Source organism: Taudactylus pleione, unplaced genomic scaffold, assembly GCF_031769625.1.
Source record: "Taudactylus pleione unplaced genomic scaffold, aTauple2 ptg000172l, whole genome shotgun sequence".
Taxonomy (NCBI): Eukaryota; Metazoa; Chordata; class Amphibia; order Anura; family Myobatrachidae; genus Taudactylus; species Taudactylus pleione.
This window is the reverse complement of record NW_028284574.1, coordinates 8,576,786-8,720,964: the sequence shown is the minus strand read 5'-3', so window position 1 is coordinate 8,720,964 and position 144,179 is coordinate 8,576,786. Positions and strand designations below refer to the sequence as shown.

At 43.6% G+C, this 144,179-nt stretch overlaps 1 protein-coding gene and 1 pseudogene across 2 annotated transcripts; both read left to right on the top strand.

Moving 5' to 3' along the window:
- Positions 1 to 22,926: 22,926 nt before the first annotated feature.
- LOC148521239 (5S ribosomal RNA) lies at positions 22,927 to 23,045 on the top strand (annotated as a pseudogene).
- A 45,611-nt stretch (positions 23,046 to 68,656) lies between these two features.
- On the top strand, positions 68,657 to 140,974 carry RAP1A (RAP1A, member of RAS oncogene family). Of its 2 annotated transcripts, none has more exons than XM_088475427.1 (9): positions 68,657 to 68,881; positions 99,011 to 99,077; positions 107,055 to 107,140; positions 115,266 to 115,334; positions 115,501 to 115,557; positions 118,286 to 118,426; positions 122,095 to 122,238; positions 129,652 to 129,770; positions 140,234 to 140,974. In XM_088475427.1, the coding sequence occupies exons 3-8, from the start codon at positions 107,084 to 107,086 to the stop codon at positions 129,739 to 129,741; spliced, it is 558 nt and encodes a 185-aa protein (XP_088331553.1). In that variant the 5' UTR covers positions 68,657 to 68,881; positions 99,011 to 99,077; positions 107,055 to 107,083; the 3' UTR covers positions 129,742 to 129,770; positions 140,234 to 140,974. The 2 variants fall into 2 exon arrangements, with proteins under 2 accessions (XP_088331553.1, XP_088331555.1); XM_088475429.1 differs by lacking the exon at positions 68,657 to 68,881 and adding an exon at positions 69,278 to 69,297.
- Positions 140,975 to 144,179: the final 3,205 nt, after the last annotated feature.

Genomic DNA, 144,179 nt, shown 5'->3' with positions numbered 1-144,179 from the left:
TGTATATTGGGCACTACTGGAGGCACTGCATAAGGGGTATTACTGGAGCACTGTATAAGGGGCACTATTGGGGGCACTATATATTGGGCACTACTGGGGGCACTATATATTGGGCACTACTGAGGGCACTGCATAAGGAGCACTACTGGGGGCACTGTATAAGGGGCACTATTTAAGGGGCATTAGTGGGGGCACTGCATAATGTGCACTACAACATGGGGCATTGCATAAGGGGCACTACTACTGGGGGGCACTGCGTAATGTGCACTACAACAGGGGGCATTGCATAAGGTAAACTACTGCAGGGGACATTGCATAAGGGGCACTACTACTGGGGGCATTAAGGTGCATATGGAATGGAAAGGAATGTTCCCAGAGTGACGAGAAAAGGTGGTGTGTCATGTTGAAATGACCCCATGTTTCAGCAGCCACGCCCCTTGTGGCATGTGACCACAGCCAGTTTTTTGACACGCGCATATAGGTGGGGGGGGCTCAATTTTTCATCTTGCCCTGGGCTCCAAATACCCTTGTTACTCCAGTGCCGGCTAGACTGCTCATGGTAAGGCGACATGAATTATCGGAGTTCGAAAGGGGCATGATGATGCGTGCCAGATGGATGGGACATTCCAATTCAGAAGTTGTGCAGATATTCAATGTTTCTTAATCTATGGTGTCACGTGTGTACCGGGAATACCTAATGGAAAGCATTACCAACCACCGTGGACAGCGCATTGGCCAACCACGGGTGCTTAATGATCGTGACCGATTGAATGTCTGGCCAAAATTGTCCATGGTATCAAACAAGTGATACTTACTCCAATCACATCCACTTTCAATGCAGGAGGTACCAGACACATATCCAGCCGGTCAGTGCTGCCCCTGTTAACACTACAACACTGGACACAGCGTCTCACCTGGGTTTATGACATCACTAATTAGACCCTGGAAGACTGGAAACATGTGACGTGGTCTGATGAGTCATGCTTCCAGTTTTTTTCAGGTTGATGGTAGGGTTTGGATGTGGCATAGTCCCCATGTGGCATGGGTTGAGTCTGCTGGTCCACCTAAACACGTCATTGACCAGTAACCGCTATGTTGCAGTGCTTGATGACCATTTGCAGCCCTTCAAGGAATTCATGTATCTCCATAACAATGGAATATTCCAGCAGGATAATGCACTGTGTCATTGACCCCAAGTTGTGCAGAATTGGTTTGAGGAGCATTCTGGAAAGCTCCGATGAATAGTGAGGCCACCACATTTGCCCAACGTGAACCCAATCAACCATTTTTGAGATGTGGTGAATAAGTTCATTCACACCCATGATCGTGCACCTACAAATATGAGGGAGCTGTGAGAAGCTATTCAGATGGCATGGGTCAACATCTCTCCAGAGGTTTTCTGTCCACTTGTGGAATTGATGCCATGTCAAGTTGCTGCACTTCGCCAGGCTAGAGGGAGTCCTACATGATAGCAGGCACCTATCCCATGACTTTAAGCACATCAGTGTAGTATTCATTAGCGCACTCATGGGTAATTTAAAAAACAGTACTAATCGCAAAAAAAACAAACATTACAAATATCTGACTCATCTACCTAAGGACTTGCCTATGGCAAAAATAATAAAAAATTCTACCACATTACATTACACATAACATAGTGTAATGGAGGAAGCACTGCGCATAACAATGAGTATCTGTGCTATAAGAAAATGGGTTTTGCTCTCCACCTCTGATAGCTACATGAGTGACTGTGTGTCAGTGGTTATGTGATAAATTACAGGTATTTTGTGCCCAAGAAAGTGTTCTGATTTACTGGAGATGTGACTTCATTACAGGGCGTGTGAAATGCATAACATCGGATCAGTGTCCAGGAATGTGTGTTACATTACAGTGTATGTCTAATGAATTGCAGAATTCTGGTGGAAGGAAGAGAGATAAAGGTATCTCATTTACGATGCTGAAAAAAAATAGTAGTGCAGCATATTTTTAATGCACAGTCATAACTATAGCAAAACTTCTCATATTAATGGATATCTCTATCTCTGTGACTTGGATTACCACCTTTTGATTCTCAGGTTCCTGGACAGGAGGTGTGACCAAAACCACTATAATGTTACAACCATTTTATTGGCGACATCAGATGTTGCCCCCGCTCTGGCCCAATATATTATTGTCATGCTGTGGGTTGGGGGAACTGTGGGAGAGATCGCAGGACCCGTTCTGCACATGCACAGAACAGGCCCTATGCACAGACCTTAAAATATCGTAGATGTATGCAAACCATAGAGTTTGCGTACATCTCTGAAACAGGCCGTCTATTCCCAAATCTGAATCAGACCAATATGAAATGTCCATCCACTTATCGCATATGTACGTTGATATGTGTGAACGGAATGTGGTCAATTGACCGATGACCAGGATGCCGACTGCCGGAATCCCGATCAGGTTAGAAGACCGGCAACGAAATTCCAACATGGCTGGAGATGCTGACACCGGAATCCTGACAGTCGGCATCCCAATCGTAGTACAGTGGGGCCGGTTAGCTGTTAGCCATGGGGGGGGTTAGGTTTAGGCACCCCGGGGGGACTTAGGCTTAGGCTGTGGGAGTACGGAAGTTAGGGTAAGGCTCCAGACAGGGGGAGGGGGGGTTAGGGTTAGGCACCACCAAAGGGAGGGTTAGGCACTAAGGGGGGAGAGTTAGGGTTAGGCACTGAGGGGGGAGGGTTAGGTTTGGGCACTTACCGAGAGGGTTAGGGTGCGGGGTAGGGAGGGTTAGTGTTAGGGTGCAGGAAAGGAGGCTTAGGGGGTAAATAGGACAGGGAAACATTACTTACCGTTCCCCTGTCAGGATTGCAGCCATCGGGATGCCGCTGTCAGAGTTTTCACAGCCGGCATTCTGCACGCCGGTATATCATACCCAACCTGTATAAACTTTTATAAAGAGATTGAAAAACAACATTTTCCATAACAACAATACACTCTCTCAAAAAGTGAAATGGAAATGCAAATTGAGCTTGGGGGTCATAGAAATATTACAATCACAGTCACATAAAATTAAAAATAAACCCTAAGAATAGCAATATCTTAACAATAGAGCATAACCTTAGATGTAATCTCTCTTTACTTAATACTAGTAAAAGTGTATACTCTACAGTACTCAACTTCCCTTAACTTTATGCTTACAACACACCCATTTAGTTGGTCAGCAATTACGACTGATTGCTTAATTCTGAGGCAATTTGTTGCAATAATTTATTCTCATGTCACGGCACTCAAAGTTTGATTATCTGGACACTTTTAAAAATAAAGAATTATTTTCTGCAAATGAGTAAAGCATATGTCATCGATTCTGTAAAAGTACAGTAATTGAGCTGCTGTATTACCAAATAAAGAAAACAGATTCTGCTTATTAAAGCAACACTAACCCTATTTTGTTAAGATTTTTCTGCAATTTACATAATGTTCTATACTTTTATAATGTATACTAATACGATTTTCATTAAAACTGCATAATTTTATAGTGGAAACTCCTAGAAATAACCTGCACTTTGTTTTATCTCGATCTATCAAATTAAAGCTGAGCAATAACAAAAACAAAATGTATTCAGATCAATGCAAGAGATAGGTGTGGCACCATGAGTGTGGCCTGTAATGGGTGGGGGGAGCGGTGCTATGAGTCCGCTTTCACTTGAATATGATAGGTTACATACAAGTCTGTGCACAGGGCACACAGTGACATTGGCGTGAGTGGTGGGAGAAGGCAATGCTGCCACCAGTCTGTAGAGCGCTGCTGGTCACGTGAGCCACTCCCACAACAGGGCCCCTATGCAAAGCAATACAACTAGAACACCTCAAATAAAAAATGTTGGCAGAACGATTTCATTGTGGGCAAAGCCACGGGCAAAAGCTAGTAGTGTATTTAGAAAGAATGTCTGTACATTTTGTTACAGTGACGGACTGGGACATGAAGGCCCACCAGGTGATTGCAATGTTAGGTGCCCACACATTTTATTGTGTGTCTATATATATATATATATATATATATATACATATATTCCACGTTATGCCGGCACTCACTAATAATGTATAATCGACTCCGGTGCTCGTCCTATACATATCATCAATATCCACCAAAAAAATGGACGGCACACAGATTTGCAAAAAGTATAAAGCTGTTTTCCATAAAGGCCAACGGGCCCGTTGGCCTTTATGGAATACAGCTTTATACTTTTTGCAAATCTCTGAGTGCCGTCCATTTTTTTGGTGAATATATATATATATATATATATATATATATATATATATATATGGAATCAGTACGATTTACCGCTGGCCACAGCCCGGGCAGGGGTGAAAATCCAGATCATCAAAAGGTAAGTAATAACTAACCTAATTCTACCCCCTAACCCTCCCATTAGTGGTGCCTAACCCCCCCAAGTGCCTAACCCTAATCCACCCCTGGGGGTGCCTAAACCTAAGCCTACCCCTCCCCTTCCCCTAGCCTAAACCTAACCTCCCAGGGGGCTGCCTAACCCTAAATCCCCCCTGGGAGCCCATAACCTAACCTTCCCCCCCTGTCACTGTCCGCGCCCGGCTTACCTTCGATCGGTAAACCGGGTGTCGGGCTCCCGGCGTAGGTCTAATGACAGGCGTCAGGATTTCAACGCCTGTCATTAGTGCCTTGTCGGGATTAGACAGTCGGGAAGCCGGCGGTCGGGATTACGTCCGTTGGCTTCCCAACTGCTCCCCATATATATATAGAACAGGCTTAATCCACGGTACTCAACCATCTGGGGTGCCCTTGGTATGTGACCACACCATCTACATAAAAAATATCATGCAAACTCGGCACTGACTTACTTTTCAAACTGTGGGCCTGATTCAGCATGGATCGCTATGCTGCTAATACGCATGCACCGCAGTTGCTCATATAAGCGGTGAAATGCAAATGTTTGGAATTGCATCGATCACAGCCTAACATAAGAACGCCCACTTCCCCTCACTCACATCCGTATACTAGGGCAACATAGCAAAACAATCGGTAACATCGAGTAAGATTGGACCCATACGCATAGTTAAGGCAGGTCATGCCTCACTCAGGAATTGCTAACTTCAGCGCACGCTACGAAACCTCAGGAGGAGTCTGGTATCACAGTGGCTAATTTATGCACGCCCATGCAATGCCATTGAAACACACTGGCACGACTGCGTTCGCCCCTGACCACCCCCACATCACTAGCAGAGCCGGCCCTAGGCATAGGCATAATAAGCAAATGCCTAGGGGCGACTGGAATTCCTAGGGGCATTCCAGGGCTCTGCCGCGGTTGCCCACCCCACCGGCGCTGCATGCCCCTCCCCCCTACCCTGCTGCTGCCACGATCGGAGCTCAGCTCCGATCAGGCAGCACAGTGGCCAGTTGAGCCGCCCAGGTCAGAATGAGCTTCTGTCCAGAAGCTCATTCTGGCTACAGGAGGGGACAAGATGGCCAAGGGAGGGCATGCTGCGCATGCCCAGCCACGTCCACTCCTCCCATGGGCCTTGCCGTGACTGACACGGCTCCGCCTCCATTTTAGCCACCCAGCTGCTACCATCGGACCAGTCGCATGGCGGTAGTGTGGACCGAACATAAGTACAGTCCGCACTACACTGCCAGGAACAAAAACACAGCCGCCGGCTCTCATCGGCTGCTGCGCCCACTGCTGGAGCCAGGCAGAAGCTCACTCATGAGCTCCATATTCCGGCTCCTGCAGTGAGTGATGGGAGAGACGTCATGACGTCTCTCCCATCATGCAGAGCGGGCCAGCGCGGGAGGATGCTGGACGGAGGAGCGGACAGCAGAGCGGGGAATAAGGTAAGTGGAATTTTTTTTTTCCGTGTGTGTGTATCTGTCGGGCACTGCTGGAAGGGGGGACGACTACTACTAGGGGCACTGCTGGAGGGAGGGGACTACTAGGGGCACTGCTGGAGGGGGGACGACTACTACTAGGGGCACTGCTGGAGGGGGGGACTACTAGGGGCACTGCTGAGGGGAACTACTACTAGGGGCACTGCTGGAGGGGACTACTACTAGGGGCACTGCTGGAGGGGGGACTACTAGGGGCACTGCTGAGGGGGACTACTACTAGGGGCACTGCTGTGGGGACTACTACTAGGGGCACTGCTGGGGGGGACTACTACTAGGGCACTGCTGGGGGGACTACTATTAGGGGCACTGCTTACTGGGGGACTACTACTAGGGGCACTGCTTACTGGGGGACTACTACTAGAGGCACTGTTGGGGGCAGGGCCGGATTAACAATGGGGCGGGTGGAGCTTCAGCTCCAGGCCCTCCATATAAAATAGGCCCACAGCACAATGCAGGACATACAGTATGTCCTGCATTGTGCTGTGGGCCTAGTATGGTGGTACGGGCTAGCGGCCGTACCATCTTTCTTACTACCCACTTAGGTGACTGCCATCCCACAGTACGAGTCACTGCCTGTCAGTGACAGTAATCTGAGCCACATCATCTAGCACTAGGTAGTGGGCCTTGTAGGACACACTGATCCCATCCTTCTCCCACAGTGCAGTGCGTGCCCCAGCTAGGGGTTCGCCCCGGATCCTGACAGTCTCCCCTCTCGCCTGTCAAAATCTCCCATCTGTAGAGCCCCGGTGCAGACGGCAGGCGATGACCTCATGAAGCCCCTGTCTGTGATTCTGCAAAGACGGACCCTGGAGGAGCGGCAGTGCAGAGGACGGAGTAGAAGGGCTAAAGATAAATGAAGGCTAATGCTGTGTTACTTGATAAGAAAAAACTGCTGCTTACTTCCAAATGGAAAGAATCACCCACCCCTTCAATATTGTTTTTTTTCTGCTTTATACTGGGGAGCGCAAGAGGACAAGAGAAGACAGAGATAGGAGACAAGGCAAGACATAGAGGACATGGGGAGGAACAAGGACAATAAAAGAAATACTCTCCTAAATAAAAGACATGGGTTGAAGACAATAGAAGACAAAGGGGGGAACAACACAAGACAAAGGGGTGAGAGAACAATACAAAACATAAGGGTGGGGAGCACAATATAGAATACATTGAAAATTGGGAGTACACACTTCAGGACATAGCCTACAGATTGAAGGGGGGATGTAGTGCATAATACTGATTATACAGATGGGTTGGACAGCACAATGTATAACATAAAGATATGGGCAGCACAATGCAGGACATACAGATGGGGAGGGGGCACACAGCACAATGCAGGACATACAGATGGGGAGGGGGCACACAGCACAATGCAGGACATACAGATGGGGAGGGGGCACACAGCACAATGCAGGACATACAGATGGGGAGGGGGCACACAGCACAATGCAGGACATACAGATGGGGAGGGGGCACACAGCACAATGCAGGACATACAGATGGGGAGGGGGCACACAGCACAATGCAGGACATACAGATGGGGAGGGATGGAGAGCGCAATGCAGGACATACAGATGGGGAGGGGGCACACAGCACAATGCAGGACATACAGATGGGGAGGGGGCACACAGCACAATGCAGGACATACAGATGGGGAGGGGGCACACAGCACAATGCAGGACATAAAGATGGGGAGGGATGGAGAGAGCAATGCAGGACATACAGATGGGGAGGGGGCACACAGCACAATGCAGGACATACAGATGGGGAGGGGGCGGAAAGCGCAATGCAGGACATATAGATAAGGACAGATAGCATAACACAGGACATACAGATGTGGGGACAGCATTATGCAGGATATACACATGGGGAGGGGGAGGTCAGCACAAAGTAGGACATATGTATATGAGGATGGATAAACAGCACAATGCAGGACATACACATTGGGAGAGGGCAGGCCACACAGATGGTGGGATAGTACAATGCAGGACATACTCCTAGGGGCGGACAACACAATGCAATGTATACAGATGGGGAGGGGCAGACAGCACAATGCAAGACATACACATTGCGGAGACAGACAGCACAATGCTGGACATGCGGATGAAGAGGGGGTGGACAGTACAGGATATACATATGGGAAGAGGGACAGACAGCACAATTATGGACATATACTGTAGGTGAAAGGAGACAAAAGGCAAAGTACAGAATATACATACAGATGATAGGGTAGCGCAATACAAAACATATAAGGCAGGCTTAGTACAACAAATGCAGATATAATGGTCATGCTGACAGATAAAGGGACACATACAGACATATAGAAGGATTTAAGTCAAAACAAAAAAAAAGGAAAATGGAAAAAATAATCTAAACACAATATATATTATGATTGTAAAATTAATATTGGCATAAATATATATATACTGTATATAATATTTTAAGGATTATAAACTATAGATATATTTAGGCAATAGTCTTTATACTAACATTTCTCTTCCAAATATTAATATATATAGTATTTACCTTTAAGTAAATATTTTTATATTTGCGTTATTTTCTGTTTTTGTTTTTTTTCTTTCTTAAACCCACCTTAGCCCCCCAATGATGAATTATAGCAGCTTTAGTTTGAGAAGAAGCTTGTGAGTAATACAGCTATTGGAAAGAGGAATGAATGTTGACGAGTGCCTATGAGAGGTAGGACAAATGCTATGCAATTTTGTTTTGTGGTTTTCCTTAATTGACCAATTTTGGAAAGGATATTTACTGTCTGTGGGTAAGGAGTGATGGTGGATGAGAGGTAATTCAGTAGGTCAGTTATGAGGTTATGTTCTGTGAGGGGTACAGTGTCCTTTTTTATATACTATATATACATATATATATATTATATATATATATGAAATCTTTTTATAGTTATCAATAATGTTGAGTCTGGAGATTTCATATTTACAACATCACTAAGTGACTCTTATGGTCATTAATAGAAGGGATTCACATTTACGTCATTACTTCACTAAGTGCACTTATTATTTAGTTATACGCAATTTGCACAACTGGTTAGTAAAGACTGACATGAGTCAAATTGATAGGGCACAATCTCAATGTTTTCTGCTCCCTAAGTTGGGCTGTTTCAAGTGTTTAAATTGTTTGACCTGCCGTTCACTGTTAGTGGGGAAGACTTTTAGTCACCCCTATAGTGGACGTAAATTCACCATCTGTCATCGAGTAACGTGCACCACTAATTATATTATTTATATGATCATTTGTCCTTGCTCTCTCATCTATGTAGGTAAGACGGATAGAACCCTCAGAGAGAGGATGGCAGTACACAGGTCTGCCATTAGATCTGCTTTAGCTTCAGGTAACAGCGACCAACCAGTGGCTCGCCATTTTGTTAAATACGGTCATAATCTGGCTATGCTATGTTACATGATCATTGATCATATTCCGACACCTCCCAGAGGGGGTGATCGATCTCGACTATTACTACAATGTGAGGCACGCTGGAATTTCCGTTTGGATGCCTTGGCCCCTCGAGGGCTTAATGAGCACCTGGGTCTTCATTGTTTTCTATGATTAAAATATTATTACCCATATTTTATGATTGATAATATTTAATTTATATTGTATGACATTAATGTATGTGTTAGTTATCCAACTTCTTATTCATTTGCTATAATTGTGTATACGTCTCTTTATCCTTTTTAGAAGGTTATTGTGTAAAATATATTCAGGAACATGTTTTTTGCACTTTTGTATCTATATAACTTTTTTGATGTATTGTTGCCATCTTGTTTTTATCAGACTCACTGCGGCCTGGTTACCTGGGTAACGGGGATGCAAAACATGGGGGTGTGTCCACCGGTCTGATGTGGACGCGGTTGTTACCTGCGCCCACGTGGTGCCCGACGGATTGACGTCATCATGTGGCGACCCGGAACCAGACGCCGTGGACGCACGAGCAACACGCGGTGTATTGTGAGTATAAATGTATGTTTGTCTTGTATAACCTTGAGAATGGGGTATTAAAAGGTCCCGAAACGTCGGTGGTGATTTGGTTCACGTTCCTGTGTTGATTTCTTTACTGGGAGTGCTACCTGCCTGCTATATTGACGATTTCAGTTTATTCTGATATCATTGGAGGGCACCCATCGTCTTATCTCAGTTATTGGGAGTGCCACCCTAGGACTGCTTATGTGGTATTTAGCAGTGGACAGGTACTGCTGATACTGGGTTTGGCACCCAGCACTTGCGTCTTTTACATTTATACTGTACAAACATTTCTAGTGGGTATTTTCCCATTTGAGTTATTTCAGGATGGCTGAAGGCATTGATGATGGAGGAGACGGACCATATGCTGGGTCAAAAGGGCACAATCTCAATGTTTTCTGCGCCCTAAGTTGGGCTGTTTCAAGTGTTTAAATTGTTTGACCTGCCGTTCACTGATAGTGGGGAAGACTTTTAGTCACCCCTATAGTGGACGTAAATTCACCATCTGTCATCGAGTAATGTGCACCACTAATTATATTATTTATATGATCATTTGTCCTTGCTCTCTCATCTATGTAGGTAAGACGGATAGAACCCTCAGAGAGAGGATGGCAGTACACAGGTCTGCCATTAGATCTGCTTTAGCTTCAGGTAACAGCGACCAACCAGTGGCTCGCCATTTTGTTAAATACGGTCATAATCTGGCTATGCTATGTTACATGAGGGCACCCATCGTCTTATCTCAGTTATTGGGAGTGCCACCCTAGGACTGTTTATATATATATATATATATATATATATATATAATGTGTGTGTGTATATATACATATATATGTGTGTGTGAGTGTGTGTATATATATATATATATATATATATATATATATTTTATTTTATTTTTTTAAAAAGGGAATTGACAATCAGGGGACTAGTTTGCTATATGTGTTAAACCACAACAGTGAAAGATACAATACAACACAAATGAGTTATTAATTTCAAGTGCAATTAAGTTTGCTTATAACTCAGAACATATAGGAAAATGTATTCCACGCTAAATAATAAATAAATATATCAAGTCAATAGGTAACAAAGTGCTAGTGCAAAGTATGATAAGTCTGGTTATAATTCAGATCATATGGGAAAATGTATTCCACGCTAAATAATAAATAAATATATCAAGTCAATAGGTAACAAAGTGCTAGTGCAAAGTATGATAAAAATTATGACAATTTATTAGTAAACAGCACACATAAAAAAATAAATGAATGTGACCATATAAAAATAACTGGCAGTAAAAAATAAATAAATAAAAACAAAGTAGAGGTAAGTTGATGTTTTAAGCAGCTTATCTGGTTAGAAGAGAGAGGTAGTTCTCCACAGTGCATGAGGCAGCCAACAGTCCCAACGCGTTTCGTCTCTATGACTTCATCAAGGGGATATTGTCTTAGTGTGGTGATCCTGTATTTATACCACACTGAGTTCAAATGGGGGTCAGGTGTTCACCTTACTTCCTGTATCCTAGAGAGACCTCAAAACCATGTGATTTTATAATTGAGCAAATCATCGTCAAAAATAGTTTATGTTATAAAGTTTCCCATAAAGAAATTCTTTTTGTAAGTAGTCAAACGGCGATCTTATAAGGTCCACTTCCGCCCTTTGTAACCTGGCTTCCGCCCTTACTTGTAGCGCGTCACATCCGTTCCCGGCAGCTGTATTAATCCAAAGCGCGCGCTCAGTCACTTCCGCATTGTCCCTCGTGTTTAGAGCTGAACACATCACTTCCGCCCACCGTGTGTTCACGTGTTCGGAGCTAGGCCGCGTCACTTCCGCCAACCCTTCTATTATTCTGCTCCAGAGCGCGATGTGTCACTTCCGCCCTCACTTAGTAGATGCGTTAGGCTCTTCTGCCCCATTGTTTTCTTAGGACTTAGTATTTCCTCCCTTCTTTTCTATATAATTAAGATGATTTCCGCCCAGGTGTGGATAATAAATAGTAATATCTTCAATATTATCTGAAACTAAAATAATAAAGGATAAATATTCCATTTGAGGAGGATAATCTATTCCGATGTTCGATATATAAGTTAAATCACTAAATGATTAGTCGAGGTATAACATTCTCTCTGGACATATATATATATTGGAATAGCCATTACATAGTGAATATAATATTTTAATCTAAAATATCTATTTATGTATATGTACAAAAATGTGGTAGTTTATATAAGAAATTGTAATAGATGTCATTATATATTTGTTTCAACTTGGGTTTTCTCTACAAGTTCAACCAAGAGGAGCAGGAATTCAGGGGTATAATAAATGATTGAGTGTTCCTAAAATATGGAAATCCTTCTTCAAATCTTTCTTTTCTTGAAAAGAAGTTCCAAAGAATCTTAAGGTTCCTTGAATTTTCAAATTAATCAGACTCAGAACCCACTTCTTTTCATCCAGTTGGGTAGGTGTAGTTGTAAAGTTCTGGTACCATTATTCACTCCTAAGCCTTATGGCTTTCAATTGTGAATATGCTGATTCCATTTTTAGGCATTATCATTCTCTAGCCTGGTTATATTTCAAACTGCTGGCTAAATTTGCAGCACCAGGTATTCTCAAGGAGTTACCTTCCTTAATACTAGCCTAGCCCAATCATGCTTTGCTTCCAAGATTGGACGAGATTGGGCTCACACATGATGGTATGGCAGATAATAAATATTTTTTCGATGGTCCATAATGCCAAATATTCTACCAAACCTGGACTTCCCTCAGAAGATAAACCTTCAGGGTACTATTCAGGCCCATCCATGACCTGGTGGTATATTAGTAGATAGGAATGGAACATATCACAAGAAAGGAGCAATTTCATAGTATTCATTGAAGCCTTTAGGTGCCAATGTGTCCAGTTCAAACAGCCAGAAAATTTCTCTTCTCGATAACAGATTACCCAAATCTCCATCTCTTTCTCCCAGGGTAACGTGTTCTATTGCCTTGAAGGTGATATCTTCGGGATCCGAGTTATGTTTTATCGAAAAATGCTTGGAGACTGCATGTCCTTCCACTCTATTTCTAATGTTCCTAATGTGCTCCTGAATTCTAATTTTGAGTGGTCTCTTAGTTTTTCCTATATATTTAAGTCCATACGTACATTCCAACAGATAGATCACTGATGTAGAGTTGCAATTCATAAAGTTCTTTATAGTATATTCCTTAGATCCGTCCGAGTTCGTAAATGTTTTTCTCTTGGGGTGAAGAAATTTACAAATATTGCAATGTCCGCATTTATAGCTTCCATTACACTTCAAAGTATTCATAGTTGATCTTACATTTCCTTTATCCCTTAGCATACTTGGTGCTAGTAAGTCTTTTAAATTCCTTGATTTTCTATATATGATCTGTGGTTTTGTCGGTAAAATCTTTTAAAGTAACGGGTCCATCAGAAGGATATTCCAGTTTTTGTTGAGAGATTTTTTTATTCGATTCTCGTGTCCATTATATGTGTTAATGAATGGTATCATCTCTTCCTTTTGAGGTTTTTCAGTCTTATATTGTAGTAGATTCTTCCTTTGTAAGTTTTTCGTTTTCTGCATAGCTGTCTTGATAATCACTTCCGGATACTCCTTTTCTCTAAACCTGGTAGCATAAATATCCAGTTGTTCATTAGAGACATTAACATTGCTGCAATTATGTTTTATTCTGTAGAACTGGGAATATGGGATATTGTTCTTCCATTTGTCCAGGTGACAGCTTTTATAATGCAGGTAACTGTTTGCATCTACTCCTTTTATAAAATTTTCTGCACAAATTTGTCCACCTTCTGATGTTAGAATTAAATCTAAATAATCAATACTCAGATATTTAAAATTTGACATAAAATTAAGATTCATATTTTTATTTGAAATAAAAATTAAAAAGTCATTAAAAGTTTCTTCTGATCCTTCCCAAATAATTAAAATATCATCAATATATCTCTTATAAAAAATTATATTATCTTTAAAAGGGTTATTGCTATATACTGTTGATATTAAAATTGAACCTCTATATACCCCTGCCTGTACCTTCTAAAATCCTACCTATAAACCTCTAAGGATGACGCTTAATTTGTGTATGCAGTCATACAGTAAATAGAGACTCCAGACTTAGAACATGTGGTTCCAAAGCACAAAGTATTATTCAAGTAAAAAGTACAGTCAGTTACACGCTATTGATCCAGACACAATTAGATGCAAAGGAATTATACAGACCCCCAAGTACAGTATACATACGCCGCGCTTCTGGACCCGGTGATAGGCATCAGCAAGAGACCCCGTCATCATTCAGCATTCAGCAAGAAGACTGATTACCAGCGTTCATGCACGCATATTTATACCCCCCCAGAATAAACAGGACAATAGGGAAGTTAGTTGCTGATGTCATTGGTTCCCAGGGGAGAAGCATCTGTTACAGCACATTTAACAGGCTGGTTCAAATAGACTCTCCCTGCCTCTAACAGCTGGGGATCTTCCTCTTCACGTCCCCTGCAACATTCTAACAGTTGTTCATGAAATATACATTTTGTTGCTTGTAGGCTCTGCGATGCATAACTTGAGTTTGCATGATGCAACCTCCCCACCGATAACACCAGAATACTGTAAAAAGAGTATGCATCAGTACGAACCCAAACACTGCTGTCTTAACATGTATAGAACCTTAGTTATCAAATATCTTTATTTCACAGCATTTAAACTAACTGAACCAACTTAAATCATATACTTTAAAGCTTATTAAACCTTATGTGTGAATATGTAGTGTGTGAGTATTCGGGGTTTGGTATAAAGACGTATTAATGTGTGTATGAGGAAGGGGTGCAGTTAACTCTCACTGAGTGAACATTTTAGCAGTGTGACATGCTGAGCCAGATAGTTCCACATGCCCACTCTGTGAGCAGTCCCCCCCACCTGTCCCAGACTTCAAAAGAAAAACTCTTTTAATCTTCCAGTCTCTTGTGTGAATTGCAAATAACCCAGCTACAAGAGACAGACATAAGATGACACTCTAGTCTTTGAAATCATGTAATTGCAGGAAGCTTGCTAATGTAGGTGTGTATTCGAGCCAGACCACCTGTTGTGAGGGCAAACACTGTCCAGGAAGCTTATCTACACAAGCTAGTTGTCACGTAGTCATTTGCTTTATTCAGCTAATGCAATCAATTTTGGCATACTATAAAGTCATTTCTGAAATATATCCTTTATAATACGTAAAGTCATGAAATAAGCTTCTGGTGAATCGCCGTAACTTGCAAATAGTATTATCGCCACATGTACTAAAGTGTGAGTTTATCTAAAATGGCGCTTAGGTGGCCATCTCGCAAAATGGCATCTTGCGGCCAGTCGCAAGATGGTGTCGCTGCGATTCAATTTTAAACTGATCTTGTCTCAGCCAATAATCTAGTTTCGACAGTCCACCCTTTGATAGTGAACAATATGCTATCACAATCTGCTATTAGAATTTAATTTAGGCTTACATTTACATATTATTTAGTGTTATTATGGGATGGCACAAGGTGGTTCTTAATCCATCAATAATGTGTCTCTGAGTGGGGACATGAAACTACTATTATACGCACACCGTGGATCTTGGAAGATCATGTGAAAGGTGTGGGGATGCACCAATCTTATAAAAGCAGTCTTGAAGGAGAATTTAGACTTTACATTATCTGAGGTGTTTTAAAAATAACATTTCAATAATACATTCTATGCATGTCTAAATATAATACATTAAATGATGGTATTTCCTAGCTCAGGGTTGTAATGCAGTTCTGTTTTTACCTCGGTATTCATACTGGCCACTATCATAATTTCATTCTTTCATTTTACTCTACTTTTACATTTTCCACACTTCAACACAATAGGAACACACCGGACGCATCATATTTCTTTTGCCTCTGTGTTCATATTGTGTTTGAAGATAGGGTGACGGTGTGTTTTTATGTATACCCAGCATTTCAAAATGTGTGAGGGTCATAACTTCTGGAAGTATTTTTCCCAAATAACATAACAATTACAATACTAAAATTGGTCAGACACTCCCCTGATTGGGATTGCACTCCTCCTGACTCCACTCCATCAGCACTGCCATCAGCTCACATTTCCTCAATCAGTCCTCCATCACAGACACTGAGTATCCCCAAACAGATCATCACGACAAAACTCTGGAAAGAAAAAGAACTAGGATGATCACAGCAGAGCACTCCATTGCTGGAAGCACTGATCTACACATTTCTTTAGCTCAGATATCTCACTGTCACCTTTTTAATCCTTCCAGCACAAGCTCGCAATCGACAGGTCCACGTTATCGGCCTTGTCTCTGCCTTGTATCTCCACCGGTTGGTTAACCTCCCTATAGTGAGTGGAATGGACCCACGTATCTTCCCCGGCCACCCTTTGAGGATGTTGTATCGTCAGATACGGACCATTCCACCGATCAGTCAAACAACCTGAGCTAAAAAAAAATTTGGATCATAACAAATTCTTCCAGATTTGACATCATGACAGGTTGCATTAGACATGTTAGTTAATAACACTTTCAATTTCTGTTATTCTCATTCATCTTCGTGAGACCCTGCACAGTAACCTCATTATCATATTTTCACATGAGGCTGCCTGTTTGAACAGTATCTCAAATAAAGGAAAAGACAGTCTGGGGTAATCTTAGTGTTGTTACCCATCATCTTACACATGTTCTTGGAAACATCACCTGTAAAATAAGTCCCCCTATCATTTTTAATAATTCTAGGGATATAGTATCTGCATACAGGTTCCTGAAATTAAATCTTGTTATTAATCGCTACTGCTCTAAATAATGTCTGTGCCACTGGGTAGGATAGTATTCCGAGTAGTCGACCTCAGCCTGGCAAGGCTGCATTTTATCCTTAGCAACCTTGAGTCCTATGAGTGAGAGATAAAGCACAACAGTTTAATATCATTTAAACATGATCTAAAATACAACAATAAATCATCCACATTTTACATTAGAACAGATACATTGGCAGGTTGAAAAGATTGTAAACAGTCATATAAGGCCTGGGAGAAGATACTGGGGTTACCTATGAACCCATGGGAAACTCGTGTTCCTGTGTGGTGTTCTTCACTTTGCAGTACTTACTTATGTGTCCCACTTGGTGACATTTAAAACATATTTTTGAACGGGGTGGATGAAAAGATTGTTGTGGGATTTGAGCAAGAGGGAAAGGTGGTGGGTATGGGTAAGGATAGGGAGGGTAAGGATATTGTGGGGGATATGAGTATGGGACCTGTGGTTGTGTATGATATGTGGGGTAAGGATGTGTTTGCTGTGGTGTGGGATTAGTGAGGACGTGTAATTGTTCAGGTGCAGGTGTGTGTGTGGGTGCAGATTTGTCGGTTGGCTGTGATGTTATTGTCATTCCTTCCAGAGCTTGGATACTGACAGCCATTAGTTTTTCACCCTGGGTCTCTCTCTTCTTTGTGATATTTTTATCATGTTCTATGGCAGACTCTATGAGGTTATCTATTGTTAGTCCCCTCCAGCCAGGCTGTGAGGTCTGAGCCCGAGTCTTTAAGTCGTCTCTCAGACCGTCCATGAGTACCGTGACTATCATTCCCCTGTGGTGAGTGCTATCTTTAATATCTTCTATCCCAGTGTACTGGGTGATAGCCTGCAGAGCCTGATCGCAATAATCCTCTGCAGATTCACTCTCCTTTTGCTTAATTGTGAAAATTTTGTTCCAGTTAACTACTACTGGAAAATATATACCCAATTGAGTTACAATGCGGGAAATGTTACTTTGGTTTACTTGGTCTGTTAAGGGAACGTCACCATCCAATACACAATCCGTGATAAATTTTGTCACGTCGGTATTGCGTGGCAGACAGGCCCTTAACACCACACGCCAATCTTTATTAGTGGGCTCATGTGAACTACCCAAATTTCTCAAAAATCTTTGACATTTGGCTAGTTCCTTTTTGGGATCGGGGAAATCATTTATGATGGAATTTAGTTCTGCTCTTGTCCATGGACAATGCATTACTACTTCCTTCGTGGGCACTACACCGTTCGCATCTGCATTTCCATTCGGAACAGTTATCATCCGAATAGGATGCAGACCGGCAGCGTTGCTACCTCTGACCTGGTTACCTGGCTGGGGGTTTAATCTGCTGCTGCTACGTATGGTATTAACAACTTCCTCTACTGGTGCAGAGTGTGTTAACACTTCCCTTGCTGTTACCGATGGAGATGGCGGCACCACCCGTGATTGTGGTGATGCAGCATCTGTCATTTGCACAGCATGGGAAATGGCAGACATTACAATAGGCTCATCATCCATATCATGAACATGTTCTTTGTAGTTGCTTTAGAGAGGGTACAAGTTGCTTGTTACATTTTTATGGGTATTTTTGGTAACTGTACTTGCACCTCCATCCGCATAAGGTGGGGGAGGTGAGCGTGAACTGCTGGCAATACTCTCCATGACGCTACCTTGCCGCACATGGATGCCATTTAGCGGCTCGCCCGTATTGTAATTTAGCGTCGCGGATGTATTTTCTGGCAATGTGCTCCCGACGCTAGTTTGCGTCGCTTGCACATTTTTAAGCCACGCATCCCCTTCATGCTGCCACAGTTTTAAAAATTCTAAATATTTAACCTTTTTCTCTCGGGAGCGCATCAAACTGATGTGATCCCGGACATTGTCTAACACATTTTTATCAAAACTACCAATTCTTGGAAACGGTCTAACACTCTTCCTCGTCATATTAAACCATAAATCACAATACCTTATTGCATAAGTACCTTACTTAGTATGCATAATATAACGGGCCGATCCGATCGGAACCTCCATTAGCAGCACATCATTGTCTAACATCTCTACTGTTTGCATGGCTCCCATTCTGGGACAAAATCCTACGCTTTTCAATAAAGATTTAGACTGGTGAAAGACAATCAAGATACTCTCACTTACCTATGGAAGAAATTTCTAGATGCCCCCGGTCACCTACGGAAGAAATTCTAGATGCCCCCGCTCACCTACGGAAGAAATTCTAGATGCCCCCGCTCACCTTTTATCTCTCAGCTCACAATCACACCTAGTGTGGCTCAACTAAAATGCTCAAATATTATTGAACACTGCAGTCACACTGAGAGACGGTCCCTAACAAAAATAACAAACCATACACCTGCTCTGTGTACTGAACGGTAAGCTGCTGACCGAGTGGCTAGCACTTAGCCCTTAAAGGTCATACGGCACCTTTAACTGTAGGGAACAAATTACCCCTACCAACAATACACTCACTGTTACACACTTTTTCCTGCGCAGAAAAATAAATGTTAACCCAGATATTGGTAATAATTGAAAAAGGTAAACGGCTTTGTTAAAACATGTGGCAGCGGAACCGGAAGTGCATATACGCTTTTGTGCGACCAGCTGCATACACAATAATGCAACTACCGCACAACCGTATAATGACTTTTTTAACTGCGTACGCAAAAATGCATCTCAGCCACGTACTCAATACTGCGGCACCCCTCTAAGCGTTAGGTTCTATCAACAAAGGAAAACAAACTTTTTCCTTTCTTGTCCCTAGATTCTAGTCAGCTTCCTTGGCTCACACGAAAATGGATAGCGATCTTTCAGCACAAAGCGGTTACAGGAAAACCCTGTATGTGGCCACTCCACTCTTTGCTGAGATATCGCTAGACATATGTGCCGTGTGAGTAGGTAAGTGACTTCACTCGACGAGCCCCCATCTGTTGATATTAAAATTGAACCTCTATATACCCCTGCCTGTACCTTCTAAAATCCTACCTATAAACCTCTAAGAATGATGCTTAATTTGCGTACGCAGTCATACAGTAAATAGAGACTCCAGACTTAGAACATGTGGTTCCAAAGCACAAAGTATTATTCAAGCAAAAAGTACAGTCAGTTACACGCTATTGATCCAGACACAATTAGATGCAAAGGAATTATACAGACCCCAAGTACAGTATACATACGCCGTGCATCCCGGACCTGGTGATAGGCATCAGCAAGAGACCCCATCATCATTCAGCATTCAGCAAGAAGACTGAGAACCAGCGTTCGTGCATGCATATTTATACCCCCCAGAATAAACAGCACAATAGGGAAGTTAGTTGCTGATGTCATTGGTTCCCAGGGGATCTCCATGGTATATTTTCGATTTGCTGTAATACACTCGTAGTATCCTTTAGGTAAGATTCAAGTTTGATAACATATTTTTGTAGAAAGATATCAACATATTTGGAGAGATTAGATGTAAGGGAGTCAATACCTGCTATTATGGGTCTCCCTGGAGGTTCCGTAAGTGACTTATGTATTTTTGGTAAAAAGTTTAAAATCGGGGTTGTGGGGTTTGATTTCATTAAAAATTGTAATTCCTCTTTAGTTAAAATATTCCTTTGTAAACCAAAGAGTAAAATGGTTCTAAGTTCTTCTGTGTATTCTTCAACAGGATCTTTGATCAATTTTTCATAAGAATTTTGATCATCAAGTAATCTATATGCTTCTTTGAGGTAGTAAGCATGATCCATGATAACCAAACCCCCCCTTTATCAGCTGGTTTTAGAACTATCTCACAGTTTTCTTTTAAGATTTTTAGTGCCTCCTGTTCTATATTACTTAGATTTTGTTTTTTTATAGGTGCATAATTCGTCTCATTACTACATTACTTTACCATTTCATAGAAAACGTTTATGTGAGTCCCTTTTGATTCCAGTGGGTAATATGTCAATTTACCTCTAAGACCGGATTTTGAATTCGGGGCAATGTAGTTCTTTAGAGGTGCTGATTCTTTTCTCAAAAAGTGTCGTTTGAGTGTGAGATTTCTCACAAATTTATTTAAATCAATAAAAGTATCGAATTTGTTCATGCTTCTTGTCGGGGCAAAATTCAGTCCTTTGCTTAATAACGTTATTTCAGATTTAGTGAATGTATGCTGGGATAAATTAAATATGCCTTTGGATTTCGGATCTATTAAAAGTTCCTCCTTTTTAGGGTTCTTCCTCCTAACGCCCCATTTTCCTCTTCTTCTCTGTACCTTCTCTTTATGGGGGAGGCTGCTTTGGTGGTTTCTCTGAACAATATTTTTGTTGCTTGTGTGGTCTTGTGCTGGTGATAAAAAAAAGCTCATTATCACTGTTTGAATCCAGATGTTGTAATGCGGAAAATCTTTTTTTAGGTTTAAGCCCTGTAGGGCCAATATATGTAGGGGGGTCTCTATTTCTTCTGTAGTTGAATTTTCTAGTGGGTGCTACTTTCCAGCTCGGTCCTTCTCCAGGTTCATATCTGGTGTTAGCTCTTTCTTATTTCTGGAATCTCGTCCAAATTTTTACTTTATTCAATTCGTAGTCCTTCTTGTCTCTAATGAACTTCTTTTCTTTGCTCTTCATGACTGATTCTTCTACTCTCTCCACCTTTCTAAGTAATACTTTTTCATTTTCTTTATATTCCTCTTTCTCTTTGTGTTCTTCCATCTGGGGTTCCATTTTAGTAATTTCCTTCTCTAAATTTGAGAGTACTGCCTTTTTTTCCTCAATTATTAGTTTTATAAGCTCTAATGGGCATTTGTGTAAGATGTCATCCCATTTTTTTAAAAAGTCTGAGTTATCAAGTCCAAAAGTGGGATTCTTAATAAGTCTTAAACCTCTTGGGATTCTGTTAACGGATATGTAGTGTTCGAGTCCCCTAATGTCCCACCATGCCTTTACTTCTTTCGTCAGCATTTTTTCCATTTCCCAGAACATATTATCAATGTTCTCTGTGGGGACATTTTCACATATGGGGTATTTTCATTGAACACTCTCTGGCAGAGGTCACTCCTTTTATTCACACGATCTCTATTTCTAAACATACTGAACAAGTATAGGCAGCTGTTCTCCCAATAAACACTACAAAAGAGGTACCAAGAAATAGATGGGTACAGCACCACTACCTGTGTAACTTACTGAGTGAACCAAATGAAGTGTATAGTGTATAGCAACTGGGCCTATTAGTGTTCCGGCATCAGCTCTGAGTCAATAATGTAATGCCACTGTGGGTATTATTGAAAACAGTGAAAAAAAGGGAACTGACAATCAGGCGACTAGTTTGCTATATGTGTGAAAGATACAATACAACACAAATGAGTTATTAATTTCAAGTGCAATTAAGTCTGGTTATAACTCAGAACATATAGGAAAATGTATTCCATGCTAAATAATAAATAAATATATCAAGTCAATAGGTAACAAAGTGCTAGTGCAAAGTATGATAAGTCTGGTTATAACTCAGAATATATGGGAAAATGTATTCCACGCTAAATAATAAATATATCAAGTCAATAGGTAACAAAGTGCTAGTGCAAAGTATAATAAAAATGATGACAATGTATTAGTAAACAGCACACATAAAAAATAAATGAATGTGACCATATAAAAATAATAACTGGCAGTAAAAAATAAATAAATAAAAACAAAGTAGAGGTAAGTTGATGTTTTAAGCAGCTTATCTGTTTAGAAGATAGAGGTAATTCTCCACAGTGCATGAGGCAGCCAACAGACCCAACGCGTTTCGTCTCTATGACTTCATCAAGGGGATATTGTCTTAGTGTGGTGATCCTGTATTTATACCACACTGAGTTCAAATGGGGGTCAGGTGTTCACCTTACTTCCTATATCCTAGGGAGACCTCAAAACCATGTGATCCAAGCATTTTTCGATAAAACATAACTCGGATCCCGAAGATATCACCTTCAAGGCAATAGAACACGCTACCCTGGGAGAAAGAGGTGGAGATTTGGGTAATCTGTTATCGAGAAGAGAACTGTTCTGGCTGTTTGAACTGGACACATTGGCACCTAAAGGCTTCAATGAATACTATGAAATTGCTCCTTTCTTGTGATATGTTACATTCCTATCTACTAATATACCACCAGGTCATGGATGGGCCTGAATAGTACCCTGAAGGTTTATCTTCTGAGGGAAGTCCAGGTTTGGTAGAATATTTGGCATTATGGACCATCGAAAAAATATTTATTTGCTGCCATACCATCATGTGTGAGCCCAATCTCGTCCGATCTTGGAAGCAAAGCATGATTGGGCCAGGCTAGTATTAAGAAAGGTAACCCCTTGAGAATACCTGGTGCTGCAAATTTAGCCGGCAGTTTGAAATATAACCAGGCTAGAGAATGATAATGCCTAAAAAGGGAATCATAGCATATTCACAATTGAAAGCCATAAGGCTTAGGAGTGAATAATGGTACCACAACTTTACAACTACACCTACCCAACTGGATGAAAAGAAGTGGGTTCTGAGTCTGATTAATATGAAAATTCAAGGAACCTTAAGATTCTTTGGAACTTCTTTTCAAGAAAAGAAAGATTTGAAGTAGGATTTCCATATTTTAAGAACACTCATTCATTTATTATACCCCTGAATTCCTGCTCCTCTTGGTTGAACTTGTAGAGAAAACCCAAGTTGAAACAAATATATAATGACATCTATTACAATTTCTTATATAAACTACCACATTTTTGTACATATACATAAATAGATATTTTAGATTAAAATATTATATTCACTATGTAATGGCTATTCCAATATATATATATGTCCAGAGAGAATGTTATACCTCGACTAATCATTTAGTGATTTAACTTATATATCGAACATCGGAATAGATTATCCTCCTCAAATGTAATATTTATCCTTTATTATTTTAGTTTCAGATAATATTGAAGATATTACCTATTTATTATCCACACCTGGGCGGAAATCATCTTAATTATATAGAAAAGAAGGGAGGAAATACTAAGTCCTAGGAAAACAATGGGGCAGAAGAGCCTAACGCATCTACTAAGTGACGGCGGAAGTGACACATCGCGCTCTGGAGCAGAATGATAGAAGGGTTGGCAGAAGTGACGTGGCCTAGCTCCGAACACGTGAACGCGGTGGGCAGAAGTGATGTGTTCAGCTCTAAACACGAGGGACAATGCGGAAGTGACTGACCGCGCGCTTTGGATTAATACAGCTGCCGAGAACGGATGTGACGCGCTACAAGTAAGGGCGGAAGCCAGGTTACAAAGGGCGGAAGTGGACCTTATAAGATCGCCGTTTGACTACTTACAAAAAGAATTTCTTTATGGGAAACTTTATAACATAAACTATTTTTGACGATGATTTGCTGAATTATAAAATCACATGGTTTTGAGGTCTCCCTAGGATACAGGAAGTAAGGTGAACACCTGACCCCCATTTGAACTCAGTGTGGTATAAATACAGGATCACCACACTAAGACAATATCCCCTTGATGAAGTCATAGAGACGAAACGCGTTGAGACTGTTGGCTGCCTCATGCACTGTGGAGAACTACCTCTCTCTTCTAACCAGATAAGCTGCTTAAAACATCAACTTACCTCTACTTTGTTTTTATTTATTTATTTTTTACTGCCAGTTATTATTTTTATATGGTCACATTCATTTATTTTTTATGTGTGCTGTTTACTAATAAATTGTCATAATTTTTATCATACTTTGCACTAGCACTTTGTTACCTATTGACTTGATATATTTATTTATTATTTAGCGTGGAATACATTTTCCTATATGTTCTGAGTTATAACCAGACTTAATTGCACTTGAAATTAATAACTCATTTGTGTTGTATTGTATCTTTCACTGTTGTGGTTTAACACATATAGCAAACTAGTCGCCTGATTGTCAATTCCCTTTTTTTCACTGTTTTCAATAATACCCACAGTGGTATTGCATTATTGACTCAGAGCTGATGCCGGAACACTAATAGGCCCAGTTGCTATACACTATACACTATACACTTCATTTGGTTCACTCAGTAAGTTACACAGGTAGTGGCGCTGTACCCATCTATTTCTTGATATATATATATATATATATATATATAAATATATATTAGGGATAAGCGGGTTCGGATTTCTGAAATCCGTGCCCCCCCGATCCGAGCCAGGAACCGAGTCCAGCTCGGGTTTTCCCGCCTGACTCGGAACTGAAATCGAGGTAAAACGTCATTATCCTGCCTGATCTCGCAGGTTTTGGATTCTATAAAAGGTCCCCGCGTCGGTGCCATTTCTCACTCCGGCTGTGGACAGTGAAGAGGGAGGATGGGAGCTAGGGCTGGCTGGGCTGTGTTGTGCTGCTGTTGTCCATAGTCGTTATATCCACTCAGTCCATAGGGGCTGACTGGCCTTGTTGTGCTGCTGTTGTCCATAGGGGCTGGCTGGGCTGTGTTGTGCTGCTGTCATAGGGGCTGGCTGGGCTGTGTTGTACAGTCAGTTGTCCATAGGGGCTGCGGGCCTGATTAAGACCCGCTCGCAAGCGCATTGCGCTCGCAAGTGGGTCGATGGTGGCCCAGTGCGCACGCGTGAGCCCCGGAGTGAGCGCAAAAGTGCTCGCTCCGGGACTCACTACAAAAGGAGCGGCTGTCGATGCTGATCGACAGCTCACCCCATTTTGTAGGCATGGCGGGGGGGGGTGGGCTTCACAAATGGAGGCGTTCCCATGCGAACGCCTGCCGTTTGTGGGCGGCCTCACTGACATCACTAGTGATGTCAGTGAGAGAGCTTCCAGCTCTATATGAGCCAGAAGCTCTCTGGGGCTTGCGGCCATGAGACCCTACCACAAGGGTCTCGTCGCAAGCCTGATTGTCGCGATGGTCTTGACCATCGCGACCATATCATGGCTGCTCGCTATAGCTTTGGGCGGTAACCCACAGCTATGTGAGCGGCCAAGAGGCCGCAACTAAATAAACCTGCACCCGCCCGGATTCAGAGTGTTGTTTAGGGGGTGATTTGTCCATCAGGGGTGCTCCCCCAAAGTGCACTCCAAAAAAAAATGTTAAATTTTTTTTTTTGTGTTTGTGAATTATATGCGCAGTATCCACATGTGCATCAACAAAGTAGCACCAAGCATGCGCCTGTGTCATAAATCAAGGGCCGGCTGGCTTGTCCATTAAAGGGGGGCTGTAACCCCCAAAGTGCACTCCAAACAAATAAAAAAATAATTTTTTCTGTGTTTGTGAATTGTGTGTGCTGTAGCCGCACGTGCATCAACAATGTAGTGCCAAGCGTGCGCCTGTGTCATAAGTAAAGGGCCGGCTGGCTTGACCGTTAAAGGGTGCTGTAAACCCCAAAGTGCATTTCAAACAAAATAAAAAATTATTTTCTGTGTTTGTGAATTGTGTGCACTGTGGCTTCACGTCCATCAACAAAGGAGCAGCGCCAAGCATGCGCCTGTGTCATAAATAAAGGGCCGGCTGGCTTGACCGTTAAAGGGTGCTGTAACCCCCAAAGTGCACTCCAAAAATTTTTTTTAATTCTTCTTTTCTGTGTTTGTGTGCGCCTTAGCCGCACGTATATATAAAAGGAGGACCAAACTTTGTCCCCTAAAAATAAAATAGGGAAAGATCAAGAACCACTCCCTCCTAGTGCTGAAGCTGCTGCCACTAGTCATGACATAGACGATAAAATGCCATCAACGTCGTCTGCCAAGGTCGATGCCCAATGTCATAGTAGAGGACATATAAAATCCCAAATGACAAAGTTCAGGAAAATTACCTTAAAAAAATGTTTAAATCATCTGAGGAGAAATGTAAACTTGCCAATATGCCATTTATGACACGGAGTGGCAAGAAACGGCTAAGGTCTTTCCCTATTTCAGATTCACATGATGATGGAATCCCTCCTCCCGCTACAAAAATCAAATGATTTAAGCTGGCAAAAACATAGCGAAGAACTGTGCGTTCTAAGAAGATATCACAAATCCCCAAGGAGAGTCCAAGTGTGGTGGCGGTTTAGATGCCTGACCTTTTCTGCACTGGAAGGGAAGAGGTGGCTCTTTCCACCATTTCCACGCCCTCTGAAAGTGCTGAAAGGAGCACCCACAGTCCAGTTGCTGATATGCAAATTGAAGATGTCACTGTTGAAGTACAACAGGATGAGGATACTGGTGTAGCTGGCACTGAGGAGGAAGTTGGCGAGGAGGATTCTGATGGTGATGTGGTTTGTTTAAATCAGGCTCCAGGGGAGACAGTTGTTGTCCGTGGGATGAAAAAGCCAATCACGGTCATGCCTGGGCAGAAGACCAAACATTCCACCTCTTTGGTCTGGCAATATTTCTATCTAAATCCGGACAACAACTGTCTTGCCATATGTACCATATGTAAAGGTGAAATACTGTAAGTAGGGATAGGGACGTTAACCACCTAGGAACATTCACCCTTATACGTCACCTGCAGCACATTCATAAAACGTTACTGTCAAGTTCAGAAACTTTGGCTAAGACTGTAAGCAGTCCAGGCACACCTAAATCCCTTTGTCCTGTTGTATCCAAGCGCCTGCCAACCACACCGTCAACTCCCTCCTCGTCAATTTCCTCCTTAGTCAGGATCGGAAGTAGTCCTGCAGGCCATGTCACTGGCATGACTGTCTCTCCTATCCGGGATTCCTCCGGAGGATCCTGCATTGCTACACCTACTTCTGCCGCTGCTGCTGTTGCTGCTGGGAGTCGTTCATCATCCCAGAGAGGAAGTAGGAACACCACTACTTTTACTAAACAATTGACCCTCCAACAGTCCTTAGCGAGGAGGATGAAGTATCACAGCAGTCATCCTGAAGCAAAACGCATAACTGAGGCCTTGACTGCTATGTTGGTGTTAGACATGCATCCAGTATCCACCATTAGTGCAGTGGGATTTAGACAATTGATGGATGTAGTGTGTCCCCGGTTCCAAATCCCATCTAGATTCCACTTCACTAGGCAGGCAATACCGACACTGTACAGAAACATCAGAAAAGTGTCCTCAGTGTCCTGAAAACTGCAGTTGTACCCAATGTCCACTTACCACGGACATGTGGACAAGTGGAAGAGGGCAGACTAAGAACTATATGACTGTGACAGCCCACTGGGTAGATGTATCACCTTACGCAGCAACAACAGCAGCGTCACCAGTAGCAGCAGCTCAGAAACACCTGCTCATTCCAAGGCAGGCTACGCTGTGTATCACCGGTTTCAGTAAGAGGCACACTGCCGACAACCTCTTAGAGAAACTGAGGGAAATCATTGCCCAGTGGCTTACCCCACTTAGACTCTCCTGGGGATTTGTGATATCTGACAACACCACAAATATTGTGCGGGCATTACATCTGGGAAAATTCCAGCACATCCCATGTTTTGCTCACACAATAAATTTGGTGGTGTCGAATTTTCTGAAAAGCGACAGGGGCGTGCAGGAGACACTTTGGGTGGCCCAAAAAATTTCTGCCCACTTTCGCCATTCAGCGACTGTGTGCCGAAGACTGGAGCGCCAGCAAACACTCTTGAACCTGCCCAGCCATCACCTGAAGCAAGAGGTTGTGACGCGGTGGAACTCAACCCTCTATATGCTTCAGAGGATGGAGGAGCAGCAAAAGGCCATTCAAGACTATACATCGACCTATGACATGGCGCAGTGGAGAATGATTTCCATGTTGTGCAAGGTTCTCCAGCTCTTCAAACTTGCTACACGTGAAGTCAGTTCAGACACTGCAAAGCTTGAGTCAGGTCATTCCCCTCATCAGGCTTTTGCAGAAGCAGCTGGAGAAAGTGAAGGAGGAGCTAAGACGGAGCGATTCCGCTCGGCATGTGGGACTTGTGGATGAAGCCGTCATTCGCTTTGCCAGGATTCCAGGGTGGTTTTGTAGTAGGTCTGCGCTTCAAAAGGTCTATAGTGGTCTCTTGCTGCTAAAGTGTACGAGGTACCCCAACCTCGTGATAACGATACTTAGCTACAGGAAGTTACTTCAGCTCTTAGAGATCAAATGACTAGAAATTAAATATACATGTGTATTAATAATATAGTAAATTGTATGTCAAGCTCAGTGTCAGAATGTTAGAAGCATTATATATAAGTCCCAGGGTAAACCACCTGCTTGCACTGTAGGATGGGCATTCTTAACGTAAATATATCAATATGACTTGCTTAACCTGGTTGCAAAAACTTTTGGCAGTGCGTTCTTGCAAATAGCACATTACAGTAGTCTAATATTGATGAAGTTGTTAATGATGCAATAAGTCCAAAGTTGAACAATCTTAAGCCCTCTTTGCTGGTGTGTTGATGATTTCACAGTTCCTCTCCACCCGATCTCTGTCGTCTGCCTGCTGGTCCACCAGGTACCTTGCTCCACAGGGTGAGTGGTGTGCCGGTGAGAGGATGTGGAAGGAGATCCAACTAATATACCAGCATAACCATCTGAATTAGGGCTAAAATTGCGGGTTTTTATTCCTGTTCACTAACGCAGTGATACAGGTGTATATGGATGACAAGACTGGGAATAGGAGTGACGATACATACAAGGGAACAAAGATAAACAACTAATAATGGTATGTCCAAATAAGTCAAATAAATGCTCCAACGCGTTTCATCTCTTGTAGAGACTTTTTCAAGGGTAGGTGGGGCAGTGGGCTTAAAGTTCATCTTATGTACCTTACCGGTGCTTCCATAGTTTGTTCCCAAGCCTAGTGTTGGATGGGAGCCTGCATCAGACATCGGATGTGCGGTGTCTGATGCCGCGCTGATTCTGCCGCTAGAGTCTGTGTAGTTTTCCTGTTGATCTGCATAGATGCGCATGCTCCGCGGGCTTCACGGGGACATATCTTATAATGTGAGTGTATTGGTCTTTCCCCAGGCTTGCGCTTTATCCAAATAGCGTTTTCCAATGGCTTGTGATGAAAATTGTCTCCACATTGGGGGTGGCCATTTTGTATGTGACTTTATCAGTAATAAAACTTCTGGTTTTTTAATGCATGAGACTGTGTGTTTGTGTCAATGTCAAATAGAATCATCAATGCTATACTAGATGTTAACTCCTTATGCAGTAACCCAATGGATTGTTGTTACTATTGTTACTTATATATTTATATATTTATACCAGCGCTTGTTCGAATAATGTGCTGGATTAGTGTGATTGTATACAAAGAGATTTTCTTATTTTTTTTTATATTTTCGTATTTTTTAATATTTTTTAAAGGGTCATATTATTTAAGGGGTAAATTGACTTAACTTATATGACATGTTACAAATACTTAATCTCTCTCATAAAGGTATGCTGCTATTCATGTCCCTGCATATTGGGAATTGTATGTGGTATTGTTGTTCTCCTGGTCAGTATTTTGGATTTCTCAGTATAGTTATTAATCCACTCACATCAATACGATGGAATTGTACATGACACAACCCTCTAAAATACGAGAGCAAAGTATTTTGAGGTCAATAGGTATCCTTTGAACTCATTCTGTTATTGCAGATAATTGCTTATGGATCTATATTCAGTCCCTCTGGTTGAAGGGTCTTCATTTCAAAAATCCAGCAGCTCTCTACTCGATCAATTCTAGTCAAATGGTCCCCACCTCTCCAATTGAACTGGACCTTCTCTATTCCAGTGTACCTAAGTCTTACCGGATTGCTGTCATGGACCATTCTAAAATGGTCCGAAACACTGTGCCCCACAAATCCTTTTTTAATATTGGATATATGTTCACTGATCCTAATTTTCAGGTGGCGGGTGGTTCTCCCAATGTATTGGAGTTGACACGGGCACGTTAACATATATATCACGTTACTAGTGTCACAGGTGATGAACTCCTTGATCCTATATTTCTTATTGGTTCTGACTGATGTTATTTCTGTAGTTGGAGTACTGCTTCTATAATTTAATTGTTTGAAGGCCCGGCACCTGCCACAATGATAAAAGCCTGCATTGACTTTCTGGCCATCCAGATTTGTTGTGCAGAGTGGATTTTGTTTGGTTTAATGTGATTGATCACTAATTTCCTACCTAAATCTGGTGCCTTACGGAAGACTATATCTGGTTGGATGGGTAGTAGGGAATGTAATTTGTCATCCATATGAAGTAATGACCAATGTTTTTTGAGGATCTTCTTCACTTTATATGCTGCCCCTGAATAGTTTGTTATAAAGTAGATCTTATTATTCGTCTCTTGTGTTCTTTTATCCTTATACTCTAAAAGTGGCATTCTGGAATTCATAAGTGATTTATTAAAAGCCTCCTCAACCTGATCCATATCATAGTGTTTTTCTCTGAATTGTTCCTTGACATTATTGCCTTGTGTTATATAATCTTCGATGTTGGAACAATTCCTCCTAACTCGAGTAAACTGGCTCATGGGAATGCCGTTAATCCAACAGGGGTGATGGTTGCTCTCAGCCCTGATGTAACTATTAACATCAACCTGTTTATTGTACGTTCTTGTCTGTATCCTGTTGTTCTGGACAAACATGTCCAGGTCCAGGAATTGTACTTGTTCCCGACTGTACTGTGTGGCGAACACAAGGTTTCAGTCATTCTTACTATTCTGTGTTATGAAAGCATCCAGTGATGTTTTACTGCCTTGTCAAACAAAAAGGACATCGTCTATGTACCTCCGCCAGAGAACCAAGTTTGACTCAAGCTCGCTGGAGGACCAGATGTTATTGTCTTCCCAATGACTCATAAAGAGATTCGTGTAACTTGGGGCGAACTTGGTTCCCATGCTGTTCCACACCGCTGCAGGTAGAATTCATCCTCGAACCACATATAATTGTGGGTTAGGATGAACTCTATACCCCGCAGGATGAATGTAATTTGCTTTGGATCTAATTCTCCATCTTGTTCCAGGAAATATCTGGTACTTTCTAACCCCTGGGTGTGGTTAATAACAGTATATAGTGACGTGACATCACTTGTTGCCAACCAACAATGCTCATCCCACTCCATATCCTGTACAATGTTAAGTACCTGTGTGGTATCTCTCAAATAAGATCTTTGCTTCTTCACATAATTTTGTAAAAACTGATCTATATATTGGGATAAAGGGGCAGTCAGGGAATTTATCCCCAATGTGATTGGCCTTCCTGGTGGGTTGGCTGGATCTTAATGCAATTTTGGCAGGTAATAAAATACCGGGATCACCGGGTGAGGGGTGTTTAAAAACTCGAATTCTGAATTCTTGTTTGTTTAGAATACCTGTCATTAAGCCATCTTTAATTAATATCATTCATTCTTTCTGATATTGTTGTGTGGGGTCCCTTTTTAGTTTAGTGTAGGTGTTGGTATCCCCTAGAATCCTTTTTGCCTCCTTGAGGTAATTCTCTTTTTTGAGTAATACAATCCCTCCCCCCTTGTAGGCTGGTTTGATGACTAAATCTGTGTCATTCTTAAGTTCTTGTAATGCTCTCACCTCTGTTTTAGTTAACTTGGGTGTGGAACGTCTGCTTGTTATATTCATCTCATCAATGTCTTTCATGACCGCTTTCTCAAATGTATCTGCATAGTGACCTTTGAGGTGGCTGGGATTAAATGTCGACTGGGGTTTTAAACTTGTGTGTTTGTATCTGTCATTATTAGGATTCTGCATTGGACAAACCTGTTTGTCAAGGAAATACTTGTTAAGGTTCAGTTTCCTTGTAAAATTCCTAATATCCATATATATGGAGAATTTATCAAGTTTGTTGTCTGGAGCGAATTTCTAACCTTTGTTTAGTACCGATATTTGGGGTTGGGTTAATGTTTTGTTACTTAGATTGAAAATTCCTATTGGGTGTTCGATATCTGTAATGGCTCTGGATCTTTTTTGTTTATTTTGGACTCCCCTACAGCCTCTTCTACCGTGTTTAATTTCCTTTTGTGGGATATCAAGATTCGGTTCCTTAATTGTGGTATCTGAGTGCCCAAATCTAAAAAATTGTCCCCCCATTTTTTTGCAGATGAGAGGTCCTCTTGTACAGCACTTATCAATAATTCAGACGTGTTTATGCTTGGTGGCTGGGATAAGATGTTTCCCCCTAAAGAAATATCATTGGGGGCTAATGAATCCCTCCAACCTTTTTTTAAATGACTGTCTAGCAGTATTAGTGTAATGATCTATTTCTGGACTTAACTCATTTATCGAGTGAATGGAGAATTCCAGGGTGGTCAATCTGTTGAAATCAGACCATTACATTTTGGCCACCGTGCTCGATCCTAGGTTTAAAGCCTATGTGGTGTCTCTCTTTTCGGCCGACACAAGTCTGCAGAGGTGCAAAGACCTGCTGGTAAAAACACTGTCAGCTGAAGCAGAACATGATACGTTAACAGCTCTTTCTTCATTTTCTCCCGCAACTGGGGCTGCCAGGAAACAACTTAGGTATCCTAAGCAACCTGCTGGCAGTGATGCAGGGCAGGCAGGACCAAGTTTGGACATCTGGTCCGGACTGAAGGACCTGGCAACAATTTCTGACATGTCTACTGTCACTGCATATGATACTGTCACCATTGACAAAATGGTGGAGGATTACATCGGTGACAGCAGCCAAGTAGGCATGTCAGACAGTCCGTACCTGTACTGGCAGGAAAAAGAGGCAATTTGGAGGCCCCTGTACAAACTGGCTCTATTTTACCTGAGTTGCCCCCCTAAAGTGTGTACTCCGAAAAAGTGTTTAGTGCAGCAGGGAACCTTGTCAGCGAAAGGCGTAGGAGGTTGCTTTCACAAAATGTGGAGAAGATGATGTTCATCAAAATGAATTATCAACTCTTCCAGGGAGACCAGCCTCCAGGACGTACAGAGGGACCTGTGGTGGTGGATTCCAGCGGGGACTAATTAATACTCTGTGAGGATGTACACAACACTGAAGAGGGTGAGGAATCGGTGGATGAGGAGGATGAGGATGACATCTTGCCTCCGTAGAGCCAGTTTGTGCAGGGACAAATCAATTGCCAGTTGTTTTGTGGGGGCCCAAATTAACCAATCATTTCAGCCACAGTCATGTGGCAGACCCTGGCGCTGAAATGATTGGTTTGTTAAAGTGTGCATGTCCTGTTTAATCAACATAAGGGTGTGTGGGAGGGCCGAAGGACAATTTAAATTTGCACCTCTTTTTTTTCTTTTCATTATGTACTGTTTGGGGCCTAGTTTTTCAAACTGCCATCCTGTCTGCCACTGCAGTGTCACTCCTAGATGGGACACGTGTTTGTGCCACCCACTCGTGTCGCTTAGCATAGTCATCCAGCTACCTCGGTGCAACCTTTTGGACATAAAAACACTATTGTGAGGTGTGAGGTGTTCAGAATAGACTGGAAATTAGTGGAAATTAAGGTTATTGAGATTAATAATAGCATAGGAGCAGAAAAACCCACAAATTCTGTGATTTTAGCTGTTTTTATGCTTTTTTAAAAAAAAATACAGATCCAAAACACAAAACCCAGAACCCAAAACACGGAAGGGTGGTTTTGGCAAAACCAATCCAGATCCAAAACACGAAGAAAGATCCAGATCCAAAACCAAAACACGAAAAGTGGCCGGTGCACACCCCTAATATATATATATATGTATATATTGTGACGTTCAGTCGGGTTAGGGGTCCCTCTCCTGGGGTAGATGGACTCCTTCCTTACACACACAGCAGCCGGGAAACAGCACACCAGTCTGGAGTACAAGCTGGTCGGCGCCAGTCTTTATTGCACAATATCCGAAATTACATAAAGAAAACATAAACATAAATCCTAGCCCTGTCTGGGCTCTAATTTTACAAGTGATTTCCCTCACTACAAGAACCTGGCAGGGCCTATTACCCTCACCAGCAACAAAAACACAGCACAGTCCTCACTGCTAGGTTTCCAAGTGTCTCTGAGCAAACTCCCTGCCTGCTCTCCCAGGTGAGACACTCAGCCCCAAACAAACCAAGCATTTCTTGGCCACTCTCAGCTGGAAGCCCTAATGAGCCTGTTACCAGGCTGAAAGGCCCAAAACCTGGAGTGGCCGTGGGTGGAGCCTCTCCTCACACCCACACCCCCAGGTCCAAACCCGGATTTTCAAAAAGCCGAAACTCAAGCTTGCTTCACTGCAAACTTTCTCCTGGGGGTTTTAAAACACATAGGTCAGAAACCTAGGGCAAACATATCTATCACTGACCACTTTACCAGTGATCCTACCACAATGTATATACATACATTCAGCCCGGCACTCTGCATACATTTACTGGTAATCTCGAGGGTGCCCTCCTAGCATAATAAACAAATTCCTATACCGAGCTGAACAGCCCCTCAGGAAAAAAACAGGCGGCACTGCTCAGTAGTTGTAACAAAGTGATTTTGTCACAAATCACATAGGTTCTGTTGATGTTTCAAGACCCATTGGTCTTTTCATCAGGACATGTCTTGATGAAAAGACAGAGGCACCAGTCAAAATTTTGTCTAGGGCACCAAATGGGCTAGGGCCGGCTCTGGTCACCACCCACAAACGGCGCTTCCTGTCAATCACTCTGCTCTGGGTCTGCGTAGCCTCTGCAAATGCAGTTCCCATCGCAATTGCTAGTTCGTGCACGTGCACTGCGATGCTTGCGCAATTCAAATTAATCAACTGATTGCTTGCGTATTAGCAACTGTGTCCCTTGCTGAATCAGGCCCTGTAATTCCTTTGAATACAGGGAATGTTAGTTCCAAAATATGGCAATCATTTCTCAAGCTAAATAACATTCAGGGAACTTACATTCCCTGTATTCAAAGGAATTACAGTTTGAAAAGTAAGTGAGTGCCGAGTTTGTTTGATATTTTTTAGGTAGATGGTGTGGTCACATACCAAGGGCACTCCAGATGGTTGAGTGCCGTGGATGAAGCCTGCTGTTTATTTAAATTGAGTGGTCACGCTTGCTAGGGCACCTGCTTTTCAAATGTAAGACAAACTTTGTCACTGACCAGCCACAAACACTGTAGCTCTCCTGAGAGTTTTTCTGACCACCCCGTTACCACTCCTAAATGCTAACAGCCTGTCACTCACTTTGCGAATGGATCCTCTGTGCATCTGTAATCGCAATATGATCCCTGCGGCTTATACGCATGCACAATGGCAAAATATCGCTTGATCTGTGTAAAAATCACTATTGCATCCATATCTGAATCAGCAGCGTCACCAGTAGAAGCAGCTCAGAAACACCTGCTCGTTCCAAGGCAGGCTACGCTGTGTATCACCGGTTTCAGTAAGAGGCACACTGCCGACAACCTCTTATTGAAACTGAGGGAAATCATTGCCCAGTGGCTTACCCCACTTAGACTCTCCTGGGGATTTGTGATATCTGACAACATTACAAATATTGTGCGGGCATTACATCTGGGAAAATTCCAGCACATCCCATGTTTTGCTCACACAATAAATTTGGTGGTGTCGAATTTTCTGAAAAGCGACAGGGGCGTGCAGGAGACACTTTGGGTGGCCCAAAAAATTTCTGTCCACTTTCGCCATTCAGCGACTGCGTGCCGAAGACTGGAGCGCCAGCAAACACTCTTGAACCTGCCCAGCCATCACCTGAAGCAAGAGGTTGTGACGCGGTGGAACTCAACCCTCTATATGCTTCAGAGGATGGAGGAGCAGCCAAAGGCCATTCAAGACTATACATCGACCTATGACATGGCGCAGTGGAGAATGATTTCCATGTTGTGCAAGGTTCTCCATCTCTTCAAACTTGCTACACGTGAAGTCAGTTCAGACACTGCAAAGCTTGAGTCAGGTCATTCCCCTCATCAGGCTTTTGCAGAAGCAGCTGGAGAAAGTGAAGGAGGAGCTAAGACGGAGCGATTCCGCTCGGCATGTGGGACTTGTGGATGAAGCCGTCATTCGCTTTGCCTGGATTCCAGGGTGGTTTTGTAGTAGGTCTGCGCTTCAAAAGGTCTATAGTGATCTCTTGCTGCTAAAGTGTACGAGGTACCCCAACCTCGTGATAACGATACTTAGCTACCGGAAGTTACTTCAGCGCTTAGAGATCAAATGACTAGAAATTAAATATACATGTGTATTAATAATATAGTAAATTGTATGTCAAGCTCAGTGTCAGAATGTTAGAAGCATTATATATAAGTCCCAGGGTAAACCACCTGCTTGCACTGTAGGATGGGCATTCTTAACGTAAATATATCAATATGACTTGGTTAACCTGGTTGCAAAAACTTTTGCCAGTGCGTTCTTGCAAATAGCACAGTACAGTAGTCTAATATTGATGAAGTTATTAATGATGCAATAAGTCCAAAGCTGAACCATCTTAAGCCCTCTTTGCTGGTGTGTTGATGATTTCACAGTTCCTCTCCACCCGATCTCTGTCGTCTGCCTGCTGGTCCACCAGGTACCTTGCTCCACAGGGTGAGTGGTGTGCCGGTGAGAGGATGTGGAAGGAGATCCAACTAATATACCAGCATAACCATCTGAATTAGGGCTAAAATTGCGGGTTTTTATTCCTGTTCACTAACGCAGTGATACAGGTGTATATGGATGACAAGACTGGGAATAGGAGTGACGATACATACAAGGGAACAAAGATAAACAACTAATAATGGTATGTCCAAATAAGTCAAATAAATGCTCCAACGCGTTTCATCTCTTGTAGAGACTTTTTCAAGGGTAGGTGGGGCAGTGGGCTTAAAGTTCGTCTTATGTACCTTACCGGTGCTTCCATAGTTTGTTCCCAAGCCTAGTGTTGGATGGGAGCCTGCATCAGACATCGGATGTGCGGTGTCTGATGCCGCGCCGATTCTGCCGCTAGAGTCTGTGTAGTTTTCCTGTTGATCTGCATAGATGCGCATGCTCCGCGGGCTTCACGGGGACATATCTTATAATGTGAGTGTATTGGTCTTTCCCCAGGCTTGCGCTTTATCCAAATAGCGTTTTCCAATGGCTTGTGATGAAAATTGTCTCCACATTGGGGGTGGCCATTTTGTATGTGACTTTATCAGTAATAAAACTTCAGGTTTTTTAATGCATGAGACTGTGTGTTTGTGTCAATGTCAAATAGAATCATCAATGCTATACTAGATGTTAACTCCTTATGCAGTAACCCAATGGACTGTTGTTACTATTGTTACTTATATATTTATATATTTATACCAGCGCTTGTTCGAATAATGTGCTGGATTAGTGTGATTGTATACACAGAGATTTTCTTATTTTTTTTTATATTTTCGTATTTTTTAATATTTTTTAAAGGGTCATATTATTTAAGGGGTAAATTGACTTAACTTATATGACATGTTACAAATACTTAATCTCTCTCATAAAGGTATGCTGCTATTCATGTCCCTGCATATTGGGTATTGTACGTGGTATTGTTGTTCTCCTGATCAGTATTTTGGATTTCTCAGTATAGTTATTAATCCACTCACATCAATACGATGGAATTGTACATGACACAACCCTCTTAAGTACGAGAGCAAAGTATTTTGAGGTCAATAGGTATCCTTTGAACTCATTCTGTTATTGCAGATAATTGCTTATGGATCTATATTCAGTCCCTCTGGTTGAAGGGTCTTCATTTCAAAAATCCAGCGGCTCTCTACTCGATCAATTCTAGTCAAACGGTCCCCACCTCTCCAATTGAACTGGACCTTCTCTATTCCAGTGTACCTAAGTACATGGACCATTCTAAAATGGTCCGAAACACTGTGCCCCACAAATCCTTTTTTAATTTTGGATATATGTTCACTGATCCTAATTTTCAGGTGGCGGGTGGTTCTCCCAATGTATTGGAGTTGACACGGGCACGTTAACATATATATCACGTTACTAGTGTCACAGGTGATGAACTCCTTGATCCTATATTTCTTATTGGTTCTGACTGATGTTATTTCTGTAGTTGGAGTATTGCTTCTATAATGTAATTGTTTGAAGGCCCGGCACCTGCCACAATGATAAAAGCCTGCATTTACTTTCTGGCCATCCAGAGTTTGTTGTGCAGAGTGGATTTTGTTTGGTTTAATGTGATTGATCACTAATTTCCTACCTAAATCTGGTGCCTTACGGAAGACTATATCTGGTTGGATGGGTAATAGGGAATGTAATTTGTCATCCATATGAAGTAATGACCAATGTTTTTTGAGGATCTTCTTCACTTTATATGCTGCCCCTGAATAGTTTGTTATAAAGTAGATCTTATTATTCGTCTCTTGTGTTCTTTTATTCTTATACTCTAAAAGTGGCATTCTGGGATTCATAAGTGATTTATTAAAAGTCTCCTCAACCTGATCCATATCATAGTGTTTTTCTCTGAATTGTTCCTTGACATTATTGCCTTGTGTTATATAATCTTCGATGTTGGAACAATTCCTCCTAACTCGAGTAAACTGGCTCATGGGAATGCCGTTAATCCAACAGGGGTGATGGTTGCTCTCAGCCCTGATGTAGCTATTAACATCAACCTGTTTATTGTACGTTCTTGTCTGTATCCTGTTGTTCTGGACAAATATGTCCAGGTCCAGGAATTGTACTTGTTCCTGACTGTACTGTGTGGCGAACACAAGGTTTCAGTCATTCTTACTATTCTGTGTTATGAAAGCATCCAGTGATGTTTTACTGCCTTGTCAAACAAAAAGGACATCGTCTATATACCTCCGCCAGAGAACCAAGTTTGACTCAAGCTCGCTGGAGGACCAGATGTTATTGTCTTCCCAATGACTCATAAAGAGATTCGTGTAACTTGGGGCGAACTTGGTTCCCATGCTGTTCCACACCGCTGCAGGTAGAATTCATCCTCGAACCACATATAATTGTGGGTTAGGATGAACTCTATACCCTGCTTTGGATCTAATTCTCCATCTTGTTCCAGGAAATATCTGGTACTTTCTAACCCCTGGGTGTGGTTAATAACAGTATATAGTGACGTGACGTCACTTGTTGCCAACCAACAATGCTCATCCCACTCCATATCCTGTACAATGTTAAGTACCTGTGTGGTATCTCTCAAATAAGATCTTTGTCTCTTCACATAATTTTGTAAAAACTGATCTATATATTGGGATAAAGGGGCAGTCAGGGAATTTATCCCCGATGTGATTGGCCTTCCTGGTGGGTTGGCTGGATCTTAATGCAATTTTGGCAGGTAATAAAATACCGGGATCACCGGGTGAGGGGTGTTTAAAAACTCGAATTCTTGTTTGTTTAGAATACCTGTCATTAAGCCATCTTTAATTAATATCATTCATTCTTTCTGATATTGTTGTGTGGGGTCCCTTTTTAGTTTAGTGTAGGTGTTGGTATCCCCTAGAATCCTTTTTGCCTCCTTGAGGTAATCCTCTTTTTTGAGTAATACAATCCCTCCCCCCTTGTAGGCTGGTTTGATGACTAAATCTGTGTCATTCTTAAGTTCTTGTAATGCTCTCACCTCTGTTTTAGTTAACTTGGGTGTGGAACGTCTGCTTGTTATATTCATCTCATCAATGTCTTTCATGACCGCTTTCTCAAATGTATCTGCATAGTGACCTTTGAGGTGGCTGGGATTAAATGTCGACTGGGGTTTTAAACTTGTGTGTTTGTATCTGTCATTATTAGGATTCTGCATTGGACAAACCTGTTTGTCAAGGAAATACTTGTTAAGGTTCAGTTTCCTTGTAAAATTCCTAATATCCATATATATGGAGAATTTATCAAGTTTGTTGTCTGGAGCGAATTTCAAACCTTTGTTTAGTACCGATATTTGGGGTTGGGTTAATGTTTTGTTACTTAGATTGAAAATTCCTATTGGGTGTTCGATATCTGTAATGGCTCTGGATCTTTTTTGTTTTTTTTGGACTCCCCTACAGCCTCTTCTACCGTGTTTAATTTCCTTTTGTGGGATATCAAGATTCGGATCCTTAATTGTGGTATCTGAGTGCCCAAATCTAAAAAATTGTCCCCCCATTTTTTTGCAGATGAGAGGTCCTCTTGTACAGCACTTATCAATAATTCAGACGTGTTTATGCTTGGTGGCTGGGATAAGATGTTTCCCCCTAAAGAAATATCATTGGGGGCTAATGAATCCCTCCAACCTTTTTTTAAATGACTGTCTAGCAGTATTAGTGTAATGATCTATCTGGACTTAACTCATTTATCGAGTGAATGGAGAATTCCAGGGTGGTCAATCTGTTGAAATCAGACCATTACATTTTGGCCACCGTGCTCGATCCTAGGTTTAAAGCCTATGTGGTGTCTCTCTTTTCGGCCGACACAAGTCTGCAGAGGTGCAAAGACCTGCTGGTGAAAACACTGTCAGCTGAAGCAGAACGTGACACGTCAACAGCTCTTTCTTCATTTTCTCCCGCAACTGGGGCTGCCAGGAAACAACTTAGGTATCCTAAGCAACCTGTTAGCAGTGATGCAGGGCAGGCAGGACCAAGTTTGGACATCTGGTCACTGCATATGATACTGTCACCATTGACAAAATGGTGGAGGATTACATCGGTGACAGCATCCAAGTAGGCATGTCAGACAGTCCGTACCTGTACTGGCAGGAAAAAGAGGCAATTTGGAGGCCCCTGTACAAACTGGCTCTATTTTACCTGAGTTGCCCCCCTAAAGTGTGTACTCCGAAAAAGTGTTTAGTGCAGCCGGGAACCTTGTCAGCGAAAGGCGTAGGAGGTTGCTTTCACAAAATGTGGAGAAGATGATGTTCATCAAAATGAATTATCAACTCTTCCAGGGAGACCAGCCTCCAGGACGTACAGAGGGACCTGTGGTGGTGGATTCCAGCGGGGACTAATTAATACTCTGTGAAGATGAGGATGTACACAACACTGAAGAGGGTGAGGAATCGGTGGATGAGGAGGATGAGGATGACATCTTGCCTCCGTAGAGCCAGTTTGTGCAGGGACAAATCAATTGCCAGTTGTTTTGTGGGGGCCCAAACGAACCAATCATTTCAGCCACAGTCGTGTGGCAGACCCTGGCGCTGAAATGATTGGTTTGTTAAAGTGTGCATGTCCTGTTTAATCAACATAAGGGTGTGTGGGAGGGCCCAAGGACAATTTCAATTTGCACCTCTTTTTTTTCTTTTCATTATGTACTGTTTGGGGCCTAGTTTTTCAAACTGCCATCCTGTCTGCCACTGCAGTGTCACTCCTAGATGGGCCACGTGTTTGTGCCGCCCACTCGTGTCGCTTAGCATAGTCATCCAGCTACCTCGGTGCAACCTTTTGGACATAAAAACACTATTGTGAGGTGTGAGGTGTTCAGAATAGACTGGAAATTAGTGGAAATTAAGGTTATTGAGATTAATAATAGCATAGGAGCTGAAAAACCTACAAATTCTGTGATTTTAGCTGTTTTTATGCTTTTTAAAAAAAAAATACAGATCCAAAACACAAAACCCAGAACCCAAAACACGGAAGGGTGGTTTTGGCAAAACCAATCCAGAACCAAAACACGAAGAAAGATCCAGATCCAAAACCAAAACACGAAAAGTGGCCGGTGCACACCCCTAATATATATATATGTATATATTGTGACGTTCAGTCGGGTTAGGGGTCCCTCTCCTGGGGTAGATGGACTCCTTCCTTACACACACAGCAGCCGGGAAACAGCACACCAGTCTGGAGTACAAGCTGGTCGGCGCCAGTCTTTATTGCACAATATCTGAAATTACATAAAGAAAACATAAACATAAATCCTAGCCCTGTCTGGGCTCTAATTTTACAAGTGATTTCCCTCACTACAAGAACCTGGCAGGGCCTATTACCCTCACCAGCAACAAAAACACAGCACAGTCCTCACTGCTAGGTTTCCAAGTGTCTCTGAGCAAACTCCCTGCCTGCTCTCCCAGGTGAGACACTCAGCCCCAAACAAACCAAGCATATCTTGGCCACTCTCAGCTGGAAGCCCTAATGAGCCTGTTACCAGGCTGAAAGGCCCAAAACCTGGAGTGGCCGTGGGTGGAGCCCACCCTCTCCTCACACCCACACCCCCAGGTCCAAAACCGGATTTTCAAAAAGCCGAAACTCAAGCTTGCTTCACTGCAAACTTTCTCCTGGGGGTTTTAAAACACATAGGTCAGAAACCTAGGGCAAACATATCTATCACTGACCACTTTACCAGTGATCCTACCACAATGTATATACATACATTCAGCCCGGCACTCTGCATACATTTACTGGTAATCTCGAGGGTGCCCTCCTAGCATAATAAACAAATTCCTATACCGAGCTGAACAGCCCCTCAGGAAAAAAACAGGCGGCACTGCTCAGTAGTTGTAACAAAGTGATTTTGTTACAAATCACATAGGTTCTGTTGATGTTTCAAGACCCATTGGTCTTTTCATCAGGACATGTCTTGATGAAAAGACAGAGGCACCAGTCAAAATTTTGTCTAGGGCACCAAATGGGCTAGGGCCGGCTCTGGTCACCACCCACAAACGGCGCTTCCTGTCAATCACTCTGCTCTGGGTCTGCGTAGCCTCTGCAAATGCAGTTCCCATCGCAATTGCTAGTTCGCACTTGTGCACTGCGATGCTTGCGCAATTCAAATTAATCAACTGATTGCATGCGTATTAGCAACTGTGTCCCTTGCTGAATCAGGCCCTGTAATTCCTTTGAATACAGGGAATGTTAGTTCCAAAATATGGCAATCATTTCTCAAGCTAAATAACATTCAGGGAACTTACATTCCCTGTATTCAAAGGAATTACAGTTTGAAAAGTAAGTGAGTGCCGAGTTTGTTTGATATTTTTTAGGTAGATGGTGTGGTCACATACCCAGGACACTCCAGATGGTTGAGTGCCGTGGATGAAGCCTGCTGTTTATTTAAATTGTGTGGTCACGCTTGCTAGGGCACCTGCTTTTCAAATGTAAGACAAACTTTGTCACTGACCAGCCACAAACACTGTAGCTCTCCTGAGAGTTTTTCTGACCACCCCGTTACCACTCCTAAATGCTAACAGCCTGTCACTCACTTTGCGAATGGATCCTCTGTGCATCTGTAATCGCAATATGATCCCTGCGGCTTATACGCATGCACAATGGCAAAATATCGCTTGATCTGTGTAAAAATCACTATTGCATCCATCTCTGAATCAGGCCCAGTGCTCCCTGTCCCTCGGTGTGCTCCCCACCACACATCTCACACTGTGCGCCCCACCCCACATCTCACACTGTGCTTCCCACCCCACATCTCACACTGTGCTCCCCACTCCAAATCCCATACTGTGCTCCCCACCCGAGCATCTCACACTGTGCTCCCCATCCCACATCTCACACTGTGATCCCCACCCCACATCTCACACTGTGCTCCCCACTCCAAATCCCATACTGTGCTCCCCACCCGAACATCCCACACTGTGCTCCCCATCCCACATCTCACACTGTGATCCCCGCCCTGCCTTCCCAGGACTGGAACATTTTCAGATATGTGGATATTACAGAGCGGGACTTATGTCTACAGTAACTTATGTGCCAGGTTTAACCCCCCCCCCACATCCCCAGACTGCACCCGCACCACCCACAACTACCCAATTGTAGCAGGTGAATGTATGTGAAAGCTGGAATCAGTAAAGGTGCCTGCCAGTGTGATGAGGGGGTAAGGGTGTTGCCGGCCCAAAGCACCCTGCCTCCCCCCCCCACTGGCAGGTGCCACAAACCCCACACCTGTGCCACCTCCCCCTTCCCCCAGTAGAATCAAAGGCAGCAGACGAACCTTACTTTGTACTCTACTATCCACTTTGGGCAACAGCGCACCTCACTTTGTACTCTACTATCCACTTTGGGCGGCAGCACACCTCAACTTTTATATTCTCGGCTTCCCCCTCTCTCTGTCAAGTCACATGCAGGCAGACGACACTGTGGAGAGCAGGAGAGGAGCTAGAGCAGCACCCGGCACCTGTCCAGAATTAATGAGCTGACAGTCTGCCGGGGCCCGGAAGTAAAAATGCACACGGACACACCAATAAACAGCCGTGTCACCGCAGTGGCAGAACGGAAACAGTATGATTCCGTTCTGCGGCCGGCGGTTCAAATCTGGACATCGGAAGTCTATCAGGGGTGAAGATCCCGACTGCTAATTAAGGTAAGTACCGCTAACCTAATTCTTTACCTTAACCCTCTTTTAGGGGTGCCTAACCATAACCTTCCCCCAAGTGCCGAACGCTAACCCCCCTCTAAGTGCTTAAACCTAACCCTTCCCTGCAGCCTAAACCTAAGTTTCCCGAGGGGTGCCTAACCCTAACCTCCCCCGGGTGTGCCTAACCCTAACCCCCCCTTCCCCTAGCCTAACCATAACCCCTCGGGGGGCTGGCTAACCCTAAGTCTCCCCCAGGAGTCCCTAACCTAACCCTCCCCCCCACGGCTGTCCGCGCCCGGCTTTCCTTCGATCGGGATGCTGGACGTCGGGCTCCCGGCGTAGGTAAAATGACAGGCGTCGGGATTTCGACGCCTGTCATTAGATCCTTGCCGGGATTAGACAGTCGGGATTAGACAGTCGGGATGCCGACGGTTGGCATTCCGACTGCATACCGGCAGAACTAGTGAGTGGTGGGACAATATGTGAGTGGGTGCAACAATATGCTTTGGGTAAACCACCCTACCGCAAGCAAGGGACTATGGACCTCATTCAGAGTCGGTCGTAAGCGGCCGCTCGGTCGTACGCCTAACGATTGAGAATAAAAAAAAAAAACAATCGCACAGCCGGGCGATCGCAACCAAAGTGACGCCCATACATGAACAAAGCACCTCCTCTAGCTAGCGAGTGATAGCAATTAGCAATCGAGTCAGTCGCTGTATGTTAATTTTCTTCTTATGGTTGCGGCCGCTTGTGTTGGGTGCAAATTACACCAAAAATTAACAAAAAAACGTATAGAATAAGCCATCCCCATGAAATATATTTATTCTTATTATTCGCTAATGCTAATGCAACTGAATCAATTACAAGCCAATTAGCAGTGTTATTAGCTTCAACAATCGATTATTAGCTGCTTGCATTGTGTGGCACAAAATAGAAACATCAAACATAACATCAGTCACATTCGATAGTATTGATTGTACTCTGGGGCTTGAGAGAGCACATACCCAACCTCAAGCTGTACGATCAGCCAGGCCTCTAACCTGCTCGCAGAGTGACGTTTTACTACTACCGGCCTTCTATGTCGGTCGTAGCAGTAAATTTATGTACGCCCCTGAAACGCCCTGAAAACGGTGAGGAACACCTGCGTTTTTAGACCACCACCCACGTCAACACCCACAAGTGGCCTTTCATGTCAATCAACTCTCGGAAGCCACTTCCTGCTCCTAAGCCGCACAATCGACAGCATTTTGGATCGCAAGGTCTCGTACGCACATGCGCACTACTAAGCGTACGCATGCGTGGTTTGGAAACATCAGATGCGTACGACCGAGCGGCCGCTTACAACCGACTCTGAATGAGGCCCTATGTGTGCGCCAAAGGCGCACAACCAAAAAAAGAGGTGTGTTCTTGTAGTGAAGTCTCATATAATGCGGAAAGCTTCACAGTGACAACCATATAAATGCAGAGAACATCACAAAAACTGCCTAGTAATGCAGAAAGCATTGCAGTAAGCGCAATACAATGCAGAGAGCGTTGCAGTGAGCGCAATATAATGCAGAGATCGTCAGTGAGCGCCATATAATGCAGAGTTCGTCGCAGTGAGCACAATATAATGCAGAAAGCGTCACAGTGAGCGCCATATAATGCAGAGAGAATCACAGTGAGTACAATATAATGCAGAGATCGTCACAGTGAGCGCCATATAATGCAGAGAGCATCACAGTGAGTGCCATATAATGCAGAGAGCATCACAGTGAGCACAATATAATGCAGAGAGCATCACAGTGAGCGCCATATAATGCAGAGAACATCACAGTGAGCGCCATATAATGCAGTGAGCGTCACAGTCAGCGCCATATAATGCAGAGAGCGTCACAGTGAGCACAATATAATGGAGAGAGCATCACAGTCAGCGCCATATAATGCAGAGAGCATTATAGTAAGCGCCATATAATGCAGAGAGCATCGCAGTGAGCACCATATAATGCAGAGAGTGTCACAGACAGCGCCATATAATGCAGAGAGCATCACAGACAGCGCCATATAATGCAGAGAGCATCACAGTAAGCACCATATAATGCAGAGAGCGTCACAGTAAGCACCATATAATGCAGAGAGCGTCACAGTAAGCACCATATAATGTAGAGAGCATCACAGTAAGCACCATATAATGCAGAGAGTGTCGCAGTGAGCACCATATAATGCAGAGTGTCACAATGAGCGCCATATAATGCAGAGTGTTGCAGTAGCCAGTAAGCGCTATATAATGCAGAGAACATTGGTAACCAACATATAAGTTATAAAACAGATCATATGATACACCTCTTACACACACAGTATATCAATACACACATTCCAACCCCCCCAAAAAAAATAAATACTACACCCCTCCCCATTACATACATATACCACCCCCCTAGATGACAATGGCACTTACCTCAGGATCTATGTGATCACTGCTGGTCTCAAAGGCACAGGAAAGGAAGAACTGAAGGAGAGAAACACTGGGCTAAACAGAAAAGATGCAGGGTCTTGGTGTTAGAGGGCGTGGTCTCGGGCATTGTTCAGGGATAGGAGGGTCGAAGGTGATTATAGAATAGACAGAGGAGGGGCAGGGACACATGGGGAAGGGGCGGTCTCGGCATTAGGGGGCGTGGTCTCGGGCAGCGTTCAGGGATAGGAGGGTGACTATAGAATAGACAAAAGAGGGGGCTGGGTCTCGGGCATGCTTGTGACATGTAGCATACCTCCCAGCTGTCCCGAATCCAGCGGGACTGTCCCGTTTTTCTGGGGCTGTCCCACGGTGGGTGGGGGGGAAGTTGGGGAGAGCACATACCGCCGCTCTGCATAGCAGAGCAGCGGGTGTGCAGGAGGAGAACAGATGCCGTGCACCTCTGTTCTCATGTGTTAGGACTGCCTGGGGGCTGCCCAGCATCTCGGAGAGAGCTGGGCACGCCCCCATAGTGACGAAAACGGGGGAAGCCGAGCAGCTCAGCTCCGTTTTCAGTAGACTCCACCCCTTTTGTGTAGCCACGCCCCCTTTTCGACCTGTCCCTCCTTGGGAGGATGAAAAGTTGTGAGGTATGAGGTAGAGCGATAAGAAGGGGAGATGCCCCTCTCCTCTCCTCCGCCCAGACCTGCTCCTCCTTCCTTACAGCCAGCTGTCAGCCGCAGAATACTATAATAATGAATCAGTGTGACAGTACTGCTTGGCTGCCAGCCCCTTCCTTGCTGCGGGTCCCGGTGACAGCTGCCGATGCTGCGGGCCCCCTGGGACCCGCCGGGACCTAAGCACCCGCTTTGGTAGCCTAGCGGTAAATCCGCTACTGGCTACAAACAGCAGTTAAACGGACAATTTAAAAATCTAAGATAGAAAACATGGAAGCACAATGATATACTAAGAGAAATAAAAACTCAGGGCCTGATTCAGCTTGGATCACAGTTGCCAATACGCAAGCAATCGACGATTGTTTCATATTGCACTTGCGTATGCATCGTGGTGCGTGTGCGCAAATTAGTAACTGCGATCGGGACTGTGATCGCAGTGAGTACGCAGACCCATCTCAGTGATTGACAGGAAGTGCCATTTGTGGGTGGTGATGGGGGGGAGGTGGTTGGGAAAACACAGGCATGCCAGGGCATTTAAATGCCGTTGCATGGGGGTGCATAAATTATCTACTGCGATGCCTTACGCAGCCTGAGGCCTGATAGCGTGCGCTGAAGTTAGCAATTTCTGAGTAAGGTCAGAGCCTGTGCAAGTGTGCATGAGGCTGCGATGGTACTCGATTGCACCGATGATTTTGCAATCTTGCTAAACATTATGGATGTGTGTAAGATAAAGTGGGCATCGTTATGTAGTGCTGCAGCGGCATAGCGATTGCAATTAATTAGCATACTATCTCATTTGAACTGCGTGTGTAATAGCAGCTGCGATCGCAATAGCGATCCAAGATGAATTAGGCCCTCAGTTCTTAGAGTTTGTTTGAGAATGGAACTGGTCACATTGGGGACACTCTCCATGAGAGTGAATGGGGATGATTACAATGAAGGGTGTCTCCGAGTGACCTCACATTCGCGACGGGTGACCCCACATATTTTATTTTCTCATGAGAGTGAATGGGGATGATTCCTATGAAGGGTGTCTCCGAGTGACCTCACATTCGCGACGGGGGGACCCCACATATTTTATTTTCTCATGAATTTAATCATTTATTAACATTTTCAGAATCGGACCAAAAATCAATGTGTTTACATAGACGACTATAGAACACAGAGATTTGCTAATGGTCTGTTTAAAACCAACTAAAACCCGACGGCAAAACTCAGGAAACCCACCCAAACAATAAACCTGCCTTTGGCAGACAAGTTTGGGTGAAGCACTGGACATATCACTATGATCTGTGCAGGCTTCAGTAGCGTAAACTGTAAAAAAAGAGTTAAAAGAAAATAAAAAAATGTGTGGGGTCCAGCCCCCCAAATTCATAACCAGCCCGGGCTGATATGGTAAAATTTGGGGAAAATATTGTGTGGGGTTCCCCCTATTTTCCTATAACCAGCACCAAGCTGAACCAGATGTGGGGCTAATGCCTTAGAAGGGGGACACACAGCATTAAACATTAACAGCCCCATACCATCACATTAACCAGCCCCATGCTGTTTCCCCCTTTTCCCATACCAGTCCAGACTGAAGGGTGTGGGCTGGTTACTAATTTGGGGATGGGAGACCCCACACATTTAAAAAAAAAATGTGAACACTTTCTTTACATTTTACACTAACGAAATCTACACACGGCACAGTGACCTGTGCAAAGCTTCTGTTTGAATGGGTTTGCTGTAGTTTTTTAATTTCTATCTTCTCTCGTCTATTTTGAACTGAAAGATCAAAACCAACGGCATTTAGAGCAGCCAAATCTGATTGACATTGACGTCTTTTTCAATTGATGAAACCTGGATGATAAATAGATGGATTTTTGACAATTCTACATAGTTAACAGTCGATTTCGGGCAGTTTTGGTTTAGAACCAAGACCGATCTTTAGTAAATTTACCCCCAAGTATCAGTGCTGGACTCCAAAATAAATTTCCAACTACAAATCGGATATCTGAAAGTTAATGAAGCCCACAAGTGGATTTTGGAAGCCAATTTAGAATTCCGAAATTGGCTCTCATAATGCCCTCTTAGCACCATTCTTGTTCTGGAGCAAGAGTTATCACTGCAGATGCCCACACAGTAATGCATCCCAAGGTCAGATTATAACTTTTTTAAACCCTCAGCCCCACCCTTATGTGTATATGAGTCATGGGGAGCTATGTACTAAGCCTTGGAGAGAGCTAAAGTGGACAGAGATAATTTACCATCCAATCAGCTCCTAACTGCCACTTTATAGGCTGTTTGGTATTTTATATCCATCCACTTTATCTCTCCCAAAGGCTTAGGACCTCATTCAGAGGCGCTCGCAAAATGCGAGCGCTCGCTCTGAATGAGGGCGGCCACTTTTCTTTTGAAAAAGGTGGCCTCCTGGTCACTAGCTAAGCTGTGGCTTACCACCCACAGCTTTAGCGAGTGACTAGGTGATGGTCGAGATCATCGCGACCATCGGGGCTTGCGACGAGACCCTTGCGGTAGGGTCTCGTCTATCGCAAGCCCCAGGCAGCTTCCTGCTCTAAAAGAGAACGCCTCCGTTTGTCTGGCCATCAACATCGACAGCCGCCCCTTTTGTAGCGAGCCCCGGAGTGAGAGAATTTCTCTCTCGCTCTGGGGCTTGCACACGCGCCGTGCGCACGCGGCACGTACGCAGTGCTCCACCATCGACTCGCTTGTGAGCGCATAGGCGCTTGCAAGCGGGTCTGAATGAGGTCCTTAGTACATAGACCCCTTTATGTCTAATGAAAATAATCAAGATATTGATTAGGCAGACAATCACAAATTGGTAAATTATTTGAGGAACTTAACCCCATACTGTCCTACCATTTTAGATTGTGATGAAGACAGAAAATAAATGAAGCAGCCTAGACACTGAGCCGAGATCAGTGAAGAGTCTTTTGAAAGGATCCAGGAAGACTGTTTATGCAGGAAAGGATCATTATGCTCCTAGAGAGGGGAAGCACAGGTGAGATATTGGTTAGATAACAGCAATATTACATTTACTACCTTCACTTTCTTTACAGGGGAAATTATTGATAAGGCTCAAATTTATTGGATTGATTCTCTGCAGAACTTGGGAACATATTAAGAGGGATTATGGATCCAAATCTGAGGAAACAGTGAAGTGTCAGCAGAAGCCTCTGGCAGAATTATTAGGAGTCTGAGTATCCAATACCAGCCTCAGCGAGTCTAGCTGACAAGTAAGACCTGCAGACCATGTGTCAACTCGTCTTGATTTCCTTCCTGTTCCTCAACTCTCCCTACTAGATGCTGTAGGAGGTCTCTGGAAGACAGCAGAATCCATGGCTAGGGTTTTCTGTCACGAAACGTGGAAATTTGTAGATTCAATATTACCAAATTAAGTTAACGTTGGCTAGTCAGAGGCTCGGAAACAAACCTTCAGTATTCAACAGGGACCCGTGAAAGGATTTTGGACTACCATGTGGAGAAGGCTCGCAGGTTCTCTGACCTGCCCCTTGAAATGGTGAGTTGCTATAAGGTGAAGATGTAACAGTAATGCTAAATGGAGTCAAACGGAACGTTCAAGTGAAGCCGAGGTCAGAACCAGAAGTCACAGATCAACATACTAAATAAGAAGACCAAGACATGGAGACAGATGTATCAAACCTTGTAGTGAGATAAAGTGGAGAGAGATAAAGTGTCAGCCAATCAGCTTCTAACTTTCATTTTAAAGGCTGTGTTTGAAAAATTACATTTAGAGGCTGGTTGGTTGCTACATTATCTCTCTTCACTTTATCTCTCCAAGCATTGATACATCTCACCCATGGACAGGAACAACCAGAAAATACAATAAACAACACAGAGAAGTTGCAGCAGCACCTGAAATGCGAGAGACAAGAAGACTTAACAATCTGGCATTCTACAGTTTACAAAGGGGGTTTAAAAAAAGAGTTTAATTCAAAATTCCCACCACTGATATCAGACAGAAGAAATTCCTGAGTGCTAAGTGCCTGCTATTAGGAAGCAGAGTTAGCACAGTGGCAGAGGAGATGGAACATCAAGCGCCAGATCCGGTAAGTGGACTGTGGACCCAATTTCTAAATTATAAATGCTTGTTGATGTGCTACTGTTCTGTAAGATGTGAAACCACTTTGATCTTTGAAAGGCTATAAGCAAACTAAGGACCTCATTCAGACCCGCTCGCAAGCGCTGAGCGCTCACAACCGGGTCGATGTTTAGGCCCTGCGCACTCGCAGCAGTCAAACTGCGCGTGCGCAAGCCCCGGAGCAAGAGAGAAATTCTCTCGCTCCGGAGCTCACTACAAAAGGGGCGGCTGTTGATGTTGATCGACAGCTCGCCCCGTTTTCTAGGCGTGGCGGGGGGATGGTTTCACAAACGGAGGCGTTTTGTGAGCGGCCGCACTGACATCAGCAGTGATGTCAGTGGGGAGATTCCTGCTCGATCAGAGCAGGAAGCTCCCTTGGGTTTGCGGTTGCCGAGACCCAACCTTAGGGTCTCATCGCAAGCCGCGATGGTCGCAATGGTCTTGACCATCGCGACCATCAACTGGTCGGTCGCTAAAGCTATGGGTGGTAACCCACAGCTTAGCTAGTGACCAGGAGGCCGCACTTGAAAAGGGAAGCAGCTGCCCACATTCAGAGCGAGCGCTCGCTTCTTGCGACTGCCTCTGAATGAGGGCCTAAGTGCTGAAAAGGAATGGCCACATGCATCCATCCAACCACTAGTACTATTGAAGCTATTGTGACCCAATTATATAACCATAAACCATAATTTAACAGGATTAAGGGCAAACATGAAGTTAGAGTTTATGAAGGGAAAGCAGATAAACATGAGTCCAGTAAAGTATGAGGCACTTCGACTAAATTTCCCTCTACAATCCAGTAACCCCTAGGTACACTGCTGCTTGATTACTGCAGTATGAATACACAATTGAAAATTTTAGTAGAAGGTCTTGTTTTTATCCCAATATTGAGTAAATAAGGGCAATTTTTACCCTATCCCTGTCTCTAATTATACCATATAAATATATAAAGGTTAGCTAAACTGCCAGCATGTCGTAAACCCAATGAAATTGTTTTCCATAGCCGTCACACTGCTACACTAATACTTTATAAAACATGCACTTCTTTTTAAGTCCTCAATTAACAAAAATAAATACTTCTATAACTAGCTGTATAGTTATACTATTCCAAATAACAGTGACTTCAGTTTGAAAGTAGATATGAACAGTTTCCTGTTTCAACATAGGCACCTTGACCTCCTAAATCATCGCTGAAGAATTTCGCTATCTAAACGGAAGCCTAACTGCATGCTACACATCTGGTGTCAGTAGCACAATTTTGATTTTAAACATGTTTATGTGATATAGAAGACTTGATAGTACATTATACCTAATTACCATGCTTGCCAATTGTCCATCATTTCAAAAGTCAACACCAGGTTTTAAGAATTTGTCCCTGAAGATGTCCCTGTTTTTTAATATTAACCAAATCTACAATAACAGTACCTTTTGGTGTATTGAAATTGCAAACATTTATTGAAATTGGGTAATTAAATACAGAAAAATACACAATTACATAACATGATTGATGTTTCCGGGCTCCAAGTTCCCTGAGACAGCACTGCCTGTCTCTTGGTTAGGATGTCCCTGGCAAAACAACTGGATCCAAATATATGTTTTACAAATTTTTCCAATCTGAATAAATCAAAGGTAAGTATGCAATGGTTTGTTGAAAATACATTTCTGGACACAGAAAAGCAAATTTTATAACATTTCTGAAGTTAATACTGTATGGCCACTGGGCACACTATATTGTTCTTTATTTCCCTTGAGATGTACAGGAAGCTCTAACTCATTTTCATAAATATACAAAGAAAATAACGCTATCTCTGCAGAAAGACATGGAGAATAGCTTATTTTTATAATTTACATGTCAGCTTTACGTGGAGGCTAAATTAAGGGGATGCGATCATAATACTGTCCGCAGGCTTTCCGGTGATCAGAATGCCGGTGCCGGAATCCCGACATCTTTCAGAATCGCGGCGCCGGCATCTCAAAGTTAGGTAGCTGGGTTAGGGGTAGGGAGAGGGGGAGGGTTAGGGTAGGGAGAGGGGGAGGGTTAGGATACTGACCGACAGGTGTCGGTATCCTAACCCTGTTTGGATGCCAGTGTTGGGATTCTGACCGTCGGCATCCCGTGTCCAACCCAAATTAAGTTTGTGTGTTAATTTAATGAATCTGAGTTTGTTCTTCTCAAGTAGAAAGTTTATTAGTGTACCTATCCTGGTAAGATAAATGCAAATGCTTACTTTGCCTTTAATAAAATGGCCTGCTTACAAGTCACATGACCTTCCAGCCTATGAGATGCATAGGGGGAAATGTATCAAGCCGTGGAGAGAGTTAAAATGGAAAGAGGTAAAGTACCAACCAATCAGATTCTGCCATTTTTTTCAAGCACAGCCTGTAAAACAACAGCTAGAAGCTGATTGGTTGATACTTTCTCACTCCAAGGCTTGATACATCTTCCTGAGGGGCCCGGCGGCGGCCCAGGTCCGACGCCGCCCCCCTCCCTCACAGCAGCCCAGTACACAGCGTGTGCTGAGCTGCAGTGGGAGACTGCTCGTGGCTGCTGAGCTGCAGCCACAGCAGTCTCCTATGCCTGTGGGGGGGAGCGATCACACTGATTGCGCCACCCCCCTGGCTTTGCTCAGAGCGCCCCCCTCGCCAGTGCACGGCGCCTCCCGTGATTAGGCCACACCCCTGTTACCCGGGCCCGCCGCGGCTCTTGGCAGGCCTGGATACTTGTCTAATAAAAGGATAATTCTGGTGACCAATATTCAATTCAGAGAGCACTGTACACTAAAGCTGGTCACACATCTAAAGATTATCTGTCCAACCAGCCAACTAGTAGATTGGTTGGAATGAAAATCTGGTAAGGAATACAATCAGCAACTTGCTCCCAGACCCTGAAAAATGGACCAAAACTGTTGTATGAACAAATAGCTTAGATCAAACATTTAACAAACTTGTCTGAACGACCACTTTTCATCTGTTTTCTGGCATTTAGGAGTAAATTGCTGATCATTTACTCCCATTCCTTACCAGGTTTTCATTCCAACCAATCAACAAGTTGGCTGGTTGGATGTAAGTTGTTCTAGTGTGTGGCCAGCTTAACACTATATTCTGGCGGCCACCGTATTTCAGACTCCAAGACAATACTTCAATATAAAGGTTTGACCCCTCTTAAATTGGGTATTCACCTCTCCTCTGGACATACAGAGTCCCTGTAATCGGTCACTGTTCAAGCAGTAGCACTATTCACTAACAGAGTATGAAAGACTACTGGATGTCAAGACAACCACCAAAATTTAATGAGGCTAGATGCTGCTTTTACTTAATAGAGGAGAAGTACATGGAGGCCTGTGTTGCAGCCAGTGTGGGCTATCTACTTTGAAAAGGGTGGAAATAGCATACTGGTGTGGCCATGCTCCCAGTGGGCTATTCCCTTCTAACATGTATGGCATGCATGTATTTGTGTGCATAAAGGGGCATCATATCATATTTATTATAATGTATATATTTTCCATTTTATTGTTATTAATAGAATATTTTTTCATATAATAAAAACTAATGCTTGGAGATATTAACAATACTTTTCCTAATCATTCCTTGAATTTTGTCTTAGATCTGTATTCATTGGTTACTTTTGGATATATCATAAGCAAAGCTACAACTATAATCATGTCATCTAAAAACTATGATGCTATGAAGAGAAACTTGAATCCATGAAAGTGCCTCAAACTCATCTATTGGATAGCTGCCTCTGATGAGGTCTTCATAGGAAAACCAAAATAGTAATACACAGACATTAAAAATAAATCAATCTCTGCTGGAGGATCTGCGGTCAGCTTGGGTCTTTTCTGCACATCTGGTGGAGCTGCTCCAAACTCCACACTTCAATAGTTTTATTTTAACCCACCCTCTTCCAAACTTAAGTATAACAGTAGGGGTTTTAACACTGTTAACTATATATACTCACTCAAGCATAGTTGCTTACTCTCCTGAAATGGCTGGGAGGCTCCTGAGCGCCCGAAAAAGTGGGTAAGTCTCCAAGCTGGAGCCACCTGCCTGCATGCTGGTCCCTCCCCCCTTTGCTACGACCAGCAAGACACCTTGCTGGTCATAGCAAGGTGTCTTAAAAATTGTAGTAGACTAAAGTTATGCTTCATACTAGCATTTAATATCAACATATAGCTGTCCAAATTTACATATAAAACAACTACCTTTAAGAAGGAAATATATCTAAAAAAATATAAAATGCAGGATACTTTAGGATTAGAAACCTTTACTATGGAAAACTGTGAAACCCTCTTATGACACTTAGGGGTAAATTTACTAAGCTGAGAGTTTGCAAACTCTGGAGAGTTTGGGCATTTTTTCCCACTCTCAAATTTACTAATGTCAAATTCAGGAGAGAGATCTCCTTTGCTACGGGAAAATACTGGAGAGTTAGCAAACTGTCTTCAATTCACCATCACAAAATTTTAGAACCTTTTCACTGGTGAAGATAGGATTCTGGAATTTCACCAAGCAGAGAGTTTCTAAACTCTCATGCAATGGGAAAACTCTCCTGTAAAAACTTGTGAAATAAATACACCTGCCTGTGATCTGAGAGTTTGGTAGAAACATACACAGATCGCTGTGATCCATGTATGTTTCTGCCTGTAAATATAGAAAATAAATTTAAATATCAGAAAAAAATTACATAGGGCCCCCCCCTCCCCTAAAGTTTAACCAGCCCCAAGCATGCCAGCCTGTCCTGGTTTCTAAGATTACGGGGAACAAAATGTGTAGGTTTCCCCCATAATTTAGAAACCAACACCAGGCTGCAGGGCCAGTCCTGATTTTAAATATAAGGGGGAAAAAATTGCATAGGGTCCCCCCTATATTTAAAACCAGCACCAGACCCCAAACAACTGGGCTGTAATGCTAGAGCTCGGAGACGCTTTCACCGGGGCTCCGGGTCCAAAGCATTATCAGCCCAAGCCGGGGATTTCATGGGAGGTGGGGACCCCCCAAAAAAGGGGTCTCCCCTCTTCCTTAACCCCAGGCTTGGTCTGAAGCCTGGGGCTCTTCCCCACACCCCTGGATGGTTGGGTACGGGGGTAACAAAGTGGGGAAATTTAAGTAAACTATTGTATTTTACAGTGGGACTACAGGTGCCAGCATGCCAGCCCTTTGGCTCTTGTGGAACTACAAGTGGCAGCAGACGGGTGGCACCTGTACCTCCACTGTAAAATAGCTAAATAAAGACAAAACGCACACACCGTGATTAGTAAAACTTTATTACACACACCTACCCATTCACACATACTTACCTATATCCTGGCGCTGGTCTCCGCAGCATCCCTGAGACTTTGCAAAACAAAAAAACGACTTACCCGACCAGACCAACCCAGGATCTGTATGTGTGTTGCACACATACAGATCCCTCGCGAATGCCAGATGACGGGACTGCACAGGGTTTGCATGTCCCGCCAGCCAATCAGCGGCCGCTAACTGTAGAGCGGCCGCTGATTATCTCTGGCCACTGACAGTTTCCACGAGGGAACTGCCAGTAGCCGGAGCCAATCAGCGGCGGCTCTATAGTCAGCGCGGCCGCTGATTGGCTGGCGGGACATGCAAACCCTGTGCAGTCCCGTCAGCTGGTATTCGGGAGGTATCAGTATGTGTGGCAACACACATACTGATACCCAGTGCGTGGTGCGGTAAGATCGTTTTTTTTGTTTTAAAAAGTCCATGGATTACTGCGGAGACCAGCGCCAGGATATAGGTGAGTATGAAATCTTTTTTGCAGGGCTAGTCATTACGGATTCTACTGGAGAAGAGGACAGAAGTATCTGGTATAGGTAAGTATGTGTGAATAGGTAGATGTGTGTAAGAAAGCTTTACACACCTGTAGTCACACTGTAAAATACAATAGTTTACTTAAATTTCCCCACTTTATTACCCCCGTACCCAATGCTCCAGGGGTGCAGGGAAGAGCCCCAGGCTTCAGACCAAGCCTGGGGTTAAGGGAGTGGGGGGTCCACACCTCCCCTGAGATCCCCGGCTTGGACTGATAATGCTTTGGACCCGGAGCCCCGGTGAAAGGGTCTCCGGGCTGTGGCATTACAGCTGGCCGTTTTGGATCTGGTTCTGGTTTTAAATATAGGGGGAACCCTACGCAATTTTTTACCCCTTATATTTAAAATCAGGACTGGCCCTGCAGCCTGTGTTGGTTTCTAAATTACATGGGAAGCCTACACATTTTGTTCCCCATAATCTTAGAAACCAGGACAGGCTGGCAAGCCTGGGGCTGGTTAAGCTTTAAGGGAGGGGGGAGCCTATGTAATTTAAAAAAAAAAACTTTTAACCCGTTTTTTAACAGGTACAACACAAGCAGCTTACACATATCTCACTGATATGTGCAGGCTGCTTGTTCGGGAGAGTTTTGCAGAGAGAAGACACTGCAATCTCGGGTGAGTCATGTCCTGCAAAACCTGCTACTCGGGGGAGAAATCTCCTGCAAACCCTGCTACTCGGCAGAGAAATCTCATTCTGCTTCACCATCGGCCATCTCACTCTCAGCTAAACTCCCTTATTTGTAAATTTGAGAGTCTCAGGAGCTTCAAATCACCCAAGTTTAGGTGAAGCTAATTGAGATGAAAAAAAAGCAAACTCTCCCAGACTCGATTCTTAGTAAATTTACCCCTTAGTATTACTCCTAGTCCTCAGCAGCTGCTATATAATGCTATTAACTAGTCTATAAAAATGATACTAAAAAAACAATGACAATAAAATCATATATTTTATTACAAATTGTAATCATAAATTCTGTTACCAGTACTGAGGGATCTATTTCTTGTTTCTTTGTTTGTCGGAAAGCATCCATGTGCACAATTCTTTATAATATGAGTAAGTATATATTGGGCTTGGAGTGGGTTGAAGGTGCCAAAATCTTTTTGTAGATGTGTGTCTGCATACAGCCAAGGCCAAAAATGTTGAAAATGACACAAGTATTGGTTTTCACAAAGTTTGCTGCTTCAGTGTTGTCAGGATCCGGCCTGGGATTGGCCGCTGGACTGGTGTCTTTAGGCTCCGAGTATTCAGACGTCAGTGACAGTGGTGGGTTATGGCTGAGGAATCTCCCCGGGGTTCGGTAGGACTTTCTTGCGTTGCTAACACTCCTGTGTTAGCAGGCATGGCCGCAGCCATCTCACCTGACCAGTTTCCTCCAATGGCAGTCCTGCTAGTGTCCCAGCTGATCTCAGGATCCAATGACCAGCTGCCTAGGTTTAGTTAGGTCCGACTCATGCAACAGGAAGTTGCTGTTCAACATTGCTGCATGACTGCACGTACTGTAGTCATTCCCTGTGACAACCGTATCCTGTTCCAGTGGCCGTATTACTACTCAGTGTTCCTGGCTTCCTGTGTTCCTTCTGTGTCCTCCGTGTATCCAGTCCCAGTCTCCAAGTTCATCCTGTGGTGTCTCCAGTTGCATCTCTGTAAACAATTTCCAAGTCACCTGCCAGTGTGTCCGGAGCCGCATCTTAGTGTACAAAGGGCCTGATTCAGGCTCGCTCGCAATCGGGTCGATGACCGGGCAGTGTGCACGCGTGAGCCCCGTAGCGAGCGAGAAATCACTCGCTCTGATGCTCGCATCCAAAAGGAGTGGCTGTCGATGTTGATCAACAGCTCGCCCTGTTTGGTAGGTGGGTCAGGGGGGGTGGCTGGCCAAACGGAGGTGTTCCCGAAGAAACGCCTGCTGTTTGGGGGCGGCCCCACTGACATCACGAGTGATGTCAGTGGTGAGCTTCCAGCTCTATTAGAGCCGGAAGCTCACTGGGGCTTGCGGCAGACAAGACCCTACCACAAGGGTCTCACCACAAGCCCCGATGGTAGGGACCATCACGACCATCACCTGGTCGCTCGCTAAAGCTGTGGGTGGTCACCCACAGCTTAGTGAGCAGCCAGAAGGCCGGACTTTAAAGGCGGGTTTGAATCAGGGCCAAAATAAACAATCTAGTGTACAATTTCCAAGTCACCTGCCAGTAGGTCCGAAGCCGCATCTTAGTGTACAAAATACTCATCCTTGTGTACCGTATCCCCGTGCTTCAGTGCAAGTTCTGTCTACACCTCCGGTACATTCTTAACCAGCACCCCTGTGTCTCAGCTCAGGTCATTCCCTTGTGCTACTCCCAGTGTTCCCTGTGTAGTTCTTTTCAGTATATTATTCCTAGTCTTCCGTCTCTCTCAGGTACCTGTCCAGAGGGCCGCGACCTGCTCACTTGGTGCGGCGAAAACCATATCCCAATTGGAGGGGTCACTCGAGAAAACCACTAAGTGGGTTAGACTTCGCGCCTCTCGGCAGGTCTTGCCAAACCTGGGTTTAACCGCAATTGGAAGATTTAGTCTGTCACCCCATCATATCCATACCACTATCCTAAAACCCTCCTGGTTTTTAACCTGATCAGAGGTAGTTCCTGTATCGGTTGTGACAGTTTGAACAGCCCAAACATATAAGCTGCCAGGTGTCAATATCCAATCTAAGTCCATGAATTATTTTCCCAAGTAGAAACTCATGAGACTATTCTACAACTTATGAATCAACAGTTGCAAGAACTTTCTGGCCAAATACATTTTTTTTTCCCATTCTAGCTTCTCTATCTCCCGTTGATCTTCAACATCCTTCAGTGAAGTCTCCTGTGTCCGTTTCTCTTGAGTCTCAAGTCTCATCAACACCCATTGCAGAAAATTCTTCTAGGTCCTCTAATCTATCATCCCAGTGTCTTCTAACCTCGCAGTTGTCTGGTATCGGTGCCACTAAACATTTTACTAGTTTCCTTCAGTTAATAGAAGAACTACAATATCTTCTTCCTAAACTTTTTCAAAGTCTTTCTAAGGTTTCTAGTCCCACTGCTAATTCGGGTACCATCTCCTCCACTCAAGATAAAGTGAGGCATCGAAGCTTCCTGCATCCTCGACTTATGCAGTTTGAATGCCAGCGATGCAGAGAATTTCACCTTTGTCTATATTGTGGACAGAATGGATAAGATCATGGCTGCAGGATAGGAAACAGAGAGTTGTAGTAAACGGAGTGCAATCTCAAGCGGTAAATGTTACCAGTGGAGTACCTTAAGGATCTGTACTTGGACCAGTGCTTTTTAATATCTTTATTTGTGACATTGCAAATGGTATTGAAGGGAAACTATGCCTTTTTGCAGATGACACAAAGGTATGCAACAGGGTAGACACACCAGGAGGGGTAAAACAAATGATTGATGATCTAGGTAGACTAGAGGAATGGTCAAGAAAGTGGCAACTACAGTTTAATGCCAAAAAATGCAAGATAATGCACTTGGGTCTCAAAAATCCAAAGGCTAAACATAGTATTAATGGCAGTATACTGGAAACTACTGAAGAGGAAAGGGATCTAGGAGTCACTATTTCAGGTGACTTAAAGGCAAGCAAACATTGTAACAAAGCAATGAGGAAGGCAAATCAGATGCTTGGTTGCATAGGGAGAGGAATCAGTAGCAGAAAGAAAGAAGTGATAATACCACTGTATAGGTCATTGGTACGTCCTCATCTCAAACACTGTGTTCAGTTCTGGAGGCCATACCTCCAGAAGGATATTAATACATTAGAGACTGTACAAAGAAGGGTAACTAAAATGGTGCAAGGTCTACACCACAAAACGTACCAGGAAAGACTAAAAGATCTTAATATGAATAGTTTGGAGCAGAGAAGGGATAGGGGGGACATGATAGAAACGTTGAAATATATAAAGGGTTTTAACAAAAGTAAAGGAACGAGACATTCTTCAAAGAAAGAGAAATATTAGAACAAGAGGACATGTTCTAAAACTGGTGGGTGATAGGTTCAGGGGAAATTTGAGGAAAAATTACTTCACAGAAAGGGTAGTGGACAAGTGGAATAGCCTCCCATCAGAGGTGGTAGAGGCTAACACAGTAGAGCAATTTAAACATGCATGGGATAGACATAAAGATATCCTTCAGAAGAAGTAAGGATCAATAAGGGTTGAGGTAATAATATGTTTAAAAATGGGGCAGACTAGATGGGCCAAGTGGTTCTTATCTGCCGTCAAATTCTATGTTTCTAAGGATCACTTTATTAAAGATTGTGTACTCCATCCACTAAGAAATAGTGAAAAGAGTGTGAACCCATGTCTGCACTGTTGGTTCTGACCATCAACCATCAGAGGTGTCTGCATCCCACGGTCCTGACGAGGGAGAGAGGTCAATCAAAAATCAGAAAATCTAATCTTTAATTGGGGACCAACCACAAGATATTGTTATCCATTTCAGGAAAATTTCAGGAATATTGCTTCCTCTACGAAGATCCCGAAGATAAAAGTTTATAGTAGACAAACAAAATTTGTTCTGTACTCCTCGCTAAGAATTCTTGTGATTTAATAGGTTATGGAGGCACAACTATTTCGCCATCCACTGGGGAAGAGTCTGTGGTCACCATGCTCGAACTAGGTGTATTATCACCTTCAGAGGAGTGGTTTGCCTAATCTGGAACCAGTGCTTCATCTGAGTTTTCTGTACCAATAAGGGTACACCGTACTGAAGTTTTTAAGGGAACTTGTGATACTCCAACATTAGCTTCCAGTATAGTTTAAGAAGGGTCTTCAGAACAATTGCTTCCTACCACTAATATTTCGAGTTTTTCACCCCAGGAAGGGGTTGCTGTTTTGAGTTTTATACCCCAGGAGGGGTCTTCAAGTTTCATACCCCAAAAGAGGGTTTCAAGTTTCATTCCCCAGGAGGGGTCTTTGTGTTTCTCACCCCAGGAGGGAGTCTCTGATCTTGCATCCCAAGAGGGAGGTTCACATTCCATACCCCAGGAGGAAATGTCACGTCAACTTCCCCAGGAAGGGGTTTTAATTTCCATACCCCAGCAGGGGGTTTCAAGTCCTACACCCCAAGAGGGGGCCTTCATTTTAAGTTTCACGCCCCAGGAGGGGGATTTCAGTTTGAGTTTCACACCCCAGGAGTGGGCCTTTGTTTCGAGTCTTTTGCCCCAAGAGAGGTTTCACATTCCGTAGCCCGGGAGGAATTGACAAGTCAACTTCCCCAGGAAGGGGTTTTTAGTCCCATACCCCAGCAGGGGTTTTCAATTGCTGTACCCCAGGAGGGGGTCTCAAGTCTCACACCCCAGGAGGGGAGTTCAAGCTTCATACCCCAAGAGGGGGTTTCAAGTCCTGTACCTCAGGAAGGGGTTTCAAGTCTCTTACCCCAAGAAGGGGTTTCCAGTTCTGCACCCCTGGAGGGTGGTTCAAGTCTTGTACCCCAAGGGAGGGTTTCAAGTCTCATACTCCAGGAGGGGTTCTCAAATCTCACACCCCAGGAAGGAGTTTCAGGTCTCTCACCCCAAGAAGGGGTTTCCAGAAGGGGGGGTTTCAATTTTCTCAAATATTTCTTTCCAAGAGGGGGTTTTCGATTCAAGTGGCACACCTCAAGTGGAGTTTTCGAGTGTAGCATCTCAGGAAAAATCTTCAGGTGTCTCTCTCCATAGAGAGGTTTCAAGTGACTTATCCTTCTCAGTAGATCTTTCTCCAATGCCAGTCCTGCTAGTATCCCAGATGATCTCAGGATCCAATGACCAGCTGCCTAGGGGTAGTTAGGTCCGACTCATGCAACAGGAAGTTGCTGTTCAATATTGCTGCATGACTGCATGTACTGTAGTCATTCCCTGTGACAACCGTATCCTGTTCCAGTGGCCGTATTACTACTCGGTGTTCCTGGCTTCCTGTGTTCCTTCTGTGTCCTCCATGTATCCAGTCCCTGTGTTCTGTACTATATCCAAGTTCATCCCATGGTGTCTCCAGTTGCATTTCTGTGTACAATTTCCAAGTCACCTGCCAGTACGTCCAGAGCCGCATCTCAGTGTACAAAATACACAACCTTGTGTACAACTTTCAAGTCACCTGCCAGTGCGTCCGGAGCCGCATCTTAGTGTACAAAATACGCATCCTTGTGTACAATTTCCAAGTCACCTGCCAGTGTGTCCGAAGCCACATCTTAGTGTATAAAATACACATCCTTGTGTACAATTTCCAAGTCACCTGCCAGTGTGTCGTAAGCCGCATCTTAGTGTACAAAATACTCATCCTTGTGTACCGTATCCCCGTGCTTCAGTGCAAGTCCTGTCTACACCTCCGGTACATTCTAAACCAGCACCCCAGTGTACTCAGGGCCTGATTCAGAGCTGGACGCTCTGACAAGAGTGCTCGCTCTGAATCAGGGCCCTCCTACCTAAAATTGACCACTCACAGCTTATGCGAGCGGCCAAAAAGATGGTCGCGATGGTCAAGACCATCGGGCTTGCGACAAGACCCTGCGGTAGGGTCTCGCTGTCGCAAGCCCAGGAGTGCTTTTGGCTCTATCAGAGCCAAAAGCACTCCCACTGTCAGTGGGGCCGGCCCCAGACGGTAGGCGTTTCCATGGGAACACCTCCGTCTAGGCAGCAATGCCCCCGGCACGCCCACCAAAGGGGGCGTGCTGTCACTCACCATCAACAGCACGCCCCCTTTGGTGCGAGACCCATAGCAACGGCTTGGCCGTCGCTATGCGGGTCTTGCGCAAGCGCACTAGGGCACCATCGACCCGCTTTTGAGCGCTCAGCACTCGCGAGCGGGTCTGAACCAGGCCCTCAGTCCCTGTGTCTCAGCTCAGGCCATTCCCTTGTGCTACTCCCAGTTTGCCCTGTGTAGTTCTTTTCAGTATATTATTCCTAGTCTTCCGTCTCTCTCAGGTACCTGTCCAGAGGGCCACGACCTGCTCACTTGGTGCGGCAAAAACCATATCCCAATTGGAGGGGTCACTGGAGAAAACCACCAAGTGGCTTAGACTCCGCGCCTCTGAGCAGGTCTCGCCAAACCTGGGTTTGACCGCAATTGGAATATTTAGTCTGTCACTCCCATCATATCCATACCACTATCCAAAAACCCCCTGGTTCTTAACCTCATCAGAGGTAGTTTCTGTGTCGGTTGTGACAAGTGTTTTTAGACTTTTTTGTCAGATGTTACTATGGTATACTGAAGAAAAATTACAAGCATCTCATAAGTGTCAAAGGCTTTTATTGACAATTACATTAAGTTTATGCAATGTGTCAATATTTGCATTGTTGACCCTTCTTTTTCAAGACCTCTGCAATTCGCCCTGGCATGCTGTCAATCAACTTCTGGGCCACATACTGACTGATGGCCGGTCATTATAGCTTAATCAATGCTTGGAGTTTGTCAGAATTTGTAAGTTTTTGTTTGTCCACCCGCCTCTTGAGGATTGGCTACAAATTCTTAATGGGATTAAGGTCTGGGGAGTTTCGTGGCCTTGGACCCAAAATTTAAATGTTTTGTTCCCCGATCCACTTAGTTATCAAGGATGGCAAGGTTCTCCATCATGCTGAAAATGGCATTGTTCGTCACCAAACTGTTCTTGGATGGTTGGGAGAAGTTGCTCTTGGAGGATGTTTTGGTACCATTCTTTATTCATGGCTGTGTTCTTAGGCAAAATTGTAAGTGAGCCCACTCCCTTGGCTCTGAAGCAACCCTACACATGAATGGTCTCAGGATTCACATTCTGATCCTTTTTTAGGGAGAACCAACAGACAATTAGTAGATCATTCATGGAGAACAGAGAGACAAAGATTTACCCCAAAATAAATCGTGATTCAAGTGTATAGCGAGAAGGGGCGGAAAAAATAAGAAACATAAGAAATTAAGTTCAAAATATCATGAGAAGAATAGCAGAGGGATCTTTAATCTATCCTCGAAAAAAATTAACAACTAATGAATTGTCACTCCTTAATAAGGGTTTAAAATTCTCCCCGACTACTGACCCAAATATCTTTGACTTATATGTGGAACTTAATAGATTTATACGTACTCTCTGCAGAAAGAGATACTTTGCAAAAAAATCTGCATTAGATAATTAAGACCCCTCTTTTCCCATTGTACTAGACTCTACAGATGACCCTATATTACATATATTACAAGAACTAGAGTTGGAAAATGAAATAGGTGAATCTCCCGGGAAAATACAAAAAAATTCAATACAAAGAAAAACTTCAAACTGATGTGAGATTTCTTCCCTATCAGCTTTAAAAGCAGCAGCATTGAGAGTTTCTATAAAACCACATTAGAAGATTTTAGAAAATTATGCACAACAAAAAAAAATCAAAAATCTAATAATTTTAATTAATGGGAAAAGAGAGGCCTGAAAGAACTGACCAAGGACAGCTCTATTATAACCAGGGAGGCAGATAAGGGGGAGGACTGGTACTGCAGGATAGAGAGGACTATCTTGCAGAAGCATTAAGGCAGTTGGGAGACCGAAAATTTGACACTGTGTTATCAAAAAATCTGGATAAATGAGCTGGATAAATCACATGGTGCAGGGTGACTGATGTGAACCACATGACATTGGTCACATGTTAATGTTGGTCCAATTAGGTACCATATTTTTCGTTATACGGAAGTGCCCACATACAACGGGACCAGAGATATGTATGTCCTCTTATAAGTAAATTTTATAGAAGAATTAGGTATTTATCCCTAAGACTATGTGTATACCGTTTGCCTCCTATACTGTATATATTTGTACATTTCTACATGTAATCACGCCTATGACTAGTGATCAATTAATGATGTGAAAAGCTAATTGCGTTACTAATAATGAAGGCCCCTATATTAAGGCCATTCTGAAAGTTGTTAGACACCTTTGAAAAAGCTGCCACATAGCAGTGAAACGCGTTAGCGTGTGACTCAGGTATTGTTTTTTAACTGGAGAAGCTTCTCTATATGGACTTTATCATTGTTTACATTGTGGACCACCAGTCTATGACTTACAAGACCGAGGAATAGGAGCCTCTTCATCTGCGCTGGGATTGATTACAGCTTGGACCACCGCTAATTAATGGACTCCATCTAATTGTCTCACAAGTCCGGTAATAAGTTTTCATAGCTGGACAGTGTCTCTATACTTGCGGACTTATGAGTTTTCTTTGTGCACAAATTTTCAAATACCTACCTGAGGTCAACTATTATTTAAGCCTATTGCAACATTTTTCTTATATATGTGTTGTTAGGCTGTTACAATGTGATTATTAAAATTTTATTAGAGTATTACTATGTTTTTATAGCGCTGTATTTTATGTTTATTAATTGTACCTTGGTTTAGGGAGACTGACTATCTCCTATTTTTAAATAGCAGCTTTTATTAATTGGAACAGCCATACCTAAGCAGCAACCGTTTGTTATTTCTTGATAATATATTAGAATCAAGATGGGACTGCCAGGACTGGAGTTCCGGATACGCCCCTGGCTCCTAGATGTCCAGGGTTGGGAAGCCACTGAGGAGCCGACCACAGCCGCAGCCAGAAGATGGTAAGTATCTGTGGGCTGGATGCGGGTGGCCAGGGGCTGGAGAGACAGAAGGGGGGCTGGCTTGGAAAACATAAATAGGATGGCTGGGGACTGGAAACAGGATGGCTGGGGAGACAGAAGGGGGATGGCTGGGGAGACGGGAAGCAGTCGGGAAGCCGATGGGACGGAATCCCGACCGCTGGCTTCCCGACTGTATAATCCCGGAAAGGGTTAAATGACAGGCGTCGAAATCCCGACGCCTGTCATTTTCCCTACGCCGGGAGCCCGACACCCGGCTTACCGATCGAAGATAAGCCGGGCGATGGGCGCGGGCAGCCGTGGAAAGGGGGGTTAGGTTTAGGGTTCCCGGGGGTCGACTTAGGGTTAGGCACCCCCCCCGGGAGGTTAGGTTTTGGCTAGGGGAAGGGAGGGTTAGGCACCCCCAGGGGGAGGTTAGGGTTAGCCTCCCCCAGGGGCTTTATGTTTAGGTGGCGGGGAAGGGGGGGTTAGGTACTTAGAGGGGGGATTAGGGTTAGGCACTTGGGGGGGAGGTTAGGGGGTAGAATAGGTTAGAGAATACTTACCTTTCAACTATCGGGATTTTCAGTGCTGCCGGGATGCCGCTGTCGGGATTTGAACTGCCGCCATGCGGCCGGCTGTAAATAATACTGAATCCGGGGAGACAGAAGGGGTGCTGCCTGATGAAACAAAGGAGGTGTTGGCTGATGAAACATGGGGGCTGGCTGGGAAGACAGAAGAGGGGCTGGTTGGAGAAACATTAGAATTACAGAGTGTAATTATTCAAAAAAATGTGGGAGGCGCCAGTCCATTACTTTGCCAGCGGCACCTGGACCCCAAGATACACACCACCTTCTGTGCTTCATAAACACGTATGATGGAGGCTGTAGTTCATTAGAGCTGCTTGGACTGCGCTGTATCCAAGGTGCTCACATGCACATCCCACCAGCAAAATGTTTCTAGCAATTATTTTCAAATACTGGCAACTGAAGAGGGTTTAAGAGGAGCCCCCTAAAGTAGTATCACTTCTTTAGGGATATGCCAGTAGTGCCCCAACTCATTACATAAGACTTGCCTAACAATATCTGTTCGTTTTTCTCACGGGAGACCATGTAAAAGCTGCACTGGCAAGGACACACATGTAGTAAGTGTGACACAGGACAGGAAGGAATATAGTACACTCAACACCGTCACACATCCTCCTCCATCCACCCTATTACTCAGTATCTTTGAGAGTGTGACGTGACAGAACTCAGCCTCAGTCATGTGTGCTATGCTGTGAGTTGAGTTCTATTTCCTCAGCTATAACGGTCCCCGGAGCTGTGCACCTGTGATTGGCTGCGGCAGTCGGCGCGCACACGCGGCGTAGCTCCTCCCCTTCTCCCGCGAGTAGGAGGCGGTGGCGGCGGCGCGCACTGGCGAGGCGGGTTCCCGGGGTGAGGAGGTGACTGTAGCGGCCGCTGCTCTGTGTCTGTGTGTCCGGCTGGAGCTAGAGGTCTCTGCGCTCACTCACCGGGAGCTGGGCCGTGCCGGGGGATCCGGCTGTAGGCGGCGGGGTCAGCGAGGTGGAAACGAAGTTGCCGGTAAGCGGCAGGGGCTGGTCTGCGGGACACTTGGCAGGGTGAGACGCGGGAGGTGCCGAGTGGGTGGCTCAGGAAAGGCCGGGGAAGCGGCCCTGAACGGTAGGCCACGGGATGTAGTCTCCCCGTCCGTGCTGGGTGTGGTGAACGCAAAGGGCCTGTCTCAGCGACTTCCCTCCCGGGCGGGGGCAGCACGCAGCACCCCATACAGGGGGACCGCAGCTTCCTGTGCTGCTGCCGCTGTAGCGCTGACCGGGCACCGTTATTCCTCCAGTCTGTGCCTGTCCGGGGTGAGCAGAAAAAGTTCCACTACGTCTCCTGGAGTCAGTGGCGATATCTGTATTAGGGCTGAAGAGCTGACACTCTGTCCCTGTGGTGGGCACTATGCCTATAATCGCAGGGGGCCATCATTGTGTAGGGTATGTGCTGCTGTGTCTCACTCTCTATGCCCAGCATAGCAGTTTTTTAGTGTTGTTGGGAACTTCTGATGTAACATGTTTCTTCTATCTGCCCTGCATTGTGTATGTGCTCTAGGTTCGTTATTTTATTCGTGTTATTATTATTACTGAAGTAGTCATTGTGTAATACTGGGGGCCAGCTAGTTAGAGTGCCCTGTGCTGTGTGGGCTGCAGGCCGGGTGGGTGTGGCTGGCAGGGCTGAGCTGTGACACTTTGCTTAAGGGGCTGCTCACTCGCTACTGGGCACTGTCAGCTTTAGTAACATGTAATTACTCTGAACTATATAATACACAACGCAATCCTAAATTATCTGGCCTTCACCTATTGCCTACCTTTCAGGATCCAATTTGTATCACTTAAAGTGATCCACTTTAACAAAAAAAAAAAATCTTTGAAATGTTACTATAAATCCTATTTAAAATTGCTTGGCACTTGGTTTCAAAATAAGGGTGTGTCACAAATACATTAGACTTCTGCTTTCTTTTATGGTTGTTTTTTTTTCCCATTTTTTACAGCAACAACTAATTCTCAGTTCTTTTCTATTTTTTTGGACAGTTTCAGTAACCCCTTTTTGTTTAATATATATGTTATACGGAACTTTTATAGAGTTGTATTTCTAAGGTATGATCCAGTGAAGATGACTTTTAGACAACTTTTTTAAGCACATCTCAGGTAGATTTTTATAGCAATTACTATGATCATCAAAAAGGCCTCTCAGTAAATCTTTAATTCATACGGCTGGATGTGACAAATGGCTGGTTTGATAGTCTATTTTGTAATTATGCTGAAGATTGGTGACTAATGTTGATAATGAGCAGCCAAGAGCACCTTTCACTTGACCTGGACATCATCTGTATAAATGGAATGTGTATTAGTATATGTCTGTTTATATACACAGCTGACGTACCGTGACCTTCGAGTGGACTCACCAATGCCTCCTGAAGAGGCTGACATTTAGCCTGATGTTGCCAGAGTAGTCTGCAGCTACATTGAAAGTTTATTAATCTATTTTGGGGGTCAGAGGGATTCCACAAAATTAGGTTTTTGCAGGGGGTGGAGTTAGATGACGAGAGGAAGTTGATGTAAAAAGAGTTTTAAAATAGGGTAGAGCTTATTTCCCCTTCATGCTAAGGACCTGGAAGTGACGTGCAGTGAGGGATTTAGTGCGATTCCATGCCCATAAAGTCCACCTAAAGAACAAACTTGTCCCTCGCCATGCTTCGCTCACCACCCTTCAAGCTCGGCTCGCTTTCGCTTGCCACAAGATTATATTCCCTCTCTGTCCACGTGGATGGTAGGGAATGACGTTCGACAGTAGATGATGATGTCGGGGTCCTCTCTGTGAAGGGCATCTAGACACTACCTTTGAAATAGAGCTGCATGTTTAGTTTCTTTATTGTGTTGCATTATTGTGAGTTGTTTTTCCTTAATCTTTTAGGTTGAAACATTGTTTGCTTATAGTGAACAATCATTATTTCAAATTGAAAACTTAAGCTGGGTACACACTTAGATGTGTGAACCCAGCAATGCGACGGGCTGACATATCAGGCGGCCTGTACACATTGCACGATCCGGTGCCTGACCGCCTGATATGTCTTCATCAGCCGCATGTAGATTGAGCTGCATGTAGGGCCGACCTGGCGATGCGACTGACAACCAAACTGGAGCACGCATGGGCAGACATATTACGTAAATACTAGCCGATTTTGACGATATGTTGGCCCGATTCGTCGGATCGGTCGAAATATCGTCTGTTGCCCAGCTTTAGAAGTAACTTGTGTTTTGCAATATTGGGAGGGTGGGGGATATCAATGTTCAGACATCTACTGGTTGGCTTTGTGATCTTGGCAGAAAAAAAAGGAAATGTCTTTAAGGCATGGTTTCCCAACCTATTGCTTGCACACACTGTGTACACCATGAAATATTTAACTTTACCCTGGTCAACCTCATTCAGAATAGTAGTTGGTGCATAGCTGGACGATTTCATTGAGCCCTTTGGCCGGTGCACCTTGAAATGTATGGCTGGTGCCCAACTCCCCCCACCCTACTAATATCACAAAACACAAACAACTTGTAAGTTTTTATTTGGAAATAATAATGAATCTTTAGGCATATTTTGTGAAGGCACAAAACCGTGGTCTGGGGCTCAAAAATGAGTTAATGTAATAAAACATAGGGTTCGATTCAATTGAACATTAATTAAATATTCAATTCTGCATGCTGTTAAGGATTTCTTCTCGCATCCCTCCAGGGGTGCGGGCAGAAATCCGACAAAAGTACAGGCGCAATGCTGTTTTCTGCCCTTAGCGATGCGGAAACCGTATCGTGCCGGCAGTTTATTCGGAGAATGCCTGTTCTCGTGACTAAACACCATGTTTAAGGCATGAGGGGCGCGAGAACGGGCATTCTCCGACCTAACAGCGTGCAGAATTGAATAGCTCCGGGAGCTCCTTACCGGCGCTATGTAATTTGTGTTCAATTGAATCGAGCCCATAGTTAATGTATTATATGAAGAACTTGAATACTTATTTAAAGAAACTTTTCATGTGAAGCAAATTATTTTACCACTTAAGTTACTGCATTAGTAAATTATAAACCGTTAATGAATGAGGAGTTTTTATTTAAGATTTACAGACAAGGGTCAACTGATATACATATGCTGCTGAAAATAATTTTTTGTGAAAGTTTACTTGTACACCATTTTGCATTAGTAGAAAGTTGAACTACTTGGGCTTAATAGTATGATGCATAACAATTGTTCCAGACACTAGTTGACTATCTGTAGTAGTAATTGCATATAGTCATAAACGTCATAACCACAAATGTGAATATATAAATATCACGTCAGCATTTTAATTAGCTCTTTGTAATTACTCCATTTATTCTCTCAAGTGCAGGTACTGAAAGTGTTGTTGTGTTATAGATCATGTAAAGATGTGAGAGCCAGATAGACAGACATATTTGTGGCATTTGCATCTTATAATATTATATTTTAATGAAGTGGAAGTTATCCACACACCACTAGTTAATTTTAAATAGAATAGCTATAGACTGAAGTATGTGAGCAGGTTTTTTTAATCAGGGGGCGATTCAATTGTTTTTTTAAGGTGCAGTAATTAATGGATGCCCAGTGTAGCAATTCAGTTGTTTTTGGGCGCCCATTAATGATCACGCTTGTCGCGCCCAGTTAGACTGGGTTTAGCCGCATAAAGCGGCTAAACCCTACTAAAGCCCTGGTAAGGGTGCCCTAACTACTGACTTTTCACACATTTCTGCTCGCCTCTTCAGGAGATGGCAAGCAGAAATGCCGGTGGCTGTTTGAGCTCGAACGAAGCAACAATTGAATTGCTGCATTGTCAGTTATGTTTCAATTGTCTTGCTTTTAAATCAAAGCCATTATGCTTTTTTAAAGTTTTCACTTTCTTGGGCAGAAGCAGAATTGAATGTATGCCCATTTGCCTAGTGTATCTAGTGTAAGTGTAAATTTACATATTCTTGGAAAGCGAAACCATGTAAATGGGGTTTTGCAGTAGTACTCATCAAGCATTACAATTGGAGATGCGGAATGGGGAAGGGGCATTCTCACACAGGCAAAGTTCAGTAAGGGCGTAATCGTTCAAATGCAGGTCGTGTACACCATTACATAACCATATATACGCACGTTAGCTGTGTTTTTTATATTTACTATAGGATAGGTACAAGAACACATGGGGCGGAATTTCCAAACCTATTCACGCCAGACGGAGCGATCAGCTGCCAGCGCTCCTTTTCAGCTTCCAGCCCCAGGGGGGTACGAGCTGCATTGAGCAAAAAGTGACCTGTTTGGGCGCCCAAACTGCACTTATAAGTGATCGCGCCCAGCACTTTGGTCGGGGGTAGCCGATTTCCGCGGCTAAACCCGACCACTTTGGGCGCGAAAAGCAGGAACAATTGAATAGCGGCCCGCGATCTACCATCACTTTGGACGGGAGATCCGGACCGCGGAAACTCTTGAATACCGCCCATGTATGCAGGTGCATTTGCTGCTGATGCAGAGGCATATGCTTCTCAAAATGAATACAGCGCTGCATTTTTGCACAAATACATGCATGTTGTTTTTCTGTTCCCTCTTTTTTTTTTTTTTTTTTTTTTAGCGTAACATGCGCCCATTTTATTTCCAAGTCTGCATAGGCCTCTTAACTTGTGCATTCTGATTAGGTGCAAACTATCATCATTCTATGGGCGGAATTCAATTGATTACGCGCTCCGGATCTCCCGTCTAAAGTGACAGGAGATGGCGGGCCGCCATTCAATTGCTGCCGTTCTTCGCGCTTATCGCGCCCATAGAGGTCAGGTTTAGCCGCGTAAAGCAGCTAAACCCGACCAAAGTGCTGGGCGCGATCGCGAAAAGTGATGTTTGGGCGCCCAAACATGTCACTTTTCGCACATTTCAGCTCTTATCCCCCAGGGGCTGCGAGCTGAAATGTAGCGCTGGCAGCTGATCGCGCCGACAGGAGCAGGAATAGAATAGCTTCGTCGGGCGCGATAGGGGATGAAAACAATTGAATTCCGCCCTATTCAAGTACAGTAGGACCTTTGCTTCCCTAGGTATGGCAATGTAATTGTGTAACTTGAAAGCTTTGTCCTTAACTTAAAACAAACAGGTACTGTCACCAAACCACTATTTTTTTCTAAATTACTAAAAATTACATTTTGTATGTTTTTGTTTTTTTTTGTCTAGTGTATTAAATATTTTTTCGTTTAGGAAATAACAAATCCACTGTATTTTGGCATGTTATAGCACCCCTAAGCTGCAAAGTCTAAATTTGGGGCACTTAAACACAGCCATTGAAAAAATCTGCTTGTTGACACATAGGTTATTTGATCCCTAGCACAGGAGATATGTAGAGCATTCAGTAATGTATTTAAAACTGGCACTGCATAGTATTCTGTAGGCACTATGAGTATTCCTATAGACCTCAATTATCTTGTACTGAGCCCTAACAATTGTAAGTACAGCAGGCAGTATCGAAATTGACAGTGCAAAGTTAATAAGATGCATGTTGGAAAGCAATTCTTTATTTATTTTTTTCTATTTAAATGCTCTGACATCAGAGCATTTAGTAGGCCTCGTTGATGTGTGTTAAATGTGCTTTGAGTACTTGTTTTAGATAACTGTGTTAAACTATGATCTCTCAGCTCTGCAACAGGTAGATGAAGATCCTCCAACATATTTGCACGGTCTCCTGATGAGATCTCATACATGTAAAGCTGCATTCACATTTTTTAAATGATAGCCCCAATCCCTTTCTCAGTTTTGACATTTGTAAACTGGCCAGAGCCCCATCTTTCTCTAATGAGCTCATTAGACCCTCTAGTGGCTTAAAGTAGAACTCCACCCACATTTTTTATTTTCTCCTTCCAATGATGTTAGTAATTTCAATACTGATGTTTTAGAGAGATGAATCTCTGTGATTGCTGGTAAATCATCTAGAGCTTGATATTCTGCTGAACTTTAACTTAGAATTGCCCTTATGCTAGTTTGGGGGCTATTTTGAAAAAAAAAGTTGGAGTTCTTTAAATATATTTGTAGCCTCTAGTCATATGAACTATTTTTTTTTAAAGCACAAAATACAACAAAAAATTAACACGTTTATTACTTTAATGTGTTTGTGTTTTTGGGGGAAGAGGGTGGCGGTTGAATTGAACCACTTAATATGAAGGAGATAGAAGACTTGCGTCCCAGCCCGTATGAAAATGTAATTGCTGTTTTTAATTAAACAATATTAAAATGACTTCTTAGAATCTGTTTTCTACCACCCATCCATAAATTTAAGTAATACATATTGATTATACACCCAGTGCTTGTTTTGCTAAGCATTGTCCTATGTTCACGGATGCTGTCTTTACTAGGCCACACATGCTGTAATTAATACCCCTTTCAGACATAAGACCCAGGAAATGTACTGGTACGTCCCGGGTATATCAACCCTGGAAAATCCCAGATCTTAGTCTGAGACCCCCAGTCACACTACACCAAAACCCGGGAAATTCCAGGGTCACACTGAACCCGGGTCTACCCTGAATTTGGTGTGGATTTAAAGGGGATATTTTTTTTTTTGTTCACAATAATGACGTAATATAAAAATTAGCATTTTTAGAGTAAAGGCCACAAAGTTTGTTTCCATTTTTTTTTTTTTTTTTTTTTTATTGAAAACCAATATATTTTTACTTTACAATATAAGAAAATTATGTATATAGCCTTTATAAAGTTTTGGTCTATACAAAGACAGTTTTCACATAAAAAATTTAAACATGAAATAATACATGCTGAAGGTGCATACACACTAGACGATGTGCTCACGATGTGATATCGCGAGCGATTTCCCTTGAACTCTTCCCGCCCCTCCAGGACACAATATGGTGCTAAAAAGCTTCCAATCTGACTAAAGATCTATTGTGCACAAAATCTATCTATTGCACAAAATCGTGTATGAGATTGGCAAATCTTGCCTGCAGGAGGCAAGATCTGAAGATGCGATGTCCAACAAGCGGTTACGCGCATTGGTATTGTGATCGTGAGTGGACACTCACAATCTGGACATAATTTACTTGATTTTTCATTCCGATGCGTCTAAATCGGGCAAATTGTGTAAAATTTCGTCTAGTGTGCACGTACTTTTAAATTAATTTGATCCCCAGCCGCGTGGTCCGGATGGAACAGCCAATATGAGAGATTTCTTCAAACCCGGATCTAAAAAAAAACCTTGGTTAGATGCATTTACACTGGGAAAAACCCTGGTACAGAGCAGGGTCATGGACCCAGGACTTCGACCCGAGTCGTTAATGTTCACACGTAGCAAAAACTCAGGTTTATGCACATTCACGTCCAAAAACCTGGGTTTTTGCTGTATGTCTGAAAGGGGTATAAATGACACAATATTGCCAAAAATATCCTTTGATTATTTTAGGGCTTCAAACTAATGCATGTAAAAATAAAGTTTAGCCAGTAAATGGCTATTGGCCTGTGTGCATGGTTCTTTTCTGTGTTATCAAGTCATAGGGGAACTAATAATGATCTGATCAAACCGCAAACTTCTAGATCTTGTCCTTTTTAAAGGTGCATATCCAATACGCGATATTAATGGACAACTGAACGATAACGACATCGTTATCGTTCAGTCGTCCATTAATCGTGCACAATAATGTCGGAAACGACCAGCAATGCGCGCTCCCAATGGTCGTTTCTGACATCAATCATTGGCTGAATATTCCGGTTAATCTGACGATAACGACAGATTGACCATGTTCAGGGATGACGGAGGGTGCCTACACTGAACAACTAATCGTTCAGTGTAGGCATGCAGGGGATAGAGAACGATGGTACGATTACGATCTCGTAATCGTACTGTCTTCCCTGGTTCGCGTAGTGGATACGCACCTTAACTCACAACGTGAATAAATTGGACCATGGGAATTAGGACCACGTGTGGACAGGGCTAGCCCAAGTTTTTATCTGAAAAGGACATATAAGCAGCGTTTGTAAAACTACAAAATTCTTGCAGTGTCAAAATCATTAGTGCATTATTTTAGAATTAATGATTGCATGAAAGCTACCTTGTTCTCTGAATCAAAATACAATAGTCTAAATTATAGTAAATTTATTAATTAAAATTAAACTTGCCATTTTTATTTTTGTGCTCCTTGTCCAAAGTCCAGCCTTCTACTTTTGCCTTCAAGCTATTTCATTAGCTGAACGATGAGTGGTCGCTTTGGCTGCACTACACATGAAAGTTCCTCTACATTGTTGCTAGGTTCGGCAGCTCTATTGTGGTAAAGTGCTAGATAAGGCTGAATGGGAATAACTTACCGTGTCTTTTTGGGAGACCATTGGGGAAAAAAGGGGCCGGTGATTGTGTAACCAATTGGAGTTACTGTGCTTGTCAAAGAAGGGACAGTTCCACTACGTAATATAGATGAGTCACTTAAGCTGTGTACACACTGTCAGATATATTAGCCGATCTGTCTGTGAACGACGTCGTTCAGACATATCGCATCGGCTGTGCTGCACAGCCGATGGCAGATGTATCTGTCCATCAGGCAGCGTGTACGGACGATCATCCGATCGCCCGTACACATGCAGTGGCAGCCATGGTAAGAGGGGCGGGACATGCCCGTGGCTAGCGTGTCACGCCGCCAGAAGCAGATGATGGCCATTCAGTGTGTATGAACGACCATCATCTGCAGATCACTCGATCTGCAGATGTATCTGCTAGGTGTGTACACCCCATTACCCTTTTTTCCAGTCAGATGTATTCCATATATTGTGTAGCACTAATTCAGTGAAAACTGCACCATAGTGTTTTTTTTGTTTTAATAAGGTGACACACTGTCTCCAAGTTCCAACACTCTCCTATTATTGATGTGACAAAGTATTCCCCCTCTAAGTTTCACATTAGATAGCAATTGCTTACCTTGATCCTTATATGAGCATGCTCATTGTTTTGCATGGAGTTGTGACATATAGGCACTTGCATGGGAATTGGTAGGAATTTCCGATGGACAGGATGCTGGCTGTCAGTACACTGACAGCGGCATCCCAATGGTTTAAATCCTGACATGGGAACGGTGAGTAATGTTCCCCTGTCCTATTTACCCCCTAACCCTCCTTTCCTGCACCCTCAAACTAACCTACCCTACCCCGCACCCTAACCCTCCCCACTTAATGCCTAACCCTAACCTCCCCCCCGGGGGGTGCCTGAACCTAACTCCCTCTGTCTAGAGCCTAACCCTAACCTCCCCCCCGGGGGGTGCCTGAACCTAACTCCCTCTGTCTAGAGCCTAACCCTAACCTCCCCCCTCCCGCAGCCTAATCCTAAATCCCCCTGGTGTGCCTAAACCTAACCTTCTCCCCTGTGGCTGATACTTACCTTTCCCCGGTATTCTTTGGATCGGGATGCCATCTGCCGACCTCTGCATCCCCAATCATGTCGGGATTCCATCGCCGTTGTCCTCTCAGCTATCTGGATTCCAGTTCCGGCAGACTGCATCCCGGTTGTCGGGATCTTTACCACATCCCCTTGCATGTAACTGTGCTCACAGCATCGCGTAAACACTGCTCAAATAGATGGCAGAATCAGGCAGAGATTTTGCACATGCATAGGATTTTAGTAGCTGGCTGGATATCTTATTGCTCATGATACTTGAACAAGTACTACATTACAGAAAAATAAATAGATGATCAATTTGAGTGCGGAACCTAAATTAACAGTGTGAAGCGTCTGATGCCGCTCTGAGAGGTTTTAAAGGAGTATATATTTTATTAAAATTTTAGAGCTATTTGAGATTCTCAAGTTTTTTTCTATAGTGGGAAGTATGGTCTAATTAACCGCTAATCTTGTTTGAACTATACAGTGATCGCACTGAGCGAAAAAAATTGTGAGTACCAGGGAACCCTCACTTTAAAAAAAAAATGGGATTTTACTGCACTGTTTCAGGGTCCCATCACATATAATGGGGGCGAGGGCAGGCAGCAGTTAGGACAGTGCAGGGGGCAGGTAGCAGTTGGGGTAGAGGTGGTTAAGAGCACGCAGCAGGGAGAAGTTGGGGTAGAGGGGAGTAAGGGCAGGCAGTGCTAGGGGTAGGAAAGGGGTTAAGTGTAGACAGCAGTTGTGACAGTGCTGAGGGGGGCAAGGGGCAAGGCAGTTCTGAGATAGGGAGGGGGCAAGGGTAGATAGCTGGCGCAGTACTGGGGGGCAAGGAGCGGGTTAGGGGCTTTCAGTGACATTTCACCGAAGGGTCCCACCACACGCTGTGCTGTTACCTCATCCTATGGTACCTGGGCTGGCTCCCCCGTTGGTACACCGCGCCGGTGCACGGCTGGCTGCAGCAGCTGGTGCTCGGAGATCAGGTAGGCGATGTGGTTCTAGGAATAAACAGATTTCATTAAACCTTCTCCCGAGAGCTACAGCATGTATATGCACTCCTGCACTCCACTACTACGCATACATATAGTCTGCCCCTCCCTCTCAGCTCCACAGATATAGATATATATATATATATATATATATATATATATATATATATATAAATCTCTATTTATTTTCAGTGTTCTCAGGCTGTTTTTTGCTGGTGCACCACCTGGCAAGAAACAGTCTTTCATCCGGCACCTTTGGGAGCATACAAGTGGGGACAGTATTTGGGAGCTGTATAAAAAGGACCAGATCCTACAGACTTTGCCGCTTTTTCATAATCAGACGACTGGGCTTCTAATAAGAAGAGTAGAATTAATATATAAAATGTTATTTCAAGTTTAAATCATTGTAAGGTCAGGGTTTAAGACATTTAATTATTGCGAAGGCCCCCACCCGGCTACTTCTTGATGCCACCCGGCTGGGAAAATTTTTTGGGGAGAACACTGTATATAATGTGTGTATTAGTGTGTATGTTTGTTGAGTCTCCAATATCCAAATACGGAATTTTTTTTTTAGTATGACTGAGATGGTGAAACCTTTGATTTTTGATGATTCAATGTACACACACTTTGTTTAAGGCACAAAATTATTAAAAATAAAGTATAAGATTACCTGCAGGCTGTGTGTATAATGTGTATATAAAACATAAATGTATTCTGTGTTTAGATTCGGGTCCCATTCGCAAGATATTTCATTTTGGTATGCAAATGTTCCAAAATACAGAATATTCCAATATCCAAAATGCCCCTCGTTCCAAGCATTTGGATATTGGAGGCTCAACCTGTATATAAAACACAAACACACACATGATAGATACTTATGGTATCAATATGCCTGAGTACACTTTTTGTATGCATAAGCTCGTTTTCTGTATACATCATAACCCATATTTATTTTCCCTTTACAAAGATAAACCTCCGGCTGTTTTCCTACTTCTATTTTTAATATAAATGTACATGACCAATTGTTCCTAAAATCAATATTTTTGGTCAAAATGATTGGGCAAATGCTCTGGGACCCCTGCGACACCCCTTCTAACGACTAAGCAATTGGGAGTTTCCAATTAGCTTAATTAGTCAGTAAATACCTTCTGAAGCACTGTCTTCTTCCTCCAGCGTGGGGACCCTGTCTCCTGCAGCAATGGTGTGTGTAAGTATGTTGTATGTGTGTAAGCGATTGTGTGCGACACCCATGTGTGTGTGAGCCCCCCCACCCCCGGTGACAGCTGCAGGGAGATCTACATCTCCCAGCAGCCCCCTCCCCAGTGCAAAGATAGAGGGGAGAAGACAAAGTCGTGGAGACCAACGGACTGGTAAGTAATTCTCTTATTTATTTTTTTCATATAGCACCGTAGGGTTTTCAGTGCTGAAAACCACGGGTTCATTTTTTAAATTTAATACTGCTGGTATCAGGAGCGCGCATTCAGCGTGAGTTGAATAGCGCTGGGTATTTGGTCCTGGAGCTATTCAATTCCTTGCACTGTTTAGTCAGACAGTTGCAAGTTAAGTAGACTAAAGTGCCCGACACGAGGTTGTTAGCGCTGTGCTAAGCTGGAATACAACCTCGCTGCTGGCCCTTTAGTCGCCCTAACAGCATGCTGAATTTCATAGCTCTGGGAGCTCCCTCCCGGTACTATCAACAGTGCGCTTATTTGAATCAGGCCCCATGAAAGATGGGTGTTTTCAGCTTGATCATGCAACAAATGCTGCAACAAGCCACCCATTTACCTTGGTTTTAAATGTCAATAGACTTTTTATTTAACTGTTGTCAAAACGCCAGCTTCTGTTTATAACTGCATTTGTGGTACAATTTATATTGGTTACAAGTGTATCAAAACTTCAGCCACATTTAGCTTGTAGGTGTCAAATTTATAATACAAGTTCCTTCTTTCAGGCACACAAACGTGTATTACAATGCTATCCTGCTTTGTATGTAGAGTTTGAGACAAAACCCATATTACCATTACTGATTTTATGAAGTACTCTTTGGGGGCAATTCAACTAGCACCACTGGGATGTAGCTCCCAGGTTAATTGCCTGGAGCTATTCAACCACTCCTGCGGTAAGCACGCGACTTGTGAATTTCTGGTGCGGAAATCCATGTTAACTAGTGCCACTGGGCTAGTAGCTGGCTTACAAGGTGCGGCAATTTCATCGTGCCCTGGACTTATTCCGGAAGATGCAGTTTACTGCGACTAAGCCCCGGGCATTAGTCGCGGGAAAGTGCAACTTCCAGGTTTAAGTGCTGGGTGCAATGCAGTCAATTGAATAGCTTCAGGCATGTAACCTGGAAACTACATCCCATGGTGTTAATTGAATTGCCCCCTTTAAATGTTAAAAGGATAAATTATTATCCACGGAAAAAAATGTATCTCAATCACTGAGCACACTGCCTTAACTTTGATAGCAGACTACTCACTATCAGTGGGTAAGAACCATTTATTATTTGTCAAACTGCAAATATGTCTTCATACACTAATCCTTTGAAACCATATGGCATGTGATGCCTGGCGTGATTCTTGTGATACATACTTTCCTCGTTTTTGCTATTTTTGCCTAAAACTTGCGTCTTAGTTCACAAGTAGTGTACTAGGTTATATTGTCACAAAGGAATTGATATAAAGTCGCAGATTAGGTGTAAATATGTATGGTAAGAATCACTCCTGTGGGACCTACCTCAAGTGCTATTTTTGCTGCTACTTCCTTTTATGCTTCTTATTCCTCAATCTTGCATCTCCGCAAATAATGTAGCATGCTCTTCGGATTAGTGTTTTGACTAAGTAGCAAAGTCGATGGCATGATTTGAGGATAGTTGCATGTGGACACATCTGCCTTAATAAGCTACAGTAAATATTTAGTTGTATGTAAAAGTTTGGGTGCCTCTAGCCAAATTGCATGTCTCACTAAGGGCTTGATTCAGGTTTGCACATTGCATGCTCCGATGTAAATATTAAACTTTGCCTGTATTCCATATATTCATCCACTTGTGAAAGTAGTCATCTTGGTCAGCACATATTTGCACCAGCCCTATAGGATCATCCAAAGTTAGGTGGAAAGCCTGGTGGTTTATCACTTTTCAGAGCTTAATACATCTGGTACTAAAACACATGTTTTTACTCAAAGTTGTGTATGCTCAGGCACATGCATAGTACAGAAAAATCGCAATATCCGTCTACCAACAGACTTGAATGCAACTCTGTGTCAGGCCCTGAATATCTATCTAAAGTAAATTCCAAGGTAGAAAACTTAGCATTTCTGTACGTTTTCATTCACAATTACTATTTATTTGCTAAATTTATCAGATTGAAGAAAATTAAGTGCATTGTGGCATATTCAAAAGTTTGGGCTTCCTTCCAGCTGATGCATTACAAAGTCATACATTGAATAAATTACCTGATCCTTCTAACCTTCCAACAACCAAGGGCTTCTATAACCAATACATTTATATCTAAATACTACCAGCTTGTAATTTCCATAGTTAGAAGCATCCCTAGTGAATAAAAGCTAAAGGGGCCTATCCATTACACGACTTTGTGAACAATCTGACTAAAACCAGGGGTTTTTTGTCGGATCGTGTAAAAAGTCGTGTGATGCATAAGCTACAGGTGTCTTGCGACGCGCACTCCCGTGAACAACAGTCGGAGTCTTTTGCTGTTCGAACATGCTGGTCAATATCTGTATATTGCTGAACGACTTTAGAAAGTTCAGTGGATGTGCAGTGAACGGCAAACGACTTCTTTAATGAATATTCACTGCGCTCATTAAAAATTTGGTCCTTGGTCTATAATGGTCTATCATGTTTGTGAAAGACTTTTGCATGAAAGACTGTTTGTACGACTTTTTCATGAAAGACTTTTTGTTGGCAGGAAAAGTCTTTGGTCTTTGGTCTTTCACAAAAAAAAAAATCTTCTAATGGCTAGGCCCCCAAGGGTAAAATCTTGAAGACCTATCCACGTATCTCCACCCCCCCATTCTCCCTCCCCCATCACAATTAAAAAATATTAATTTGTCATTAAACAGGTCAGATATGTGGAGAAGAAAGTTTTGCTGACCCTGGAGTAGTTGTTGGAGGTAAATGTCAGTTGGGAAATATGTAAGAACCGAAGGAAGTCAGACGTTGTTGGAGCAAAGTGCTTTGGATTGAACTTTTTAACCATAAACACTTTTGAATAAAAACAAGTGAAGCATTTGAAATTAATGTTTGTAGAATTATTTTGCATCCAGTTGCATAAGAAACATTGTCTATTTGGAAGATGAAAGTCCAATAGATAACACTTCCTAGGGGCTACAGTCCCAAAGTCAGTGGAGAAAGGGAAACTGAAAATAAGTTGGATGTTTTAGCTGACCAACAATCCAAAATGTATCTATAGATCTAGCATGAAGTAATTACAGGAATGAATGATTAACATAACATGGTACTTTGTGACCAGACACATTTCTGCACGTGCTAGTTATGACAATACATTTTACTAAGGTATTGTAGTGATTTACATGACAAGCCTTTAATTTTACATTAGACTTTGGAGAAATGGAAAACTGCTTGCTTTACTCTTACTTTCTCACTGAAGAGGAGTTCATAACTAATTCTTCTTTGGGTGAAATTACCATGTAACAAGCAAAGATTTGCTCATTCCACTGTGTTGAATTGCATTCCTGATCGCAGTAAATGCAGGGTGCTTGGAAACAGCACCCTGTCCATGGGTTCGATTCAACTCAACTCAAATTGAATATCGCCGAGAATGAGCTCCCGAAGCTATTCAATACAGCGAGCTGTTTTGTCAGAGAATGTCTGTTCTCGTGCCCTAACTATGGTGTTTAGTAGCAAAACTGGCATTCTCCGAGTAAACTGCCCGGCGCAATTCTGTTTCCATGGCGAAAAGGGCAGAAAACCACATCACGCCTGTAGTTTTGTTGGATTTCTGCTCGCACCCCAGGAGTAGAACAAATCTTAGTCGAGCTTAACAGAGCACTGAATTGAATAGCTCCAGGAGCTCCTTCACTGCACTATTGAATTTGCATTGAATTGGTGCAATGATTGAGTAATTTAGCTGGATGCAGTGGGCTTATGCAGTTATGGGCCTGATTCTGAGTCGTACACAAAAGGGCATGCAGCAGCGTGTATTAGCGGCTGCCTGTCTCCGGCTTTATGCAAATGCTGCTACAAACTCCATATGTTCGCCCAACTGTGCAAGCCACAAGATGCCAAATTATAGCACCCATGCGTGCTGTGATACTGATTGGAACATCCTAATACGCCATCCCTGTCACACCATTGGATGTTACACCAGCCCTGTGGCCGGTGCAGTTTTCTCTGGTTTACTGTGGCCTCCTGTACCGAGTGTCTGAACGCAGCCACTTGCATTGATACACCCTCTGAACAAACTTTTTTTATGTTCCTTTCTTACCATCTCCCAGCCACCGCTAAGGAATGCCCATCACTTTTCTACGAGACTTCTGATACTGTCTGTCCCGATCGCAACAGCACCTTGGTGTGTACAATCTGGATAACGCATGCGCCGTAGGAAATTTCAGAGTTTATTCACATTTTTCATGCACACACAGGGCCATATTCAATTATCCTGTGAAAACGGGTTATCAGCACGTAATTTTCGTCAGTTTCACTTATCCCAATATACAACTACAAAGACTTATCGCAGGTGTGAAGTCTTTGTAAAAAAAAAATGGGGATAGGTTTTGGCCACTGCTTAGGTGGCGAGAAAAAGTGCAGTTTTGGGGTGCAGACTTTTAAAATTAGCCTGCACCCCTTGGAATGTCCCTCAAAGGTATTCGGTGTCAAAACAATTTAAATGTCCTCTGGACACCCCAAAAAAGGTACTTTGATTTTGGCGGCGATAAAAAAAAAAATGCGGGACAAACTTCTAAACTAGCAAAATCTATTCTGGAGGGGTTCCCAAGTATGTGGCAGGTGTTTTCTAGAATGCAGGTGGTTGCAGCAGGTGGAGTTTTGAAGAATTTTTAAAAATCATTTTAGGGACTTAAAAATATGCTTGCACCCATTTTCATGTACCCCAAATTTGATGGGACTAGCTATTTATAAAAAAAAAAAGCTCAGTGCTATTCTTCACCACTTCTTCAAAGCCACATTTATGCACCTGCTGCGGCTGTGTAAAAACCCCAATTACCTTCAGTAGGCCAAATCGGGGGTACCCATAGTGATCCCCCATGTCAGACCATCTTCTAGGGGTGGCTGGCTGATTTCCCCAAAAGTGACAGGACTTTTCAGTACTTACCTTTCCGCCCGGTCCCGTTTTAGTTGATTCCTAATTGAATACGGGGATAAGCGGGCAAAAAATGGCGAGAAGTCTGACTTCTGACTTTTCGCCTCAAACTGAATATGCCCCACAGTTGCAAATTGCTGAACTACGTGAACATCGGCATTGCGCGCGACTCCGAATCAGACCCTATGTGTTTAATAGATGTGTCAGTCTTTGGGTGCTTCATGACAGAAGTACATTGAATTACTAGTATCATGTATTGTAAAATCTATAATGGCATTCTGTTCAATTTTAAGATTGTTGGCTGCTTAAATATGGCCAAATCCTAATGGCATAGCAGCTACATTACAGCATCTAATAATTTTTTTATTAATTTCTGGGACTTGCATGACTAAGACAGGATGGTCGACAAATACGGAACATAGCCGGTGAGGTAGAATGTTTCCACAACTTAACTACATGTTAGCACACTGCAGACAAGAGAGGCTAGTGTGTTAAACTATCATATAGTGATCTGTGAATTGATTCTAATACTTATAGAAACTTTTCTTTTTGTTTGTAATTCCTTCCTCTTTTCTGTGGAAATATTTATGATGGACTTCCATATGGGCGTACTATAATCTACACAATTTGTCGCAGACCTCAGCATTTTCCATTACTTGATTCTCTTTTTTTAGATTTCAAGGTCAATGATGTGACCTTTAACCTTGAATATCTAAAAAGTGTATACACTTAAATACAATCTCTTTGGTATAATTTTCATTTTGGGATGCCTTTGGGAACAGGAGTAAAAAAAAATTAAGTGCGGCAGTTCAACGTTACTTGCGCTAACCGTACAACTGGCAAATTCAAACTTGTCTTGTAGTGTCTCTCTCTGTGTTCTAGGGATGGCCTTCGGTGGTTTTCCATCGATGGGTACCATCTGTGATAGCCATCGATGGTACAACATCACTCTTTGATGAACCATCGATGGTTTGCACCACTTGATGGCCACCGCTGCCGTGTGCCTTCCTCAGCAGGTATGATCAGTTTTAGTTGACCTTGCATGCATTATTTAAAAAAATATATATTTTTTTGTCATGTTTGCAACCCTGTAGCATGAACACCATGTATTAATGAGGGCTAAAATTTTACTTATGAAAGTTACTTTATGCCGTCTACCATGCTACCAAAGTTTACGAAAATCTGAGATGGTCGGGTAGAAAAGTTACTTTTTGTGATGATTTGGCATGGAATGACCCTTAATTATTAAACTATAATGATAACATTGATCTGCTGGAATGCGGGCTGGCAGGGTGCTGGCAGGCAGTCTATTCGTGTCTCCAAATTATCACGCTTGGGGGCGTGCCCAGCACTTACGGAGATGCTAGGCTTCCCCCAAGCTCTCCCCTCACAGTGAATAGATGCTGTGCAGTGATCGATCACCACAACTTTCTACTTCAGGGTCCATAGGGGGTCCACAGGGTTGACCTTGGGGTATAGCGGGCACCACGCAGTTAAAGCTTTCACTGCTCCCAGGATGCACTTGGGTCCGTCCTCTATACCCCGCCCCTGACCACAGGCACCTCAGTTTTAGTTGGTGCCCGGCCGGAGTCGGGTCAACTTGTCGCAGTGGGGCTGTTTATGACCGCCTCTAAGCTTTATTTTCAGAAGATAGAAGATTTATTATTTTATTTTTACTCTTCTGAGGGCAGCGTCAGACTGTCCAGCTGGACGTCCACGCTGCCGCTCCAACAACCCCGCTGGCGCTGCGACGCCAGTACTGATCTGGGGATCGCAATGGGACCCCGGAGTCAGTACTAGCGTGGCTCCGGGACCTCCCACTGACTGCTGCCGGGCTCACGGGGATTCAGGTAAGCCGCGTGTAGCGCTGTCAGCGCTGCATGCGGGGGAAATGCAGTCTCTAAGCCTCCGGTCTCTGGGGATAGACCGGTGGTGCTAGTAGCGGCGGCGGGCTCCCCCTCTGCAGGCATACCCCGCTCGTCCGCTGGACCATCAGGGAGTAATTGCTGGAGGGGAACCAGCGTCCCTGGGGTTAATCACTAGCCTGGGGAGGCAGCCTTCCCTGGTTTAGCGGCTCCTCCCCTCAGCGCGCCTTCTCTCATGCGTGCTGGCGTCGCTGAGCTGTTCTACTTGCGGCCACTCCTCCTCAGACTCCCAGGCGGTGCATGGACCGGTCCCCCTGTGTACACCTCCTCTGCAAAGGGACAGTGTGCGCAGCGCTATAGCCCTCCCAGATACTGAATCTGGGAGGTTGATTGTAGCGGAAGGTGCGGTGAGTCAAATCCTTACTGCATTGTATGTGACTTTTGCTAGTGCTGCTGTCTGTGACTTTTTTTTCAAACTTACTGTCAGCTTGTACCTATCCCTTTCCTTTCCATACGGCCCGACAGGTGTGTGGGGGAAGGGCTTTTTTCTGTAGACCTTCGCTTGTATAAATCAAGTATTTGCGAGGTCAGTCACATACAGTTGTGTGCTGCACAGTTCAATATTGTGGGCTGTTGGTGTTGCATACTGTGAGTGCAGGGGTGTTTTCACTATATTCCCTCTGGTGATACGTATTCATTAAGTATTTACTGGATCATGTCTGATGAGGAGACTGAGTGCTCCGGAGCTCCTGTGCTGTTTTCCTGCAGACGCTGTGCTGCTGGAGTTGATAGGGGGGATCTGTCTCAGGATAGTCTGTGCGGGCGGTGCCAGCTGGTGCCTGGCCCCTCCATGCCCCCTATTTCACAGGATCCTCCTTGGGCGATGTTTTCCCAGGTGTTGGCATCTATTGCGGACTGTTTAGCGGTGCCTGCTGCGGTGCCTGTTGGGGCGTTGCCCAAGCCTAACATCCCCCATTCCCCGGGTATTCCGCATTTATTGCAGTCTCCCCCAGGGTCTCAAACTGTGGGTCCTTATGCGGGGGTGCCTGTGTATGTCCAGTCCTCCCCTGTGACTCAGCAGTCGGTGGTGCCTTTTCAGGGTTATCCTCATGCTGCGCCTCCACCTTGGGTGGATGTACTCTCCATCTCTGTGCAGAGCCTGGCGGCTTCATCCTCTGTTTTTCAGTCTATGTTGCAGAGTGATTTGCCCCATAAGGCGCCCAAGCGTCACGTTGTGAGTTCTCTAACAGCGCAGCTGTCGGACTCGGAGGTGTCTTCGGATGATGGAGAAGTTCATGAAGACACTGACTCTGACGCCGCGGCCCAGGAGATGGAGACTAAGTCCTCCATTAATGTGCCGGCATTGGTTCGGGCGGTGCACGCTATCCTTCATATAGAGGATGATGCACCGGCCCCGAAATCTAAGTGTCTTTCCCTTGTCTGACCAGTTGACGGATCATATGGCGGGGGCCTGGCAGGTGCCCAGTAAGAGATTCCAACCACAAAAGAGGTTGGCATCGAATTATCCTTTTCCTGAAGCACATTGCAGGAAGTGGGAAACTCCACCGGCTGTGGATTCCCACGTCACCTTCTTGATTAAGAGCGCTACGCTCCCATTACCATCTATTTCCTCTTTGAAGGATCCCACAGACAGGAAGGTCGAGATATGTTTGAAATCCATTTACTCCCTTTCAGGGGCGGTGGCGCGCCCGTACATGGCCATCTCATGGGTGGCTAAGGCCATTGAGAGCTGGGCTAACGCTTTGGAGGATTCTTTTCCAGAGGATGCTCCGGAAATTCAGAGAGCGTTAGTTAGACAAATGAGGGATGCCGCTTCCTATGTAGGGGAAGCTTCGTTGGATGCTAGTCTGCTGACCTCTACGGTGTCGGCTGCAGCTGTATCTGCTCGTCGGTCCTTGTGGCTAAGGTCTTGGCGAGCAGATCTGGACTCTAAAAAGGGTCTGGAGGCTTTGCCTTTTAATGGTGAGTTACTATTTGGTCCGGACTTGGACAAAATAGTGGATACCTTGGCTAAATCCAAGTCTGCTTCAGCGCCGGCTAAGGTTCGGAGCTCTGCCTTTCGGTCCTTTCGGGTTCAAGGTAAGGCCAAGGGTCAGTCCTTTCCGAGGCATTCAGCGACCAAGGCTGCGCTCAAGCCCAAGAAGCAGGCTTGGAGTGCTCGGCGCCCTTCTTCCAAGCAGGAGGATAAACCTGCCTGATGGGACGGGCCTCTCTCTGGGGGACCCCAGAGTGGGAGGCCGACTTCTTCAATTCGCCCAGTGTTGGCACAGTACCACCACGGATGCCTGGGTTCGAGAAGTGGTCTCTCAGGGGTACGCCCTGTCGTTTCGGTTCAGGCCGCCCCACCAGTTTTTCTGCACGAGTCCTTCTCTGGACCAGACCAAAGCTGTCCAGATTCAGGTAGCTATAGAATTCTTGCTACACGCAGGGGTCATTGTTGCAGTTCCGCAGTCTCAGTGCGGGACGGGGTACTATTCTACTCTGTTTCTGGTGCAGAAACCCAATGGTTCTCATCGCCCTATCCTGAATTTGAAGTCTCTGAACAAATACCTCAGAGTTCCCAGGTTCAGGATGGAAACGTTACGTTCCATCATTTTGGTGATGGGACCCGGGGATTACATGGTCTCCCTCGATATCCAGGACGCCTATCTCCATGTGCCCATAGCATCGGCACATCAGCGGTATCTGAGGTTTGCTATTCTGAACCGTCACTACCAGTTTCGGGCGTTGCCTTTCGGCCTTGCCACGGCTCCAAGGGTGTTCACCAAGGTGATGGCAGTTATGGCTGCCCACCTTCGGGGTCAGGGTATTCGGCTGTTTCCGTACCTGGACGATCTTCTGCTGCTGGCGAGCTCCCCGGAGGTGCTTCTTCGTCATCTCCACCTGACCATTGCTTGTCTTCAAGCACACGGGTGGTTGATAAATTGGAAAAGTCCTCTCTTGTCCCATCACAACGGATGGTCCATCTGGGAGCACTTCTGGATTCTTGTCAACAAAGGATTTTCTTGACTCCGGAAAAAGTGTCCTCTTTACAACTGAGGATACACAGTTGCCTAAGCATTGGCAGGGTGTCAGTCCACTCAGCAATGAGAGACCTGGGGTCCATGGTGTCGGCATTCGACTTGGTGGAATTTGCCCAGTTCCATTCCAGGCCCCTGCAAGGGCAGATTCTATCGGAGTGGAACGGGTTACCTCACCGGATCCGATCCCAGATGCTGGTATTGTCCCCGGAAGTGCGCCGGTCTCTGGCGTGGTGGCTTCAGTCAGCTCATCTCGTCCTTGGTCGCCCCTTTTGGATCTCGGACTGGGTTCTGCTTACGACAGATGCCAGTCTCCGGGGTTGGGGGGCAGTGACAGGCTCGTTGTCTCTTCAGGGCCATTGGTCGGCGGAGGAAGCCGCCCTTCCCATAAACGTTCTAGAGCTGCGGGCCGTTTTCCGTGCTCTACTGTCGTCAGGCACCGCTCTTCACGGAAGAGCAGTTCAGGTGCAATCGGACAACGCTACCACGGTAGCGTACATAAATCACCAGGGAGGGACTCGCAGTCGCGCTGCGATGTCAGAGGTGTCTCAGATCCTGGCTTGGGCGGATGGCCACCTTCCGGCAATCTCGGCAGTCTTCATCCCGGGAGTCCTCAACTGGGAGGCAGACTTCCTCAGCCGTCACGACGTGCATCCCGGGGATTGGTCGCTTCACCCAGAGGTGTTTCAACTTCTCGTGGACAAATGGGGACTGCCGGAGTTGGACCTGATGGCCTCCCGTCAGAACTGCAAGTTGCCCGTGTACGGATCAAGGACAAGAGATGCAGGCGCAAGCCTAGACGACGCGCTGTCGGTGAAATGGACGTTTCACCTAGCGTACCTGTTCCCTCCGATCTCCCTGCTTCCTCGCGTACTCAGAAAGATCAAACAGGACTGGGGCACGTTTCTGCTAGTGGCTCCAGCGTGGGCTGCTTGACGTGGTGCCTCCGCTGTTCAGCTGTGCAAGGCAGCCACTTGGTCTTCCATTCAGACATTTTTGAGGTTTTATGCGTTTGACACCTTTGCCTCTCAGGATGCATCCTTTGGGCGCAGGATTCTCCTTTCTGCACAGGAGCGTTCCCGCCCTTAGTTGAACTGCTTTGGGACATCCCCAAGGTCAACTCTGTGGACCCCCTATGGACCCTGAAGTAGAAAACAAGATATGGTAAGAAATTACCTTTATCTCTGTTTCTACGAAGTCCATAGGGTCCACAGGGCGCCCGCCCTGACGCACCTGGCTTCAACTGGGCTATGTGATTGGTCACCGGTTTTCCGTCTCCCATTTCTGTGAATATGGTTTCTTGTGTGTTCCAGTCTTCCTTCTCTCTGTTTAGTCTCCTCCTCCGGCCTTGGCTGCTTACCAACTGAGGTGCCTGTGGTCGGGGGCGGGGTATAGAGGAGGACGGACCCAAGTGCATCCTGGGAGCAGTGAAAGCTTTAACTGCCTGGTGCCCGTGGATCCATATCCAGCTATACCCCAAGGTCAACCCTATGGACTTCGTAGAAACAGAGATAACAAAGGTAAGTTCTTACCATATCTCTTGTTTTTCCCACCCACGGGACACTCTGCCTCGTGGGTGGGGAAGGCACAGGGTATGCAGGCAAAAGGGCATGGCGCATTTTGCCCTTTTAAAATCGGGCAGGGGAGGGCGCCACACAAGCTTATGGGAGCACTAATTTATTTAAACAGTGGATACTGCTAGCTGACGGGAGGTGTCCTATTGCAGATCTTTTAATTTAAAAAATAATCCATTATTCAGTGTTATGTCTACTACCGGATCCACTTTGTTTTGAATACATTAGATCATAGTTCTCAAACAGAGGAACCCAAACAATTCTCTCCTCACAGAATCACAAGTGAAAAGCTTAGCTCCACCTGTGGATCTTTTAAACTGTGTCAGTGAGTGATGAATACACCTGTGCACTTGCTGGGTGACCTGTAAAACATGAACTGTTTGGGGTCCTGGGGACCAAGTTTGAGAACCACTACGTTTAGTACAGCAGATCCACCTTTGCTTCAGTGTGACAACTTTTTGCATTAACTAAATGTATTTGGTAGCAATATACTTCGGATTCATTGAATTTGAAAGTGACTTTATTTGGTCTCACTATAATTAAAGTAAAAACCAGGAATAATGTGTTATGTGACACTACCCAGAGAGAAATTGTAACCTGCAGCCGTTACAGTTGAGCGGTAAGAATCATTAATTTGGGGTATGATGTGAGCCTACTTTATGGCTTTATTTAATAATAGGACTGTCAGTTGTTTACCTAAATTAATATGATTATGTAGCTGGGTAGTTTATAATACACTACTGTTTATTGCTGGGTACACACTTGCCGATGTGATGGCCGACCGCACGGTATATCATGTGGTCGGTACACACTGCACGATGCACTGACCGACTGCTCGATAAGTTGGGCACTGGCTCCATCCACTATGCGGTCATCTGCATCTGGGTCATTCCTTCTGCCCTACGTGGAGGCCGTTGGAGTGACCCCGATGGATGACCCGCGGGAGCGTGCATGGTCGCTCATAGGGAGACACACACTGGCCGATATGGATGATATGTCGGCCCGATACGTGGAATCAGATGACATATTGTCTAGTGTGTTCCCAGCTTAACGTTTACTGCAAATTATTAAATACCACTGTGTACCTACATTTTAGATACAGTTGTTGCTGCTAAGGGCACAATTCAATTAATTGCTAGAATTTAGCTCCCATACTAAGTGCCCAGGAGCGCTTGAATTTCTGCGTTGGTCACTTTTTCGCGATAACGCTCAGAATTAACCGCATTCAGAAGCAGCTCGCCCCCCCACCCCGTTATTGTTACAGATGGTTTCATTGGTACGTAATTGTAATATACAAATTATAGTCTGTAATTTGGCACTTTTCTAAAAAGATTTAGCAATGTTATTGAAATCCTAACTTATGTTTCTAAATAGCACATTATAGCTAAATCTGAACCTACTGCAGCAACGTTTTGTGTGGGGCATACTACTGAGTGGTGTGTTCTTTGTGATATTTCCCCTCTGGGCAACTGTACTTTGCTATGTCATGTTGTATGATTTGTTACAGTTGCGCAAAAGAAAATTGAGTGCTTTGAATGTGACTATTAGGCTGTCTGTTTGACTTGGAGTCCTTCATCGCTTTGGTTATGCCCTGCATTGATGCGTCTTGTCCAGGATGCTTGGGTCTTTGAGTTTGAAGGTTTTCCATAATTTGGATCACCTGGATTAATTGTTTTTTGGGTGCCCAATTTTTTTGCTGAAGCAGAGCAGAAGTGCAAAAAGTCCGGCTTTTGGGTGCTTGGGTTTAGCCGCTTTGGGCGCGGCATGGGTGAAAAGTAATCGGCTGCCAAAACAACTGAATACCGCCACTTAATCTCCTTTTAGACGGAAGATCAACCGTGAAAAATTAAATCCCCCCCCAATCCCCCCCCTTCCCATGGTGACTAATTTCTTTACTGTGTGTGATTTTTCTTTATGCAACACATAACTTGTCATTACTGACTAGGTATTCCCCGTGATTATTTTTCTTCCTAATATTGGCTTTTACTGAATGTATTAGGAGACACCTCTTGTAATGATGCAATAAACTATGCATAAGAAATTATCACTGAGCCACAGTGATAGATTATAACTTCACCATCCCCCATAACTTCATTACATTTATTTAAATATGTTGTTAAGGGAGAAGGTAGATTATGTTCGCAGGTCTACAATTGTTAATTCTCAGAAAATGCGTGGCTCTGAGTGTCACCCAGATAACATGAAGGATCATCCTTGTTAGGAATGATTTTGAGCTACTGTCATTTATGAATATGACCTCTAAAAGGGGTGAGATCATGAAATACATGGGGGGGGGGGGGGGTTATTCAATTGTTTTCTCGTACCCGATTTGCATTTGTAGTCTGCGACATGAAATCTGGGTGCGATATTCAATTGTTTTTGGTGCCTATTCCTTGTCACGCAGACATGACAGTTTAGCTGTGTACAGTGGCTAAGCCTGCCTAAAGTCCTGATGTAACATGCCTAAACAGTAGTTTGGACCCCCAAAACGAAGACTTTTTTTGCAGATTTTCCACACCTCAGCAGGGTGCGAGCAGAAATCTGTAAGCCGGCGACATTTGCGCCCAAACGGAGCAACAATGTAATTGCTTCTTTTGTTGCCCATTAATAACAGCCTCCGGCACAAACAATTAAATTCCCCCCCATAGTGTTGAATGCTTAAATAGATATTAAAATATTGAAGTGTTACACATTGCAATTAATTTTCTCTTTTATATCTTTCAATTTACAAAGCATTTGCAAAAGTTGATTTAAAATAAAATACTTTACAATGAACACAATGGGCTCGATTCAATTCAACGCAAATTGAATTGCGCCGGGAAGGATCTCCCGGAGCTATTCAATTAAGCTCGCTGTTAACCCCGACTAAGGATTTCTTCTCTCATCCCTCCTGGGGTGTGAGCAGAAATCCGAGAAAACTACAGGCGCGATGCTGTTTTCTGCCCTTAGCGCTGCAGAAACAGCATTGCGCTGGGCAGTTTAGTCGGAGAATGATGGTTCTTGCCACTAAACACCATGTTTAAGGCGCGAGGGGCGCGAGAACCGCCAATCTCCCAAACAGCGCGCTGAATTGAATAGCTCCTAGAGTTCCTTCCCGGTGCTATTCAGTTTGCGTTGAATTGAATCAAGCACGATGAGAAATTGTCATTGACATAAGAAATTTAAAGTGCCTGAACTAGGCTTTATATATACTATAGTAACAAATGCAGCCCCACAGCACACCATTTTTCTCCTACCTTGATAGTAGATTACCAATAAGGTTATCTCTTAGTGTTTTTCCTACTGACTTTGCACAAGTCTCTGACCTCACGTCACTTTAGACAGGAGATTGGGCGCGATTAAATAATTGAATTGCCCTCTTTATGTTTTGAACTTAAACACTTTCACAGTACAATTGTTTTTTACTGTAGCACTATTGCTTCCTCTGCCTTCAGAACCCTTTTAGTAATGCATATATTTTGACTATTTTAAAACTGCACATATTTAAAAATTGTATATTATACACATTGTCATAAGCAGCTGCTTGTTTTAAAATTTCAGATCCAGATTTTGCAGCACAAATAAAACTGAAATTAACATCACATTTTGTAAGGCCAGTAGTTTTTCATTACATAGCTCTTGATAAAAGTGACCTCTGATTGTGGCTTCTGATTGGTCCTCTTGCTTACAAACTCACTTGGGCCCACGAATCCCTGGGGATGATGGCTGATCTGGGAAGGGGACATAGAAGATTAGTAACAGATAAGTGATGTCCACTTAAATGACATGCTGTAATGTTTTAAAATTGTTTCCCAACATATAGGCCCAAATGTAATAGTGTGTGAGTTGCAGGCAGTGGCAACATTTTGGCGAGGTAGCATTGGGAAAAAAAGGCAATCAACTGGGTCTTGCCTTAAAAAAATAAAAAAATATTGCTACTTTTAAATCTCTACATCGCCGAAATCTTGTCAACACGTGGGCTCAGCGATTACATTTGTGCCCTAGAAGTATCTGCACATTATTAAAAGGACAAAAAATCATGGGCATTTACTGCAACCAGGCCCACCCTTGTGCAAAAATGTCACTGATGCTGTCCTACGGAGTATTGTCTCTAGGCACAACCAGAGCTGATTTCATACCACTATTGAAGTAGGCGAAGCAGCTGTCTACGTTTAGTAAGCACCACATAAAATAATTATTTTTATTTTTTAAACTATATTTTACCACTGTGCCCTTTCATGCTAAGAGCCGTATTCAATTTGAGCCGAGCCACGATACTTTTTCGCGGGCCGGACTTTTCACCTACTTCGCCTGTTTTGTAGGCGGAAAAGTATTGCGCGCGTGCCCGCTTTACCCCGTATTCAATTTGAAAGTACGCAAAAACGGGACCCGGCGAAACTTGAACAGGCGCAGTACTGTCAGTTTTGGGGAAATCAGCCTGACACCCCCCAAAAGATGCACTGATATGGGGGTTCCCTATGGTACCCCCCGATTTGGCTTGCTGAAGGTATTTGGTGTTTTTAAACTGGCTCAATAGCTGCTAAATAGCGTTTTTCTATATGTGATGCAGAATAGTATTCAGGAGTTTGTTTTTTTCCTGAAAATAAATTATCCCAGCAAATTTGGGGTACTTGAAAATGGGGGTCAGCATATTTAAAAGTTGCTAAAAGTGAAGTTGAAAACGTGAAAGTCCACCTGCTGCAAGCACCTGCAATCAAAAAAACACTTGGGGCATACTTGGGGACCCCCCCCCCCCCAGAGTCAAGTTCGCTAGTTTTTAACTTTGTCCCCCAACTTTTTTTTTGCCCCCAAAATGAAAGTGATTTTTTGGGGTGTTTTTTACATTGCATTGGCGGAAAGTCTTTCAAATTTGAATACGGGGTAAAAGCAAAACAGGTGAAAATTACGTCATCGGCGAAAAATATCGCGGATCCGGACTTTTCGCTTCAAATTGAATACGGGCCTTAGGCATATTAATATACAAATTACGGACTCACTGCATGAGTCCTTATAGCACAGTGTATTTTGCAGATCTGTACACAGGAACTCAAAATGTGAGGAGAGATACTTGCAAGTTCCTTGCAGATACTTTGAAGTGGAATATACTGTTTCACAGTATTGTGATTTCTGGGACTACTGGATAAGAATATATATTTTAAATATTTGCTTGTCGTAAGAGCAGTATTCAATTGTGTCAGTGCGTCCGATCTCGTGTCTAAAGTGACGTGAGAGATCGCGGGGCGCGATTCAATTGAGGCCGCTCTTCATGTCTATCGCGCCCAAAGAGGTTGGGTTTAGCTGCGTAAAACGGCTACACCCAACCATAGTGCTGGGCGTGTTCACGAAAAGTGCCATTTGGATGCCCAACTGGGTCACTTTTCGGACACTTTAGCTCCCACCCCTGCGGGAGTGTGAGCTGAAGCGCCGGCAGCTGATTATGCACGACAGGAGCAATAATTGAATAGCTCTGTCGGGCACAAAGGGGGGTTGAAACAAATGAATTCCGCTCAAAGTGTTAGAACAGAGTTCCTTCCTCACTAAGGGGCATATTCAGTTAGGTGCGAAAAGTCCCGTAGTTTTGTCATGCCGGACTTTTCGCCGACATCGCTGGTTTTCAATGCGGAAAAGTATCGCGCTTATCCCCATATTCAATAAGGAATCATAAAAAACGGGACCCGGCGAATTCGGACCTGGCAAAATCCTGTCAGATTTGGGGAAATCAGCCTGACACCCCCTAAAAGAAACACTGACATTGGGGATCACTATAGATACCCCTGAATAGGCCTGCTGAAGGTATTTGGGTACTTATGATCTCAATAGGTGCTAATTAGCGTCTTTGCAAAAGTGGTGAAGAATAGCATTTTGCATTTTTTTTTTTTTTGCTTAAAATAAGTAGTCCCAGCATTTTTGGAGGTACACGAAAATGGGTGCTAGAATATTGTTGCTAAAGTGAAGTTTTGTTTAAATAACTTAAAAAATCCACCTGCTACAAGCATCTGCAATTTTATAAACACCTGGGGCATACTTGGGGACCCCCCTGGGATCTATTTTGCTAGTTTTTAAGTTTGAAAAAGGGGGCAAAAAAGTACAAAGTTGGGGGACAGTCATTTTTAGGGGTGTGAAGTGTTTAGCTTTTTTTGACAGTTTACCTTTGTGGGACTGTCCCAAGGGTGCAGGGTGGTTTCCGCAAGTTTGCACCCCAAAGCCCCAATTCTGCACTTTTTTCGACAGCTTTCATAGGCGAATCTTTTTCGCCTATTCTAATGCATTGGTTTTCCATACTGGCGAAAAGTCTTTGGATTTGAATACGGGGATAAGTTTTCACCTGGAGAAATAACGGCACCAGTGATAGTTTTCCTCAGAAACTGCCTATTTGCACCTAATTGAATACGGCCCTAAGGGGCAGATGTGTGAAGCTCTGTGAAGTGATAAAGTTGAGAGTGATAAACGACACACCAATCGGCTCCCAACTGTCATTTTTCAAACACAGCCTGTAACATGACAGTTAGGAGCTGAGTGGCTGGTCGTTTGTCACTCTGCACATTATCACTTACCAGAGCTTCATACATCTGCCCCTAAAGTTCTTATCTCTGGCCAGTTAGTGTACAAAATATTGGTGGAATCACATACACGCACAGTCTTGGTTGGTGATGTCACAGCAAATTCACTCTCAGCCATTGATGATCTTTCGCCATTTGTGGTGGAAATGCAATAAGGCTTTTATTTTGCTTTCAGACCTGCAGTGGAAAGTTGACAAGAACTTTTTACCTTCATGCTTTACTTTTAAATCGTAAACCTCTGATATCTATATTCTTTCTATTTTGTAATTGGAAGATTTTTTTCCAAGACCCTAGAGCGACATAGCATGTTCATTATAGCTTTATTGCATTTCTGATTATATAGCATTTGATGTTTATGCATATATGTTTAAGCTCGTGCAGTTCATTTTAATGTGATGTTGTAATAGTATTCATATGTTCTTTTAATGATTGAAGGTGGTAATAATGTTTTTATTTTACTGTAGGTCAAATATTTTGGATACATTATTTTGCAAAACAGAGGAGAAACTGTTTACATGTTCAGGATAGCAGGTAAGTGTAATTGTACGATCATATGTTGAAAGAGAAGGCCTTGCTCAAACAACCTAATGTAAAATTGCCTTTTTAAGAATTCCTGTTGCAATTCAATTAGCGGTGATGGTCACGAGGTGCTGGTGTTCCAACAATTTTTTCTGTACCTCCCTGTTACCAGCATTGCAGGTTTTTATGTGCATCCTGCCAAGGTTTTCGAGAAAATCTGCGATATTGGGGTACCATAAATAAGGGGTGATGTACACAGGGCCGACAACAGAAATCTTGTGCCATGAGTGGGAAGTTGAAGGAAGCCGATGGGAGAGGAAGATGAACCGGAAAGAAGCAGTACGGATGAGGCGCAGGAGGAGGAGCCCCTCGTGACCCGGTGTTTGACTTGGGAAGGTGTCAGTGGATGGGCTTTGGCTGGACGGCTGCTGTCACAGTACAGCAGCTGTTTAAAAAGTTTTACTAGGTGCTGCTGCCCCTTTTTTTTTCTGTCCCTGATCCTCAGGGCCCGGCATGGTTGTCCCCTTTGTCTCCCTCCTGTTACCGAGCCTGGGTGTACGCAACTACATGTGGCCGCTAATTTAATTGCTTGATAAGTCTGATTATTGGATGACACCTTTATTTACAGTGTCTAATTTTTTAATTAAAATATTACTGAAAGGAGACCTAAGAAGAGAAAAGGTTTCTTAAGCAAACTGAAATCGGAGCATGTTGTACCACCTTAATCTAGAAGGTAGAATGGTTGTGGTATACATTCTTGTTTTAGTCTACCCTTTAAATTGCACTGCCACCTGGGCTAAACCTTTCCTAATCTTCCCCTTCCTCCTCTGTATAGATGTTTTACCATCTGTATCTCTCTCAGCCCCAGTTGAAACCTGTAGATGAATGTGTGTGAGAGGCCAATCACAAGCCGCAATCAAGAAAGATTGTGATTGGTCCTCTGGTTAACATCTTCCCTCCACTTTCTGATAAAAGTAGTTACCCAAAGTGTACTTGTGAAAATGTCCAAATATATTAATAATACAGTAACTCTGGCAAAGCTGTCCATGCAGCTAGATATTCTTTATTTTGTTTATTGTGTACTATATAACACTTTGCGGTAGCTAATTTTTATAATGACTTTGACACAGCTATGTGAATATGGGCCACAAAATAGATCTCGTGTGCTCTTTATGGGGGCAATTTAATTCAGCAGGATTTGAATGGGACCCAGGAGTTAGCTCCCGGAGCTATTCAATTCAGCATGCTTTTTAGTCCGTCTAATGATTTTTCTCGCACCCTCCTGACCGTGCGAGGAGAAATCTGACTAAAGTGACAGCCGCGTGGCTGTTTTCCGCCTTTGTGCTGTGGTAACAGCCTCGCGGCTTGCTCTTTAGTCAGAGAATGCCGGTTCTCGCGAGTAGACATCCTGGTTAAGTCGCAAGAACCGGCATTTTCCGACTTAAGTGCTTCATGTTGGAGTAAACATCACAGTGAATTGAATATCTACAGAATCTCTCTCTCAGCGCTATTCAATTCCCGCTGAATTATATCGACCCCTATGATAGATGTTACCATTGAAAATATCCCTAGTCTTTGGATTGAATTTCAAACATAACAGACAGTAAAGTGGATAAACGTTTTAATGGGTAAAACAAGATTGGGAAAATTAGCAGCAAATTGTAGGCTCTCTGACGTCTGAGATTTGCATTCCATACAGGATATAAATCATGAGTAGTAGGATAAGTGATCAAAAGCTGATTTCTTTTTAAGAGTTTCTAAGATTTATAAAAAAAAATTGTTCTTGAGGAGAGAATACACTTCTATATTAAGTTTTCTATAGGAAAGCATAAGGAAGTTATGTTGTACTATGTTTGATACAATTGTTCAAAAAAACAGTAGTAGTTTGTTTAGCAATTGCAAGGCACTAAAGACATGTTCTAAGTTTTAACCGTAACCTATTGTTCTGACGTGGCAATCAGTTTACCAGCTATTTTGTGGTCTGTAGTGGTTGGAGAATTAAAGGATAGCTACCCTTATTGGAGTTGTTAATTGGGTATATTTGTAAATCTGGTATATTAACCTTCTATCCAGGAGCAGAGGAGTGATAAGTATAGTGGCTCTTTAGATGAAGTTATTTTACGATGTGACAGCTTTTGTGGCCATTGGATTTCAAAGGGCAATAATAATTTATTATTGCCCTTTATTAAATGCAGAATGCCTTTTCATTTAATTTTCCTTTTAAGTCTCACAGCCAGAACTGGCAACTTGAATGCTTTGAAAAGCTGCAATTTAGTAAATATACTGTTACATCCTTAAACATTAATAAATATTATGCTTTTTTTTGTTTAAAGAATCATTAAAAACCTTAATCAGTTGCTGCGATATTGAAGCTACTAATAACATTTATGCTTATTAAGTTGTGTCAAGTTATGATAGTTTTCATGAGTTTTTCTTTGTATGTACATAGCTTGCAGTAGTGTGCAAGTTACTGTTTATCAGCCATTTAAGGCTGAGGTGAGGCTGACTGCAATGTGGTATAGGATTACAGTCAGGGAAAGCTGCATTGCTAGCAAATTATCTCCTTCTGTAATCACTACTTTATCTCAACTGCCTTAAAGTCTGATAAGCTACTGACTGTTCTTTCCATATACAAGAATGGGCTCTGACTGGTATGGTTGGGACTTAGGAGTTTTCTGTGATGTTTTTATTCTTCTTTCGTTTGGAATGTGCAGTACTTATACCTACAATACTCTAGATGGAACTTAAATGGTCTACTTTAAAACCCAAAATGGCATTGGTTGTTTCATCCTGTTAAGTTTTTAGCAGTAAACAGTGACTTAAGAGCATACTGTGTTAAGATTAACTAACCTGTCCAGTCATTTGCTCTCAGTACAGTGGTGCTGGTAGTGGACACCCCTACTGTTATGCTAATTGGGGGAAATGCATTTGGTTTTAGTGTGCACTATTTTAATTATTATTATTTTTTTAGCACTCATACCACTGAGCAAAGGATTCCAGGGATTCCTAGTCTGGCCTAAGAAACTACATTTAAGATGCCTAACAATAGTCTCTCTAGCCTTCAATAGACTTTTATAGACCTGTCCAAAAATGAAGGGAGTATACATATAACATTTATACCCATATAATTTACTATATTAATTGATGTGGCTTTAGTAATATATTGAAATTGTCAAGTGAAGTAATTTCATAACTCCAATAGAACAGAATCCAGCAAGCTAGGCTGATGGTATAAAGGAGGACGAATAAACATGAGAGTAAGATGTTTATGGTTGGCTGTGTCATTCTCCTTATTTGTCAGGGAAAAAACAGAGTGAAGCATCTCTGAAGTTAGAGAGAGCTCAGACAGATTTCCATAAAAAGGCATAATTCTGCTGAGCAGCCACGCAAAGGAATTACTTGGAACAGCAGTGCATTGTAACTTGGCAAAGAAATGTGTCCTCCTGAGAAATCCTTGATAGCCATATAATAATTATATATTTTTTTTACATTAAAACATATGTAGAATGTGTTTTATGTACCCTAATTCCCATTCAGTTTGACAATTGGTGCAGTCTTTCATTAAAAAAAAAAAAAAAACTGGCATGTTTTCCATAAATTGACTTAAAAACCTGTATCTAATTTGTGCAGTTTATAGTTATTTTTATGCAAAGAGTTGTGGGTGTTATTAGGTTTGTACACAAAATACTATATTATTCAAATCTGTGGGTTCATATGTCGTCGTGTCATCTGTCCTAGTGGTTTAATAGCACGTGCTGCTAGGATCTTTATTCTAATGGGAAACCCCATAAACTGTTAAATTTTTTTATTTTTCCTTTCAAGCTTACTGTGGGCAATCATTTACTCGCAAGGTGCCACCACACTTTACCATCTATTACGATAGACCATCGTCCCTAATTATCATACGTACCTTTTATGAAATTCAAGACAAAATTAGCAAAGATACTGGTTGCAAAGTGCCTTCACACAATTGTGCCGGAGGCACTTTGGGTAAATGCTTGAAAGGGAATTATCTGTAAGTTAGGTGAAAGACATTAAAATTGGGCACTTTGGAGAAAAGAGTTAGGATCCCTCTGCAGAATTGTCTCTAGTGAACACTTAAAATCTTTGAAAGAGGCGTAGGTTCTGATAGGAAGATCCAAAGATGGAAAACTGAGGAAAGTCTTTAAGGGCAATAGTTATTTTTGGGTGACCGGAGCTATTCAATTGTTTGCGCGATACAGCATCCTCGCTTCCAAAATGCATTGTATTAGCCGCGTAAAGTGGCTTCTCCCATGGAAAGTTCCAATTAAGGTGCCCAAAAGCCCAACTTTTGTTTGGATCTCTGCTCCTACCTCAGTAGGGCGCAAGCAGAAAGCCACCCAAAAAATTGAATAGCTCTCACCACTTTAGTTGAGTTACAGATGCAAGAAACAATTGAATTCCCCCCTTGTAGTCATGATCATCGACGTGATGGGCAATTATGGGATGAATTTGTAGTAGGTTTCTTTGCCCTCTCCTCTGCGACCCATGTTGCAGTTTTCCATGTTGACAGTTTTCTCTAGGTAACTCCCCAATTACATTGCTTCATGGTAACTGTGTAGAGAGAATGGGAAAGTTTTTATTTAACAGCACAGTATGCGAGAGGTACCTAGAAACAATGACCTCTACCTTCCCACAATTCTCTCAGAAGCACTGGTTTGCTCACTGCCCAGTTTGAAGTTAGATAAAATGTAAAATGTTTTTGTGAGAACCAGTTGGCTCCATGTTTAACCTCTTCTGTCCGTGTGAAGGCTAGTAAATTTAATGTTTTTCAGATATAGTTTAGTCTGTCGATATTTAAAATCACTTTTCCGACTTTTGGCTCATGAATACTTTTAAGTTTAATTTTGTTCTGTAGTGCATATATCCCAAAAAATTAGTTTAGTCAAGGTCATTGGTAAAACTTAGTGAGCAATTACATTACCTTTAAAGGTGCATACACACGGGACGATTCACTCCATGAGCGACATCGTCCCGTGTGTCCCTGACGGGTGTGCTCAGTGTCTTTAAGGATGGGAGGTTTGGGCGATGAACGATAACTATCAACTACAAACTGGAGTGCACATTGGTGGTTATCGTTTGTTTTTGGGGCTGAAACTGAACACTTTTTTTGGACGACCGAACGATATAGTTATCGTTCCGTTGTCCAAAAAATCGCTGCGTGTATGCAGCATTACACTTGCATACAATTTTGTTTTGACAGTATTTTACTACACCAAAATTATACTTGCTATGTAAATCTTTTGTTATAAAAGTGAAGCCTGATCTAAATTAGGTCATAATGCAAACGTCCGTGACTGAATCGCGGCTGTGACATTAACACGCAGTGGTGTACCTGACTGGTAACAGGGAGTTTGCACTAAGTGGTGGTACAGTGTGTTGTGGTAGTGTAGGCGTAATTGCGGGCTATGCTGAGCATACATACAGGGGTATTCAATATGGGAGCGAAAACATTGTTTTTGCGTTAATATCAGAGGTATGACGTCATTATCGCAGGTTTTACTTTTACAGCGTATTCAATTTCAAAGACTTATAGCAGTTTTGAAAAGTCTTTGATAAAAAACGGGAATAACTTTTCACCATTGAATAGGTGTCGAAAAAAAGTGCAGAATTGGGGTTTAGGGGTGCAGGCTTAAAAAAAATAGCCTGCACCCCTGGGAATGACATTTAAAAAAGAACTGTCAAAAAAAGTTTTTAAAAAAAATAGGGACACCCCAAAAAATAATTTAAAAAATTGGAGTGAAAAAATATAAAATGGGAAAAAATTGTATAACAATAGGGAAATAGGTTCAGGGCTATTCTGCATGTATGCGGCAGGTGTTTTGAAGAATAGAATTATAGCGGCAGGTGCACAAATGCAGAATTTTAAAAAATTTACTTTAGGGACTTAAAAATATGCTAGTACCCATTTTCATGTACCCCAAATTTGATGGGACCACTTAAAAAAACGAAAAAAATAACCTAAGTGCTCTTCTGCAACACTTCTTCAATGTCGGGAAAAAAACACCTGCTGCGGCTATTTAAATCCCCGACTTTCAATTAAAGGCTAAAACGGGGGTACCCATAGTGATCCCCCATGTTTTTACAACTTTAGGGGGGTCTTACAATTTTTTTAAGGAAAAATTTGTAACTTAACGCAAATCCAACTTCGGAGTTTCCCGGTTTCGTTAATTTTATATTGAATACGGGGATAAGCGGGTGCGCGCCCGATACTTTAACGCAGGTAAAAACTCAGATATGAAACGTTCACTTCGACAGTGAAGTTAACGTTTCTTATTGAATACCCCTCATGGTGTTAATTCTAGCACCCTGCTCCTGTCACAACTCGTTCAGTTCCTCTTTTCTGCCTGGGTTGTTGCGCTCTGGTGCTTCTAGCACAATCAGCTGATGCAACAAACTTATGATATTCAGACCAGTGTGTGCTAGAAGCACCAGAGCAGAGTGAGACACCACAAGTAGGAAAGAGGAACTGCGCACGTTGTGGCAGGTGCAGGGTGCTAGGAAGAAGACTACATACGCAGAGTTCCGTTTGATTTCAGACTGATCTCTTGCACAAAGAATAAGAAGGCGCAAGTCCACACTTAGTTATGACCGCTACTTCTACAAGTGGATGGGCAGCGGTGGTACAACCATAGAGATGTGTGTAATTTTGAATACAGGCAAAATCTGCATTTATTTTTCGAGCACGCAAGGCTGCAGTATCTAAAGAGAACTTGTGACTGAATTCTTACACTGTGGCATGATTCATCTAGATTGTTACTGTGCTTTGTTTATGTCGCTTGACTTTTTTTGTATTCTTTGTGATGGGAGGTACTTTAGTTTGCTGGGCAACAAATCATTTTTCAAATTGGTCAATTGTAAGTACTGTGAGAACTTCATCTGCTTTTGCTGCCATCATATAGTTCAGCTTTAAAGTTTTTTTTATATTTTCTCAGCTGAACTCACTCGAGTACATAAATATAAAATGTGTGTCCTTCTCATAACATATATTCACAACACTCCCCCATAGATCTTTTGTAATAAAGCATATTTTACAGCTATCTGAAAATAGGGCTACAACCATTTCATCATGTTGGCCACAGCATTCAAACTTTCCATTAAAATGTATACAGCCCTGGTTCAGGCTGTATACATTTCAGGCTAATCACCACTGGACGGATTTTGATGCAGTTTTCACCATTACCCTTATTAACCTTCCTATTTCATTTATGTGAAAAACAATTCTTTAATTTCAAATTAGTCCAATTCCTGGTAAGTGTCAACTTTGGCATGAGAATTAATAAAGCACAGGGAGAGAAACTTCACGTTGCTGGAGTTGACCTAGGTGGAGACTGTTTTGCTTATTGACAACTTTGCGTGGGCCTTTTGCACGTCGCATCAAAACTAAATCTTTTCATGTTGTGAGCAAGATGGCATCAACTGGAAATGGCCATCATTACCTGATGAAATATTTATTAGTTCACGCGGATTCTACTGGTTTAAGTAATTTGTATCAGAGCCCTTTGACTAGGGACAGAAATGTAATGAGTCACATGTCAAAATTGATTTACGTATTGTTTGGTTAACATTCATTTTTTTTTTTGTATATCAATCGTAAGTTTAGAGCCTTATAAGTATAACAATCATATTGTTAAAATAATTAGGAGAGCAGTTTTAAATAAATGTCCCCTCAGTTCCAATGTCCACGCATATAAACAATAAAATATAACTCGTTACATGCTTTTTCTGTTTCTAAGCACTAATTATAGCTACCTACCCCCATATATTGTGATATTTTAAAAAAATATTTCAGCCCTTGTCAAACATTGAGATTTATTTGGTGGCACTGTGGCATTGTATTCAGATCACATGCTACTCATTTTGCATTGCTTCAGTTATATGTAAATTATGTTGTAGTAAATCTAAGAGACTCCAGTAAATTTCACTTTAATTATTTTTCTTAACAAACTTGCTCTTCTTTTTTTGCAGTTTGCATTAGTATTTGACAAACCAAAAACATGCGCGAGTACAAGCTCGTGGTCCTTGGTTCTGGAGGAGTTGGGAAATCTGCTCTGGTAAGTAAAACCTCAAACGATGATGAGACTTGTAAGGTATAGGTTATTTTAATTAGATCGTTTGTGCACTTGAGAATATATGGGGTAAGGTTGTCTGCTCCAGAACCCTAAAAATTTATTTTTGTATATATGCATGTATGAACGTACGTGTGTGTGTAAAAAATATGTATGTATGTGTGTATATATCTCTCCCTCTCCAACCCGATATTGATCTATTGGATTATTACAGGAGCACCCAGGCAGCTGCCTATTCTTATATACGAGTGCCGGACCATTGGATAATATATATCTCTCTCTGCTGAACCATAACATTAAAACCGCTTGCCTAATATGTACATCACAGTATTATGTAAGCGCTTTTAGGGGTGGATAGAGGTCAGAATGGGCACTCTGACCAATCTGGTGCTATGCAATGTGTGCTCTGACACCTTTCTGTCGTAGCCAGCATTAACTTTCTCAGCAATTTGTGCTGCAATCTTTGGAGAGTGAAACAGACGGGCTAGCCATCATTTCACATGGCGCATCAGTGTGCCTTTGGTGCCCATGACCCTGTCACTGGTTTACCGTGTGTCCTTCCTTGGACCACTTTTGGTAGGTGCTAACTACTACATTTCTGGGACACCCCATAAGACCTGCCATTTTGGATATGCTCTGACCCAGTCTCTGACCCAGTCTTCTAAGCACCACAATTTAGCCATTGTCAAAGTCACTCAGACCCTAACACTTACACATATATCTTCCAAAATATCAACTTCAAGAACTGAGGGCCCGATTCAGAGCCGAACGCTCTGACCAGAGCGCTCGCTCTGAATCAGTGCCCTCCTGCCTGAAAATGGAGCGGCCTCCATTTTCAGGACCATCGCGACCATCGGGCTTGCGATGAGACCCTGCGGTAGGGTCTCGCTGCCGCAAGCCCAGGAGTGATTTTGGCTCTATCAGAGTCAAAATCACTCCCACTGACATCATTACTGATGTCAGTGGGGCCGGCTTCAGACGGTAGACGTTCCCATGGGAACGCCTCCGTCTGGCAGCCACGCCCCCGGCACGCCCAGCAAAGGGGGCTTGCTGTCAGTCACCATCGACAGCACGCCCCCTTTGGTGCGAGACCCCGAGCGACGTATTTCTTGTCGCTCGCCGGGTCTCGTGCATTCACACAACATTGATCCGCTTGCGAGCGTCCTTTGCTCGCGAGCAGGTCTGAATGACCTCCTGAGTGTTGACTTGCTGCTTTATATATCCCACTCCTTGACAGGTGCCATTGTAATCAAATGTAATTTACTTCACCTGTCAGTGGTTTTAATGCTATGGTTGATCGGTAAGGTATGTATGTGAGCGTTGGAGTATCCTGGTGCAGCACTAGGTAATTTTGGAAGTTACCCTCTGTGAAAGGCTTGTTACTGTACACTTGTTTTTCAAGTAAAGTGTATACAGTATATGTTAACATATTACACGACTGTGTGCCCCCTGCTTTATAATATATATGTGTGTGTGTATGTATGTATATATATATTTATATATATATATTTTTTTTTTTTTTTTATTCAACTGGGTTGGTTAGTTTTAAACCACCTTGATTTAAACCAAATGAGTTTTATTTTTTTTTTTTTTTTTTTTTTAAACACCCTGGTTTTTTAGGGATGTAGTCAGCTTCCCAGCAGACGGGATGCCGGCGGTCTAAATACCAATCGCCGCCATCCCGAACGTAAATATCGGGGGTTTCTGGGAGGGTTAGGTTTAGGCACCAGGGAGGGAGGTTAGGTTCAAGCACCTGGGGGGGTTAAGGGGTAAGGGTTAGGAAATGTACCTGTTCATGTTGGGATTATGACTGTCGGGATGCAGTTTTCTGTCAACCCATACCCAACTAGTTTTTTTTTTTTTCCTTTCTTTTTTTTTTTATTATGCTGTGACTACTTATAAGGGAATTCCACTGGTGGTATTCCCTTATAAATGTTGCATTTGAGAGAGCTGAACAAATACAGTAAATTACACACCAGAAAACCAGGTCAGAGATCTGCTTAGCATCAGCTAAGGCTCCACAAACTCCTCCCCTAAAAATCTTATTTGAAAGGAGAAAATCACAACTAACATTCTCAATCTTACAGGGTCAACAACTCCAACACCTTAAAGAGGCAATACACAGAGAAACACCACATGGGTTTAATCTCCTTCGTGTTTAATTCAAAAACCTTCAGTCCTACTGAAATGGGTGGAGAAATACTAAAGCTGGGCATACACTGACAGAAAAAATGCCTGTCAGATCGACAGACATTTTGTCTGGCAGCCTGACACCCTGCAAATATCACGGGCATGCATTGTGAGATATCAGTGTATTGGCCCGATATCTGTGCTCCTCTTCTGGGAAGGAGACATTTTCCCCATTCCTTCCCTGTGACTTTTGACTTTTAAAATATTGCATTGCTGGACGGTCCGGCATTTCTATATGATTCTGTCCGATCTGCCAATATAATTGTATAGTGTATGCCCAGTATTAGTCTGGCTCTGGTTTTAAGCATTTTAACATAGTTGATTAAGTTTTCAACAATGTTTCACAATATTAATATCATGCAGGATTACATTTTTTTTTGTCTTTCATTAAAATATTAATGCACAAATAAAAATCTAGTTTTATAAAAAAAACGGTTTAAAACAATTTTTTCTTTTGTATACTTTTGATTTTCAAGAAAATGTAGTATACACCAGTATCTCATGGGTAGCCAGGGAAGATATACAGATAGCCACAATTTACTGGTATAAGTGGAAAAAATTCAAGCTATGCCTTGCTGAGTTGCTGCATCCAATTTACTTGTTAACCACTGTGGCATAATGCATACAAATTTTTTATTTTATGCTGTCATTGTGCTCAATTTACAACCTTCCACATGTGAGCTACTGAAAGAGTTAACTGATTAGGTCATTACAGGACCTTATCATTCATGGTGCTTTTGTTTGGACAAGTTCACCAAATATTTGCAAGCTACATGAGAGAGACCTTTGATCTGCAATAGGTAATTAAGCAATATGTTAAAAGCAATGTGTGTTGATAGACTGCTTATGTCTCAATGTTATGTGATTTGTTTTATTACATTTACTTTTATGTTATCTGGGAGGTTTTCTTTTGTTTTGTTTGGTCAGTTTTGGCAAACAACCCATCTAGTTATTCCATGCATAATAATGGTTTAAATGTACATAAATGCTCATATACAAGTACCCTTTTATAAATTAAACTGTATATGAAGTTCTACAATGCAGCGGCCACAGCTTTTTTTCACACCAAGTACGGTTGTACAGATTCAGACTCTTGTCACACATCAAATTAATCAGTACAGTCTCGTGAAGTATGTTGCATCACGTTGTGACTAAAGCTGAGTACACACTTTTACGATTTCAGGCTGATCGGGTAAAACTGTCCCGATAAGCCGTGCAGTCAGCCGCGTACACACTGTGCAGACATAGCACAGTGTGTACGGGCTTCTATGGGATCGGGAGGTCGAACCAATGAATATTAGATTGAGCTGTAGCTCTAACTGTTTGGTGCCTGGGCTCCATGTACCCAAGTTTTGTATGGAAACGCTCTGATCAATTATTTTAGCATTGGAGCTGTGGGATTACATGGTTTCCCTTGGACATTCAGGATGCATATCTGCATGTTCCTGTTATACCATCCCACCAGCAATTTTTACGGTTTGCTGTCCTTTGGCAACATTACCAATTTCAGGCTCTACCATTTGGCCTATCTACAGCCCCCCGGGTATTTATCAAAATAATGGCAGTCATGTCGGCCTATCTCAGGTGTCAGAGTCAGAATTCTCCCATATCTGGACGGCCTTCTGACATTGGCGCAGACTCCGGTTGTTTACCATCTTCAACTGACTATAGCCTGCTTACAAAAGCACGGCTGGATCATCAATTGGAAGAAATCATCACTTTCTCCAACACAGCAGATGGTACATCTGGGATTCTTCTGGATTCTCGGGCACAGACTGTTTCTGTTAGAGGACAAGATAGTGGTACTAGATACTAGTGGTACTAGTGTTGCAGATACGCAAGCGAAAGATATCCATTCTGTTAGCAATGCAGGTCCTCTGATCAATGGTATCCACTTTCGACATGGTGGGGTATGCGCAGTTCCATTCTAGGCCTCTGCAAAAATTGATTCTCTCCAAGTGGAACAGACAGTATCATCTAATAAGGTCCAAGAGGATGCTACTCACTCCAGAGGTTTGTCACTCCCTCCTGTCGTGGAGAGAGGATCATCTGAACAAAGGGCGCCCATTCTGGATTCCAAATTGGGTGCTTCTCACCACGGACGCCAGTCTTCGTGATGGGGAGCAGTGACCGGTCATCACACCTTTCAGGGAAGATGGACAAATCGGGAAAGTCATCTGCCAATAAACATTCTGGAACTGTTAGCGGTATATAAGGCACTTGTCATGGCACAGGATCTGCTCCACGGCAAGCTGGTCCAGATCCAGTCTGACAATGCGACAACAGTGGCCTACCTCAATCATCAGGGAGGCACAAGAAGTTACGCAGCTATGAAAGAAGTGACAAGGGTTCTGATTTGGGCAGAACGTCATCTCTGCAATATTCATACCGGGAGTACTCAATTGGGAAGCAGTCGTCTTAAATCACCAGGAAATACACGCCAGAGAGTGGTGTCTCCATCCGGGAGTGTTTAAGCTCCTGGTAAACAAATGGGGTTTACCAGATATATATCTCATGGCATTACATCGCAACCACAAGGTCCCCAGGTACGGGTCCAGGTCCAGAGATCCATCCGCAGTCTTTGTGGACGCACTGGCAGTAAGACGGGATATCAAGCTGGTGTATCTCTTTCCTCCGATCTCCCTCTTTCCAAGAGTTCTCAGGAAATTCAAGCAGGAAGGCGGAACAGTAATACTGGTGGTTCCGGCTTGGCCCAGACGTCATTGGTTTACGTACATACAGAATCTGTCAATAGACAGTCCGTATCCTCTTCCTCTATGGCAGGATCTGCTAACGCAGGGTCCCTGCTGGCATCCGGGCTTACCTCGTCTGGCTTTGACGATGTGGCTCTTGAATCTTCCATCCTAAGAGCAAAAGGTTTTACCAGTTCTGTAATTCAAATGATGCTTAGGGCACGGAAGCCTGCCTCTGCCCGCATCTTTTACAGAGTTTGGCATTCTTTTGATCAATGGTGTTCCCACAGGAAGTATGATCCTAAGGTATTTAGAATTTCCAGGATACTGGCTTTTCTCCATCGTGGGCATTTAGTCGTGGTGCCTCTGCTGAACAATTGTGCAAGGCAGCTTCTTGGTCCTGTGTCCACACTTTTCTTAGGTTCTATGCCTTTGATACTTTTGCCTCACAGGATGCCTCCTTTGGACGACGAGTTCTCCTTTCTGCTCGGGAGCGTCCCCCCACCATAGGGGAACTGCTTTGGGACACATCCCCATGGTATCCCTGTGGATCCCTATGGACTTCGAAGAAGAATATTAGAGTTATGGTGGACTTACCTAGATAACTGTGTCTAAAGGTAGGTATTACCATGTATTTAGGCGCTCCTCAACATAAATGCTGTGACGGAGTTGACCGTATAGATGACATAGGTCAGTGTTGACATAAAATAAAATTTATTCATGAGTACAAGGTGATGCATGGAATATAAATGCATACAGTAAAAACGTGCTGTAGATTCAAAATGGATGAGAATTCACAGAATCAGTTGATAAATACTGGGTGAGGCAGAAAAATGGTATCTGCCATGGACATTAGACATATGCAATAGGTGAATTATATATATTGTGGATGAATAAAGGCATGAAACATAAAACAAATGACAGGTCTGGTGAGTTCTGATTGCAGCAGGAAATGTGACTCCTGTGTTTAAAATAAGCACTATCGTGCAATGTACAAATAAATGGTAATAATTGTACACTTGGTAGTAGGCAAAAAAGTACAGGATATCATACCCGGTGGGTGATGGGGAGCCAGCGGGTGTTGAATTGCAGGGTGCCCGGGTTGCCCTGCAAGGCTCCTTACGCTTTACCCAAACGGAAATCAGATCCTGTGGAAAAAGTCCAGAGTCCTTGGAAGTGATTACAGGTGTAGCTAGCCGACGCGTTTCGAGATACTGGGTCTCTTCTTCAAGGCTGTAGCATACCTGTATTGCTGGGGGTCTTTTATAGCAGTCTCTGGGTATGAGGTGCGCTTGCTAAAGCTTCCTCCTTGCCCCACTTCCGGTTTTGGGCGGAAGTGATGTCATCAGTACTTTAGATCTTCTTTTTAAGGAATCCTGGCATCTTTCTGTGCAGCCCAGGATAGCAATGTGTTGATTACCAGAGTAGGTGTCTTTATTGAAGGCTGTTGATGGTGGTTACCATATCAATGTGTGGTTATGTTCGCCAAACCGGAAGTGCTCCAGCGGCCATCTTGGTAGTGCAAAAAAAAAAATTTTTTTTTTTTCTTCCTTTCTCTTTTCCTTTTCCTTCCTTCTCTTTTCCCTATTCTCCTTCTCTTCCTCCTCTCCCTTCCTCCCCTTTCTCCCTTTCTTTTCCTTTCCATTTCTTTTCCTTTCTTTTTCTCTTTCTCCTTTTCTTTTTCTCCCTTTTTCCTTTCTTTTTTTGTGGAAAGGAAAAAGGGAGAAAAAGAAAAGGAGAGAGAGAAAAAGAAAGGGAAAAAGGAAAGGAAAAGAAAGGGAGATTACCTACTCTGGTAATCAACACATTGCTATCCTGGGCTGCACAGAAAGATGCCAGGATTCCTTAAAAAGATGATCTAAAGTACTGATGACATCACTTCCGCCCAAAACCGGAAGTGGGGCAAGGAGGAAGCTTTAGCAAGCGCACCTCATACCCAGAGACTGCTATAAAAGACCCACAGCAATACAGGTATGCTACAGCCTTGAAGAAGAGACCCAGTATCTCGAAACGCGTCGGTTAGTTACACCTGTAATCACTTCCAAGGACTCTGGACTTTTTCCACAGGATCTGATTTCCGTTTGGGTAAAGCGTAAGGAGCCTTGCAGGGCAACCCGGGCACCCTGCAATTCAACACCTGTTGGCTCCCCATCACCCACCGGGTATGATATCCTGTACTTTTTTGCCTACTATCAAGTGTACAATTATTACCATTTATTTGTACATTGCACGATAGTGCTTATTTTAAACACAGGAGTCACATTTCCTGCTGCAATCAGAACTCACCAGACCTGTCATTTGTTTTATGTTTCATGCCTTTATTCATCCACAATATATATAATTCACCTATTGCATATGTCTAATGTCCATGGCAGATACCATTTTTCTGCCTCACCCAGTACTTATCAACTGATTCCGTGAATTCTCATCCATTTTGAATCTACAGCACGTTTTTACTGTATGCATTTATATTCCATGCATCACCTTGTACTCATGAATAAATTTTATTTTATGTCTACACTGACCTATGTCATCTATACGGTCGACTCCGTCACAGCATTTATGTTGAGGAGCGCCTAAATACATGGTAATACCTACCTTTAGACACACAATTCAGACTTTGGTTTTCACTAGGGAAAACCCATTACCATTCACGGCCCGCTTACCCTCAACAGGAGCGCCCGGTTTCACCAACACACCACAAAATCTCATTACCTAGATAACTCCTTTTTCTTCGAGGTCCACAGGGCATCCACCCTGACGCACCTGGCTGCAGGGGTGGTTGTTGTTTTTATTTTGGTCACATATTCCCTCATCTTGTGTAAAAGTGTTTCTGGTGTACGATTGCTCTTCCTTCTCCTGCCTTGAGGCTTGTTAACTAAACTGGAGTCCTATGGCTAGGGGCGGGGTATATATGGAGGAGGAACCGAGGCATCCTGGGAGCGAAGCTTTAACTGTTTGGTGCCTGGTCTCTAACCATAATAACCTAATGGTATCTCTGTGGACCCTATGGACCTCAAAGACCAGGAGTTATCTAGGCAAGTCTACCATAACTGATTTTTATTTTTATTTTTTCTTTCTGTAATAAAAGCCCAGTACATTGCAACACTAGCCACTTACTTGGAGCAGAGATTAGAGATGTGTGTGTACACTTATACAATGTTGCTTGATATTTCAAGTGTTTACATTTTAGTAAAATACTATTTTTTTTTTTCTCCCTTATTCAGACAGTACAATTCGTTCAGGGAATTTTTGTTGAAAAATATGATCCTACTATTGAGGATTCTTACAGAAAGGTAAATTGAGGAGGGACAGTGTTTTGTTTGTATGTTCGTTTTTTTGTTTTGTTTTTGTTTTAAATGTTGTTTTTATTTTGGTAACTTGTATGCGGGAAAATTAGTATAATGGTACTCTGGGCTTATTGCAGTATAAGCATTTAATGTAATTGTATTTTTGTTGCAGCAAGTGGAAGTAGAAGGTCAACAGTGTATGCTTGAAATTCTCGACACAGCTGGAACTGTAAGCAAAATACTGCTTAATATTTTATTTTTATTTTGTTGCAATATTAGTTTTATCAGCCCTCCAGCTGCTGTAACCATACATATCCCAGCATGCCCTGTCAGTTTTGCTCTCAGGGCATGCTAAAACTTTTATTGGGTATGCTGGGATATGTAGTTCAACAGCAGCTGGAGCGTCGCTTATTGCCCATCCCTGCTCTAGAGACTGAAATCAATTTTGTAGTGCACCTGCTTTCCACATACCTTCCTGTATGATGTAGACCTGGAACTAGTGTTGGCAAGTGGATTCATGAAATATGTCTCACCAACATCCTTCCTGTTACCAGCATTATGAGCACATCCATTTTCTGTACATAACAGCTGTAATATATAACATGAATAGTTATCTTCAAAAAGTGGACCCTATGCATACCAAAATGAGGTGGAGATATTTTCTGCACTAAATGTGAGGTAAATATTTTACAAATGACAATGTGGAGGAAAAAGGGAGTGCTGGAGGTGATGCATGTCTCATGTCAATGCTTGGTGGCTATTTGGAAAGCTGTCCCCTTTAGTGGTGCCTCCCCCTCCTGCATGTCACCGCTCTCCTCACTCACTGGTTTAGAGTACCCAAATCCATGAAAAGCAGGTAGGGAGGCTCTAAAGCAGTATTAAACTTGTGTTATTTGTATCTTCCTGTTAGGCATAATATTGCTGCCTTTGTTGCAGCATTGGAACAAGTCACAAGACCCTAAAGCCGGGTACACACTAGACGATTTGTCGTCAGGTCCGGTGGATTGAACGACATGATGTCCACATCGGGCAGTGTACCCGCTATGTCACTGGCTATGCGCGCTCCCGCGTGTCTTCTGTGACATTGCCAGGTCCGACGGGTCAATATCAGCAGGGGCAATGCTACTGAATGCAGCATGGCTCCTGATGTCGCTTCCGGGATCGACAAGTATGTACGCACTTGCTGATTTCGACACCTGCCGCACGACACATTGGCTGGGTACACATCGTTAAGTGTGTTCCCAGGATAAGGCTGGAAATTTAAGATGGCTGCTTTTCAGTGAGGATGACCAAATCCCTTTGAGGCCAATGCTGTTGAGCCATGAAAAGATCAGATTGTGGTCGTCGTCGGCTGATTTTTTTCACTGGTCAATTAAATAGGATGGAAACCGTTTATTGTAGTAATTTTGCAGCTACTGATGCTGGGGTTAAATTGCTCTAAATTGACCCATTTGACCCTTCGGTTTGCTGCCTGTTTGGAGGGTCCATTGAAGATAGCACTTATAGCCACACTTTTATTCCTGCAGTAACAACTATATAACTGTTGTGCAAAATATGATCTACAGAATATGGGGACTATGTATACCCAGCCAAACCTAAAAATTTTATTTTGTTTTGAGTAATGCGAGATAGAATCTCCCTAATCTATACCCCCATTGATTCAATCGACCACACATTGCCTACACCGGTCATTTGTGCCTGGGTTGGAATTTATAAATAAAAGTGAGGTCAGAATGTCTCTCGAGCTTACCATTTATCCATATGTTAAGTTCAGAGTGCGAGTCCTAGACACCGCCGCTAGAAATTTGAAAATAATCAACCTCATTTGTCATTATGAAACCCAGAGGACCGGAAGGATACAAGAGTAAATATAAATTATTTTAATCCATTCCATTTTGATCAGAGTTCCCAGGGATATTTCACAGTTCCTGGTTTTCATCATAAATTATGGCAGATCATCTGTGCATTTGTCCCCCGGACATTCTCTGCATCCACAGCCGTGACTCTGTGATTGGCTGGATGCGTGCTTCCACCTCCTGTTCTGTTGTCTGACTGTTGTGGGCCTGATTCAGAGAGAGCCGATATTTACGCAGTTGAGCGAATATTGGTAAACTGCACATGCATCTAAGTTGCACTGTGCATGTGTCGAGGCACATTACCGTAGTCGCTCGCAGTGATTTTTTTTTTCCTCCGTGTGATTGACAGCCAAAAACTTCAACTGTTTTAAGAGTGTCACAGCCTGCATCTGCTATCCCATACCCCATAAAAAATGGCTCCGGCATTTCAGTTCCCCTGGCCACTCTGCGCGAACGTAGGGTTACTCGGAAGACTGATAATCGAACAGTCTGAAACGATACTGCATCTTTATACACAGATGCTTCGATTTGCAGGTGGCTGTCTTAATACATTCCTCGGCATCTGCAACATTCGCAGATTTTTGCACAGCAGCTGCAAAAGGGATCGCAGCTGCAATAGAATTAGTGTACATCTCTGAATCAGGCCCTAAATTTCCTGTACCTTCCACCTTGTGTATGTTCTGTCTTACCTCACAGGGGAGATGATGCAGAATACATCATCATCAGTTGCAGAATACAGTAACCAATACAGAATCCGCACTGTTGTTCCTGGTGTATAGAGCCTGCAGCACTCTGTCATTTTTTGAAAATTAATCCACTACCCCCCCTGTTTAGGGTAACAGACTATAGCACGTATATCCAAATGTTGGGTCTGGGCTTCTGTATTGCTGTACAGCGCTAAATGATTGTTTGCATGATATTTTAAATCACAATCTAGCAGAATCTGATTTTTGCTAATGCTATTATGTTATAAAATGTGCTGCATTACATCTTATTTGCTAATCTTGTTATGGTTCTTTCATTATTTTATCTAATATATCTTAAAATAGAACATTGTCTTATTGGTGATAATCTTTAAATGACATTTTTTGTCTCGTACAGGAGCAGTTTACGGCTATGAGAGATTTGTATATGAAGAATGGTCAGGGATTTGCACTAGTATACTCCATCACTGCACAGTCCACATTTAATGACTTGCAAGACTTGAGGGAACAGATTTTACGAGTTAAAGACACTGAAGATGTAAGTAATATCCTTTATTGATTACTTCAGATATCATTCTGTGATATCAGACAAATTATTTTTTCTGGATGAAATGTTTGTGTTTTCAGTAATTCAAGGTCTTCAAGAGTCTTCACATGCCATCTGTTTCTAAATTGGTGATGTAGTCCTAATGTTGACATTGTTGAAATTTCAACACTGAACATGTCGGCATCTGCAGAGTGTCAACATGTGAAAAGGCCTTAATCTACACTGAATGACAGAGGAGGGATAGGATTAAACTACAGGAGGGGTGAGGGTTAGGCTAAAGGAGGCGAGGTTAGGGATAGGGAAGACACTGCTGGACCTGCCGTTCCAGGTAAATCACCATTAGACCACTGGGGACGTTTAGTCAGCATCCTGATCATGTTGACATTTCATCAGTGTGGACACAATGAATGTCAATGTGCCAAGCATGTTAACATTATGAACATGTGGACCTGTTGAATGTCGACAAAAAATGCCACACCCCTAAAATTGAGTTTTACATTTACAATGTAACATTTTATAGGGTATTAAGCACTTTTCTATTTAATTCCGTAAGCCTCAAAACTTTGAAGTAGTATTAATTTGAATTGCTTCGAAAATATTTAAATATCCTAATTTTTATTCATGGCCAACTAATCTTAAAGCCTTTTAAAATTAGGATTGCATTGCAGTGCATAATAATTTACTTAATGTTATTTCTGCCTATAATTAATATTTTTTGTTTGGATTAATATAAAGTAAATTTTCCATTATAATACAGTATGTGCCATGTTTTAGGTACTAGTTTTAAAATTAGTTTTGGTCTTCCTTGAAAAATAAAAATGTCAACATTTTAGCATTTTTAAATTTGGTACTTTAGTTACACTGCATAATGTGACCTACTTAATCATATATTAACTTTTTATTTCCATGTGAAGCTAGAAAAAAAATTATTTTTACAATAATTTTTAAAGCAGATTCCAGACTTTCTGTAGTCATGTAAATCTAGTCTGACAGATTTCATAATCCTTGTAATAAATGGTATTAACATTGGAAAGATGATAGCAGGAATGCTTATCCAGTGCAAATTGACTAATGTAGACCATTCTGACCCCATTAATTTAGTTATGAGTTGTATTTCTACATTTGCTGGTAGTAATGAAAATGGCATTTCCAACTCTAAGGAGGCGATTCAACTGTTTTGGGCATCCCCCGCTGGTCATCTATACGATTGGGCGTCTGGTTAAGCAATTCAGTTGTATCACCAAACCGACGCCTATAGCCATGGGGGTGTCTCTGTTCTTCTCACAGCCTCCTGAGGTGCGAGGATATGTGTGCAAAGTCCTTTGTTTGGGGCTCCCTAACCTCTTCTTTAGACTAGTTCCGTCGCTTTGAGCGGGTATGTCAAGCGCTTTTAGGCTCGTTAAATTATAATAGCCACTCAAAGAAAAACAATTGAAATGCTCCTTCGGGCGCCTATTCCATATAGCTGCCCATCAGGGGGCATGCAAAACAATTAAGTCCCCTTAGATGTTTATGCTATATAGTATCCCTGTCAAGGTGATTTCATAGATCATCTTTTGATTAGTTTTCTCATTTGTGTGCTATTTTATATCCTTTATTGCTATGCTAAGCATCTTGTTACTTTATCTTTAATTGAATGTTCTGTTTTTTACAACAATCCTTCATGTTAACTAATTTGTTGCATATATATATAATATATATATTTTTATATATATATATATATATATATATATATATATAAAAATTCATTTTTTTAACATAGTGACAAACTTATGGTAAAATTTAAATTTTGGATGATCTTTAAAAGGTAGCACTAAATTTTATAGATATATATAGATATAGATATATATATATATATAGATATATATTTATATATAGATATATCTATATAGATATATATATATATATTTTTTTTTTACTAAGGAGGAGCAGTGGATGCTCGTTCAGAGCATATCCATCTCCTCCTTTATCAAGCTGAACAAAAGTGAGATATCACAGCAGCTCTATGCACATTGCCATACTACATGAAGCTGATATTATTTGCATATTTATATTGTTGGCTGTTTGAGGTGTGAAACAGTAACACATTTATGTTTACTAACTATACCTAGAAATAATATGGGTGACCTCTATGTGGAGTTCTATTCACTTTGATACTTATAAATACATGAAAAGTCTTCCAATGTCTTTGTGCAGAGTCAAGTAACCTATTGGGGGTAGATTCAGTTTGAAGCTTACCACAAGCTTGTAGCATTTCCAGGGCTATTCAGTTTCAGCCCACAGGCTGCACTTACCGCAGGTTTCTGTTATCACTCTCCTGAGGTGCTAACAGAGATCCGCTGTAAGTAGGGCTTTCTGGCTTTAACTTGGCCGATGCAAGCGCGTTAACACACAGCTGTGGGTACTTTACCTGGAATCTATGGGTTAACGCGCATAAGCCATGTGTTTACTGCTGGAGGAAATGGACTTATAATTGAATAGCTCCAGACGCTAAACCTCGAGACTTTGCCCGCTGTAAGCACGGCTGGTGATTGAATCTGCCCCATTGTTATAGATGGTGAAATAAAAGGTTTGCTTCCCACAGGCCAAATAGCATGTAACCTAGTAAGTCAGTGTTTCCCTACTCCAGTCCTGAGGGAACCCTAACAATTGATGTTTTTTTTAGATCTCCTTGCTGGAGCACAGGTGTATTCATTACTGACTGATGTATTTAAAAAAATCCGCAGATGGTAATAATTTTTTCACTTGGGATTCTCTGAGGGAACATGCACTGTTAGGGTTCCTTGAGGAATGGAGTTGGAAAACACTGTAGTAAGTGCCAGACTTTCCATTTTGAAATCATATTAATGTGTTATTTTAATGCAACCAATACACACAATTTCAGACTGTCGACTTTTTGTTGGATGCCTGCAGAGGTGGGTACACATTAGACAATATATTGTCTGATCCTTCCAATTGGGCCGACAGATCACTATGGACGACCATGCACGCTCCCTCAAGTTGTCCATCTGAGTCGTTCCGTCTTCCCAGCTGACGACGGCATATGAATGGAGCCGATGCTTGACATATCGGGCACCGGAACTTGTAGTGTGAACCGGCCGACCACTATGTCGACCTGTCAGGCATGGCGTCCCTGGGTACACACCGGTAAGTGTGTACCCAGCTTAACACTGCAGAGTTCCTCCGATGGAGCTCTGCTTACTAAACACACCAATAATTTTATTTATTTTTTTACGTAATTTGTATGAACCAACAATGAAAAATTGACTAGTGGTCTCTAATACAGACACCTTAACTATTACCTCTATCCATACAAGATACAATGGTGCATAAAAAGCAATCGCATTTGTTGGACCTTTATTTCTCATTTCGTTTTGAAACCTGACAGTCCATAAAAACACACTAATCCGTGTTTGGCATCTGTGTTTTTACGCTTCTGTGCTTCATCAGAGTAACTTATAGCTTAGATGTTGCATGTCCAGCTGCTTACCTTTTCATTTACAAACCTAAAGAGGGTAGGGCATTATAACATGATCAACTGAGCATGGAATGATGGGGATTTTTTTCCACCTGGGTCTGCATTGATATGGTATAACAAGAGTGTGTAAAATACAAATAAAAGGCTGTCTTAACAAATTATTTTTTTCTACGCATTAAAGGTTCCCATGATTTTAGTGGGCAATAAGTGTGATTTGGAAGACGAGCGGGTAGTTGGCAAAGAACAGGGACAGAACCTAGCCAGACAGTGGAATAACTGTGCCTTTTTAGAATCTTCTGCAAAGTCTAAGATCAATGTAAATGAGGTGAGTATTGCTGCAGACATACTATTTAATGACTGCTATGCATTTATTCTACAGTTTCCACTTTTGCTTTCCTTGTCAATGATGGTGTAAGATTTGTCACATGAGAAGTTGTATATTAGGGGTGCACCTCATTTCTGTAGTTCTGTTTGATATCTTGCTACTTCTAATGGTTATGATTAGTGCACATGACAGTTATTGCTTCCCAGATTTACTGTTTAGACCCTTCCAGTTTTAATAGTAATCTGAAATTAGGGTTTTATTTAGTTTGCGGCATAATGCTTTCAAATATTCTTTATTTAAAAATTTTTTTTTACTTTAATTCAATATTCTTACAACTTTATTTTGAATCAACTGAAAACTTAATAGAACATATATTAACATGCAGTATCATGGATTGACGTAGTAGTCACAAGTTGACATTAGGGACGCGGTGTTAAAAGATTATGTAGAATTAGTGAAATACAGATAATTTCTATGCAGGAAACACCTGGAATGTTGTCAGTGTATTTCTACTTCCAGGTCCATAGGGTATCCACAGGATACCTTGGGGTATAGGCGATGGCGGCAGACATCCAGGCACCACAGAGTTAAATTTTCAGCCTCCCAGGATGCACTGGGGTCCCTCTCCTATACTCCGCCCCCGAGCCTCAGGCCACCCAGTTTTCGTAGGTGCCTGGCCGGACCAGTCACACCATACAGAGGCCCCTGAACCATTTTTAAGGCCCCTGAATATTTCTTCGCAGCTGTGGCTGCACAACTAGAGTGCTCCAGCATAGGACAGTCAGTATTGACGTCCATGCTGTCACTCCTACACCCCGCCGGTACCAGAACGCCGGTACCGATCCGGGGATGCTGGTAGGTAGCTGGGGTCACAGCTAGCGGTGATCCCCGGCTACCTGGACTGTGGCTGGATGCACGGGGAACAAGGTAAGCGGCGGGGTCCCGCGGTGGGCACCCGCCGGTAACACAGTCCTGTTTGGTCCCCAGGCAGGGGGCTCCCTGGGGACCGGCTGCGCGTGGGGCTAGGTACTGATCCTGCGCCTTCCACTAGACCACCAGGGACAGCGGACCGTAGCATGTGCGGTACAGCGCGGCGTCCCAGGGGTTGATAGCACGCCAGGGGAGAACGCCTTCCCTGTCTCACAGCCGGCGTCTCCCCCGCTGCACAGTGCCATTCCACAGCGGTCTGAGCGGGCTGTGTCAGCGCTCCTCTCCCGGGCCCTGCCTTCTCTCTGCTCCTCGGTGGCCATTTTCTCACTACATGTGCTGGGGATGGCAAATGCTGCTGGAAGCTGATACAGATGCCATTGCGGTCCGGGTCCCCCGCATACCTCTCCTTCAATTAAGGTCAATGTATGCAGCACTGTTTCCTACCAGGCTCTGGTCTGTGTAGTTGATCGCAGTGCCTGTAATGCAGGATGTTATCTGTGCATTGTATGTGACTTAAATGCTAGCGCTGTTTGCCTGTACTTTCATTTCTGACTGTCAGCTTTTTCCTATCCCTGTTCTTCTGCTACAGCCCTTGCGGTGCGGTGTCGCAGGGTGTTTATTACCTCACAGTAAACGTGGTTTTTCTGTGTGGGAGGTCACATACGCTCCGTTCACACTCCTCATGTCGGAAAGTGAACGAGGATATCCTCTTCCAGCTATAATGTACTGATATCATGTGCAGTTAGCGGAGGGATATGTAGACACTGAGGGTTTATGGAGGGCATGTTGTATTATATATCACGCCCCATTTCTGTCACTGTGCCTGCACAAAAAAGGGGACCGCCCTCGGCTGGCTAAGATGCTTACAGCCTTTGTGGGCAACGCCCCCTGCGTTTCCCCAAGGGGTTATCGCAGCCTGTGGTGGTCTCATCACATGCAGGGGTCCCTGGACAGTTGATGGTACCCAGTGTATCCTGTTTTTTGCCCCCCCTGGTCTCGCAGGAGCCTGTGTGGGTGAATTTATTGTCCAAATGGTATAGCACCTGATGGACGTTTTACAGGGGGAGTCACCATTTCGGCCTTCTAAACGGCCTTTCGGGTCTCAGACGGTCCTGACGTCTGATGACGGTGACATTATTGACTTTTTCAGACACGAGCCCCTTAGTGCAAAGGAGGCGTAGTCTGGGTCTAAAGTCTATATACCTGGCCTTCTACGGGCAGTCCGTGCGGCTTTGGTTATTACATATCCCCCGTGGCTAAATCCAAATATGCCGCCTTTAAGGATAAGGGTGTGGCCACTGTAATTCCTCTATCTGGTCAGGTGGATCATTTTAGAGGAGGCGTGGAAAATCCGGATAAGCGGTTCCAGCCTCAAAAACGGTTGACCTTTTGCATACCCCTTTTGCGGATAATTACATTTCCGAATAGGAGTTACCTTACGGGTAGATTCTCATGTTAAACGCCTAGTGAGGAGTGCTACGTTGCCCATGCCCTCCAGGTCCTCTTTGAAGGAGGTTCCAGATTGCAAGGTGCAAATATATCTAAAATCCAATATTCCCTTGCTGGAGGGGCTTCCAGGCCGGCTGTGGCCGTGTGCTGGGGGGCCAGAGCCATGGAACACTGAGTAGGTAACTGGATCTCTGCACACTGACTCTCCAGCAGAGCAGGTGGATAGTGGCAAATTCTCAGAGACTTTGCCACGTTCATAATGAGACGGTCTTACATATAGCCTACTCCTTTCCAGAATCTCCTCGGCAGCAGTAGCGGCTTGGCGCTCCCTGTGGTTGCGCTCTTGGAAAGCGGACACAGATTCCATTTGGAATGCTTTGCCTTTTACGGGGCAAGTCCTGTTTGGCCCTCGTCTGGATGCAATTGTGGCCCTGCAGGCAGCAGCTACGTCTGCGTGTCTGCCATCGGCTACAGTCCCATCAGGGTCTGGGACTTTGTTTTTTCAGCCCTGTGAGGCCAGGGTAAGTCTAAAATACAGCTTTCCAAGACAGTCAGTAGCCAGGAAATCTGCTCAGCCATAAGAACAGGCTTGGAGTACAAGACGTCCTACTCCCAAGTTGGACTATAAGCCTTCAGCCTCACGGGACGGGCCTCCTCTCGGGAGCCCCCAGAGTTGGAGGCCGGCTTCTCCAGTTCGCCCAGTGCTGGTGTCTGACCACCACGGACACTGGGGTAAGAGAAGTATTTTCTTGAAGGTATGTCTTTTCCTCCCGGTAAAAACCTCCCAGAAGGTTTTTCGTTACAGGTCTTCTGTCAATTCAGGACTAGGCCCTGTAATTTTTGAGGGTGTTACACTCTATGCTCCAGGCAGGAGTTATAGTACCTATTCCGTTGCCCCAAAGGGGAACGAGGTATTACTCCATCCTCTTTCTGGTACAGACACCCAATGGGTCTTACCAGGACATTCTCAACCTCGAATCCTTCAACAAATTCTTAAGGGTTCCTCGGTTCGGGAGGGGGACCCTGCATTCCATCATTCAATGGAGCCTGGGAATTTTGTGGTGTCGTTGGATATATTCAGGGTGACTACCTGAATATCCCTCTTTTCTTAGCACACCAGTGTTTTCCTCAGGTTTGCAGTGGTCGATAAGCATTTCCAGTTTCTGGCATTGCCCCTTGGTCTGGCCTCCGTGCCTCATGGTTTACCAGGGTCATGGTAGTTATGGCAGCCCACCTGCGGAGACAAGGGGTCTGCTTGTTACCCTATCCGAGTGACCTCCTGTTGTTACACGGTCTCCAGAGATACTTCAGTGCCATATGCAACGGACAATATCTGTGTTGCTACGTTAGGGCTGACTGATAAACTGGAAATGGTCCTCTCTGATTCTTCAGAGGATGCTCCATATCCCAACATCTGAGGATCTTTGTGATTGAGGAAAAGATCTCTGCATTACAGGCAAAGGTACGCAGTTGCCTGCAGAGTCGCCGAGTGTCTATTCACTTGGCAATGTGGTTCCTGGGTTCCAGGATATCGCTTTTCGACATGGTGGAAAATACCCAGCTTCACTCTAAAGAACTTGATCCTCTCCGGATGGGATGGGTTGCCCCATAGGATAAAGTCAATAGGCTTTCCCCGGAGGTTTGTCTCTCTCTGGCCTGGTGGCTGCAGAAAGCTCACCTAAACAAGGGGCACCCCCTTTGGGATTGCGGACAGGGTCCTTCTGACGACGGACGCCAGTATCCGTGGCTGGGAAGCATGACGGGTCCACACTTGTTCCAGGGCAGGTGGACACCAGTAGTTTTTGCGCTTCCCATAAACATCTGAGAACTCTCAGCAGTATTCAGGGTTCTGGAGCATGCAGGACAGGTCCTCCACGGAAATACCGTGCAGGTACAGTCTGACAACGCCATCATGATGGCTTATGTAAACCACCTAGGAGGTTCCCGAAGTCAGGCGACACTAACAGTGGTGTCCCGAATTCTGGCTTTGGTGGAAGGCTTATATCCCTGCCGTCATCGGCAGTGTTCATTCAGGAATCCTCAGATGGAAAGCAGGCTTTCTCAGCCGTCAAGACGTGCATTCAGGGAAATGTCCTCTTTATCAGGAGGTGTTCAATCTTCTGGTGAACAAGTGGAGCCTTTCAGAGATGAGACTCTTCTGATAGACGTAGGCAGGTCCAATGGACCTTCCAAGTTGTGTACCTCGTCCCTCCGTTATCCCTTCTTCCTCCAGTAATAGCAAGAAGGAGGCACGCTCCTGCTGATAGCTCCAGCGTAGGCCAGGTGGCACTATTACTCAGATCTTCGGAGCCTCTCAGTTAACACTCCGAAGCTGTTGCCTCTACGCCCGGACCTGTTGTCTCAGGATCCTGGCTGATCCCCAGACCTGGGTTGTCTGTGGTGGAGACTGCCCTCTTAAGGTCTAGGAGTTTTTCCAGCTCTATAGTTAACAGGGGCTCTGTCCATGCTAAGAGCTCGGAAGTTTTTATCTTCAAGAATTTACCATTAGGTATGGTATACTTTCTTTCAGGTGTCGCCCTAGAGGCTAGGCTCCTCGGGTATTCCGGATATCCAGAGGTTGGCTTTCCTACAGGTGGGCTTAGATAACGATCTTCGCCTTGCTTACCTCAAGGTGCAGGTTTCTGCCCTGTTAGTATGGTTTCAGTGTAGGATTGCTACTCTTCCTGATGTCCGCACCTTTGTGCAGGGTGTACGTTATATTCAGCATCCCTTTGTTCCACCTGTGTCTCCTTGGGATTTGGCTGTGGTCCTTAGGGCTCTCTGAGGACCGCCATTTGATCCACTGGGCTCAGTGGATTTCAAATGGCTTACGGCTAGGACTGTATTCCTTCTGGCTCTTAATTTGGCCAGTAGGATCTCAGAATGGGAGGCTCTGTCATGTAGACCTCCCTTCTTCTCATCTTTCCTAGGAACAGGGCAGTGCTTGCCTTTACTTCCCCAGTCCTGTCTGCTGGTGAGGCCTATTTGGCTGTGGTACGGACGCTAAGAATTTAAGTTGACCGTACCAGTCCATTTAGGAAATCAGACTCTCGGTTTTGTCCTTTCTGGTTTCCATAAAAAGGGTTGGCCTGCCACTACGCTAACTTTGGCAGGATGGATTCACAGGTCTTCCTGTTCCATCCTCTATTAAAGCTCTTCCACTAGGTCTGTGGGTCCTTCGTGGACAGCTCGACGTGGCACTTCAGCGGTGATTGGCAGCCACGTGGTCATCTGTCCATATTTTTGGTAAGGTATTATGCTTTTGATACCTTCGCCTCTCAGGATGCTTCCTTTCGGCGGCGGATTCTCCTTACAGCACAGGAGCGTCCCCACCCTTAAAGGATACTGCTTTGGGACATCCCCAAGGTATCCTGTGGATACCCTATGGACCCTGAAGTAGAAAATATGAGATATGGTAAGAACTTACCCTTGTTATCTCTATTTCTACGAAGTCCATAGGGTTCCACAGGACTCCCGCCCTGTCGCACCTGTACTGCAGATGGGCTTTGATCTGGTCACCGGTTTCTCCGTCTCCTTCTGGTGAGAATGTGATTCTTGTGTGTTCCAGACTGTCTTCTCTCTCTTTTTTGCTCCTGCTCCGGCCTATGGCTTGTTACGAAACTGAGTGGCCTGAGGCTCGGGGGCGGGGTATAGGAGAGGGACCCCAGTGCATCCTGGGAGGCTGAAAATGTAACTCTGTGGTGCCTGGATGTCTGCCGCCATCGCCTATACCCCAAGGTATCCTGTGGAACCCTATGGACTTCGTAGAAATAGAGATAACAAGGGTAAGTTCTTACCATATCTCATATTTTTCCTCTCTGTTATCATAGCTCTACTGTGATGCACTGGGGTAGATATCCCTTTACTGCTAATTATGTCCTGTGTGTATGTGTATATATATCTCTATATCTCATTAGAAAAAATGTTTTGCTTACCTCTGAATGTCAAGAGTACTCGTGCCCCAAGTTGAGAAACACTGCTTTAGGTAAAGGGGTAGATTTTTCCTTTTATTTCATTGGGCATATCCACATAAGTTGCTGGTAGACTGTGTATGTGTTTGTTTCATTTAGGAAGTTGAGTTCCACATTAAAACAGAGCTCTAAACCATGATATTACAAACTGCATCTTGCATCTGAAAGTCCACTCTGTATATTGCCACATTTCCTAACTCTCTTATGCACTCATTTCAGAATATTTAGGGCTCTGTTGACAGAGATAAAGTACCAACCAATCAGCTCCTAACTTATTTTTCAAACACACAGCCTGTAAAGTCACAGCTCATTAGTTGGTACTTTATCTCCGTTCACTTTATCTCTCTCCAAGGCTTAGTACATAGACCCCTTAATCTCTTGATGTGTTTGCAATGCTACACTGGATGGTGAGGAAGTCAAAGGTAAATGTTTGTAGGTGTTCATGGTCAATTTTAACAAAGCAGCTGTTTCTATTCTACTCACCACTTACATTTATGTAAATACAGACTTGTTTCCTTGGACAAAAGACAATATGTAGACTGGCACATTTTTTTCAAATGCATTTGTATTTTTGCTTTATGGGGATCTGACCTGTGGCTGCACTTTACTGTAAACTTCAAAACTTGTTTGTTTAATGGTAATCCTTAAGTTCAGGCAATTCTTGATTACTAGTTGTGTTAGTAAGTCATGGAGCGCAGTGTGGAAATAACTCTGTTTACTTAAAAGGCAAAAGCAAAGATTTATTGTAGCATGAAACGAAATTATTTTAGGTGGTTTAACATGTCAAATGTTGAAAATATATAGATCAGACTTTCCCGTGGGCACAGATCAGTCCTCGCTGTAGAATTGTATTCTGTTATTAGTGCATAAAATGGCAGCAATTGTCATGTCAAATGTCTGCTGGGAATAAAACACAGTTCATAATTTTTGGTTGTGTTCTATAACCAAATAAAATAAAAAAAAATGCTGTATAAAATGTTGCAGTGTTCGATACACACCATAACCCCCTTTCTGAATTACTTTGTGATAACCACCTTCTCCTTACTGTAATCTTTATTTTTAGATCTTTTATGACTTGGTCAGGCAGATAAATAGGAAAACACCAGTGGAAAAGAAGAAGCCTAAAAAGAAATCATCGTGTCTGCTGCTTTAGACCATTTTCAAGCAGCAGGTCTGAGCCAGGTAAGCCTAACATGTACCATCATTCTTAGGCCAGTAATTATAAATTCATCTTGAAGAATAACACTAATGGAGCTTTGCAAGGAGCAGGTAGTTAACTAGTCTACAGTCATGCTGTCAGTTTTGTCAGTGTATTGTCGAGAATGCTGAATGCACTTCAGGGTCCATAGGGGGTCCACAGGGTTGACCTTGGGGTATAGCTGGATCTATGGGCACCACGCAGTTAAAGCTTTTGCTGCTCACAGGATGCACTGGGTCCATCCTCCTCTATACCCTGAGCCACAGGTACCTCCATTTTAGTTGGTGCCCAGACGGAGTCGGGTCACCCTTAGTGCAGGGGGGCTGCTTAGCAGCCCCTAAACTTATTTTTAGAGATTTTTTACATTTTCAGGTTTTATTTTTAAGCTGACTCTTCAGAGCGGCAGCATCAGACTGTCCATTGGACCTCCTACACCCAGCTGGCACCGCGCCGCCAGTACAGATCTGGGGATCGCAGCGGCACCCCAGAGTCTGTACTAGCCGGACTCTGGGGACTCCCTCGACTGCTGCCGGAGCGTCGGGGATCAGGTAAGCCACGGAGCACCGCTTGTGGTGGCCCACGTGTATATGCAGTCGTATGCCTCCGTTCTCTGGGGACAGACCAGAGGTGCTAGCAGTGGTGGCGGGCTCCCCCTCTCAGGAGGAATACCCTGCGGGACCACTAGACCACCAGGGAATAATGCCGGCAGCGGGAGCCAGCGCCTCTGGGGTTAATTGCTTGCCAGGGGAGGCAGCGTTCCCTGTCTAGCGACTCCTCCCCTCAGCTCGGCGCGCCTTTCTGCTTGGGTCTGGCGACGCTGAGCTGCTTCCTCTTGCGGCCACTCCTCCTGCGGCCACTCCTCCTCTGAGGTCTCTGGCGGCCATCTTCTCTGGCAGCATCGCAGATATCCCAGGCAGCGCGTGGACCGGTCCCCCTGTGTACCTCTCCCCTGCTAAAGGACAGCATACACAGCACTATAGCCCTACCAGACACTGACTCTGGGCAGGTTGATTGTAGTGACAAGGTGCAGTGAATATTAACTTTCTGCATTGTATGTGACTTTTGCTAGTGCTGACTGTGCTTTTTTCTACTTAGTCTATACCTATCCCTTTTCTTCTCCTACGGCCCTGCAGGTGTGTGGGGGAAGGGCTTTTCTCGGACCTCACTTATATAAATTCACGTATTTGTGATGTCGGTCACATACAGTTGTGTGCTACACAGTGCCATATCTGTGGGCTTGTGTGCTGCATACTTGTGGGTGCGCAGAAGTCAAACACTGAACTTCCCTATTGTGTTATATATATTTGTATAATATATATTTTGTCATGTCTGATGAGGAAGTTGAGCGCTCCGAGGCTCCTACCTTGTTCTCCTGCAGACGCTGCGTCACAGGAGTAGATAAGGAGGATTTATCACAGGATTGGCTGTATGTGCGGTGCCAGCAGTTACCTGGTCCCTCTAACCCCCCAATTTCACAGGACCCTCCTTGGGCAGTGTTTTCCCAGGTGCTGGCTTCCATCGCAGACCGTCTGGTGGTTCCGACTGCTCTCCCCCATAGGGAGTTGCCCCAACCAGCCATCCCCCATTCCCCGGGTATACCACATTTATTGCAGTCTCCCCCTGGGTCTCAGACTGTTAGTCCACCCATACCTATGTATATCCAGTCTCCTCTAGTGACACAGCAGTCTGTTATTCCCTTTCAGGGTCTCCCTCAGGTGGCTTAACCACCATGGGTGGATGTTCTCCAGTTCAGTAAAGAGTTTGGAGGCCTCTTATTCGGCCTTTCAAACTGTTATGTAGTGAAAAGCCTCAGAAGGAGTCTAAACGCCCAGTCTGAGCAAATATCACTCTGTGGCATCCTCGGATGATGAGGAATTGCTTGAGGACTCTGACTCGGATTCCCCTGTCCGGGAGGTGGAAACTAAGTCTTCCATTAATGTGCCGGCGTTGGTTAGGGCGGTGCGGTGCATTCTTGATATAGAGGATGACGCACCAGCTCCTAAATCCAAGTATCCAAATTTCAAACAGACAAAAGTGACTTAGGCTGTTTTTCCCCTTTCTGACCAGTTGACTGATAATATGGTGGAGGCCTGCCAATCGCCTAGTAAGAGGTTCCAGCCGCAGAAACATTTAGCATCTAGTTATCAGTTTCCTGCAGGTCATTGTAAAAAGTGGGAAACCCCGCCCGCGGTGGATTCTCATGTTACTCGCTTAATCAAAAGCGCTACCTTGCCTTTTCCATCCATTTCATCCCTAAAGGATCCCACAGACCGGAAACTGGAGACTTGTTTAAAATCGATCTATTCTCTCTCAGGGGCAGTTGCCCGTCCGTCCATGGCCAACTCTTGGGTGGCTAAGGCCATTGAGAGCTGGGCCAATGTACTGAAAGATACTTTTCCAGAGGATGCTCCGGAAATGCAGAGAGCTTTAGTGGGACAGATGAGGGATGCCGCTTCCTATATTGGAGAAGTGTCTTTGGATGCCAGTCTTCCGACTTCCAGAGTATCGGCTGCAGCGGTGTCTGCTCGCCGGTCTTTGTGGCTGCGTTCTTGGAGAGTGGATGCGGATTCCAAGAAAGGCCTGGAGGCCTTACCTTTTAATGGTGAGAAATTATTTTGGCACAGACCTGGACAAAATTGTGGATACCCTGTCTAAGTCAGCTTTTCTACCTTCGGCAGCTGCACCTTCTAAGGCTAGGACCCCTCTGCATTTCGGTCCTCTCGTACTCAGGAAAAGTCCAAGGGACAGTCATTCCCGAGGCAGTCTGTGACCAAGGCTGCCCCAAAGCCTAAGAAACAAGCGTGGAGTGCTAGACGCCCTTCTTCCAAGCCGGAGGATAAACCTTCTGACTGATGGGATGGGCCTCCCTCTGGGGAATCCCAGAGTGGGAGGCCGACTTCTTCAATTCGCCCAGTGCTGGTACAACACCACCACGGATGCCTGGGTTCGGGAAGTGGTCTCTCAGGGGTACGCCCTCTCCTTTCGTCACAGACCTCCCCATCCGTTCTTCTGCACAAATCTTTCTCAGGACAAGACCAAGGCCTTGCAGATTCAGGAAGCAAGAAACCAGGGGTCATTGTTCCCGTTCCGCCTTCTCAACGCAGGACGGGTTACTATTCTACTGTTTCTGGTGCAGAAACTCAATGGGTCTCATCGGCCTATCCTCAATTTAAAGTTGCTGAACAAGTTCCACATGGTTCCCCAATTCAGGATGGAACATTATTCTGGCTATGGAATCTGGGAACTCCATGGTCTCCCTGGACATCCAGGACGCCTACCTTCATGTTCCTATAGCGCCTTCACACCAACGGTATCTGAGGTTTACTATACGTCAACACCACTACCAGTTTCAAGCTCTGCCATTTGGCCTCTCCACGGGTATTCACCAAAATTATGGGGGTCATGGCCGCACATCTATGGAGCCACATCTGCCATATCTGGACGACGACCTATTTTGGCAAGCTCTCCGGAGGTACTTGTACATCATCTACACCTGATGATCACTTGTCTGCAAGCGTACGGGTGGCTGATAAATTGGAAGAAGTCCCCCCTGATTCCATCGCAACAGATGGTTTATTTGGGAGCCTTGCTGGATTCTCATCAGCAAAAGATCTTTCTGACTCCGGAAAAGATTTCCTCCTTACAACTGCGAGTATAATAAGCCTTAACAGAGTGTCTGTTCACTCGGCAATGAGGGTTCTGGGGTCCATGGTGTTGGCAATCGACATGGTGGAGTGTACCCAGTTCCATTCCAGGCCCCTGCAGGGGCTGATTCTATCCAAATGGAACAGGTTACCACACCGGATCAAGACTTGGTGGCTTCAGACATCCAATCTATCCAAGGGTCGCCCCTTTTGGATCCCGGACTGGGTTCTGCTCACGACAGATGCCAGTCTCCAGGGTTGGGGGGCAGTGACAGGTCCACTTTCACTTCAGGGCCGATGGACTGCGGAAGAAGCGGTTCTCCCCATCAAAATTCTGGAACTTCGGGCCGTGTACAGGGCCTCCGAGTTGTCCGGTCACGCTCTTCAAGGAAGGGCCATGCAAGTTCAATCCGACAATGCCACCAGGGTGGCATGTATCAACCATCAAGGAGGGACTCGCAGTCGAGCAGCGATGTCAGAGGTGTCATGCATCCTGGCTTGGGCGGAGTGCCACCTACCTGCCATCTCTGCAGTCTTCATCCTGGGAGTCCTCAATTGGGAGGCAGACTTCCTTAGCCGTCACAACGTGCATCCCGGGGAATGGTCGCTTCACCCAGAGGTATTTCAACTACTCGTGGACAGGTGGGGACTGACGGAGGTGGACCTCATGGCCTTCCGTCACAAGCTACCCGTGTACGGGTCCAGGACAAGAGACGCAGGCCCAAGCCTGGTGGACGCGCTGTCGGTGAAATGGACATTTCAACTGGCGTATCTATTCCCTCCGATATCCCTGCTGCCTTTCAAACAGGACGACTGCACGCTTCTGTTGGTGGCTTCGGCTTGGCCCAGACGTCCTTGTTACTCCGTTCTTCGGAGCCTCTCCATCGATGCTCCGTTCCTTCTGCCTCAGCGTCTGGACCTGTTGTCTCAGGGGCCCTGCCTTTACCCGGAACTGGCTCGTCTGTCTTTGACGGCATGGCTCTTGAGACATCCGTCTTAAGGTCCCGGGGTTTTTCCAGTTCTGTCGTCAGCACTATGCTTCAGGCGTGCAAACCTGCTTCCGCCAGGATTTACCACAGAGTATGGCATACTTATTTTCAGTGGTGTGAGTCCAGAAACTACGATCCGCAGGCGTTTCGTGTTTCTAGGGTTTTGGCATTCCTAAAGTCTGGTTTGGAACTATGCTTACGCCTAGCTTCTTTGAAAGTTCATGTGTCTGCACTATCTGTATGGCTCCAGCGTAGGATCGCTACTCTACCAGATGTCCGCACCTTTTTCCAGGGGGTTCTCAGGATTCAGCCTCCCTTTGTTCCCCCTGTGGCTCCTTGGGATTTGGCGGTGGTGCTTCGGGCCCTACAGGGTCCTCCATTTGAACCTCTTGAGTCGGTGGAACTCAAGTGGTTGACTGTTAAAACTGTTTTTGTCCTGGCTATTGCTTCGGCCAGGCGGGTGTCAGAATTGGGGCGCTTTCCTGTCGTTCTCCTTTTCTGATTTTTCACCAGGACAGGGCGGTGCTTCGCACTCGCACGGGTTTTCTTCCTAAGGTGAGTTCCACATTAATCAGGAAATTGTTGTGCCGGCATTTCAGTCACCTGATCTCTCGGCTGGTGAGTCTTTATTAGATGTGGTCCGTGCTCTCAAAGTTCATGTGGACCGACTAGTCCCTTTCGGAAGTCTGATTCCTTGTTCGTCCTCTTTGGTTTTCACAGGAGGGGTTGGCCTGCCAACAAATAAACTTTAGCCCGTTGGCTTCGTTTGGTTATTTGTGAGGCTTATGCACAGGAGGGTTTGCCTGTTCCGGCCTCTGTTAAGGCTTATTCTACTCGGTCTGTGGGTCCTTCGTGGGCTGCTGGCCATGGCGCCTCGGCTGTTCAGCTATGTAAGGCGGCCACGTGGTTTTCCATCCAGACCTTTCTGAGGTTCTATGCGTTTGACACCTTCGCCTCTCAGGATGCATCCTTCGGGCGCCGGATTCTCCTTTCAGCACAGGAGTGTCCCTGCCCTTAGTTGAACTGCTTTGGGACATCCCCAATGTCAACCCTATGGACCCTGAAGTAGAAAACAAGAGATATGGTAAGAACTTACCTTTGTTATCTCTGTTTCTTCGAAGTTCATAGGGTCCACAGGGTTGACTTAGGGGTATAGTTGGCATTACAACTTTAGCATGCAGACATGATTAAAATGCTTTAAATAGCATTACTACAACGTCTGCATTCCTTGATCGACGTTTTGACTGCAGACAGCATAATTGGCAATCAATTATATACTGGTTCTTTGCAAGATCTTGTATGTTAAAGTTGGGTTTTTATTTAGGCACCTATGCAAATAAGCATCTCCATAGCAAAATTAGGCCCGTATTTAATTAGAGGCGAAAAGTCGGAAAGGTTTCGCCTGAAGGACTTTTCGCCTGTTTCAGAGGCGCAAACTTTTCGTGCACGTTCCCGCTCTTCGCCCTATTCAATTCCAAACCACGCGAATGCGGAACAGGCGGAAAGTACTGTCAGATGTGGGGAACTCAGTCTGTATCCCAATAAAAGATGCACTAACATAGGGAATCAATGTACGTGTCTGAATACCCCTAAGTATTTTTGGGCTTTTGGGCTAAGTAGTGTTTGGGGTGCTGAAGCCATTTAAATAGCTACTTATTAGCATCTATGCAAAAGTGGTGAATAATGGCATAAAGCAGTATATTTTGGTGAAAATAAGTATTCCAGTCAAATTTGGGGTACTATAACATGGCTGCCAGCATATTTAAATGTTTCTAAAGTAAACTTTTAAAAATTTTCAAAAATGCACCTGCTACATGCACCTGCAATCCCAAAAACACATGACCCATCCTTGCAGAACCCCTAGAAATCTTATTTCGCTAGGTTTTATGCTTGTCCCCCCACTTTTTACTTTTTTTGCCCCTAAAATTAAAGTACTTTTTTGAGGTGTTCTTAGGTTTTGTGTGTTTATTTTATTTATTTATTTATTTATTTATTTTTTTTACAAGCTTTGACCTTTGCGGGACTGTGACAAGGGTTCTGGGTCATTTCCCCATGTTTGCACCCCAAAATAAATAGTTTGCACTACTTTTCACCTGCTATTCATAGGCAAATCTTTTTCACCTATTACATTGCATTGAGTTTCCGCGTAGGCTAATTCCGGCTGGAATTGAATGTGGAGATAAGTTCCGAACAGGCGAAAAGCGTCAATAGGCAAAACTTTTTCGCCAATTACGGCTTTTCGCTTCTAATTGAATACGGCCCTTAGTTGTAAACTCCTCCGTACATTGACGGGCCCCAAGCAGGGTGTAACACTGTGTAGTTGGGAATCTGTCTACACTTACCAGTGGTATGCTTAAAATACCAATTGAGCAAACTATTGACAAACAGGTCTACCATGTAAAGAGAATTTTCAGACGTAACTGCTTCACATGTCTCCCTACCTCTCCAATGTATTGGTTTGACGCAGGCAGATTTTGGAATGGTAAAAGCACAACTCAGTTTGAAAGTCTATTTGCAAATTTCCACCTTATAGTATACTCGCATACAGATCTAAGTGGTAGTTTTTAACCTCTTTCAGAACATGAAAATTATTTAATCTTTGCTTTTTTTTTTTTTGTTGCATCTTCATTTTGATATTGCACTTTACATACTGAGAAGACAATGTATTACATTTTTGTTTTGGTCTGTATTTTGCATGGTTTGTCCTTAGTATCCATATAATATCACCAACTTTATCCTCTCACTAAACATATAATTACCACAAAATCTGATTTTTCAATGAAAATTTTCCACATATGCCTTTATATTTCTGACAGCATATTCATGATTATAAAATTGAATGTGTGCAGTTCACAAAGTATGAATCAATTATGAATATTTCAGGGTTTGTTTTTTTTTGCAAAATTTAAGTTAAATACCTTATACAACTTTCCGCAATCCGTTACCAACATTGTCTGTCTCCATTATTGTTAAATTGCCAGTCCTTTGTAATTAAATAAATTGCGGCAAACCAGGCGATTTGTATCAATCCCTTGTGACAGGATGAGCTTATTCTGCCGCATGGCCATAAGGCTCTTCTACCGGCACCTAGAACTGCTTGTTCCCACCAGCTCCTACATCGGTACCTGTAGCAGCTTACTCTTTGGTATGTGTTGTGACACTGCAACACCACCTTGTGATGGTCTTGGCTAATTCCCCACAGGCATCTTCTTATGGATCAGTGCTGCGCTTTGTAGTAGGCGGATGGCGCTTTGTCGTGGAGACAATGTGCACGACTGGCAGAGTATAGAGTAGCGTTTTGTGCTATTTTGTGGTCATAGTATAGAAGCAAGTGCATGCATTCTTGAAACAATAGGTTTATTAGCTCCAGGAAAGTGTTTTTAAAAAGACTGTTTTCTCGATTGAAAGTATTGGCAATGCATACTTCAGAACGATGTTACACATCTCAAAATGGTCAAAGGTTCTACACATCACGCTGTTTCAGATGTTAGATAAATGTAAGCTTACTGAGCCTTTCTTTTATACAGATTTAACCTAAATGTGGTAGACTGTAGGCCAGCCTCCTGCCTCTTCAAACTCCTGCTGTTTCCATAATTTAAAATCACTTCAGTTTACAGGGACCTGTCAATTGAGTTCACCCTCATTTGCCTTTACAATCAAATTATCTATTTGGATTTAAACAGCAATGCGATTTCATTCAAATAAATTAATCAATGGGATATGTTTATTCTAATGATGTGCACACACTGTCAGATAAGCTGTCAGATTTGTACGATAACGATCCTATCATTAACGTTTAACTCTGACAGCTTCTGGTCCCTGAAAACGACCAAACGATGGTCGATTCGCGGCCACCTATGGTCGTTATCGGCCATCGTCTGTAGTCTGTGCAAGCAGGCATATCTGGTCGATATCGACCAGGTTAGCCTGTTTACTATAGGGATCGCGGGTCGTTCTAGTTGTAAGGGGCTTGCAGCATGTGTTGGATATTCGATAACGATTATCCAACACATGCAGAACGATCCGATAATGATCTTTATCTGATTGTCCCCCCGTCGTACCGTGTACGCACCATTACTTGTGCCAACAGGATACCCCCTAAATAGTGTTTTGTCAATTAACACATTGAGACTTTTCCTGAAGGCAGATTAGTGACCTTCTTCCATAAGGATGTCTTAATAATCCTCAAATTGGATATTTATTTTAGATATTGGCTTACCTTATAAATCATATACCTTAAAAATACATTATATCACAATATTTGAAATCATTTTTAAACAAGGTTTCTCCGGTCCAAGGGCCCAGCACTGTGACTTTATTAATTATGGTCTGCAGCCTCCAAACTCTGCCCCAGTACCACAGTTAACTGCAGCAGGTATTAAAAATGTACATTGTTCATCATTAAATATTCAGTCCACATTAGGCACCTAGTGCCAACATTTTCTCTTAATGGCGTCCATACACAAACGTTTATACAGTGATGGTCGTCTTAGCTGTGTGGCTCGGTTCCAAGACTATAAACCCCTTCCCCCATATATGTCCGCAGGTTTTTGCTACTCCATGACCAGGTCATCAGTGGGGTTGGGTACTCTATGCCGGCGCTCAGAATCCTGACGCCGGCATCCTGACTGTTAGGATACTGACACCTGATGGTAAGTACCCTACCTCTAAACCTAACCCTCCCCTTAGTGCCAATTTCTAACCCTCCCCCTAACGCCAATACTTACCGTCGGGATTCCGGAACCGGCATTCTGAGCACCGGCGACCAAACCGCTGGGATCTCCACTGCATCCCCACCAGGGTGGTTTTCCTTATGTGTAGTCGTGGGATATTGCACCGGTTAGCTGAATCTCTCATGCAAAATGTCAGAAATCGTTCCATGATCTAGTGTTAGCTGCTATTTGGATACCAAGTTCTTTGTTTGAAGTACACATTTGGTATCCTTGTACTCGGAGCAGTTGTAGACACTACAGCTGAACATTTTCAAATGCTCAAAAGTATGTACAGTATAGTAGAAAGATTGACGAATTGAGAAAAATGGGTGTAGACATACATTCGGGTCTGGTAATAAGTTATAGATCTATGGTCTTGAATTGATTACAGCTGCTTTGCATGGCTGCCTTTAATTAGATGTAAAGAAACTCAGTTGCTTGTCTCATTATCTTGAATCTACTTATAGCTGATATTAACTGGTTTACAGTGACTTTCTATCTTATTGAGCAGGGGGGTGTATATGTGAAATGAAAACATTTTGAATGCCTTTTTGGGAAGCGAATTTACTGGTGGTAAGCAAGGGTGGTGGTGTAAGTTGGAAGCATTGTTCATAGTGTAACAACGCCTTTTATACACTTAATTAAAATGCTTTCCCATAAAGACAGGGACGTCTGTTTTTTTTTTAATGGGACTTTGAACTTTTCAAAAGGACTCAAGCCAAAGAGTAGAACTGGCCTAGATAATGACATAAGGTGCTACTAACAAACTTTTAAAAGATAAATTATAGGAAACCCTAACCAATGTTAAACATTACTCCCCTGCTCGCATCAATCAAGCAGGTTACTCTGACATCTGCAGTAGTCAGTGGAGTGTCCTTTTTCCAACAGTCTGTCTGGATGACATGCTGCAGGCAGGAACGATGACCAGGATGGTCTGGATTGGTGGGTTACCACAATACAGGCAACATTTTATTTGTTTTAGTTAATGAACGTGCCCCTGAAACGGATTTTTGCACATTTGTACCAAATGCTATCTATATATGACCTTTTGCATGGCTTACATGACTGACTTATTTTGTTTTTTCTTTTTTTTTCTTTGTAGAATGCAGGAATGAAGAACTGTTGCCTAGTTGGAAGTGCCAGCATTCCAAAATGTAAAAAGATATCCAACCCTAATTTAACATATCTGAAGAGGCTCTTTCTGTTTTATATATTATGTGAAGAATTTAGATCTCCAATACTGTTTGCACAAGGTTCCCTGGCAATGAATTAGCTGTGTTTCTCTCCGAAAACAAGACACTGTCGTGTCAACTTCTGCAATAGTGGTGATCACAGATGTGAAAATAAACATACTTGACTCAATTTTGAATAATTATGAGAGCATGAATGCATTTCAAATGTTTAATATTGCTAGTATAATTATCAAAATGATTTTCATATTGACCTTCTTCCAGATCCTCTCCCTAGTAATGCCTGTGTCAAGCACTAAAAATGTAGCCATTTATAGTTTTTCTTTATAAATATATATATATATAGAGAGAGAGATATATTCCCCTTTAATGAACTCAATGGGGCTAATACCTTTTTGAGTCATGGTGACTTCATTTTATATTTAAAACATATGGGTTTATCATTACTTTCATCTTGCCATTATATAAGAAAACATTTTGTGCATAGTGCTTTTGGGGAGGGTCTTTTATAGGAAAACCGGGATTCTGATTTCTATGGATTTCAAAGCTGAAATATATAATATACTAAAACAACTCTAATATTGCTTCTTGTGTTTTACTGTCACAAATTAAATTACAGCTTTTATGAATGATTAAATTTTAGTACATTTTCATTTTCTTGATCGTGTGTTTTTGTTTTTTGGGTTTTTTTCCGCCTGTAGTTTGTGTAAAGCAAGCCATTCATTTTTCAGTAAGCAGAGCACATATTTAAAGTTTTTATAGAGATAATGTAGAATGTGTACATGAGGCTGTGAATTCAGCTCTAAATGGAGAACATCATTATGGTACATTCACCAAAATTTGTCAAAAGGTATTAAATTTGTGAACCACCCACAACTTCCATAAGCTATCTTTCCAATTACTTTCCATCTACATTTGTGCATACAGTGGTTTACCCCACAGCTAATTGTCAGCCCGGACCAATTCAATCAAGTCCTGCATCCCCACGCATTAAGCCCCAGAGGGTGCATTAAGCGCAGACTTTTACTCGCAGCCTCAGGCGCTGCAGTGAAAAATCCACGTTAAGTTCACCCTAAGTGATTTAACGCGTGAAGTAAGCCATAGACTCCTGCACTTAACGTGGAATTGTGTGGTTTACTGCACAGGGAAAATGCAGAATAATTTAATAGCTCCGGGCGTTAAACCCAGAGCTTTACCTGTGCGGTAAACACTGTGGGTAATTGAATCTGCCCCAAAACATGTCTGAGTGTAGAGAAAATACATCTGACACCAGGTTGACATTGCTGTGTGATTTGAATCATGTAGACCACCAAGAACTTCTGCCTTTGTAATCTGGCTGCATTCTTTGTAATATGTAGCACTTATCATCGTGTCAAATTCCTATTTCCCGATTAGTGTTACATTTTTGTCTGTTTGCTATTACCAAGTTTTGTTTTATTACTGTTTTGTGCCCATATGTAAAGCACAATGGAATATGCTGGTGCTATATAAAGGTTAATAGCTTTAATCAAATTAGTTAACTTTTGAAAATTATTAACAGGGATACACTACATTCGAGGCAGTGGCGTAACTACCGTGGGTGCAGGGGGTGCGGCTGCTATGGGGCCCGGACCAACCCGGGGCCCGGCCTTCCCCCTGCACCTACGGTGCCAGGCCGCTGTCCGCTGCCCTTCCCTCCGCACCCTCCTCAAACCCCTCTACTGCACTTACCTGCTCCGGGAGCTGCATGGAGAAGGAGCGCCGCTGATCGGCGCTCCACCTCCATTGGCGTAACTACGGAGGGTGCAAGGGGTGCTGTCGCACCCCTGCACCCTCCATTTGCCGGGCGCCCGCTGAGTGCGTTACCAGCGGGCGCCCGGCTCCTATCCTCCTCGCGGTAGCCGGAGGACGGAGCTCCCTCCGTCTTCCGGGTCCCGCAGTGCACTATGGGAGTGACGTAATGACGTCACTCCCATAGTGCCGAGGAGCGGACGCCGGGGATGGACGGCAGCAGCACTGGAGCGGGGATAAGGTAAGTTGTTTTTGGTGTGTGTGTGTGTGTGTGTGTGTGTGTGTGCGCGCGCGGTGGGGGCCATCACTACCGGGGGCAACTACAGGGGCCTACTACTGGGGGCAACTACAGGGGCCTCACTACAGGGGCCTCACTACAGGGGCCTCACTACAGGGGCCTCACTACAGGGGCCTCACTACAGGGGCCTCACTACAGGGGCCTCACTACTGGGGCCTCACTACTGGGGCCTCACTACTGGGGCCTCACTACAGGGGCCTCACTACAGGGGCCTCACTACAGGGGCCTCACTACTGGGGCCTACTACTGGGGGCAACTACAGGGGCCTCACTACTGGGGGCAACTACAGGGGCCTCACTACTGGAGGCAACTACAAGGTTGCTCACTACTGGGGCAACTACAGGGGACTCACTACTGGGGGCAACTACAGGGGACTCACTACTGGGGGCCCCTACAAGGGGCCTCACTACTGGATGTACTGCATAGGGGGACCATTACTGGGGAGCACTACATTAAATAAAAGGAAGTGCATAAGGGGGGCGGCAGCAGCTGGGGCTGGCATAGGTGCTGGGGGGTGGTACATTTTAGTTTGGGGGGGGGCACCAACATTTAACTTGCCTCCGGGCACCTGGGATGAAGTTACGCCACTGGCAGGGGGGGGGGAAAGAGCGGGACGAGATTGGGGACCGCGGGCTGAGAGGGGGGCCCATAAAAAATTTTGCTATGGGGCCTCTGTAGGTATAGTTACGCCCCTGATTCGAGGGCTGATTTTTTTTTATTCAGAATCCTATGACTCCACAGGATCTGTACACTTTTCTTTTTCAAAGTAGTGTCTTCACATTCAATATGTTTTTTGCAGCGTTTCAACAACTATTCAAAGACGTGCAGTAGACTGTTTTGTGACATCACTTTTAGTGTTGCAGCTGTGACATTTTCACTTCATCTGAGAACTTCTTTCCGCTCAGTTTTTTCAGGGTTGGGAATGCCAAGAAATCACAGGCGCTAAGTCCAGGCTATAAGGAGGGTATTCCAGTGCTGTCCCATTAATTTCAGTCAGTGCTGCCAATGCAACAGTAGCAATATGTGGTCGGGCATTGTCTTGGAGCAAAAACCACAGTTTCTTAAGCAAATGTGGTCTTTTCTTCCTCATGGCTCCACGCAAATTGGTTTTCAGGACGTTTGCATAGTCACCATTAATTGTCTAATCGTCCACGTGGAACCCTGTGCTGTAGGATCATTTAGTGTTCATCAAAATACAGCAGAAGCATGACTTTACACGCTGAAGGAACCGCACAGAATTTTTTGTGGACTGAGGCGAATTTGCGTGTTTCCATACATTGGACTGTTTAAATTCCCGATCATAATGACTAAATCATGATTCGTCACACTCAATGTCTGGAAATCGTACAAGAACGGTGCTCTTTCGCAATTCAACTCGTCGCATCTGCTCTTCTGCAAGATTTCTGGGTACTCACCTGGCACACACGCGATGCATTTTCAGTTCAGCTGGACACGATTGAATGAAATGCCAAGTGAAGCCGAAAGTTTGCGTATATTTTTGCAACATCTCCGCAGCTTTGGCAATATTGACATGTGTAACTGAGGTGGATAGTCTTCCAGAACGCTTAGTCAGTCACTTGTGTATTACCCTCTTTGAAGTGCTTCTACCACCGAAATACTGCAGCATGGCTAATTGTTTCTTCACCGTATTCTTACTGTAACATTTCATGAGTTTTATTTCTGCTTTTTCCAAGTTTAACACAAATAAATCACATCTCTGACGCAATCTCAGACACATCTTCCTCATCCGCCATGACGAAACTTGCGAAGATCTTCCAGTTGCTGTGAGC

What these genes read in the sequence shown, in the direction of transcription:
- RAP1A (XM_088475427.1), top strand. Translation starts at nt 107,084, where the DNA reads ATGCGCGAGTACAAGCTCGTGGTCCTTGGTTCTGGAGGAGTTGGGAAA. An exon ending in GAGTTAAAGACACTGAAGAT is followed by an intron (nt 118,427 to 122,094) that starts GTAAGTAATATC and finishes TACGCATTAAAG; the next exon opens with GTTCCCATGATTTTAGTGGG. An exon ending in CTAAGATCAATGTAAATGAG is followed by an intron (nt 122,239 to 129,651) that starts GTGAGTATTGCT and finishes CTTTATTTTTAG; the next exon opens with ATCTTTTATGACTTGGTCAG.